At 34.7% G+C, this 144,179-nt stretch overlaps 6 protein-coding genes across 12 annotated transcripts in view; 2 read left to right on the top strand and 4 right to left on the bottom strand.

Annotated features, from left to right (window-relative positions):
• Positions 1 to 20,367, top strand: part of LOC106661175 — an 80,257-nt gene extending 59,890 nt beyond the window's left edge. The window contains exons 3-4 of one of the 2 annotated variants that reach the window (XR_002910926.1): positions 15,764 to 15,814; positions 19,137 to 20,367. The gene's annotated coding sequence lies outside the window, so the exon portion shown is untranslated. The remainder of the gene's footprint in view (positions 1 to 15,763; positions 15,815 to 19,136) is intronic. The other variant, XM_024230248.1, reaches the window with a different exon arrangement.
• Positions 20,368 to 23,257: 2,890 nt separating this feature from the next.
• Positions 23,258 to 47,671, bottom strand: LOC106661150 (DNA ligase 1-like). 3 transcript variants are annotated; one of them, XM_014384374.2, is made up of 9 exons: positions 47,565 to 47,671; positions 37,773 to 37,903; positions 26,311 to 26,824; positions 26,067 to 26,251; positions 25,590 to 25,704; positions 25,212 to 25,525; positions 24,855 to 25,155; positions 23,985 to 24,298; positions 23,258 to 23,747 (listed from the first exon to the last, which is right to left on the bottom strand). In XM_014384374.2, exons 2-9 carry the CDS (start codon positions 37,893 to 37,895, stop codon positions 23,484 to 23,486), a joined length of 2,130 nt encoding a protein of 709 aa, XP_014239860.1. In that variant the 5' UTR covers positions 37,896 to 37,903; positions 47,565 to 47,671; the 3' UTR covers positions 23,258 to 23,483. The 3 variants fall into 3 exon arrangements, with proteins under 3 accessions (XP_014239860.1, XP_024086011.1, XP_014239861.1); XM_024230243.1 differs by lacking the exon at positions 47,565 to 47,671 and adding an exon at positions 38,693 to 38,711; XM_014384375.2 differs by lacking the exons at positions 37,773 to 37,903; positions 47,565 to 47,671 and adding an exon at positions 33,572 to 33,799.
• Positions 47,672 to 51,023: 3,352 nt separating this feature from the next.
• LOC106661134 (thioredoxin reductase 1, cytoplasmic-like) lies at positions 51,024 to 63,741 on the bottom strand. The gene is made up of 13 exons (XM_014384350.2): positions 63,510 to 63,741; positions 59,888 to 60,002; positions 56,566 to 56,626; positions 56,275 to 56,486; positions 56,035 to 56,221; positions 55,821 to 55,966; positions 55,099 to 55,332; positions 54,892 to 55,026; positions 54,690 to 54,817; positions 54,489 to 54,618; positions 51,775 to 51,999; positions 51,562 to 51,699; positions 51,024 to 51,394 (listed from the first exon to the last, which is right to left on the bottom strand). The coding sequence occupies exons 1-13, from the start codon at positions 63,665 to 63,667 to the stop codon at positions 51,332 to 51,334; spliced, it is 1,932 nt and encodes a 643-aa protein (XP_014239836.1). The 5' UTR covers positions 63,668 to 63,741; the 3' UTR covers positions 51,024 to 51,331.
• A 1,376-nt stretch (positions 63,742 to 65,117) lies between these two features.
• LOC106661174 (tyrosine-protein kinase transmembrane receptor Ror2) lies at positions 65,118 to 74,730 on the top strand. Its single transcript, XM_014384415.2, has 7 exons — positions 65,118 to 65,430; positions 67,139 to 67,332; positions 67,438 to 67,711; positions 67,774 to 68,016; positions 68,244 to 68,425; positions 68,825 to 68,980; positions 71,077 to 74,730. The coding sequence occupies exons 1-7, from the start codon at positions 65,337 to 65,339 to the stop codon at positions 71,926 to 71,928; spliced, it is 1,995 nt and encodes a 664-aa protein (XP_014239901.1). The 5' UTR covers positions 65,118 to 65,336; the 3' UTR covers positions 71,929 to 74,730.
• A 1,598-nt stretch (positions 74,731 to 76,328) lies between these two features.
• On the bottom strand, positions 76,329 to 91,612 carry LOC106661148 (codanin-1). The gene is made up of 16 exons (XM_024230237.1): positions 91,279 to 91,612; positions 89,983 to 90,047; positions 89,177 to 89,258; positions 88,980 to 89,088; positions 86,843 to 87,372; positions 86,265 to 86,552; positions 85,861 to 86,116; positions 83,209 to 83,375; positions 82,747 to 83,149; positions 82,497 to 82,687; positions 82,243 to 82,428; positions 81,078 to 81,300; positions 80,877 to 80,992; positions 78,748 to 78,910; positions 76,719 to 76,984; positions 76,329 to 76,662 (listed from the first exon to the last, which is right to left on the bottom strand). Exons 1-16 carry the CDS (start codon positions 91,405 to 91,407, stop codon positions 76,525 to 76,527), a joined length of 3,312 nt encoding a protein of 1,103 aa, XP_024086005.1. The 5' UTR covers positions 91,408 to 91,612; the 3' UTR covers positions 76,329 to 76,524.
• A 3,576-nt stretch (positions 91,613 to 95,188) lies between these two features.
• Positions 95,189 to 109,246, bottom strand: LOC106661149 (glucose dehydrogenase [FAD, quinone]-like). 4 transcript variants are annotated; one of them, XM_014384368.2, is made up of 5 exons: positions 99,780 to 99,885; positions 98,146 to 98,248; positions 97,577 to 97,813; positions 97,291 to 97,524; positions 95,189 to 96,685 (listed from the first exon to the last, which is right to left on the bottom strand). In XM_014384368.2, the coding sequence occupies exons 2-5, from the start codon at positions 98,177 to 98,179 to the stop codon at positions 95,322 to 95,324; spliced, it is 1,869 nt and encodes a 622-aa protein (XP_014239854.1). In that variant the 5' UTR covers positions 98,180 to 98,248; positions 99,780 to 99,885; the 3' UTR covers positions 95,189 to 95,321. The 4 variants fall into 4 exon arrangements, with proteins under 4 accessions (XP_014239854.1, XP_024086000.1, XP_024085996.1 ...); XM_024230232.1 differs by lacking the exons at positions 98,146 to 98,248; positions 99,780 to 99,885 and adding an exon at positions 109,182 to 109,246; XM_024230228.1 differs by lacking the exons at positions 98,146 to 98,248; positions 99,780 to 99,885 and adding an exon at positions 101,239 to 101,329.
• Between the last annotated feature and the right edge of the window lie 34,933 nt (positions 109,247 to 144,179).

Here is a 144,179-nt window from a genome sequence, read left to right as displayed (position 1 = left end):
GAGAGAGAGAGAGAGAGAGAGAGAGACAGACAGACAGACAGAGTAAGCGGGTGAGTGAATGAGTGAGATTGAGGTAGTAAGTAAGTGAGAAAGAGTGACTGAAAGGTTGTTAGTGTGAGTGAGTAAGAGATAGATAGTAAGAGAGTGAGTGAGTGAGAGAGGGAGAGAGAGAGAGAGAGAGTGAGAGGGAGAGAGACAGAGAGAGAGACAGACAGACAGACAGAGTAAGCGGGTGAGTGAATGAGTGAGATTGAGGTAGTAAGTAAGTGAGAAAGAGTGACTGAAAAGTTGTTAGTGTGAGTGAGTAAGAGATAGATAGTAAGAGAGTGAGTGAGTGAGATATAGATAGATTGAGAGAGAGAGATAGAGAGAAAGAAAGAGTAAGCGAGTAAGTGAATGAGTGAGCGAGTGAATGGAAGAGCGAACGAATGAGCGAATGAAGGAAAGAGCGAGCGAACGAGTGAGTAACTGAGTGAGAGTGAGGTAGTAAGTTAGTGAGAAAGAGTGACTGAAAGGTTGTTTGTGTGAGTGAGTAAGAGATAGATAGTAAGAGAGTGAGTGAGTGAGAAAGATTAAGTTTGTGATTATTCAACTCAACACCCTACTAGCAGTACTAACCAACTCCCTCACCTCTTCCGATTCGTCTTCACTTTTAAGTACCAACTTAAAAATCTCATAGCCTTGTGCTGCATTTTACCCATCCTCATTATTTTCGCCTTTTCCTTGTCATATTAACTATATTACCTTCTCCAACTCGTTACTAAAATCTTCAGATGGATAAGTTATTAGCCAATAGCGACAGATCATCAGCGAACGCAGGAGTATATTCATTTATAACGTGGCAGCTTTCCATAACTTTATCCATCATGATCACAAAGAGACGTTGACGTTGAGAATTTTGCGAAACTGGCTCCTTACTGTTTTTCAAGCGATTCATCAGCTCCAGGAAGTTCGAGGTGTTCAAATTTCTGAACGCACTGCTCCAAGAAGATTAAAACCGTATAGACTGATGGCTTTTCGCCCCGTAAGAGGAGCAGAATTTACCAGAACACACAGAGTTGCACGGCTCCCATTTGCTCCAGAGCACAGCCATTGGTCTTTAGACGATTGGTCTGCTGTACTTTTTACAGATGAGTGTAGATTTGCTCTACGATCTCCAGATGGGCGTGAAAGAGTGTGGAGAAGGCGACATGAAAGGTACGAAGCCTGTAATTTTTCCCAGTGCCAACCTTTTCAATGCAGCTCATTGATGATGAAGGCAGGGCTCTCAATGGAGAGTCGCACAGAGTTGGTTGTTGTTTGTGGAGGGTCTTTGATGGTCAGTCGGCATGTGGATGAAATTTTGGAACATCACGCGTTGCCCATCGTCGATAAAATCAGCGACAATCCTATTCTAATGCACGATAATGCCCGTCCGCATATCGCTCGCATAGTATAAACCACCTTCACCAGCATAACATCAGGGTCTTAGCCTGGCCAGCCGGTTCTCCAGGCTTGAACCCCTCGAACATTTATAGGATAACCTCAAAATACGAATAAGAGTACGTCCATCACTTCCTGATACACTCCACGATCTTGAAAGGACTCTTCGTAAAGAATAGGCTAACGTCCAGCAAAGAGACATGTCCAGACTGGTAGAAAGTATGCCGTGGCGTCTTCGAGATGTAATAAAGGCAAGCGGAGGAAATACGCGATATTGAAATGTTAATTAAAAATCTAATAAAAACCAATTTCGTCTGACCGTCTTTTGTAATTTTTGGCCTGTCAGTGTATATTACATTGGGTGTTCTATAATAACAACACGTTCAGTATATGCTACTTTACCTATTAAGAGTTTTTAAGTATGAAGTGTGAAGGGCTTGAAAGACAACACTTTAATTGTATTTTCGTTTACATAAAATGTTTGATTTTCAACGCATGTTAAGGATTGAATGGTCAGAATCAAATTCCTGTGTGTTGATTTGCGTTGTGGATGACCACCTTGGCGATTCTATTTTGGAAGAGGGAGTCCTCTAAAGAAAGTCAACAAATAAACAATCCATCGCTGACCTTCGACAATCCTGTTTTGCGCGGTTCAGTTATTTTGTAAAAACGCTGACATCCCGAATCTCTCGGCCGTCATTCTTCGTCCATCGTTTTCCCATCTTGGGTGGAACGTTGACCTCAGCCCGGGTTGGTGTGTCTTTGGGCGCTAATCTACTAAATTCAGGTTTTCTAATGCCCTGGAGCCCCGGCCCTGATGTCGTCGGGTATGTTCCGATTTCCAAATCCTCCCAAAAACGGAAAGGGATTTTCCTGGATTTTCGCGAAGTGTAATGAGGTTAATTTTGGACGCCTTTCTTATTTTGGTGAAGAGAGGAAGTAAAAGTAAATAATTTCTTCTTAGAGGCCACCTTTCACTCACTTGCCCTTCCATTGTAATATTGTCTGCCGAACAGGATGTCCCACTTGCATCAATAAACGTGCATTTTTAACTGCTTTTGACATTTAATCGAGGATTCTATGTGAAAAAAAGCCATTAACGAAAATTCTAAAACCAAAAAGAAAAAAAATCGCGGCAACTCCACGCTTAGAATCGACCCAATTTATCAAATTCATGTTCAAAATATTTTAAAAAAAACCTCTTTTATAAATTTATTTGGCAACATTTTTCAGCATGTCGTCGCTTTTCACTGTTTACAGACAATTGAAACAACGACGGTTGTTTTTTTCAAATGATATGACTGAAAATAAAACAATCTGTTTTTCTTTATATATAAGCTTTTTCCCTTGAACGTCATATTAAGCTTTTTTGTTAATTTCAAATTAACCCTTTTTAATTTTATATGTACTTAGAGCATTAAAAACTTAACAATAACCAACATAGTTGTGTGGGGGTTTGTGAGGTACTCTACATTCCACCACCGATTCACTCGCGCTAATAAATGCATTCTAAATGGAAAAAATGGAAAATAGTAGTTTGATGTTAAAAAGGGTTAATTTGGTGTTTAAAATGGTTTCCAATTTATCACAGTAGTTTAATAACACGTGTCTGGCTGATAAGGACTCGGTCAAGCAACAGTAAAACTAGAAATTTCCACCTAAAGCAAAAACTTCGACTATTATTGAAAACATTTCAATTTGTTTTGTAAAATTTCATTAACACGTCGACTCTAAGGTAAGCTCCTTTATTTTCCATTTTGAAAGGAAATAGAAAACAGTTTGAGTGAAAGGTCTCCTTGGGATATTAAATGGAAATCTTCAATTAACTCTTGATCCAGTTCTTGAGAACGACGCCTGTTCTACTGCTGAAAAATATTTTTGTTTTTGATCTTATATCTTTATATAAGTCGTATATCGTCGAACGGCCTTGCCCATTTCCTTTTCGGCCCTCTGGGTAGGAACAGAAAAACAGCTTGAAAAAGGCCGAAAATGCGGTCAGAAGGTGGATTCGGCCGTCTTCCGTGGCACGGGCCGTGACTGGCGGATGCCCAATTCCGGATGATTCGCTTACGTCATTACCTCACTCAAACCTACGTGCGATTTACCTTACAAAGTGGAAACGATTTCGTACCATTATTATAAGTCTGATTGGATGGTTCGAGGAGAGATAGACTGATCGACCTATTATGTTCTAAATTTTTTGCTAAGGTTTCTGCTTAGAGGCATCCTCGGTAGAAGAGTGAAATCATCTCTACATGCTTAAACTGCATAATGACTATGTAAACTACAGGTTCGTCAACCAAGGGGTCAACTCTTCCTAGTTGTATGTATGAGAAGCGTTTTTAGACAAAAGCTTTTTTTGTCATGGTTTTTTTTCGCTATGAAACAAGACACATGAAAATAAAGTCCTCAGGCAAAAGAAAAAAAATAGACATTATGTAAAATTTCACTTTCCGCAAATGGGTTTCCAGTCGCGCTGGACTATCGTCCTGTTGCGTGATCTGTCGCCACAGCAATTGCGTCGTGTTGCCCTGTAATCTAGACGAACTTTTATTTTTATGGACTTTTTTATTTAAACAAAAGTTAAAATTACCAAATTCGTAAACTGAAAGTAGTAACATTTCAACAAGATGTGGCTTTTCCATGAATCTTAGACATTAAAAGACACAACAGTGATGGCAGAACAGATTTGATTGGATACTTCAAGTGGATAAATGCATATGGTCGCATATGACGTTAATTATACTACAGTAAGGACGTTTCTAGTTAATGTGAATGTATTTATTAGAATGAATGATGGCGGATCCTCAGCGAGACCCGGAAAATTTTGCTTCAGCCACAATGTATGTACGTACGTGAGTAGCAAAGCCTTTTCCAAAAATGTAAAATCGACAGGGCCTCCTACAGAAGAATCAAATTTTTGTCAATAAAAAAAACGCTACGTGATGAAGATTAAGTCGTTTTTCTACACTGCCTGACATTTCGAGTTGACAAATTTATATGTTAGTTCACTACTTTCTTGGTCCGCTTGACCAATTAATACATAACAATTAATTAAGGTTTTTACTTGAGATGAAAAAAAGTTAATGGCATATGATTTATATGTTAGCTTTAAATAATAAAAAACTAAAACTAAAATAGTGATTACACAATATTTTAAATTGTGGAAAAAAGCCTGAGATTATTATTATTCTGATTATTTTTCGATGATGGTTGATATGAACGTATTATTTTTTTAAATTCTTTTTCCCCGTATACAAAAGGTGATATCGTGATGGGGAAATTTTCCAAATAAAACCCAAAGCGTTGAGAAAATACATCCTGCTTCTTTTCAAATAATATTCTTAAAATGGCATTTGAAAATTGGAAAATTTGCAAACAAAATCATAATAGCTTTTTCCCGTCAAATTAACCCTTTTTACATAACTTCAAATGAACACCTTTTTAACTTCGAATTGGCACTTTTTAGTTTTATCAAACTAACCCTTCCTTTAAAGCATATGCTTTAAAAAACGTAAGATACGCTATGAAATATAAGCATGCAAATTAAAATTCCCGTATATTTATGATTTTTTTTAAATAGAAAATAATTGACTCTTAAAAGACCATAAGAAATTTATATAAGAATTTAGAAAAAATTATATAAATTTAACTATTGAATAAAGGATTCTTTGTTTTGATTTGAGAATTTTACAGAATTACAAAATTAGCTCTTACCTAAAAAACCAAATGAAAATTAATTACAATTAAAATTAAAAGTTATATAAAATTAAATGTAAAAACAAATGTGTGGTGATTAGTGACCGTTAATCGATTATTATTCAGAGATCGTGAGAAGCGGTCTGGTGTGATGTAGGTTTCAGAAAAACATTTTCTTTATCGTGCCAACGTTTCGATCTTTTATTGAGNTTAATTTAAAATTAAAAAGTGTTAAATTGTAGGTAAAAAGTTTAATAAGGTGAATTTGAAATTCATCAAATTTAATTCAAAGCAAAAATGGTTAATTTGAAAGTATAAAGAGTTAATTTAAATTAAAACTTGTTCATTTGAAAATTATAAAGGGTTAATTTGAAAGTAAAACGGATTGTTTTAAATTCAAATTGGTTCATTTGAAATTTTAAAGGGTTAATTTAAAATTAAAAAGTGTTAAATTGTAGGTAAAAAGTTTAATAAGGTGAATTTGAAATTCATCAAATTTAATTCAAAGCAAAAATGGTTAATTTGAAAGTATAAAGAGTTAATTTAAATTAAAATGTGTTCATTTGAAAATTATAAAGGGTTAATTTGAAAGTAAAACGGATTGATTTAAATTGAAAATGGTTCATTTGAAATTTTAAAGGGTTAATTTAAAAATAAAAAGTGTTCAATTGTAGGTAAAAAGTTTAATTTGAAGTTTAATAAGGTGAATTTGAAATTCATCAAATTTAATTCAAAGCAAAAATGGTTAATTTGAAAGTATAAAGGGTTTATTTAAATTAAAACACGTCCATTTGAAAGTAATAAAGGTTAATTTGTAAATAAGGGGTGTTAAATTGTAGGTTAAAAGATTAATTTCAAGTTTAAAAGGATTAATATGAAGTTAAAAAAGATTCATTTGAAATTAAAAAGGGTTAATTTGACGGACAAAAGCTACAAACCTGAAATGTGACTATTTTGACGAAATGTTGCTCTTATGCTAAATATGTTGTTGCTTTGAACATTTGATCACCGCGACCGGCACAACTTCCGACACGGAATGCTTTTCAAACCTGAATGATTCATCGATAGAAATATGGATTTGAAATTTCACTCACGGCGACGAGTGCGAGTCTATTGATGCATTCCACCACATGAATATAAAATATAAAAATATAGGACAGGATCTGAACCGATGGGAGGTTGAATAGTTCCGGTCCAGAGTAGCCCGTTCTGAACGAACTAATTAATAATTTTCCCCGGTTGAAGGCACGTGAAGGCTTCTTCGTCTCATGGCATGCAAAACACAGACACACAACGGCGTTCCATTGTTTCAAAATATACTCGATGCAGAAGGCTGGTCTTGTGAAGGATGGGCAAATTCTCCTGGCACTCCCCGCATTCAGGTTGAATTTTTTACCGGCAACTGAGTTATGAGGGGTTTCTTTTACACGAGGGATTAGGCGACTTCTCAATTATTCTAATATCATAGCTCAAATAACTCTAACAATTTTTTACAACCTCTCCTAGGAAATTATAGACCCTAAAATCTAGAACAGGATTAGCAGCAGGAGTCCCTCAGAAATCCCCTTCTAGAGATTTTTTTTCTTGACGTTTCCAAATGTAACTTCTGGAGAAAGACAACCGACAAAAACATTTCCAGATAGTCGAAGTTGATGGCGTTTAATCAATAAAATGTGCCAGACGAAAGTTTTCCTCATCCACTGATGATGGCGTTTGTTTACGATAACATCTCACTTAGAGACCAAATAATAAAAGTAAAAAAAAAAGTATATCTCGATCAACAGAACGAATATTATACGAGAGACTTCACTTTGACTCAATACAGACTTCTATATAATTTTTTTTACCTTACTCCTGATAGTTTTCTAATATAAAAATAACGCACATGTTTCGTAATAGTTTACGGAAAAACCTTGTCGATGTAATTTGATCAGCTATAGATCCGAGGCCAAAAGGTCCGAGCTCAAAAACAATGAAGGGTTCAATATACCTCCCTGCTTTACCCCCTATTTTTTTATTTATTTATTTTTTTTTCGGCCGGCTAGCTGCCTGGGCTATTGCCGGTTTACCCCCTATTATTATGAAAATTTCTCCATCCATGCATACCTCATACAGAAAGTTTATACAAACAATCCTCAGCGTTTTACTTGAGAGATTTAATATTAACTCTTTTAAATATAGAGCCGATCAATACAGTTCAAATCTGACGACGAATTTAGTTTCAAAAAAGGTATCTGATATCGTTTTCTGCTTAGTTTAGACTTAAAAATGCTGATTACATTTTTAATATCTCATTTTTGAATATCCAGCCCTAAACCGAGCTTGGAATTCGTCTTGCAAGGTTGAGTGCTTTACCCCAAATTACTACTTTATACCTTTTTTTATACCTTTCTTTAAAACAACACTTAAAACTTTTTAAAAAAATGAAAATAGATTAAAAAATTAAAAGTTTGTGGAATGTTAAATATTGGGCTCCTGTATAACATACCGTATCAACAATAATAACAAAATTAAAAATAAATATTAAAATAAAGAATTTTTCTTTTATATAACGGTTTTTTAGAACGGTTTATTTTTTGAACAAAAATTGTAATATACTTGGTGAATTTAACTTCTCTTCCGCAATTTTTTTTAATCCTTTTTATTAACCATAATATTTAACAATGAACAATTAATTTACTAGTTATCAATAAAAAAGTATTCGTATCCCATACTCGATAGTTAGATCAAAAATTTTTTACTGATGAGAAACTAGTCAAAAATTAAAACTTTACATGTCTAAGCTTTTTTCCTAAACACGACCCAATTAAAAAAATAAAAATAAAATAAAACACCATGTATATTCAAGTTTTTGCTAAGGAATCTTTTCAACGCTATATAAAAAAAGAATTCTTTATGTTAATTTTAATTTTATATAATTTTTAGTCCATTCAATTCACAATTTTTCGTGGTAGTTACGATAGTTCAACTGGTAGAGTAGCGGCGTATCAAGCCGAAGGTCGTGGGTTCGAATCCCGCTCGTGACGCTAACGTTTTCATCTCAACCACAACCTTAGATAAAAAGAGATGGGAAGTTGGTGTACGAGTGAATCGAAGTCACGATAGCTCAAGTGGTAGAGTATCAAGCCGAAGGTCGTGGGTTCGAATCCCGCTCGTGACACTGACTCTTTTATCCCAACTAAAAACCTTAATTAATAGAATAATTTTTAGTGTTAATTGTAATTAATGTTCATATGGTATAGGGCCCAACATTTATATTTTTTTTAATCTCGAATTAACAGTCGAAGAATCAATTGTTTTTATATTTTAATTGTAATTAATTTTCAGTGTTTTAATTTTTTTACTTCTTTAAAGAATGAGTTAATTTGAAATAAAAAAGATTTTTTTAGGTAAAAAAAGTTAATTTCAAATTTAAAAAAGGTTTATTTGAAATTAAAAGGTTATTTTGAAGTTAAAAAAAGTTAATTTTAAATTAAAAAAGGTTTATTTGAAGATAAAAGGTTAATTTGAAGTAAAAAAAGTTAATTTTAAATTAAAAAAGGTTTATTTGATGTTAAAAGGTTAATTTGAAGTAAAAAAGTTACTTTTTAATCAAAAAAGATTTTTTTAAGTTGAAAAGAGTTAAATTGAAATTTAAAAAGCGTTAATCCTAAAATAAAATGGGGTAATTTTAAGTTAAAATGTGGCAAATAAAATTAAGTATAAAAATAAGATTCATCTTCAAATTTGAGAATTTAGAAAAATGCAAAATGGGTTTACCACATGAAGATTAATTATTAGTTATAAAGCTATCTAAATGCTACGATTCCCCCTCTCTATAAAATTGGAATTAGACCTAAACCTCCCTGCCTGCTTCCAAAGCGTTATGCTTAGACCTTACTAAATTTTCTAAGAAGAGTACTCCCCCCTACATGTACAGTCAAGAATTTTATAAAATAATAGATATCTTTTCGAATCCCGCACTATGTTTTACAGATGGCTCAAAAAATGATGTAGGGACAGGTGCTGCCTTTTCCACTTATAATAATAATGCACAATATATGTTTACCCTACCACCTATATGTAGCAGCTATACTGCTGAGATTATAGCAATAGCAAAGTGCTTAACTACATTAGCCCCATCCAGGGAAACGAATGTCATCTGTACTGACTCTTTGTTGGCGCTATTGGCTCTTAAAAACAACTTTTCCACATATATCCATTGATAAAAGACATCCTATTTACCATTGAATCTCTGCAAAATCAAGGAAACAGAGTAGTTGTCATGTGGATTCCTGGACACTGCGGAATATTTGGCAATGAGAAGGTGGACCATTTGGCAAAGCAGGCCGTCCTTAATGGAGTTAAAATTACAAAAACACCAAAATCCGATGTGACAGCTTGGCATAAAAGAAAGTCTTGGCAGTTATGGCAAACAGAGTGGGAAACAACTTCTAATGTCAAACATAGAGAGATAAAAAACAGTTTAAAACCTTGGGCCTCATCTCATAGAGGTTCCAGGCATGAAGAAGTTGTCCTTTCTAGGCTCAGAATTGGTCATTGTAGGCTTACTCATTTTTATCTCATGGCAAAAAAAGAGACTCCGCTTTGTGATGTTTGCACAGAAAGAATAACAGTTAAACACATTTTGACAAATTGCAAAAAATATGTAGAAGAAAGACATCGGTTGGAAATTCCAACCAACATCAAAGACTCGCTTGATGATGACTTCGACCAAATAGACAAACTAGTAACTTTCCTTAAAAAAACTAAACTAATTTCGGAAATATGTAGATAAAATGATATAATAATTTAATAGAAAATCATTCAAGTTCAGTATGCAATAATCTGTAATCCACTCAATGTTGGGGGGGTGTCTTGGGGTGCGGTTTGGGTGCCCATCTGGTGGTGGTTGAGAAGGGGTGTCCGGGGCGTGTGATGCCGAGGCCCTGATTTCCGCTATTGGGGGTTCCTGAGCTGTGGCCCACTCACCACCCAGCCTAAAAGTTTTTTAAGGCGGAAAATGACCCAAAGCGGTCGATCGTCTTTTATAATTTATAAAAAAAAAGCTATCTAATATTACTTATAAAAACAAATGATTCGAGATTTTTTTCTAATATAAAATAATTGGTTTATAAAATAATTCTTTTATATTTTAAAAAATGTCGAATTAATAGACCAATCATTTACATTTATATTTAATTTTATGTAACTTTTCATGTGACATTTTATAAGGACTCATTTTATTTATTTTTTTTTTTTTTTTCATTCTCGAATATATAGGAATTTTACTTTATACGCTGGGTTTTTTTTTTTTTGTTCCCTAAAAAAGTAAATTTGAAGTAAAAAGAGGTCATTTTATATTAAAAAGGTTAATTTGAAGTTAAAAAGGGTTTATTTGACGGAAAAATAAGACCAGTAGCACATTTAGTGCCTGTGGTGGCAACAAAAAACGCATACGTAAATTATAACTTTCAGGGTTATTTTTAAAAACAAGCAACAAAAACAAAAAATTATGAGATTTGCTCGCGGGCTGATGAACCATGAAACATTTGGCAGTTCGGTTCTTGATTTTGTACGATAGGAAATACGCAGAATTAGAAATGGAAAAGACGAATGTCCTCAAAAGAAAATACGCGAAGATTTGATTTCAGCCGGAAAGGCCGTTGTCTTCGATGTCGATTAGTTTTGAAACACGGCTTGTTCACGATTCATTTGTTATTACAGCATAGCCTGGCTAATTTTCTCCCCCGCATAACTTACGACCACGGTTTCACTGTCGAAACTATGCATCGCACGGTGTAAATCACGCCTTAACTCTTTAAACAAACAACAGGAGATTTGACGACACTGAACGCGAAAGAAGAAGATTGAGTTGGCACCATCGTGTTGGGATTGTTGAAGATTAGAGGAATTGTATCATGAATTATGTTACGATAATTCGCCCACACATATGATTGTCGTGTAAGAACCTGGAGAAAAAGACAAGAAAGTTTTAAGAAAGACAATGTGTCAGTGTATCCACAACTATTGAATGGCGAGACCCTATCAATTCTAGGTATGGCAACGATTATATCGAGTATATTTTTACATATATCGAGTATATTTTTATCGATATATTTGACTGTAAATACTTGAAATATATCGATATATTCGTTGAAATTTATCGATATATTCATTTTTTATTTACGAAAAAAATTAACTTACAAAAACTTGACTATACATTTTTCTGATTTATTATTGGATATATAATTAACAAAATAATCCCTGTCAGTGCGTCAAATTGGATTAGAGACTGCCGTCTGGTATGAGACATAAAATTGTATAATTTTAATTGTGCCTAAACCATGGTCCATGGGTAAACCTAACTCACCATTCTGCCTTCTGTGTCGGCATAGGCGTCTGTATCTACGTTTCTGCGCACAATTTTCAAATACGTTTATATGATGGTACCTTCCCCGGGAAAAAGGTCAAAAAAGTGTTGTTTGGAAATATTTTAATGCACCGGAAAAAGGAAAACAAGTGCCCACTTGTAAAACATGCTCGAAAGGCTTAAAAACCTTAACTTGTATAACCTAAATATATTTTATTTTGTATCTTTTTTATTACTACTTATAAGAATTATATAATTATTCATGACCATGAGTATATTTTTACCGTTACTAATAACGTTCTTTTCTTCCAGTTGGGCTAGCTCATATGGATATTATAAAATAGTCGAAATGTACCTAAAAGTAAATATATCGACATATGCCGATGTATAGTTTTCGATATATCGGAAAACCGATGTATCGTTTTATAGATTAAAAATTGTCATCCCCAATCAATTCTCTGACCTAAACCCCCGGTTTTCCTAGGAAATAGCAAATCCTCTCATAAACATTTACAAGAAAGAAAGTTAAAAAGGTACAATAAATATAATTAAAAAAACCTACTATAATATTTATTAAATCTTAGAAAAACTTAGGACGTATATTTACTAGGATATGACGAACGCCTTTTTTGTAGGGAGGTTAAATTATTATCTTAAATACTTCACATGAGTTTAAAGTAGTAAATCAATTTTCATTCTTTCAAACTTCTCGAAATAGATTTGCATCAGGCATGAGATGATTTGAGTCATGGCCCATCGGGATCATGCCAAATGTTCGTCACATGGTCGTCAGACCAAAACGATAAATTTCTAGTTTGTGTCCTTCGTGATTTCCTTACGATTCGCTTATTATTTAATTGATTTATTGATTATTCATGTTTGCAACTCTTTCAACCTGACGATGAGCATTTAATGCTTGACATCCGGAACGTTGTAAACAACAAATCTTGCGATTAGAAGCATCAATTACAAAAAGTGAAAATGGACGATACCTAATAATGGATTTTAGGCCAGTTTCGGTCTTAAGACTTTAAAAAATCCTTTCGATATTGGTAAATATAATAAAACGTAATATTATACATTGTTGTTCTCGCAAGAAGAGATCCAGGCGGATTTATAGGAAGTTCGAATTGGGCTAAATAACTCTCTTCGTTTCAACGTTCAACTCCATGAGTGAAAGGTGATTACTGATTACACTAGGAATGAACATTAAAATACGCTGTGTCTGCCCGGTTGCACAACGTTTTTCCCTTTCGGAGAATCTTCTCGGATAGCGTATTCTTCGCTGTCGACTTTTACCTGGCGGATGAAGAGAAATCTGAATGTAACGTTGAGGAGTGCTTCATTAATATTTCAACGTTTGCGTTTTACCAAATTTAAAACACAGTATACTCGACGATCCATTCTGTAATATTGTATAAAGATTTGTCAAATTTAATTCACTCTTTTGCAAAAAATTCACTCTTTCGCTAACCAAATTCACCCATTTGCAAACCAAATTCACCCTTTTTTAAATTAAAATAACTCTTGCAAATCAAATTCACCCATTATTAAGTTTACCCTGTTGCAAATCAAAATCATTCTTATGCATATTAAATTCAATCTTTTGTAAATCAAATCACTATTTCCCAAATTAATTCACTATTTTATAAATCAAATTCACTTTTTTTTTAATGTTTTTTTTTTATTTCTACGAATATAGCAGTATGATTATTTACAAAGCATAGTACAGGCATGGATCATAATCCATCTGCCGGAGGTTGTTGTTAAGAGAAAAAGAATAAAAGAAAAAAAAACAATGAAGAAACAATATAATTAATTTACCTTTTTGCAAATCAAATTCATTCTTATGAATATTAAATTCACCCTGTTGCAAATCAAAATCATTCTTACGCATATTATATTCAAACTTTTGCAAATCAAATCAATAATTCGCAAATTAATTAACTATTTAACAAATTAAATAAAGCCTTTTGAAAACTAAATTCCCATTTTTGCAAATAAAGTTCACTCTTATGTATAGTAAATTCAACCTTTTGCAAATCAAATTCACTCAAATTTATATAAATTCAACCTTTTACAAATCAAAACATTAATTATTAAATTAATTAACTATTTAACATATCAAATAAAGTCTTGAAAACTAAATTCATATTTTTGCAAATAAAATTTAAGCTTATGCATATTAATAAATTCAACCTTTTGCAAATCGAATCACTAATTCGCAAATTAATTCACTATTTTACAAATTAAATTCACCCTTTTGAAAACTAAATTCACCTTTTTGCAAATCAAATTCACTCTTATCCATACTAAATTCAACCTTTTGAAAATCAAATTCACTCTAATTTATATTAAATTCAACCTTTTGCAAATCAAAACATTAATTCGTAAATTAATTAACTATTTAACAAATTAAATAAAGTCTTTTGAAAACCTGTTGCCAATCGATTCACTAATTCGCAAATTAATTCACTATTTTATGAATCAAATTCAACCTTTTGAAAACTAAATTCACATTTTTGCAAATCAAATTCACTCTTATGTATATTAAATTCACCCTGTTGCAAATTAAAATCATTCTTGTGCATATTAAGTTCAACCTTTTGCAAATCAAATTACTAATTCCCAAATTAATTCACTATTTTATAAATTAAATGCACCCTTTTAAAATCTAAATTCATCGTTTTGCAAATCAAATTCACTCTTATCTATACTAAATTCAACCTGTTGCAAATCAAATTCACTCTAATTTATATTAAATTCAACCTTTTTGCAAATCAAATTCACTCTTATCCATATTAAACTCAACCTTTGCAAATCAAAACATTGATTTGTAAATTAATTAACTATATTTAACAAATTAAAAAAGTATGTTGAAAACTAAATTCACATTTTTGCAAATAAAATTCACTTTTATGCGTATTAAATTCAACCTTTTCCAAATCAAATTTACTCTTCTTATGCATATTAAATTCACCCTTTTGAAAATTAAATTCATCTTTTTGAAAATCAAATTCACTCTTGTCCATACTAAACTCAAACTTTTAAAAAATCAAATTTACTCTTATGCATATTAAATTCAACCTTTTGCAAATCGAATTACTAATTCGCAAATTAATTCACTATTTTTTAACCTTATTTTGCACGAATTCTGAAAGGAATTGCATTGTATTGCAAAAATCCCATCTAACAGGCGAAGCTAGGGTCGTGGATTGAATTCATTCTGTATCTATATTCAATACAGATAACATACCTATATCATCACATTACATTCCACACATCAAATATTTTTCACATAGTCTAATTTCTTTTTTCTTGTCTTTTCTATACCGACATCCTTCCCCACCCCTTCGAAATCCAACGTACATAAACACAAAATAGCAAAATCTCACTGGCACTCTCGACACGGCACGCAAGAATGACACAATTACACAGAAGACAAACACTTTGAGTGAGGAGAAATACTTTGATTGAATATATAAAATGTATTTTGCATTGTATAAATTCACTTTTCCACACCCAAAATGTAATTGTTATATGTAAACAATGTTTGTAAATCCCAGGCCCTGAAGATGATCTCAATAAAGATCGAAACATTGGCACGATAATGAAAATGTTTTTCTGAAACCTACATCACACCAGACCGCATCTCACGATTTCTACATAAATATCGATTAACGGTCACTAATCACCACACATTTCTTATGCATATTAAATTCAACCTTTTCCAAATCAAATTCACTCTTTTCACTTTCCGCCCGATTCCTGGCTATGGTCTGTCCTCTCGTAAAGGAAGTCCTCGCCGGGTCGCACCTGCCAAATTCCTCACATGTGAATGCCGAGCTGAAATGGAAATCCGTCCAGGGGGGTGCGTTACGATTATTATCCAGGTAAAGGAATGACAGATTGCCGGTGTATAGGGGAGCCGAGTTTAGGAACAGGTAGTCTCCTCAGTTTTGCCCCCTCCGCACTTACCTGGCTACCTGCCGACCGGCCGACTCACTCAACCTTGACTTCCCAAACACCGTTCGTTGTTGCCTTTCCTTACAAACTATACTACAACGAGACGAGGAAGAAATCTTCTCGCACGATAAACCATCGGCTGTAGTCCAGTTTTACAACTTACAAAAAATGGAACTTGGGAGTATTTCCAAAACGACTTTAAGCGATTTTTTTTTCAGAAAGAATGTTCATTGGCATTTTACCCCATGATATTTCCTCGGTTCCATTCCCTTTGTAAATTGTAGTATTGTCTGCTTTGAATAATAACTGTTCTTTTTGTTGCAGGTTGCGAAAGGTGTGTAACGAAATGGTGCGAAATCTTCAGAATTATATATTGTAAGTGTTAAAAAATAACACAAGAAAAATAAAATTGACTTGTGGAGTTCAAGTCAGCATAGGTGTAAAATTATTTCCCACGCTCATTTAAAACGGAAGCGTACCACGTCAAAAATTTAATGGCCCACAAATCCCATCAATGTAATACTGAAGTGTTATTAAGGAGATTCCTTTACTACTCCTACCAATTAATCTATATTAACAATCAATATTTCAATTTTTCCGATGTAGTTTTTCACATATTTTTTTAGACAAAATGTAAGATTTTCTGCACTTTTGGATGGAATATGTGACATATGACGCAAAAAAAGTCAAGGCGACGTTCTTTGTAATGGATTTTAGATTAGAGGACGTCGAACATGCGAAAACGGATCCTAATTTTATATTTATTGATATAATTAACGTGGATAAACAACTAAGACAACTAGAAACGGTATCTATTGTGTTCTTGCTTTGAAACCAGCAGGAACTAGTTTTAACATTGTCCTGGAGGGAAGAGAGGAATAAATTTGGAAATTAAATAAAAATGTATAGTATCATATTTGAACTTCTGTCAAAATTTATAGGACAAAGAAGCATTGGTCTATGTTGAACTGTACACACAAAACTAAACATTTTCCTTGGTGCTTCTTAGCACACTTCTCGTCATATGAGAATTGCTTCACATTCACAAAGGATACCAATGTCTTGAGTCGGCATGTTCTGCTTATTTAGATGGTAGTTAAAGAAGGCAGTGGTCGATGCAGAGGTCTATGTTTTTCCTCAAATATTGCCTGCGTAGAGAGAGAAGTTCCTTTTCCTTCCTTTTTGATAAATTTATGAATCGCTTAGCTTGCTTTATACCTGGTGCTTTTGTCCAGTTGAATTTTTTATTCTTAAACCAGTTTTCCAGCCCCAACTTTAACGCACTGTCCAGTACACCTAGATCTAAACTAGTCTCATGGTTGAGAAGAGTGCCTCTTCTTTTCCTAATTTGTCAGCCTGTTTGTTTTCTTCTTCTGAATGTTTAAATGTTAAAACTCTCTTCCACAGTATTCTAGATAGACAAAAAAATATAAATAAGATTTTTCCATGAAGTCTGCCAGGTAATGAAATGCATTTTTATCGTTTCTTGTCATTTTGGTCTGCTTATCCTCAACTGTTTTGGTTTATCAGACACATTATGGCTTTCTATTATTGTCTATAGTTTCACTAGAGTCAGCATGTTTTTTGTTCATCTTCTTTAGATGGTTATTAAAAAGGCAGTGGCCAATATAGAAGCCTGTTCCATGGGTGTCTGTTCTTTTGTTTGTTGGTCAGCCTGTTCGTTTCCTTCTATACCTTCATGTCCTGGAACAAGGTCACCTTGTTATGTTTTCTTAGAGTCATCAGACAATTTAGGCATTTCCAGACTTATTTGGAGCTAAAAGCTACATTCAGTGCCTTTATGACCTGACTGTCCGAAATTATGTTTGATCTGTGCACCTTTCATTTTCTTCTTTATCAATCCCTTTGAGATTCATGATTAATGACAGTAGATTAAAGTGGTTTCTTATCAATACAAGTCAACATCTATTGTAGGAAAAACAAGACAAATAAATTATATTTTATTCCCAACTCACAGAGCAAGGGCAAGGTGACGAACCTGTAGTTGGGTCATTTCCGATCATTTTGGCTTGCTTATCCTCAGCTGTTTTGGTCCATAAAATTATATTGAACCAGCACAGGGTTTCTTACTGGGTCTGCCTCCACACAAGTGTTTTTGTGAGTTAATCAAATGTGTTTTGGTATTGCACCATCTTCAGTGAGAAACTAGTTCAACTGAGTTCACCGATTCACAGACCAATACCCATCATCAGCTCTATCAGATGTGTTACCCCCTTTTTGTCCTATCTCTGACTTGATAAAATTGGCATATTTCTTTCCTTGCTTTGCCCATTTTCTTAGATGGTAGTTAAGAGATCAGTACCCAGTACAGAGGCGAGGCATATAATTTTCCTCAAATCTTGTCTACTGAGGAGGAGTTTCTTTGTCTTCATTTTTGTGAAATTTATCAATCTCTTAGTTTGTGTTTTTGTCCAGTGCAAATTTAATGCACGTTATAATTTAGTTGTAGTGCCCATGGGTGAGAGGGCTGCCCTTTGGCTAGTTGTTCAGCTTGTACATTTCCTTCATCTTCATATCTAGGAACCCACCTCACGGTATATGTTCTAAGGACCATTAAGCAGGCTATTTAGGTATTGGAAGACTAGTGGAGCTAAATGCTGCATTTAGTGCCTTTATATCTGTCTGATTGTTTGAAAATATTTATGTCCATGCATCTTTCATTTTCTTCTTCATCTACAACAGTGTACAGAGTTGGACAGGTTGAAAGTTTAAACCAGTCCAATGGGTTTTACTAGGGTGTAATTCAGCCCCTTTATGATCCTTCATATTAGAGCTCCTTCCTGAAACATTGCTTTTGCTTAGATCTGGTTTTGTTTCTTTGACTCTCAAGAGTTGTGGTTTCCTTGGGTGAGAGCCAAAGTAGCCATCTTTGTCTGCTCAGTCAGCCTGTTCATTTCCTTCTCCATGCCCTAGAACCTCAAGGTGACCTTGTTTAGTTTTCCTAAGGCTAATAGGAAATTTAGGCATTCCAAGATTAGTTTCAACCTAAAAACATAAGCATTTAGTGCCTTACGTATGACTGTCCAAAAGTATATAAATATCTTTCATTTTCTTCTTTATCACCTCCTGTGAAGAATTGGATTGCATGCACTCCAGCAGACTTCATTGAGGTTTCCATCACTGTTGTTGGACAATTATGCATTGACTTTTGTTAAGTTAACATTCTAGTCTTTTATAGACTTTGCATATTGTTTTGTGTCTTTTTATGCAGGGGTATTATCATTATGGTATAACCAATATGCTTGTTTTTTTGCATAATCTTTGGCCAATGCTTATTAGTGGTGGGGGTAATACCTTGGCTTAAGTAGTATGCTGACATGACTTCTCCACTTGAGTCTTTGGTCATGCTACATAGATACTTTCATTGGAAGAAGTTATGACTATCTTTTAGAGTGGGTTCTTTTAAGTTTAGCTTTCTCTTACTTTCTTCAATATTTAGAACGTTTTGCATTTGTTTCACACCCTTAAGTATTATTTGTACAGCCTGATGACCGAGTTCAGCGCTTATTATTATTTTGCTTTTAACACAATTTTAATTCTTAATATAATTTTAAATCCTTGATTCATAGTTAAAACGCAACTTAAACTTAGTTGAAAATCCTTTTGTTTTCATATACCTTGCACTCTTCAAGTCAATTTTTTTAACCTGTATCATTTATAATAATTTATTTTTCAGATTTGACTATAGTAATCAATGAATCCTCAGTCGCCGATGAAGATTGTTCTACTGGAAGTAATAGCATATTACACCTTTTAGAACATAATAATGAATAAATGAATATACAAAAAATATATTACACTTATATAATTACCAAAAAAAATTAGCAATTAGTCCAACCCCCTGAGGTGATATTGATGTGTTTTGAAATGTATAGTTATTATTTATTTAACTGTTAAATAATTATTAAGAAAAATATATTTTGGATTGCATACCATTTTTATATGTGCCTAATGACCATTTTTGACTGGCGTAACATATGGCGGTAAAAATTGTGTTGCCATATTATACGAACATGGTTAATAATCTTGTTTTATGTGGTAGTTATATTATATTTACATTTTATATAATCATATAAATGTGGATGACCATTTAATTACTAAGGCATTACTTTAATTTTATTTTTACTTGTAATATTACAATTTTAAGATCAGACATTTAAGTTTCCACAAAAAGAATATGTATTTTATACATATTTATGAAGATTTTTAAGCTGGTTTATTTTATGTCTTCCTAGTCCACAGTCCCTTTAATAAACAAATTTAAAAAATTAAAGAATTGATGTTAAAGATTTGTAAAAAAACCTACCAGCAGATAATGTTGATGATGTTTCTAAACATCTTGATCATTAGCATTAAAAAAAATTAATATTCAAATTTAAAACTAAATTTTAATCGTAATATAGTGTTGTACTTAGTGTTAATAGTATTGTATAGATAAATTTAATCGAATAATATAAAATAATTAAAGATAGAGATTACAGTTTTATCTGAAATTATCTAATTACCAAGAAATTTTTTTGCTTCATGGTTGTACAAAGCAAATAATCACAACCCACATAAATATGTACCAGTAGCAAACAATAAGTCTTCAGTATTTAGATGTAAACTCATACTAAATTGGTAGTTTCATTTTGTTTAATTATATTGTATATGTATGTATATCTTTTTTTTAGATGAGAATATGAAAATTTCATTTGTGTTAAAATATATTTTGTATATGAGAGTTAAATTTCTATGAATATTTGGAAAGATGTATACATATTTTTCTATCAGTTTTATCAATTTAGGGTGTGAGATGGTGCCATGAATATTTATATGAATTTATTTTTCTACTGTTACATTAGAATTTAAATTTAAAACTATATAAATTAATAATAAACCAATTTCCTGAATCTGAAATATTTTAATTATTATAATTAATCTATAAACTAGATCCCCATATTAATTGAAAAAAAGAAACTTTTAAAAGTTTTTTTTATGAATATATATTTTTCTTTCCATAGGAAGTTGCTTTTCAAGCAAATTTATCGAAATATGTAGATATATAAATAAATTTATTATATTTTAATAATAACGATTTTATTCTTATTAAGATTTGCTCAACGCACAATAAATTGTTGTTGAATAATATTAACATTTATGCCTTTTGTTATTTGACAAAATTATGTATATTAAAATGTATTATTGAAGTTACTGATCAGTGTCATTGATTATTGTATTCTAAGTATTTATTGTTTACATTTTACAGTTCAGTTTATGTGTTAAAATCTATTATGGCTGCATTTTTTCTGACTAGTTATTTAGTTATTGTTGTTTATTAATGATACATACATTAAAATAAAATTCAAAATATAATAAAAGCAATTGTGTTTTAATATTTTGACTACTTTCCTACAATTAATGATTCCACAGGTCAGACTGTTGATAAGTTAGCTATTTTGGCCCAGGTAAATCTCAGACAGTATTTTAACGTTCCTTCAGTTGGTAGAACCCCACAGTTCTACTTCAAATGACCAGAGTGATCATAGTAATGTCTTGTGTCGAGTTAGTTGTGTAATCGGCACCGAGGATGTCTTCAATATGAAGGAAGGAGCAAGGAGGTTTTGAAGCAATCAACATTTAAGGCAATATAGTGGGTTCTCAGGATGGTCAAGAGGGTAAAGAGAAAGTAAAGTTTGGAATGCAGTGTAAGAATGGAGCTTCGAGAGAGAAGAACTTTTAGACATGAGGTCGAATCATCTCAGACAAAAGGAATGTTGAGGTCATTATGAATAGTGATATTGGTTGTAAATTAACTGAAAACTTTTCACTGGATATGCTGGATATTGCATGGTGCACCTAACCTCACAGTTCCATTCTGAATGTCCAGAATGGAAGCAGTAGTGTATTGTGTAGAGTTAGTTTAGCAACCAGCACCTGGAAGACACAGGTTAAGAGAAGCCAGTGCTGGCACTTAATACAATGGAAGGGATGAGGATGTCACAAGATCATCATCATTCAAGACAAGGTGGCAGGTTCTCAAGAACCTCCTCAACCTTTGGACGCAAGATTGGATCACTTCAGGCAAAAGGAATGTTGAGGTCATTTTGGATAGTGAGGTTAGGGACATAATTTGTCTGAGAATCTTTTATCGGAAGTATTTGATGCGCTGGATATTGGATGGCTTGGCATAATGGAAAGGATATAGAATATCCAGCACATGCAATCCTTCTAATCAAAAGTTCTCAGATAAATACGTCACTAACTTCACCATCTACAATGATCTCAATATTCCTTTTGTGAACAAACTGAGTTCCACACCAAACTCTATTTCCACTAAAATTTTCCATCCTGAGAATACGGCATGTCATTTTAAACAACAATGGTCTCGAGGCCACCTTGCCCCATCTCATATTTAGTGCCACCATTGGCTTCTCTTAACCATTGTCCCTGGGGTGACATGCTGATTACAAAACTAACTACACAAGACATTACTGCAACCAATCTGGACATTTAGAATAGAACTGGCATTCCACCAAGCCATCCAATATCTATCACAATACAATCCTCAGACAAATAATTGGCAAAGTTTCATACCACAACAATAACCTTGCTATCCACAATATAACCTCAACATTTGTTTTGTCTGAGGTGATCCAATCCCGTTTCCAAAACTTCCACACCGATCTTTCGATCCAACATAACCCTACTGCTCAAGACTTATGAACACTTTTCAATCCTGAGAACCAACCATATTTCCTTAAAAGACGATGGCCAATAATCCTTGCCCATTTTCTCATATTGAGTGCGAACATTGGTTTCTCTTAGACCAGTGGTGGTTGCTCAACTACACAAGGCATTACTGCAACCACTCTGCACATAATGAGTAGAACTATCGTGTTCCAATAAGCTAGCCAATATCCAGCACATCCAATACTTCCAATCAAAGGTTCTCGAACAAATTACATCATTAGCCTCGCTATCTACAAGTACTTCAACATTTCTTTTGGCTGAGGTGATCCAATCTCACATCCAAAATTTTCACTTGAAGCTTTTGGTCATTCTTATACTACAGCCCGAGTCTTTACCATCCTGAGAACCTGCCATATTGCCTTAAACGATAATAGATTTGAAACCTACTCGTCCCTTAATCCCTCAAATATATTGATATTTTCTTTGTAATTCCTGCTTAGCGTACAAAGACAAAATTCACCACTTAAAGTTAAAGTATGTACTTCAATTTATTAGGAAGAAGGATAATTAATAGAAAAATGGTTTCATACAATAAATCAGAGTTAAATGCTTGCAAATATATTACTAAAATATTTATTGAAATTGCAATTGAATTTATTTAAAAATAAATAAACATGTTGAATTTTTAAACAAGACTTCAAATATTAAAATTTAGAAGTAATATTTTTTAAAATACTCAACACAATGGTAAGATTAATGTTCACATCGATATTATAACATAATCCAGGTAAGGTAATAAAGCTAATAAAATAAGTACAAAAAATTTACAACATTCATTAAGTCTGTAAAACATTTAATACTCCACAGTCATTATTGTCACCCTATAGAAAGATAATTTAATAATTGATTTAATCTTTACTAATTTGTCGCATAAGTTATCTGATTCTAAAGGTAAGTTGTGTACAAAAATTACAAAAATATTTCAGTTTAAAATTGAATGGCAATGAACAACGTTTGTAACAAACAATATTAGTATATAAAACTGCTTTCCTCTGAGCAAATTTTGCTTGCATTCTTATTAAGCTAAATTATTAATTAAAAATAATATAACCATGTTAATTTATGTATAGATTGATTATATTTGCACAAGGTCGATGAAAAATGACTAATGTCTCCCTTGCTTATATTGACTAGACCGTACACCCTATCCATCATTAGACTATTTTACATTTGTGCATTTGAGCAGCAGTAACTAAAAATTAATTTATAGCAGTATCCCTGTACACCAAGCGAAGGATTACCCTTAATAGGGTTAAGCATAATTTATGGGAAGCAGATATTTCAGCAATTATTAACCTAACTCTGATAAAACGGCATTCAAATCTTCTTGAAGACCTAAAGACATTTCCTTTTGTCTATTCAAATCGTCTTGTCTTCGATCGATATTCGCTTTTAACAGATAATTTCCTTTTTTGGCTCTTTGTAGTAACATTTCATGGTTCTTTATCCTTCTGTTTAAGTTAGCGACTTTATCCTCCATTGCAGCATCTTCTGGCAAATCACCCTCACTTTCTGTTCTATCGTCTTCGTCTGACTCACTTTCAGTTTCCGTCTCCTGAAAATTATTACATTATAATTTTACATTCCTGAATTACACCTGCCATAAAATAGAAAGTCTTTATTGCTTGACTTGAAGTATAGTTGAATTATTCAAATTCTTAGTGTTAAACATTTGAAGTTTTATTTATTTATTTATTTTTCTATATTTCCAACTATTTCTTTCCAAGAGATAAAGCCTTGACAGTGACAATTATCGGTTTATGTTTTTTGAAGATGTTTATAAACATAATACCTCATCTTCATCGTCGTCATCGTCATCTTCCTCCTCTTCTTCTTTGTCTTCGTCGTCCTCCACATCTTTCATTAGAGAAGCCATTTTATCTACTTCTTTCTGCAGTAGTCTGTATTTTTTCCTTTCTTCTTTTAAAATAGACTGCAATTTGGACAAATTATTTTTCAAATTCTTTTTCTCCTTGATTGCTGCTATTCGTTTCTCCTTGAAAGTTTTCAGTTTGTTAACTAGGAGTTTAAGTTCACGCTGTTCTCGTAGAGCAGATTTTTCTGCTGCATTAGTGGTGTCGATTACTTCCTCGTCTTCGTATTCACCTAGATAAGATATAAATTTACTGTCTTCTATTTGAAAATAACATCGTGAAAAAGTGTTTTGCGCGGTAGGTGTTTTTACTTGATAAATTCTTAGAATTGCTTAAAAATTGTAATCAGTATATTTGAATAGTAAAATTGGTCTGCAGGTCGGTGAACATGTTGAACTGGCACTGGGTGTGTTTACACTATTTGACTATCCCATTGACTATCAACAGGTTTTGATGTTACTCGAGCAAAACCGAAACACAAGTATAGATGGACTCAGTGCCGGTTCAAGATATGATGCTTGGTAAGAAAAAAATTGTTTAAATTACTTTTTTGGTAAAAAGATGATTTTGCAAGACATGACAAGAGTTGAAATTGCTTTGGTATGATCAAAATTGCTTAAAATAATTATGTATATACACTTAAATTAATTTTAATAGTAGATTGTAAATTTAAAAAAAAAATACAAGAACATATTGAACATGTCATTGTTAGGACAAACAAATTTTTAAATAGGATTAAATTAAAGATCAATTTATAAATTTGTGAATGAAAAATTGTATTTATTTACCATCGGTTTCTGTTTCCGAGCCTTCAGATTCACTTTCATCGTTCGGTTGCGGAAACTTGTCTTGCTTGACAGTCGAAGCTGAATGTGCGAGCTTTTTCGACGATGGCTGTTTAACAAGAGGAGGTTTGTTATATGAACCCTTTGACTTAAGTTCCATTTCAAGTTGAGTATTCCTAAGCCAAGCGCTCTCCAATTTTGCGCGTGTGTAATCCAATTCTTCCGCTGTCTTATGGTACTTTTCTTCCATTTCTTTTGTAATCTTGGCCGATTCTGCTGCTTCTTGTTTTAATTGTGCGATGAGCTAAAATTAAGATAGTCAAGTATTTGTGATGAGTAAGCAAAAACAGAAATGTTTACAGTTTCATCGTCACTAGTTCGGACTGGTACGGTGGATTCCCCTTCGGCCTGGATTTTCCTGGCTAATTTTTCTTTCTCAAGTTCGACCTCAAGGTTCAACAGTCTTGCCATGAGCCTTTTATTTTCCCTTTCCAAAGCTTCTTTGTTCCTCAGTTCAAGAGCTAACATTTGTTTTGTCGACTGTAGATCATCTCGGACTTTATCAATATCATCCAATTCATCAGGTTCGGAAGCAACTGCAATTACATCAGCGACAGATGCTGACTTTTGAATTTGCTCTTCAATAGTCATTTGCCTTCTAAATTTTCTTAAGCCTGTCAATAGAAATAAAATATTTAGTCTTATTTTATTTTTAAATAAGACATATTCAGCACTAACCTTGTAATATCGGTTTACTTCTGTCATTTGTTTTGACTTTTTTCAAATGAACTCCGTGCTGAATTTCTTTGAGAAGTTGATTGTGTGCATTTTGTTTTTCTGAGTCATACACAAACTGGAAAAAAATTAAACCAACCATATTAAGAAAGTTTAAATATTTATGCTTGTAATGTTGTAATCTAAATTTTTAAAAAATTTAGCGATTTGCAAAAAAAAACAGGAAACTTGCTACATGAATTATAACGTCAAATAAATTTTCACACTGCAAAATAAGTTATATATTGAATATACATTTTTTAAAATAGTTAATAAAAACTTTTGGTGTTGAAAATTTCAGATTTAATGTACAGAATAAAAATTTAAAGTAAAATCAAAATTATGTTAATGTCTACTGTTATTGAAAGCTGGCAATACACTTTCTAGTACTAAGTACAAAATTATATATTGAATTTCTAAATAATTTAAAAATTAATTTACCTGTCCCTTAGCTTTTGCTTTTGGTAATACTGGTGCACTCCTGTCATTGCACTTCACTTTTTTCAGCTTAATTCCTGCTTCTACTTCCTTCATCATATCAGTCCAGTCAGGACGCCTTCTCGGTCTACTTTTGAGTGCTTCTATTTTTGCTGCTTTCTCAACCGTCATAGGCTTTTTTGTAAATTCTGATGAAATTTATAATATTTTAATTTGTTAAATTATTAACAATTGGTACTGTACTAACCTGGAGGTGCAGTTGGTGGTGGTGGTGGGGGAGCTGGCGGTAAGCACGGTGGTGGAGGAGGTGGTGGCATCATAGCTGTGGATGGTGGTGTAGCCATGACTGGTGGAGGTTTCGGCTCTTCTTTTCTAGGCTCTTCAATCCTTTTCTTCAATTTAACTTCACCGAATGGTTCCTTCTTTTGGGTTTCTTCTCTGTTTCGGGCCTGTTCCTGGTTTTTGTCTTGTTTTGGGGCAATGTCTTGAGATGGTTGTTTGCTCATCAATTCTGTACTAATCCTGACTTCTTTGGATGGTCCTTTGGGTGGTACAGTTGAAATTTGAGGTTTAATTTCCTTGTTAGGGCTTTTCCCCGTTTCTCCTCTCAACGTTTCAGGCCCTGGCTTAAAATTGTTGGGCATGGATTTGTTCGGTGGTGGACCCTGAGCTTCCTTTGATTCACCATCAAAACTGACTTTTATATTCCTGACGTCAGGTAATTTTGGCCGATTAGGTATGATCACAGACTTCACTGGTTCCTAACAGAAAAAATTATTGTACAACTGGTGTGAAAACCAAAAAAAACCGATGATGGTTGGGGAATGGTGCAGGATGACACTGATGTGAAAACCAAAAAAACCAATGATGGTTGGGGATTTTGGTGCAGGATGACACTGGTGTGAAAACAGAAAAAAACCAATGATGGTTGGGGAAATGGTGCAGGATGACACTGCTGTGAAAACAGAAAAAACGAATGATGATTGGGGAATTGGTGCAGGATGACACTCGTGTGAAAACCGAATAAACGAATGATGGTTGGGGAATTGGTGCAGGATGACACTGGCGTGAAAACCGAAAAAACCAATTATGGTCGGGGATTTTGGTGCAGGATGGCACTGCTGTGAAAACCGAAAAAACCAATGATGGTTGAGGATTTTGGTGCAGGATGAAGGCATTTAAGGAGGAGTTTCTCAAGGATTTTACCTAGGAACATTGATTTCTTCGTTTTCTCCAAACTTGAGAAGTACATTAAGGTCAATTTATAAACGCAAGTATGCTCCTTTTAAACGATTAAGTTCTTAAAATATAACAAGGAAATGCACAACTTCTTATACCGTTGAAAATAATCCTTTCATAAATTGGATATGTGCCTTTATTAAAAATAAATCGAAATATCCTTTGAAATACACCGTTCACCATGGATGTAGAATATTTTCTTGTGCCAAATATTAGTTTGCCAAGATTTCAAAAGGATTACGTGCTCGTTTATCACCAAATTTTGCATGCGAGCCGACAGAAATCACTTAAATTACTTAATTAAAAAAAGAACTGTGCGCACGGGAAGTTCGAAGATCTTTTTAGAAAATGAAGTGATAATAGAATCATATTTTTTAAAAGTAGAATCTACGTTCAATTTATAAATGAGGAAATTCCTAACTTCCTGGTAGTATGTGACAAAGTGTAGCGAAGTTAGGAAGTTCCTTTCGGTCGACCCAACTTGAATTCAATGCGACTGCAATGCAAACTCGGCTCGACCTAAACGTGAGGTCGATTTTTGTTCAGCCTTCTCATATCTTACCAGGAGGGTTCTCACCACATAAACGGCTTTTTAAAGGTGGTATAATGAGTAGTTCAAGTGATGAGGAGGACATCCTACTAATGAATTACAGATTATGCTGCGGAAAAAAAATTAAATGCACTTTTGTTATGTTAGCAGAAAAATCCAAATACTCAATAATCCGATACGATGCCGAGACCTGAATAAGATCAATGATAAAATTTGAGCAGTTTATGTACTTCACGACTACGTTATTAAAAAACAGACTCCATAAATGTGGGACCATATCACTGGTACTGCTTACGCTTATCCGAGTGATTTCACGCCACCACCCCGAGCAAAAATATGTGCTTAAACAACCGCAAATGCTTACAGAGAATATTTATAGCATTATTTTATGATTCCAATGGCATCAGGTGCCTTGGCTATGGAATTGCTGTTTTTAAACGGCTCAATTTTAAATTAAATTAAAATTTTTGTTGTTTGTCTGTTTTAAATTAAATTTAACTACTGTTTTTATTTTTTATTTTTATTTTTTTTAAGTGGCTACAACGTAATGTACCTAGCTAGTAAAGGCTTTATTATCTGAGTATATTATGTATACAGGGTGTATCAACTTCTCTAGTCCACCCATTTAATTCGGGAACGATTAACATTAGCAAGAAATAGTCTCATACAAACCCCAAGTTAATTTTGGATAGGAATTGCCTGGCGGTAACAGATTTAACATAACTTTCTCATCTAGCTTAATCTAGCATCTAGCTTAACTAGGAAATGACACTAACTTAGTTATTTTAAATGAGAAGCTCATGTTTTTATTGTACAATTCAATTCTAGAGCTTATTTTATGCCATTTTTACTAAACCCGCCGGAATACGCTTTAGAAGCATTCTTTTTATAAAGCCCCTCATATACAACTGAAATTAATTAATTGCACGACGAGAGGCGTTGCGCAGCTGTCACAGAAATTCAGTTTGTTATAAAATAACATAAAAATAATAAAATACTATAAATTAATTATCTTCACGTCCGTCCTCTACAACTTCTTCCTACTATGCATCATCACATTCAAATAATAGCCAATCATTCTCATATCCCCCAACCCCAGGACAGGTAACTACAATAAAGAACACCAGTACAATATTCTGTAGTATCTGACCTATTCTCTGACCCACAATTTTAATAAATATATAATATGGTATTACTTTATTAAAACGTTTCATTAGTGTTAATTTTTAGTTCAGTTGTGTTCTCTCCATGACAATCTTTCCAAGTGTTTGAGCAGCAATCGCTGTTTCAAACTTTAAACCCTCAAAAACAGATCTTTTCTTCAACCACTCTTTCATCCAGACTCTTTGCTTCCTTTTTCTTTTCTTAACACCAACGTCCGACGCAGTAGAAATTATTATAGCTAAACAGGCTGCGTTGCGTGACGCCATTACCATTAAAACAAGACAAAAGCAACTGGAATTTGCAAATAAAATGCGTATAGTGTATGGGACCTTGTTTGCACAACAGCCTGTTGTACAACGTACGTTTGCAATTTGATCGTAGGTGTAAGGGGGCTTAACAACAAGATGACCTTCCCCGTTTATTTCGAAAACGATCAGCTTTAGTAAAAAAATATACTACCCCAAGTTAATTTTGGCTAGGAATCGCGTGGTGGTAACAGATTTAACATAACATTCTCACCTAGCTGGGAAATGACACTAACTTTGTTATTTTAAATGAGACCCCATACTTTTATTATTATATTATTGTATAATTCAATTCTAGAGCTTATTTTATGCCATTTTTACCGAAAGGAAAATTTTGATAGGATCGACCATTTCTGAGTTTGTTCGTTTCAGGAATTCTTCGTTTGTGGTCTTTTCTATTATTTCTGGGTGGGTTTCTCTGCAAGCCGCAAGAATCCGTGGTTCCAATTCTTGGACAGTGAATACTGGAGATGGACTGTCGTATATTCGATTCTTCAATGCCCCCAAAAGAAAATAATCCAAGGGCGTCAAATCTGGCGACCTTGGAGGCCACGAAGTAGGACCTTGTGTGCCAATCCATCTCCCTGTATGGTTCATGTTCCGGTAAATTGGTAACGACGCGACTGTTATGAGCGGGGCAACCGACTTGCTGGAACTACATCCTTTGCCTGGTGTATAACGGAATTCTCTCCACGAGAACAGGGAGGGTATTTTTAGCATCAACAAAAGCAACAAGCATATCTCTCTTCTCGGCGCTTGTATCCATTTTTGTTGGAAAGGACACATGAAATGAATACTCAGGTATACATTATTGTGCGATAGAATCCAAAATATAATTTCTAGTGGATTAACTTTAAGAAAATAAAAACAAAAATTACAATAAGAGAGGTATTGATATTCGAAATTTAACAGACGTAACAGAACATCGAAATATTGATATTTTTAAATCAATATTTACAATTAGATAAGAATGCTAAAACAAAACGAAAGATAATACCATAACTAGGTCAAAACAAGTAAGAATATATTTTTTGGTTGCAAAAGAAAAAAACTCGGGCGTACCTCAGAAATGGTCAAAATTTTCATTTCAGTAAAAGTGGCATAAAATAGGCTCTAGAATCGAATTGTACAATAAAAATATGGGATTCTCATTTAAAATAACAAATCTATTATATTTCGTGGTCCGATTGACCAAATAACTTCTTTCAATTAATTAATCTTTTTATGTAAGGTTTTGGTTGAAATAAAAAAGCCAGTCACAAGCAGGATTCGAACCCACGGCCTTCGGCTAAATACGCCGCTGCTCTAACCACTTGAGCTAGCGTGACTTCGATTCACTCGGACACCAACTTCCCACCTCAAGTGGTAGAGCAGCGGCGTATTTAGCCGAAGGTCATGGGTTCGAATCCCGTTCGTGACACTGGCTTTTTGATTTCAACCAAAACCTTACATAAAAAGATTAATTAATTGAAAGAAGTTATTTGGTCAATCGGACCACGAAATATAATGGTTTTAATAAGTAAAACGAATTATATCTTCACTAAAGCTCTCCGTGGCCATTTCATTTGTCGCCGAGAATCGAATCCTGATTACACGACATTTGAAAAATGGAAAAAAGGAGGGAAAATTCGAAAGAGGTTGAGGTGGGAAGTTGGTGTCCGAGTGGATCGAAGTCACGATAGTTCAAGTGGTGGAAGAGCAGCGGCGTATTTAGCCGAAGGTCATGGGTTCGAATCCTGCTCGTGATACTGGCTTTTTTATTTCAACCAATACCTTACATAAAGATTAAAATAAGAAAGTTAGTGTCATTTCCTAGCTAGATGAGAAAGTTATGTTAAATTGTTACCACAACATGATTCCTAGCCAAAAATTAACTTGGGGTTAGTATAAGATTATTTTTTACTAAAGTTAATCGTTTAGTGGGTAGACTGTAAAAGTTGATACACCCTGTATATGTATGTAAATGTACGTATATTAAGTGTTATCTTTATTTCCTTTTTTGTTTTTTTGTACATTCAGAAGGTTCTAATATCATCATTAAACATACAGAAGGCTTAATAATTCGTACAACTCATAAAATCCTCATTCCACACCTTCGCAGATGTGTCCTTTCTGACGTCAGTAGGAGGGTGTAACTATACAATTCAGGATGCTTTTCTATCTCCTGTACAAATGTTATGTTCGACGGCTCCATGGGATACCAACCAGAAACCCGCAAGTCGTTCGAGTTTTGCAGTACACTGCAGGTGCACGAGTCGAATCCAAATTGCATAGCAAGCAAGTCTCCACTTAACTTCCATCGCCCTTAAATCCTTTTCAACAGCACTCTTCTGATTCTCGGCCTTCTCTTTCTTCTGGCTCTCCTCGTTTTAGGAGGTAATCCAGTACTTCTAAGCCAAAATGATGAAGCATGAACCCGTATTTTGCCTCAACATACACAGCTGTTCATAGATGTACTGATTTATATAAACTCAAATCGAAAATTAAATCGGATGAAAAAAGCGTTACTGATTACTGATTTATATCAACTCATATCTGGACGTGCATGTACAGAGTTGAGCCTACTTCTCGCAGTTCACCGGCAATTCCAGCTTTGTACTTTACAATGAACCGGAGGCCTCAAGAATCACCCACCCTGGGTGTTGGCAGTCAGTTAATTTGGTCTTATCCGTCCAACCCCCGAGGATGGGCTCAGGGTGCTGTCAACAGCTAAGTCATTTCAGCACCCAACGCATCCTAGAACCAAACCTATTCACTCTCATTCATTCCTAAACACATTCTCTCCTATTTACATACCATTCATTGTATTAGGGTGGTGTAGTACTCGATATTCCTCCATCACCCTCTACACTTATTATAAAACTACAATTATATAGGGTTTCAACTTATTAATGTCTCCCATGGTTTTTCAAAAACTAGTCAAGAAAAAAATTTTAACAGTTTTTTTTTTATCATGGTACTTTTAAACATAACAATACTTACAGGTTTTTTCAAGTCTTAAAAAGTAGAAAAGTATAACTTTTTATTTTCAAATGGTAGCCTCTATTTCCATGTACGGATTTATCAAGTTCAAATGTTCCTTTAAAAAAAAGTTAGTATGTCCAATTACTCATAGATAGTTTATGATAAGAAAAAAACACAACGTCAATTAGGCTGATTAGACTAACTACAGTTAATATGAAATGTAATGTCCGCGTACAAGTAATCTGAGGGCTTCTGGACAGAAAGGACAGTAAGACAAGGAGACGGATTAGCACCTCTACTATTCATTCTGATCCTAAAGAAAGATTCATGCGTCTAAACCAACTATTTAATTGATTTCTTCAGGTTATCGGTTATGCCGATTATAGTTAGATTCAAAGCCGTGGTAGAAGAAGCATTCTTCAGGAAGTAGCGGCAAGAAGATTTGGACTAGTAGTGAACCCCTTGAAAACCAAAAGGACTCTAGCCAAGGTATAAAGGAACAATTGGAATCGAAGAAACCTCTGCAAAACCTTTTGCAGTTATTAAGCAAATGAGAAGCAGGCACCTGACAAGAATGCCGAAATTTGAGGTTTTATAAAATTTTAAGGAATGTACTTGCCTATGGATACTTGGACAAGTTCCAAAGCAGACGAGAACCTCTTAATATGTGAAAGGAAAATTTGAGCTTGCGAAAGTCAGCTACCAAGTGCGGACAGGCAGAATTGGAAAAAGCTAGTAGTGATATAAGGTCAGTACAGGCACGTATGTTACTAGTAAGTTCCATGAGCTTCTTCGACGACATTCTTAAACTTGTTCAAAGGGCTACAGCATAGCTGATGATTTGATCTGAGTACGGGTGCTACTGGCCCTTGTGACGTCATGTCAGAGTGCAGGGAGCTAAAACTAGTCTAACTAGACCTTTTATCACTACTAATGGGCTGGCAATGAAGCAAGCATGAGGGATGATGAGATCCTAAAAAGATATCGAAATGAAAATTTACACGGTACTCGTTCAATAGGGGGTTCAAAGCTACACTGGCTGGACGGCATTAAGGAAGATGCCAAAAATTTGCTAAATGTGAGGAACTGGAGAGAATGGCTATAATGGATCGGGAGAACTGGAGTAAGCCAAGATCCACTAACTGTTGATGATGATGGGTCCAATTTTGAGCTAGTACTGCCATTCACGTTTGCTACATTTGTCATTATTATTCGCCATTAAAGACTTTTCGGGCGTGTTAGATTTAAAAAATGTCTTATATATAAAAAAAAGTATAGGATCTTGCCTTATCTAAAAAGCTTCTTTCATAAATAAAGAACTGATGTCGGAGGCCAAATCTTCACTTCTCTCGGACTTTTCCGAAAGTAAAATCGATCTTAACCGAATCACCGTTTAAATACGATCACCTGTCGTTTACGAATAATCACTGCACATCTCACGAGGTCATACTTCACCGGACTTAAAGCCTAATTCACCGTCATCTGCGGAAAACGGAAAAACTCACCGAAGTCCTCATCGGCCGAAAGGGAAAGCCGAACTGAGAAGTGATTTTGGTGTGAAACAGTCATAATAGCACATCAGTGGCGCAATGTTTATTTATAATTCTGGGTGTTTTTTGGGGCCTCCTTCGGCTGCCGTGCTGATGTGGATGAACCCGGGTAATAAACAAGATTGTCCGGCCGCCGTACCAGGCGGGGTATTTTTTTTACAGTCTATCTTTCGATTATAAAAAGAAAAACTTGTTAAAAGTTTTCTATTCTCGGAAGGATTTATAACACCCCGTCGAAACGAGGGCGATTTTTAGGGTCAAGGCACATGTGTACACATTGGCCTTGCATCCCTATTCAACACTCGACCGAGTTATACAATTTATTTTCATTTCGAGAGATTTTCTCACATTTTGCCAGTAAACCCTCAGAAAAAGACACGGAGAGTGGTTCATTTTGTAAAGGAAGAACGTTCAGATATATCGCCAGATCTATGATATGTATGCTGTGCTTCGTAATGAGGATCAGGTTAGTGTAATACGCTGACAGGCAAAAAATTCCACCCACTTGTAATATAACTTGATTTGTATATATTTTTATATATTAATCAAAGTTTCAGGTTTTTTAACGTTTAATAATTAAATCTGCCTAAAAAAGTTTAAAAAATGTATATTGCTTAGGACGGACAGATGAAATTTGTTTTAATTTTGTTTTAAATGTTTAATTAACGTTTCAATATCGCGTATTTCCTCCTCTTGTCTTAATTACATATCGAAGTCGCCTCGGCATACTTTCTACCAGTCTGGAAATGACTCTTTGCTGGAGGTTAGCCCATTCTTCACGAAGAGTCCTTTCAAGATCGTGGAGAGTATCAGGAAGTGATGGACGTGATCTTATTCACCTCTTGAGGTTATCGCATAAATATTTGATGGGGTTCAAATCTGAGGAACGGGTTGGCCAGGCTAAGACCCTGATGTTATGCTTTTGGAGGTACGTTTGTACTATGGGACCCACATATGGACGGGCATTATCGTGCATTAGAATAGGATTGTCGCTGATTTCATCGACGATGGGCAACGCATGATATTCCAAAATTTCATCCACATAGCGAGTGGTCGTCAAAGACCCTACACGAACAACAACCAACTCTGTCACATCATCACTGAGCTACATCGAAAAGGTTGGCTCTGGGAAAAATTACAGGCTTCGCACCTTTCATTTCGCCTTCTCCACACTGTCACGCCCATCTGGAGATCGTAGAGTAAATCTACACTCATCTGTAAAAAGTACAGCAGACCAATCTCCAAAGACCAATGGCTATGTTCTGGAGCAAAGGGGAACCGTGCAACTCTGTATGTTCTGGTCAATTCTGGTCCTCTTACGGGGCTAAAAGCTATCAGTCCATATTGATTTAATCTTCTTCAAGCAGTGCGTTAAGAAATTTGGACACCTCGAACTTCCTGGAGCTGATGAATCGCGTGAACAATAAGGTGCCGGTTTCGAAAAATTCTCAACGTCAAAAAACGGTCATCCCATGGTTCTGCTACTCTAGGGCTTCCAGAACCGGGCCTTTTATGATAGGACCGAATTTCCGGAAAACTTTTACCGGCATCTGGCAGAGTTTCGTAGGGAACTCCGATGGCAATAACCGCATGCCTGATAGAAGGTCATCAATAAGTGCCACACCACGCGCAACATCCTCAGCATTAAGTGGCCTTTTTAAGTTTAAAAATTGAAATTAAGAAAACAAAGATGAAAACTAAACAGTTATTGCTTCAGAATTCATATGAGACTGAATAAACATTTTAAATTTCGTAAAAAGTTAACATTGAAAAATCCTTTATTTTGTTTTGGATTAAGGTTTAAGTGCGTTTACCTCTAATTGATTAAACAGTGAGACAAATTAAGGGCAGAATTCTCTTTTATCGAGAAAATGAAAAACAAAATCAATTGGGTGGAATTTGTTGCCTGTCAGTGTAATTTGTAGAGGCATTTAATTAATTAATTAACGACTTTAATGATTTATTCCTTTTTTTATTATTTGTTTTATTCCTTTTACGCCATTTGTTCAGTTATAAAGAACCACTAGAGCACTCCTTCTGCCAACACTATCCAAGTTGAAAAAGCATTGGACATTTTCCAATACAATAAGACGTAGAATATTATTTATCAATTTTGTTTCATTTAAATCGGCAAAGTGGTCTAAATAAATTTTGCACAGTATGCGAGTTTCAAGTTACAAATTACCAATAATCAGAACTTGTGGTGAAACGTCTTGCACCACTTTTTGGTCACGTCGGATGTTCGCAATCTCAAATATTAAACAAACGGCAATACTCGACAACATGGTGAGTTTTTTCCGTCTAATTAACAATATTCTCTCACCAAATTAATCGTTTTAACTTCAAATTTACCTGTTTTAATTGCAAATTAACCCTTTCTTTAAAACATTAGAAACAACTTAGGAGATGGTCTGAAATGTAAGTAAAATTCCTATGTATTTGTGATATTTTTAAAATATATAGCCTTTTTCCGTCATATTAACACTTTTTAACTTCTAATTAACTTAATTTTACTTTCAAATTAGCCCATTCTTCAAAGAATTAAAAAAATTTAGGAGATGGTCTGAAATGTAAGTAAAATTCCTATGTATTTGTGATATTTTTAAAATATATAGCCTTTTTCCGTCATATTAACACTTTTTAACTTCTAATTAACTTAACTTTACTTTCAAATTAGCCCATTCTTCAAAGAATTAAAAAAATTTAGGAGAATGGTATGAAATATAAGATGGTAAAGTAAAATTACTATGTATTTGTGGTATTTTAAAAATAAACAGCTTTTTCCCGTCAAATAGCGCTTTTTAACTTTCAATTAACTTTTTTAATTTCAAAGGAACATTTTTTCCAATTTCATATACAGTGAAATATCTGTGTATTTAAGGAATTTTAAAAATATATAACTTTTTCCCGACAAAACACTTTTTAAAATCAAATTAACCATTTTTTAAATTTCGAAATAATTTTTAATTTTAATTTCTTTAAAGCATTGAAAAACGAATTAGAAGATGTTATGAAATGTAAACATGTAAAGTAAAATCGCTGTATATTTGAGAAATTTTTTATTTTAAAAAATATTAATAATTGGGCTCTTATATAAAATACCACATGAAGATTAATTAAAATTATAATTAAAACTGATGTAAAATTAGCTATTTATATATAAATATATATATAAATTTATAACGGTTTCATAAACAACCTGAAATATATAAATATATGTATCTCAAATTAAAAGAAGAATGTTGTATTTTTATTTTAGACTAATTTTCATATAGTTTTTAAGAGGTCAATTCAATGTTTTTATTAAAAACATCACAAATGAAAAGAAAGAATAATTTAATTTACATTTAATGTTTAACTTTAATTGTAATTAATTTTCATTATTTTCAAAGCCCAATTATTTTATATTCCTTTTTTCTAAATGCAGGACTTTTATTTTACGTGCTTACATTTCATATCATCTACTAGCGTTTTTTGGTGTTTTAAAAAAAGGACTCATTTTAAATTAAAAATGAGTAATTTTAAGTTAAAATTAGTTAATTTCTAATTAAAAAGGTCTAATTTCAAAACAGTTAATTTCAAATTAAAAAAGGTTAATTAAAAAAAACATTAATTTAAAATTGAAAATAGCTCATTTGAAATTAAAAATAGTTGATCTGAAGATAAGAACAGTTAATTTGACCTTAAAAATAATTAATTTCTAATTGAAAAGGGCTCATTTGAAATTTAAAAAAAGGTTAATTTGAAATTAAAAAGAGTTAATTTGACGAAAAAATCTAAACGATGAGCAATCTAAAAACAGTTGATATAAGCTTAACCCCTTTTTTATTATCTATTTTTTTATGCCGAACAGCAACGAATAAATTATACTTCTTTTATTGAACAAAGAACTAATAAAATTGAAAAGTACTAGATTTAAGGTACTTGTGAAAGAAACCTGTTGTTTTCCGACCCAAGCTGGTGGAGGAGCAGGAAGCGAAGGCGGCACGTCCTTCACCCAGGGTGGGCGGAATGTTGTCCTTTTCTCTCCGGTGTCCGCGTTTGGCCTTACTATCGGCATCTTTCCTTCTGAAACAAGAAAACATTTTTTTTTGGTTCTCTACGAGATAGGTATTAAAACACCACACAGTTGATTCCCCTATCAAATTACCTAAGGGGGCTGACATACCCTTTTGCAACCCCGTTTTTGAACACACCTTTACTCCTCAGCCTGATATAAACAATACACAACATGAACAGCTAGTAAGACAGAACCTTTACATCCCACGTCTTCCTTATCCCCCTTTTAAATCTTTCAAGCCATCTGAAGTAAAGTCCTATATGCACATTACAACTCCCATATACACGGAAACCTCCCGCAGAGGGCCATAGTTTTTTATCATTTCCACTTCAATCCAAGGAACCTCTCACTTTTCGCTACTTTGAAACTATTTCATAATCATACCTATCATATCTAAACCCCACAAACCTCCCAACCACATATCTTTCTACCAGTAATGTCCAGTGTTGATAGACTACTTTTAAAAAGCCCAATACCCATCCTACATTTACATGTGATTTTTAAAGCCAATTCAGTTACCGTCCTCGTCATTCCACGATACAGCAATATTTCAGGGTTATTGACATTATTTCCCTTCTCTAGAGAACAGAGAGTACCGCTCGGGTACATTCTTAGACATGTTGCAAGCTTTTGACACCCGGGAGTTCTCTTCAAAGTAAAACAGTTTCTACCCACTCCTTATTACCAAATCTTAAAATCCTAACCAACCGCTGATGGATCTCCAGTAGAAGCAATTCCCCGTCACGTGTTCATTCCCAAATGACACTGTCTCAAATTAACACAGGATCCATACTTACAATTCAATATAATCGTCAAGTTAGAAGTTACTTGGTGGAACTAGTACTATCCTTGCAACGTTTCATCTTCAATTGAATAAAAATAAAAGATTTGACAGGAAAAAGTAAGCCAGACGCCTATTTCCAGTCTTTAAAAGGGAAACTAAAAATAGTTCTTAAACGTATTAATGAACTCTCAGCCATTAACTGCGAAGCTGATGTGCAACGTGAATTTATTTTTATATACCCTCAGTGTAATACTTTATTTATAGTTCTGCCGTGGAAGTAAGATAAAATCGGTAAATAGGACCACACAGGCACGTTGGACATTTATTACTATCACTGTTTATTTTCTTAAAAACGTGCAGCTGATAAGTGACTTTTTTTCGAGGTTTGTCGTGTGTATTGAGGTTGAAAGCATATGGGAGCGGTAACGGTTGCTCTCAGGAATTCATGTGGTAGGACGTGATATTATATAGATAACATATAGAGGAAAGTGGGGATAAGAATATTTTTTCTTGTTGAATAGCGACAGTGGCCATGTCAGTCCTTTGTCTATGTAAAGTTCGAGATATTCATCGTGGTTCTTACTTGGGTGTCACCTGTGGGACTCCTGATCGGATGCGACTTAAGCGGACTAGATGCCCTTTAACTTACACATCAGTTGGTGCGTGTCAAAAGCTTGACCTATTTCCAGGACCCGTACTGCTTCAGCTCTAGGGAGGTAACATGTACTTCAGGACCGAACTGATGTTTGGAAATGATATTTGTTCCTGTTGTTATTTCTTTTTAGAACCTAACTAAGCCAAGCTGTTTTAGGACTTTTCCAAGGATTAGTAAGCTTGGTCTGTAGACGTCATGTGGAGATGAGTTTGCGAGATTGAGACATCATACTAACAGTAGGAAGCGTAAAAAGAATGGGGAAGCAGATGGTGCGTAGTACTCGTGCAGAGTAAGGTTAAGGTTAAAATGAATCTCTTTATACCATTACGCACCGCGACCAGTATTGACCCTTAGTTAAGCTGGCTTTTTATCAGATTTGAATCAAGGACTCATGTGTGTATCATCGAGGCTCAGGATAGGAATCTGCCTGCAGCCTTCACACGAATAGAGGGCATGATCTGCTGTTGATTCTTCTTTCTGGCATCTGAACCGGCTTGTTTCTGCTGCTCCGAGCCTGCGTAGTCTGCAGTCCTATTATTATTCTAGTCCGAACCTTCCCTAGGTTTAGCAGTTGTTGTTAGTTCCAATCCTTTGATGAACTTTTTGGCATCCTATTACCTGAGAGCTCTACAAGACCACGTAATCAGCACAAAACTCGTCCGAAACTGCCTAAATGCCCTTAAAAACTAGGATCAACAGAACGTAACGATAAAGTCCCAAGTAGTGAGGGAATCTCAGGGACAAGGCTGATGATGATGAAGAGAGAATGGGGGTTTTATGTTCCCCGAGCATTCTTCTGGCTTATTGTACTTTTCCTAATTCCTTAGTTCACTGCAATCGACTCGATCCTTCTCTTAAGACGTATAAGGTCAGGCAATGTCTCTATTGAGCGGTTGCTTCGCATTGGAAGAGGCTGTTTCTTCCTCATCATTGCATAATCAGCCAATGGTGACGTAGTCCTACCATTCTTTTGGGTGAAGCTCTGTCTAACTGTACCAATGATATTGGTCAGGGTCGTTTTATCATACGTTTGCTGTGTCTGGCACCTCTACAGTTTGTTCACTTTTCCTTTTGTCTTTTGTCCATTCTGAGATGGAGGATTCTGTATGTATTTTTGTCATCCCAAGTATAGGGTCAGGGTCTTGCAGACCTTCTCTGGCCTGCTCTTTCATTTCCCAAAATTTCTTTGCGTCCTGGCACCCAAGACATCAGGTTGCGTTTCCCCAGATTTTCGATGCATTCAATGACTATTTTTGAATCTTGATCTTTTACATGCAAAAGCTTTAATAGCTTCTTGGTTGTAGGTAATTATGAGGATTTGTTGTCAGTGTAATCTCTTTTAACATTTTCTAAAGCACATGCATTGCAGCATGCAACGAGACGGAAGACTTGCTAAAAAAAAATGAGCCTCGAAACAAACGGGCCCAAATTCATTTTCTACAATAAACTATAGCATTAAAAATTTGAATTTTTTGTAGCAAAAGAACACATCCTGGGAGCTAAACCAGCAAGAGGCAAACAAAAGGAGATAGAAAGAGAAAATCCTACTCAACAGAAAGGAATTAAAACTATCAAACACATGCTCCAGTAAACTACTTAAATAAAATGGGTCCTATGTTGATTATGTCTAAAAAAAGCGACTATAGGACATATCCTACTGTTAATACTGCTAGCTACGCACTAATAACTAGGAAAAAGGCTATGGTACCTAGGAAAGACATTTTTGAGTAATGGTACCAATGAAATCATACCCCTGAGAAGAATTCTGTACTTCACAAAAGAAAATAAGGAAATCCATCCAGAAAAAACCTATTATCTTTCTGGGAAGTTGAAAGAAGGATTTTCAAAATGATGAAGTTGTATCCAGGACTTTTAATTTTTAGTAGACTGTGAATGATCTGCTTGGCTTTGGATTGAATACTCTAGGGAGAAGGTAAGAGAGGTGATGGCACCTCGCGTTTGTCAGTTATGTGTTCTGTATGTTGTTGGTTTTGTATGTCATTATGCGGAGTCAGAACTGTCGAGAAATGCAGTGCCAGATATTGGGTCTTTTCATTAGATTTGACGCAGGAGGAAGAAGTTTTCAGTTATTATTTGTGTGGAGTGTAGGTCGTTAAAGCAATTTTGTAGTTCATTAGTTACCGTCTAGTTAATTGGTTAAAACCACCGTGGTATTTGCTGACATGGCAACGGACTCACTTTGGTCATAAACCTGGTTCACAAAACGAAAATAAATCCTTGATAGAAATCTTTGTGTCGTAAAACAATAAATTTTAGCCCTTCTCGGTTTCTGTTTACCCAGCACATCCTTCCGACCATCTGTCTATTTCAGTATGTTTGTTCCCATTGCAAGTTTACCTCTTTCGTCCGTTTATCCGACTGAATTCTTTCAGCTGTAGCCAGTTCGTTTAAAAATAAGGAAACAGACAAGCGTAAATCTTCCCTGGAGAAATACATCAGAACGTAATAAAAGTGCGCAAGTCTTCCTTTTAGTTAAAAAATAGTTTCATCATAATTTTATCAATCATTTAGATGGGTCAACAGGTTCTTGCTTTTGGTAATAAAGCACAAGATGTTACAAATATGAACTAAAAATTGAAAAAAGAAAGACAGAATAAAACTTAAAATAAGAAAATGAATCTGCATTTTCTGCAGCTACCCACTCACGCTGATAAATACAATTTCAATATATACAATATGAGATATCTTTTTCTAGATCTCCAAAAAATGGGAACAACTCAAGCACATCATATCGGGTGGCATTCCTACACGCTCTTTATATAGACGCAAGGAATGATATACCACAATAAGTGGGGTCACATCAAACAAACCTTTACACATACTGCATAACTAATCTAATTGACGGTCGATTGGCTACAGAATATTCCACCATCGTACCTAACACACTATGCTCACGCTAATAAATGCAATCCAAATAAACACAAAATTAACACAAAATGGACTATCTATCAAGTATATACAATAAAACAGTCTTGTTACCTATGAAGATCGGAAAGGGGACCCAAATACTCGCTGTCGTGTTCAAGCAAAACTATCAGGCCGGTTGGCATTCCTACACGCTCTCTATATGGAGCGAAGAAATGACATCCTTCAATTAGGTGGGTCACCTCGAGCAACATTTCTCTGCATGCTTTGGCCCAAAAGTGTCCGTACGTCAACTTCCCATGGCCTATCCTTAATCGGGTGAGGATGTCCCTTTTTTTATTAATCAGAGCTTCCATGGGCCACCTATCGACAGTGCAGATTTTTATCGTTTAAGTATTTATGATGGACGGCACTACAGTTGAATTTATCAACCTGAAGACTGCTGAAGCCGAAACGCGTCAGGCACAACAACACATCGAAGATAGATAGACGAGGTAACGACCGAATTATAGGTTCCTCACTGCACAGACTACAATTCTCATTAAACTTATTCTCTCACAATTATCATATCAGATGGTATTCTTACACGCTCTCTATTTGGAGCCAAGGAAGGATAACCTTTGATAAAATGGGATATATCGGCCAACCTTTCTCTACTTTGTCGTTAACGATCCTCGCTGTGTTGGTTTGCCAGTCCCGTTCACCTTCAGTGTAGGTGGCTGTGTCGTGTTTGTTAAGTCACTTTTCTAAGATCGTGTTGGGTTAGGCCCGTGTGTTGGCGTTATCTTTGTTTGCGGTGCCTTTGATGGATTCACCCTGGGTTTTTATCGTTAAGGTCATTGGATCGCTGGTCCTTCGTTTTAATTTTCCAACACTGAAGGTGATTAGAAGCTTTTCTTTCAAAAATCGCAACAGGGGACCCAAAACTCCCTCAAGTACACTAATATTTGGTGGAATTCCTACACGCACTCTACTGAGCCAAGGAATTACTTCAATTTATTAGTATACATCGACCAACCTCTACATGCGTGCGATTTGGCCATAAAAGTGAGTATCCACATGTCAACCTCGCATGGCCTCATCTACGATACAGATCTTCCGAGGGCCATTCATCGACCAAGTTCTTGAAAGATAGTAGCTTTTCTTCTGGTCCGATCCTCTGACCATTCGACCATACTTTTGCATATTGGATAAAGGTCCTTTCCGCAATTTGATCTAATAACCAGCAAAATGAGATAGAAAAGTTTTAACTATAACCTGCTAAGACCTCTAGCCTTAATAGATGTCATTATTAACGAAAAAACATACCATTACCAAACGATAAATTCTAACAGTAATTAGAGTCGTAAACAATATTAGGCGTAGAGCTAATGTAGCGTAAAATGTGTAGTCTTGTAGATAAAGAGTGCCAAGGACGAACGTTATTTTTAAATCATCATACCATAAGTAAACCAAGGCAGATTTTTAATAAGTGGACGGATCAGGACGGACAAAAGTGACGATGCAAAGTAGACAAGTAAGAAAAATCTGAAACTTTGGTTCAATCCGCGGCCCCGTTCATATTTTCATCGAATCGCCTTATAACTGGGATAAGGACGTCTAAATATAAATTTTTACACAATTCCAAATGTCGACATCTACTTTTTAGTGGCGAATAATAATGCTTGGTTAAATATGTTTTCTCAAGAATACAAAGATGGTCCTAGTGAAAGCTTTCCATCTTCAATTTTATTTACTTTATTTTTTTTTAGTTTTAAATTATCCTTGCAAATTAGAAAAATTAGAAAGGAAGAACTGGTACAAGTACTCGCACTTGATTGATACCATTTACATGCTAGTATTATGGATTAGTAGATAATTGTGATGAAAAAATTACACTCCATGCTGTAAACCTTAGCTTAGAATATCCTATAGGTGCGTTTTACAAAAAAAAAATATATATATATATAAATTTATGGGTTCAAGTCCTTTGGTTTGAGTCTGTGATCGTCATTGCATATTGCTTTGATGTATTCACCTTGCAATTTTCATCCTACGAACAATCAGTATCTGCTTACGCCCTATCGGTTTGCTGCCATTACGTGGCACAATTCTTGTAAAACTCCTAAAACTCCTACAACCTTCTTTCAAAGTTCCTGTATCATTCCATCGCTCGCAGAGGCTAGGCAAGTCTTCGATCTTGTGACAACCGGCTTTTCTCTGGCAACACAAGCGCATCCTCCTTCATCTACTATGCTGAAGCGGGTGGCCAAGGTGTCATCCTTCCCAAAGCCCTTACAAACCTCCAGGAATATTTGTACTGTTTGGAGGTTCAAGAAACGGAGGATCAGACACATCGCAATCAAATCCCAGCAAATAGCCTCCACTCTACGTTGGCATTCCTAGCGAGGAACATCCTTCTCCTCTATCAAGCTGAAGAGAATGTTGCCTTGTCCCATTCTTAGTGTACACTTCAGACATTCCTATCAATCCTAATAAACTCACATATGCAGACGATATCGCTACCCTTTTAGCAAACCCAGAACCAATGGCCTTCAAAAACCTACTATCAGTCCTGTTTGGAAGAACGGTTCATGAAATGGAGGATCAGACACGACAAAGCAAATTCCAGGAAATAACTTACACATCTCCTCCATTCTACAATTCTGTTCCTCTCTCATCAATCAATGCCGTCCTCTAACTGGAACTTTACATCGACAAAGACTTAAACTCAACACTCGACTGAAAATACTACTCGACAGGTCGAAACTCTCTGTAAAAGACAAACACATCATTACTGCAACCAATATGGACGGAATTAAAGTGTGAGGTTCAACCAAACGTTCCAACTACCAAAGAATCCAGTCGCTCCAGTCCAAAATCCTCCGAACCGTTGTCCGAGCTCCCTACTTCCTATCCAACCTTACCATCAAGCCTTCCAAATTTCAATTTTCCTCGAAACTGCAAGAAGTTGATACAGACGACTGCATAAAAGCCCTGGACCCTCATCCCAACCTCCAAGTCGAAAACCTTTCATACCAAACCCTTCCCGATATTCCAAAATCATTCGAATTATTGCACAAAATTCATACTGCGTATACAATTTAACTACTCACCGAGACCTTCAGATTTGTTCTCAAAACCGCCAGAAATCACATGCCTCCGTAAACTTCTGGACCATCATCCCAACCTCCAAGTCGAACACCTTTAATACCAAACCCTTCCCGATATTCCAATCCTTTGAACCATTGCACAAACTTTATACTTCCTATTCAACTTAACGACTCACCGAGACCTTCAGATTTGTTCTCAAAACCGCCAGAAATCACATGCCTCCGTAAATTCCTGGTCCCTCATCCCAACCTCCAAGTCGGACACCTTTCATTTCAAGCCCTTTCTGGCCATCATCCTCTAAGACACCAAAAGCACCTAAGACTCTGCTGACATTGTTAAAAAGAAAGAAGTTGGTAGAATGTGCGACATACATTCCAACCCTAATTTCTTTGTGATAAAAATCATTTAACACGACAATTTTGGGGGGGTTTTCTGAAGGCCTAAACAGAAAATAAGTCTTTAATACAAGAATAAATTTTATGGTATAAATTGGTAATTTTCAATAATTACGAAGCCCTAAGAAGACTACGGGTTGAATCTAGACGACAGACTATTTACGTAAATGCTAAACAGGACAGAGCCCAATATAGATCCTTGTAAGACCACCCCGCAATTTTAATAGACTTACTCTTACGATCATCATTATTGCCAACAAAATGACAAAGTTTCTTTTGTCCTAATGCAAACCAAATGAGTATTTTAATATAATCGAACGATGTCATCATATCAAAAGTAAATTTCACTTGAACCAAAGAGGACTCGACAAACCATTCAGTAATTTAATTATCAGTTATATTTTTGACATTCAAACCTTAAGATTAAATTTGAAAACAAAAATGTTAACGACAATACGTGATGTACGACGAGTACTTGCAGTCGTAACCCATTTATTTTACATCTGGGAGGGTGAATTTTTGGCAAACATATTCGACATTCGGACCAAGGTTTGGGTTAGTCAGAGACTAAAATCCGGATGACAGCCAAATTTAATATTCACAAATCCCCAAAGATTTGGATCATTCGTGTATAAATGACCAGGTAAAAAGGTGGGGATTATTTTCCAAAACGATAAGACGTTTTAAATTTTTGATTCTTGTCAATTCAGGAGGATCCAAAAATATATAAAAGTAATCTAAATCCGATTAGGTTCAAAGCGTGCGTTTCACAAAAAAACTTCATAATTTTAGACAGCAGCAAATCTAAAACAAGACATTTGCGTAATTGTAAAAATATCACGTTGCACATGTGTTCCAAGATATCGTATAGATCTTCCTTCCAGCCAAAATTAACGTCGCAAATTTAAGGAAATGGGAAAAATCGGGATGACGTCTTTTCACAAAGATAGAGTAGTCGCACGTGTCAAAATTTGGACTTCATCACAAAATAAATCGATTAAGAAAAAAACATGCTTGAAAGAGGAAACTTTTTCAAAAACATTTTATAGTAAACTATAATAAAACAAAGACATCTTAATAATTATTGCTTCAACATAAGAAAAAATTTATTTTTCTACTTCTTTTTCTAGTTTATTAATATTTTAATTATGTTTTTAAAAAATCGTGTTCATTAATATAAAGGCAGAAAAAGATAAACTTTTCTACTTGGCCAAATTTTTTTCGAGGGTACGTTTTAATCAACCATTGATCATCTCTAAGTCAAATAAACTAAAAATAGGAGAAACTTTGAAAAACTCAAAAAGTGAAAATTAAATTTTTTTAATAATATATATTATTTTTATGATATATCAAACTGTATAGCTATTCCAAGAAAATTCAGTTCTACGTCACACAAGAATACCTGAGAAGCAAAAAATTCATAAAGCTTACAAAATCTTCTAATTCCTTGTCAAATTTGAGTAATAAAAAATGGGAAAAAAATCTGTGAACTTTAGAAAATGCCTAACATATCTTGAAAACCCTTCCCTGGCCAAAATTGTCTATCATAAAGACAATACGCATATTTTAACTTTTCCATAACTTATTTGCAGACAATTGAAATCCTATTTAATTATTTATTTATCATTTAATTGAAATTTTCGACCGACTTTTGAAACCTTGTCAGATATTAGTGACAAAACACTCTAAACACTGATCAATCAAAAGCTAAATCTCACGCGATTAGTTGTAATTGATAGCTCTTGAATTAAATCATTCACATATTTCAATTTTTGTAAAAAACAAATCATTTTTACACTTCCAAGACAATATATCCCCTCTTTCTTAAGAAAATTTTTTTTTTCAAATATATTTACCTATTTAAATAATTAAACAAAATAAAGTTTACTCCATTGAAGAGACCTGTTGTAAAGAATTTTAGATTCACTTCGTTCCACAGCGACGTTTGGGGCAAACTAAAATATCTGGCTTCTCCCACTACACCCACGCCATTTCAGTTTAATATAAACTCATTTTATAAATAGATACATTAAGACGAAACTTTTTTTTAAAACAATGTTACGAAATGAGTTAATAGTCAGATGACACGCTAGGTTCCAATTAATCATCAGACCCGATGTCACGACAGACATCTTTGATTTTTCTTCTCTTCCAACAGTTGAACTTGTATAAGTTTTTACAGGAAATTTTGAATTAGAGTTACCTTTAGGAACAAACCTGTATAAGGGCTACCATCACAAAGTGAAAATTTCAGCATCAAGTTGAAGGCGAATCATATTCATACATAAATACTGAAGTTGATACATTAAAAATGGAAGAAAATCTATAGGTACGAATCAAAGTATTTTGCAAAAGAAAAGAAAAACTATATATAACTATATAAAAAAAAGAACTATAACAAAATCAAATCAAAAAATGTTATTTAGAGGCAAAAAATTGCATAAAAGCATCATATTTCATTATCGGTTAAAATACATGAATATATATCTGTGTTATGACAAATTATCTCTACATAAGAGCAATGCAAACCGATCTCTTCGAATCGAGGTAAAGTGCATAATTACACTTTCTCTCAGACACATGTAGACAATATTCTTAGAAACTATGAATACAGCATTAAAACTGCATTTTCTCCCTCTCCTGACTAATCTTGCTTCAATGAGATATCTAATAATTGTTATTCACCTCTTTTTATACATGTAGTAGAACTCTTGTATCCAACTTTAAATAAAGTTCTTAGTATCTCCAAGTTTAAATAAAAGTTCTTTTCAAAAACAATTTTGTTGATTTGCCTGAGGAGTTTTTATAAATTAGTGATTTGAATGATTCATGATTCAAAACTCTGAGCCATCAGCTTGGTTATAAAGTAATTCGGGTTCACTGAGGAAGGGAGACAAGGAGTAGAAACAATAGTGGACCTAGTATTCTCCCTTGTAGCACTCCCACATTATTGTTCCTCACGGAAAGTGACCACACCATTGCTGACTGATTGATATTCAAACTTTCAAAGTTGACTTCTTATGTAAGCTGTGATAATCCCCTACTCTGGTTTTGCAAGCAGGATATAACTAACATCCAGGAACTGTAATTACATCGAGCTGTTTAAACTTTGAGGAACAGCTATTTTTATATCTCAGTCCAAGAATCACTCTCAAACCTCTCTTTTGAAGCTAAAAAACATGCAGGCTCATATCACCGCTCAGAGTTCAATGCCATATTTATCATGTCATAACATAACAGAGTATAAGCTGTTAGCAGTTGAGCCTGGTGTACAACTGGTTTCAATCTCAGTCCAAAACACACAGGGAAGATATGACAGTCAAAACAAAGGCTAGAGTAAAATCCAATTGCCCAATGGAAAAATTAACAGGGATACCAATGCTACAAATTCTTGTCCTACTGAAAATGACACATGATGAGTTAGAACAACTCAAGTCAACCTTGCCCCAAATATTTCAGCAGTTAAGCAGCAACATGATGAAACAAGTCAATGTATATAGTAAAAAAAAGATAGGACCTAGTACAGACCACTGAGATACTACATCTATCCTTACAGACTTCACTTTGTCAAATAAGAAATTCTATTTTTACCAATATTATTGTTTCTTTTTTTTTACTGTAAGAATGAGTTTATAAAATATTTTATCACTTTTAAAATATACACATATTAAAGACATAACTAAACATTGTATATTCAATTGCTGAAAAATAAAACCGTATTCGCTCTCCACTTCATAACAAGGCTATTATTTGAATTCAATTATCACTCGCATCAATATGTAATGTAATATTTGCATATAATCGGAATATCATTCGCCAAACTGCACATGTTCGGCTTCTTTCCAGGTCAAGGTCAAGGATGTGGATAGATAGATAAACCATTTGACTAATAAATTAAAAATGTACAGCCGAATATATTTTCTACAGCTCAGCCATTTCATTTTGGCTCGTCAGATGCATTTCGACCTTTTGCCATATTCAAAGGATGGAAATGATCAGAAATGACTCTGTTGAAATCGAGAGGAAATATCTCAACTCTCAAATTAACTTTTTATTTAAATTAACTTTGCTTTCTGTTAAATTATCTCAGGTTTCAATATTTTTGAAGTTACCTTTGGTTGGACAAACTCCATAAAATATTGATACATGATATAATTGAAATTTCAACGTCAGTACCCAAGCATCATCAACTATGATTAATTACATGGAAAATTGGTTAAACACAATTTAACGGTGTTGGTTAAGTCCACAAACACATGAACTAGCAAAGAGTGCGCACGTATTTTGTACATTTATGTATTTTGATGTTGCTAAAACACCCCTTACCAGGGCAGCAAAGGCAGCTTGTAAAATATGTTCTATGTTGGGTGATGAAACAATATGTGAGCCTACTATGCACTATAAAACTGCCACATGGTCAGGCCATCACCGTTTAAATCAACTCAAGCCAACTACAATGAATATCTCTTGCCCTGACCCATAAACAACTTGCTCCCTTGAACAGAAAAGGTGCGATTTTTCACCAGGACAATGTGGGACCTCATACAGTCAGAATGACAGAGATAATGAAGCTCGGTTGGCAAGTCCTACCACACCCTCCATGCTATTCAGACCAGCACCTTCTGACATTCATCTTTTCTTAGCAATCATATGGGCAATGAGGCGTTCAATAATCGCCAACAGGTTGAAAACAAGCAAAATTCATTTTTAAGTCCCTGGACTCAACAGAAAGGCATAACTGGGGGGCTAGTAACATATTAGAAGGTTGTAGGTGCCGATGGATATTATTTCCCCAAATAAAGAATTTCAAGTTTAAACTCTTTTAACCTGCACGAACTTTACTGGTTGCCTGGTAACTAGTCAAAATCTATAAGGCTTGTTTAGAGACTATAAAATAGGCATATAACAAATAATGGGCATCAGGATTTACAAAAAAAGAAAACACTTTTTATGTTATAAATGTTTAAAATAATTTAAAACTATTGTAAAAATGAAAACAAACTGGTTAAAAATAAAGACACTAAAAATTTATAAACATTTTTATTTATTAACTTCTTTGTTTACTATCACAACTTTGACAATTTTAAGTAGAAAATTAACGTGCAAAAATCACCTGTGACTATCACAGTGGAAATGTTTCATTGAACTAAGTGAAAAATGGAACTTTGAACAAGATTCTTTAGTTTAATTTAACATGACGTATAATAACGAAAAAACCTATACTAAGAAATAATTAGGGAACAAAAACCAAAATGCATAATAATATCCCTAAAATTAAATAATACTAATTTCAAAATTCAATTGAATCTTGTTTCATATTTTAACCTTTTTTTTCTCCTTTTTCTTTCATTTTCTTTGTAGATACCTTTTGAACAATACAACATTGTGAAATTTAAGCTTTTTGTGTGTGTGTGTGTGTGTGTTTTATAACTACTGTTCACATATAGTAGAAACCTCGTGGTATCAACACCAAAATGGTTTAGTCAATACCAGTCATAAAATAACTATAGTGTACCAATAGCCGAAAACACAAGTTTAAGAAAAATACGCTCTATTCTTCACTACACAACTATTTTAGAATAAATTGTGTAGATAGCAGTGAAGAATAAAGCTGAAATTAACCTCAGCAACCTCCAGTGTCCAACACCTCTCCTGAGGACTTAGTAATAGTCATAGTAGTAAATACCTAAAAATTCAATAGCAATTAGAAGAATTTTTTAGTATTAGAAAATGGTTTTTATTATTTTTTTTAATCTTGTCTTCTTTTAAGAAAAACTAAGAACCTCCAAAAAAGAAGTGCAAGTGTGAAAAGTGTTTATATTAATTAATGTTAAAATAATTAATAATTGTTACCTCGGCATTGGTTGGATGGATGCCAACTAGACTATCGAAATCATCTTTACTTGCGCCCATTTTCAGAGCTAGAGCGAAACCTTGGGTAATTTCACCAGCATTTGGTCCAAGAACGTGCAATCCAATCACTTTCCACTTCTAAAAATACAAACAAAAATTATCATTGATAATTTTTGTTTTCTATTATTCTGTACAAACTTTATTAAAACTAACCTTGTCTTCCTTTTTGCAGACTAATTTTGCGAAGCATAAGGAATCAAAGCGTTCAGACAATACGCTCTCCAACGGCTTGAAAATGTTGTGAAACACTTCAACGTCTGTGTACTTCTCTCGTGCCGATTCTTCAGAATATCCAACGCATCCGTACTCAAGAGGGGTGAACACAGTAGTGGGGACGTTTGTATAGTCCATAAGCGCAGTCGAGATACCAAACAAACGCTTAAAAAATACAAATATTTAAACTTCAACTTTCTCTATATTTGAGAGAAGAAAAAACAGTATATGGAAAAAGTAAGATGTTTGAGGTAAATAATTATGATTAGGAGGCTAGGGATTGTATATTGAGTTCCGCTTAATCCATCCTTAATTCCCATTATGCAAGACTGGCATGATGGACAGATGGCAGGACAATAAAAAATAAATCCCGTCTTACATTATCAAGATCATTCACTCCAACCTTAAGAGAGGACTCTTTTGAGTCTCCTGCAACAACATCCTGTCCATATCATAATTCCACACTGGTGTGTCTCAGGGTCCCATATTGGGGCCCTTGCTGTTATATTCTTCTATTGCTGCCAAGCTAAAACTATAACTATATGCACCTGGCTTTACTGACATCCTAGATAAAAACCACAGTAGCTAAACACATGACCTGGCTTTAGCTGAAATAAAAGCTTAAAATAAACCCGATAAAGACAGAGGCAATTTTATTTGCCGAGGGCCATCTGACTGTATTACCTACCCAGTAATAGATAAAACATTAGCGTTGACCCACCACATATAAAGTAGACTAGATAAAGGCCAGGAGACCATCAGATTCTTTTCATTTTTTTCGCAAGAGAATCCAAGATGACTCCACTTGTCAACATGAATGGAATGAAAGAATCGAGGTATGACAGAGAATTGCATCATTCTTCAATAAATGCCTCTACAACTGGAACCTGTCAGACACACAACCTGCAATGTTTCTAGAGTGAAAAACATCCTTCGGAAAGCTCAGCCAAGGAAATAACCCTAGTCAAACACATCCAACCGTGATATTCCTAGATAACAAGAAAAGTATCTAAAACCTTCTCCTAACATAACTACTCCAGTGATGCTCTTTGTATATAAGTTTCGATCTTAAAAACTTAAAAAATAAATTCAGCTCATTTTCTAGATGTTGGAATTTATTGAACCCCCAATTGCACATATTGTTCATAGCTAAGAAATTGTGAAAGTCAGAAGGGGCCAGGTGTGTTGAGTATGAAGGGTTTAGTAGTACTTCCCAGCCAAGCTTCATTATCACCGTCATTCCAGCTATATGAGATTGCGCATTGTCCTGGTGAAAAATTAACACCTTTTCTGTTCACGAGAGCAGGGTTTTTTTTCTGGATTTAGGCAAGAGATACTCATTTAAGTTGGCATGAGTGGATTTCAGCAGTATATGGTAGGTGGCAGTTTATAGAGCACAGTGCCCGCTGTTTGCACCAAAAAGGATTCGGTTTCATTTGGTATGACCTCCTGGTGTTACTGTACAGAATCCATTTTTTGTCTTATGTGATGATAATCCTCCTTCCATCATTCAGATTGCAGCATGGTGTAATTCTAGACGGACTATGAATAAAACAATACACTTTAACTACCCCAAGGAAATTAAAGAACTCATGAGCCAAAATGAAAGGCTACGAGAAGATGGCAACAATCAAGACTGCAGATAAAAACATTCTTAACAACATGATCAAAAAATTAAAAGAAAGTTAAAATCTACAATGACAACTCAATGTGGAAGGCAATTTAAAAAAAAAATTAAAATACCAATTGCCCAAATTCCTCCATTAAAAAAGAGAGGACGGAACATGGGATAGACACAGCAAAATAAAAGCCAAATTTTTTGCCAGAAACCTTGCTGAAATTTTTAAACCAAATCAAAATATCAATGGTAGCTCACTTGAGGTAACAACCATTCCACAAGAAGAAAATGTAAAGCTAGTTACATCTAAAGAAATAGCACAACAAATTATAACTTTACCTGATAAAAAGATTCCAGGCTATGACCTTATTTGTCACTAGAGAAATATTGAAAAACTTGCTGAAAAAGGGGTTAGTTTAAACTAACATACCTATTTCATGGTGCAATCAGACTGAAATATGTTCACTGTCTGAGAACGCATTTCAAAAAATTGACTACTTTTTCTTACTTTTTAACTCCAATACAAAGAACATGTAACATGTCAAGGTTTTTTTTTTGGAAACTTTTGTTTTTTAAATTGAGCACTTCTGGTGCTCAAAATTGCCAGCCAATCGAGTTTAATAAATTTAATTATTATTATTTATTTTTTTGTTTTAGGTCAGAATTGGTGAGAGTGCCTTAATGGCATTAAAACAATAACAAACGAAAAATACATGAATTTATCAGACTGCTTCAGTAGGGCTGTGCTTGTCTAAAACATTTGTTCTAACAAAGTGGGTGATTTATTTTATTAGTTTCCTCCACAATGATTAAAGTTATTGTACCGTTAATAAACCTGTCAAATTAATTTTCAAAATGAAGCTCAAGTTATGGTGGCCACTGGCACTCAGAAACATTGTTTGTTTTTGCCTTTTTTGGTTAAACTGTTGTGAAGAAAGTAGTTAAAAAGTTTGTTTGTTTTTTTCTGTGGAGGGGATGGAATTTATAGCTTAAGATTAAGCGTCAACCACCATACAAATGGACGTAAAGCTCATACCTTTGCAAGCAATCTTCCTGCCTTGATGGCAACCGGTGTCAGTTCCAGGCCGACATCAGCCACATCCCCAATTGCAAATATATTAGGAGCTGTCGTTTGTTCTTTATTGTTCACAAAAATCTTTTTTGATCTGAAAAACAACATAATAAAGCTAACAATGCACAGTTGTTAATAATCTTATAACCGGAAATGATCAATTACTTAGGATTCACAAAGATTCCGGCATTTTTCAATCCCAAACTGTCAGTCTGGGCTTCTCGGCCTGTGGCGAACATTACTGTGTCGTATAATTCTGCAAACGGTTTTCCGTCATCGTAAGTTCCTTCCACCTAAAAGTGAGGCATTATCACAAGCCAATATTAAAATGTTTCATTAATTTTAAAAACAGTTAAAAATTGCTTACTTTCAATTTTTCACCCTCCTTTGTTACATTCGTTGGAATGCAGGGTCTAACAAACTTTATACCAAGATCTTTCATGCTTTTCCCAATTTTTTCAGCAATCTCTTGATCAAACCCACGCAGAAGAATTGACCGGACCTGTTCATACCCAATGGATTAAAAATAAAGTCATTTGATAAAAAAAAAAAAACTATAAGTATGAATATTTACCATAACAGTACAAGGTATACCGAGTCCTGCTAAAAATCCAGCACATTCAAGTGCTATATATGAGGCTCCAACGATCAACGTTTCACCTGGGTTATTTTTCAGTGAAAATAAATCGTCTGATGTAATACAATATTCTTTGGCGCCGCTTATGTTCGGATAAAAGGGTCTCAAGCCTGACGCAATGATGAACATGCGACTGGTAACATTTTTTGTGTTACCAGAAGCGTCAGTAACCTGGAATGATGAACGCGAGACTGTATTAAAACAAAACTAAAGTTGATTTATAAATACTAATCATTCGTTCCAATTTTTTTCCTTTCCAATTTTTTTCTTATCACTGAACTAATTCTATTTCAAATAATTTTGGGGACTTTTTGATAAGATTATTTTGAAAATGATGTACATTTAAACTTTCCTATTGTGATTGTTATTATTTCCAAAATTTCCCAGAAATGAATTACCGGAAAGGCTAGATTAAATAATTCTTATTTCTAATGAAATAATTATTACTTTTGATTTGAAACAATCTTGAGTTATATGGTTTAATGTTTGAACAACTGGCAAACAAGAAAAAAAAGATGTTAGACATGACCTTTAGAACAAGATTAGAAGAAATAAAAGTTGAGATATTGATGTTTTATCATTAATTAATTGTACAACTACTATTTTAACAATCAAATCTGCAAATAATGAAAAAAATCTGAGAATCTTTTCAAATTTACCTGAACAGTGTGATTATCAACGAATTCAGCATACCCATTCATAACAGGGATTTCATTTTTACGTAACTCTTTGCGGTAATTAAAATTTAATGATTTGATATAATTGCCAATGTTTTCAACCAATGTATTCCAATTGTGGGGCTCCTCTGAAATAAAAAAAAAAAAAAAAATCGATAAGAACATGCGATAATTATTTTAAATTTGTATAAATTACTGGATGTTGGCCATCCGAAGGATGCAGCATCAGCCAGATCGTGGTGAATTAACGAAGCCCTGTGCATAAGTTTTTTAGGAATGCAACCAACGTTTACGCACGTCCCACCAATGCCCCATTTCGATCCTCTCGGGCTGGGATGAACAAAGTCGCAGAGGGCTACTTTTTTGGAATACTTTCTGGCTTCCTGCAATATGGGAGATGGTAAAATCTGAATGGTGAAAAAATTAAAAGTCTTACTTTAACAGCGGCTATTCCTCCCGAGCCGCCACCGATTACGAATAAATCGTATTCATACGGAATTCCCATGACTGTATCATACAGTAGTCCAACTTCGGCAATTGCATTAAGATTAGAAAAACCACCAATATGCTTTCCATTTATAAAAATACTTGGAACTGTTTTCTGCCCTGTCATGTCCAATAACTTTTGCTGGATTTCGTCCCCTCCATCTTCAGTTCATAGAAAGATAATTTTAATAAAACATTGATAGTCTTTTTATTTGAAGAAGTCCTCATTATAAACACTTACCAACTGCATCGAGTTCAATATGAGAAAATGAAATCGAATGCTCTTTTAGCAATTCTTTGGTCTAGAAAAGAGAAAAAAAAATATTTCCGTACAAAATAATTTTTTTTAAGCAAACAATATAATACACAAGATACACAACTGATATAATTTTTATAAGAAATTACTGTTTATTCAACATTTATCCATAGCTAAGATTTGGGGTCTGGAAAAATGTCTATTATCTTCTAATAAACTAAGACTTTTTTTTGTAAACATTAATGTTGTAACACTAATGAGTTTCATTTCTATTGTTTACAAAATAAATCAAAAACGGATAAACTGTGAAGTTGTATTTGGGTTTAGAAGTTAAAAAAAAGTCAGCAGATTTTTTTATTTATTTATTTTTTTTTATTTATTTTTTTTGAGAGAGAGAGAGAGAGAGAGAGAGAGAGAGAGAGAGAGAGAGAGAGAGAGATTTCTTCTTGAGGTCTGCAGGGTGATAAACCTATTGTTTAATAGTTACCTAGGTAGACCAATCTTGGTCTGACTATCCTCACTAATTTGGTTCAGATGCGTTTCAGCATTTCCTTCAGTATTTGGATGATTTCTCATGAGTTTTTCTTGTATATTTTGGACAGTCATATTTCAGACCATTTTCACTGTGTACATTGATACAGAAATTTCAATATTGGTCAATTCTGGTCATTTTAAGACGTTATTGTTGTAGTGACTTTCTGGGCACACGTTTCTGTACACTTAGATAAAATACTTAAGATTAATTTCATGGATAATAACACTTGAATTTATTAAAACCAATTTTTTTTATTTTGTTCGTTGGTCTAACTATGCATTTAAATGGCGAAGGAGTTATTTTCCATTTTTTTCGTAGATGATACTGATTAGATAAGCAAACTAAGATTTATTCAAAGGTTGAATAATCTGCTTATACCTTAGCCATTATAAAATATCATTTGTGAAAGGTAAGAGAGGCAATGAAGTTCTCAACTACAATAATTTTTTGTAGTATAAGTTTGGAATTAAAACTGAAAAATCGTAAGACGTTCGTGCACTGGTAGTAAAAAATAGGCTTAAATTTTACACTTTTTTCAAGTGAGAACACCAAACCATCATTATAAGGTTGAAATGGACAAAGCAATTTGTACTAGTTTACTGCCTTTGAACCTCCCTCAACGGAGCACAGTGAAGTAAACCGGTTCACACCTAGGTTTTAGTAACCAGCAATGGTCAGCTAATTTCGACAATTACTAGCTTTATCAATGAAGAGATTCTTTATGCGGGAAAAATTGTTCCGAGAGTCTAGCTTTACATAACAACCCTATGGGCACCGATTGCTCTTAGGAGTCTTCTGGTGAAATATTCTGACCAAGCCAGAAAGATTTTTTTTTTTTTTTTTATAATTCCATGAGCTATAATCACTGTCAGACGACAGTGAGTTGGTCAGATGCGTTTCGGTTTCTCGACATCTTCAATGGGGGAAATATAAAGAAAAAGGATGATCGAAAATACTGACCAGAACAATAGAAAACCCAAACTTAATACATCAAAGACACCAACTAAGAAAGATAACCTCTTACAACCTTATAAAACAGACTATGCATCTGATAGTCAAAACAGGAAGAAAGGCAGACCAAGATCATCGGTACCAATAAAATTATATGCCAAGGAGGAAATCTCACAGCCTAATTTGATTAACCATCATGCCGAACTCAAGTGGTTATTTAAAGTCATAGCTGTGATGATCATTACTGATCACTTTAGTCTGCCTATCCTCAATGGTTTGATCTGTCAGACGCATATCGGCAAATCGCAATCATCATAAGAGACACCATCTGGAGAAAATTAGACACCCAAAATGATTGGAAATGACCAAGCTACATATTCAAATACAACAGAACCAACCAAGCAATATATTCAAGCTGGAATAATTTAAAAATATCATTTATTTTGATTGCTAATGATCATCTTCTGCCCATGCTCGCTGGTTTGGTCTGCCAGACACATTCTGGAATTTTGTAACCATCACAGCTGATCCATCTGGGGAAAATAAGAATCATTGGAAATTAATAATTTGTTCTGATCGTTACTGATCATCTTTATCTGCTTATCCTCGATGGTTTGAACTGTCGGATGCATATCGGCATTTCGCAATCATCATAAGTGACAATGTCTAGAGAAAAAAAGACACCTAAAATGATCGCAAACGACCAAGCTGCAGGTGGAAATACAACAGAGAAACTGAAGATGACGAGAACCAATCAAGAGATACATTCAAGCTAGAATCTTTTAAAAAAAAGCATTTATTGTGATCGCTAATGATCATCTTCTGCCCATGCTCACTGGTTTGGCCTGTCACACATTCTGGAATTTTGTCACCATCACAGATCATCCATCTGGAGAGAATAAGACACTTAAAATGGTCGCAAATGATCAAGCTGCAGTAGAAATACAACAGACAAACTGAAGATGGCGAGAACCAAGTGATACTTTTGAGCTGGAATCATTAGAAATCAATAATTCAATATGATCGTTACTGATAATCTTTATTTGCCTATCCTTGATGGTTTGATCTGTCAGACGCATATCAGCATTTTGACACGTGACACCGTCCGGAGAAAATAAGACACCCAAAATGATGAAATCGTAAACAACCATCTTCTGGCCATCTTAACTGGTTTTGGTCTGTCAGTCGTATTCCAAAATTTTGCAATCATAGGTGATACCATCCGGGGAAAATAAAGCACCCAAAATGATTACGAACGACCAAGATACAGATTCGAATACAATACACATCGCACGCCATCATCAGGGTGAAATGGAGAAACATGTCCGATAAACAAACCCTGCAAGGATAGGCACACCAAGATTATCATTAATGATCAAATAGGTTCATCTCAGACCAAAGGATGAAATCTCACAACTTAGAAACTTAGAAAATGTCTGCTCTGAGAAGTTTCAAAGACCCTAAAAATCACATTTTTGGCTATTACTTCAAAGCTAAAAAGCTCATTTTCCTCCGTATCAAAACTGAATAGGCTTTTTTTTAATATGAATTCTTAAATTTCAGCTGTGTTAATAGTAGATAATGCACTACACTACATGAAGGAAATCTAGGACAAGGTTGAACGATCTCGGACTTTGGATTATTCAACAACCCTAACCAAGCTTCACAAGTTTAATTAAACCTTAATTTTTTTTTCAAAGAAATTCCTTGTTAAATTATAAAAAGAGAATGGTACGATTTTTTTAAAATTTTGTGTGAGTGATTATTCAGCATGTGTTGCACGAGGGTTTAAGTATTTCAATTGTCAGTTGGTTAACTTACCTTGGTGCAGAAGGGACACCAGCTCTTGCTAAATATGAAAACTTTGTTTTCAGAGATATTCTTGTTAATAAGTGCAGAAGCACTGTCTGCGGCCGTTGTAGCCATGCTCGTCGATCTGAAAAAAGTATTCACATTCAAAACGTTCGACGAACACGATCGACGTGCCCTTCGGCTGAGAATGAACGCACACTCTGCACGTCGAAGTTCGAGTGAACTGATCGGGGAGTTTGAAGATAAAAGAACCTTTTCAAGGTCGGCCGGGGACACGTGCGCCGACAAGTGACGTCATTTTCACGGCAAAACTTTTTAAAACAATGAACTAACAAGAAAATTACTTTTTATGATTTTTTTTTCGACTTTGTAAAAGGCGAACTTCAAAATTGATACCGCAAACGCGAGAGAAAGCTGGGAATCTTCGATGACGCAAGTATGCAATTTCAGTGGGAAATGACGTAATGCTCTATTCTCAGAGCCGGGACCGGTGATTCATCTTATCCATTTTCAATGCACTAAGAAAACCCAATTAATTTATTATTTCCTCACCCTTAAAGTGGATTTGAATTGTTTTTATTTGTCAGTTTCATCGGAAAAAAATACAGTTCAATTTCATGGAGATTGGTAATACTTTTACCAAATTCATCATTTGTCACAAATAACCCACACTTAAATAACATCAGACATCGCAGAGACACTTGGCATATCCCATACAATGGTTTCAACGCATCTGAATTTGTATGTATTCAGATTGTATGTATTTGTCAGAGAGTCATACACGGTTGACACGGACACTTTTGAAATTGTGTCCACCTGGATGTGTCCCAAATTGCAGGGCGTCATGTGTCATGTCAGGTATGCCCCCCCCACTGTCAATAGATGGTCCTCGGAGGATCTGACTCATTGAAGTAGGATCATTCACACCTGATTAAGAATGGGCCATGGGTTGACACACGGACACTTTTGGTTCTAAGCTCATACGTTTCCAGCATGAAGAGAAAAGTTGACAGATCCCCACCTACTTGAAGGGTGCAATTCCTTGGTCCCATACAGAGTGCGTAGGAACGTCACCCGATACAAGTCAAATCTGACGAAACCACAAGAAAACTGTCACACTAATGGTCAAAGGTAAAACATACGAACAAAGCCTAGACCAGAGTACACCTGCTGGTGGAGCAAGAAGAAAAACTCAGTCTATCTTAAATCATGACAATTACAGAATAGCAAGATCTACGTGAGTATTGAGCCCAAAGACATTGGGAATCTGTATAAATGTTTAATAATACCGATAAAAATACCAAACCTGAGAAGTAAAATCTAACGTTGAACAGTCAGAGGATATCTTATTTAGATGCATCAAAGATAGGACTTCGTCACATACCCAATATCACCTATGCTCAACCTATAGACATTTATTTATTTTATTTATCGTTAAAGTACAAATAGGGCTTTAAGCCCCCTTACATGTACATATATTAGAAATAAAGTTTGTATTATAAGCAAAGTAAAATAATAGTAATCGCAATAATTATAATAATAATAAATACAATAATATACAAAACAATGACAATATGTTCTTTCAAATACTAGTTATTTATAAATGAATGATGAAACCACATGACAAATAAAAGCAGAAAGAGAAGAAAGGTAAAAGGAAATGGTAAAAAGAAAACGAAGAGGGGAGAAAAGGAGATAATCATGTTGTATTCATAAGCAAAGATGCCCTGGACGTGAAACAAGCCAGTGAGGAAGCAGAATGTACTTTCTGGGGAAGCAAATTCCATAGACTTGACCCTGCAATTCTGAAGGATAAGGTTAAAGTTTTAGAATATTGGTGCATTTGGATAAGGAATGTGGGACAAAAATTGTATTGAGGACATTTATTTAATTTTAAATATACATATTAAAACTCTAAGTTTATAAGAACGATGCTGAAGACGTTTATACAAGAAGAAATATGATGATCTTGGTATAAGATCATAGCAGTATCTAATGCAGTAATTATACGAAATTTGAAGGCGATGAGCAGAATTAGACTCTAAGGAAAGTGAGAAAAAAAATAGCACTACAATAAGAGAATAAAGGAATTATTATGGTTACATAAGGAGAACTCTAGTTTTTTGTGGAGTGAAAAAGAAGGCGTCAAAGAAAATGGAGGCTTGAATAGACCCTTTTAATAATAGGGCTAACATGGTCATGTCATGTGAGCTTGGAGTTAAAAATAAAGCTGAGATTTTTAACTTTAGGACAAAAATTAATAGGGGAGCTGTTGATATGAGGAGGAGCTAGGCAATCTGTTCCAATGGGTTTATTGGGAATTAATTAGGGCTGTGATTTCTTAGGGTTTAAAAGAATACCGTTATTTCTTGGCCATTGGTCGCGGTTGAGCGGAGATCTTCTGAGATGTTGCATGTAGGACACTGAATGTAAATCTGAGTCATCTTTGAAAGTAAAATGCTACAGAACAAAATGAAGAGACTGCCTAACCTAGCGCAGGAGGATAAAAATAAATAGGTAATGAATACTAACCCATTATCGAGGCAAGAAAAAAAAAAAAACATGAGTAACCCCACTGATTGATGATAAAAGTGATGTGTCGTTCATGCACTCGCAGACCAATAACAACCAAAAGATGTTTAGTTTTTGATTGAAGTAATTCTGTTCTTTCAACAAGAGCCAGTGATATTGCAAACATTATATTTCCCAATAGGATAATTTTTTATTTATTTTTAAGATTTAAATTTGAGTAGTTAAACCATATACGTTTTAGTGGACAATTGATCATGTTACTTCTTTCAATTAATTATTCTTTTTCTCTAAGGTCTTGGTTGAGTAGTTAGTTTAATGAATAGTCATGTACTAATGGCATTTTTTTTTCTTTACCGTATAAGCATCCGCCACTCCAGATCATCAACTAGGTTAGGGGCTTGGCAGAAATGTATATTTTTATTTTTTTTTGACGTTTCAACTTTTATGAACCAGATAAATGACAGTAAATATTTTATTCTTCGAAATCGTACATACATACTTTCAGAACAAAAATAAACATAATATGGTTTAAAAAAAGAACAAAATAAACATACAAAAAAGAAGGAAAATGGATAATGATATATTATTTTAAATAAACGACTGTGTAAAATTACAAATACATAAGCGCGGGTAAAGAAAGTGAAAAATTGAAGATTGAAGAATAAAGAACGATGGCGGCTCTTTGAAAAGTCCGATTCAAACGAATCATTCTCTTGAGTCACGGGTGAACCATGTTATCTTATAAATATAGCAGAACCTTCAGGTTTCAAACTTCATACTTTTTTAGTACTTCGTTTGAACCATTCAAATAATTTCTTTGATAAAACAAAACCGTTATTCATGTAGATGTTTGTCAAGTTTTTATTAAAATCTATTAAGTTTAAAGCCTGTGTTTTACGGTTTTTCGATACCTTCAAACCTACGATTCGTTCAGTTTATTTTCACCGTTTGCAAGCTTGTACACTACGAACTTTTTCGCATCTAAACACCAATTTCTAGACGGAAAAGTAAAGAAAAAGGACACTTTCCGATATTGTTTTTTCATTTAATCCATAGCCGACGGGCAGTCAATTCCGTATGAGAATGAATCAATCTTCACCTGGAAAATTTCCTCAGGTGAACGACCAATGTCCGGACAGGGCCAGAGGTGGTGTACAACCGTATAGCACATCGGCACATTTTCTCCTGTGTGAGTCGGAGAGGGCCGATTCTAAGCCTGGGAACGGCATGTCGAACTGCCTCACGACAAATTTGCATCCGTGTCGATTATCCTTCTAGTCTCGGATGGCCTTTTCACCGATAGTGATAACGTCCGACTAAGAAATGTGAATCCACACCACACGGCCCGTGGTGACTTTTTTCACTACCGTGTCGTCATCGATCTTTCTTGGCGTGGGTTCGTTGTATTATGAAATCTTATTCGCCCTTTGCCAATCGCAGCAATTTTATTTCAATTTGAACGCACAGTCGAAAGTTGGCCATAAACCGTGGATTCGTTTGTCAGGCGGAGAAACGACAGTTTTAACAGTTAGTGTTACAAATCTGAGGGTTGAGGAAAAAGGTCGAATCCGAGTGTTCGAACGACCGTTCCTAAACAATTACAATATCGTTCATTTATGGGAATATAAATAATAAGAACGACAAATCGAATTTAATTTATTGAGGAGCAAAGCCGTTCCTTTTGAAGAATAGTTCCCTTCGGGACAGTTCGTCTTATTGAACTAGTTCGATGAACTATATCGAACGAATTAGGTAGGTCATGCTTTTTTGGGAAACAACACTTTTTTATGTTGGTTTTAACGTATTTCACGTAATTTTTAAAATAAATTACATTTATAGCGTATAGAAAACGCCAAAACTAAAAAAGAACTAAAATTCTCTAAAATATAAAACCGGCAATATAGTTATTTTTCGGGAGTAGTTCATTTGAACTAGTTCGTTCTTTCGAAATAGGTTGTACAGGAATTCATGCAAAACAAAAATGTTTTTAAGTGAGTTTGAACTTATTTCGTCACCATGGCTAATATGCTAGATCATAACGCAAAAAAAAAAAATTCCTGTTATTTTCGAGAAAAAAATTAATGCAGGATAGGAAAGGATAACTGAAAAAAAAAAAAAAAAAAAAAAAAAAAAAAAAAAACTAGTAGAAATGATGGAAGTGGGATGAGTAAAAAAAAATAACTGTAGTTCTCTAAAAAATAGAGAAGAAAAAGAATGTAGTTCCTTTTCGGGAATAGTTAATTTGAACTAGTTTGTTCATGAACTACAAATCTCTAAGTTAATTTATTGATGGGCGAAGCCGTTCCTTTCGGGACAGTTCGTCTTATTGAACCAGTTCAGTGAACTACATCGTACGGACTAGGTTGTTCTTGCGGTCATCCTACAAAAAAGAAATTTTTTGAATGATTTTAAATTATTTCCAGTTGTTTTTGAGAAAAAAATTAATGCAGGATAGAAAATAAAATAAAAACGTAGAAATAATGAAAGTGGGATGAGTAAAAAAAAGGAAGAATAGTTCCCTATAAATAAAAACCGGCAATATAGTTCTTTTTCGAGAATAGTTCATTTGATCTAATTTGTTGATGAAATTCTCTAATTGAATTTAATCTTCCGTTTGTAAATAAATAAATTTTGTAAATGAAATTTTTGAATTGTGTGAAATGTGTGTGGGTCGAGAAATGCGTCGGGGAATTCGACGGCGGGAGCGGCTGCAACACTGCATCTCCCGACCTCCCATCACGAAGGTTTAGGTTATCGTTATAAACAATGTTTATCAATTGATCTTCCATCGACGAAACTTTGCATTTCTCGTGTTGAGAGGCTTTTTTCTCCATCGTGAAAATGTAATCCGTCGGCGACGGGCCTGGAGCGAGCGAAGTTTTGTGACCGAGGCACCTGCCGGCCTCCCTGAACTTCCCAGGAGTCAATGTTCCATTTGGTACCAAGAAAGGGGCGAACGTCTTCTACGAATATGCAGACGACGGCATTCCTCTTCCTCGCCCTCCACCTCGCACTCGCTGGTAAATAACTTACACAAATCAATTATACTTTTAATAAGAGTTTTCCTCAAATTGGTCTAAAGTACGGATGCTAATGGTTAACTGCATCCTACACGTTCAATTTATCTGTCAGTTAATTTATTTAGAAATCGTGAGATTCTATCAAAATGGAATCCAGATCGGGTGACTGAACTGAACAGTTGTTCATTGTAAATGGACAGGGTCTACAGAGAAGCTCTCACATATCAAGATCACTAGATGGGTGGCCCTCGGAGGATCTGATTTACAGAACAAGGTTTATCATCATCTGATGTAGGATAGACCATGCGATATTAACACACGAACACTTTTGGGCCAAAGCCTGCGTGTGTGTCCAGCATGCGGAGAAAGATGCTCGATGTGTTCCACGTAATGAAGGTTGTTATTCCTTGGCTCCATACAGAAAGTGTTTTGGAATACCTTTCTCGCACAAGAGCACTGTCTATAGATAGCCCTCAGAGGATCTGCCTTATAGAAGAAAGGTCATCTTCATCTGATTGAGGATAAACAATGCGATGTTCATACACGTACACTTCTGGGACAAAGGCTGCATTTGTGTTTAGCATGCAGAGAAGTGTTGCTTGAGGTGACCCACCTAACTGAAGGTTGGCATTTCATGGCTCTGTAAGCAGGAACACGATTTTAGAATTGTGCTTGGGCAAAGCTGTAAGTATTTGGGTCCCCGTTCCAATTCTTGGAGGAAACGTGGTTGTACTAATACTCATCCATAGGATTACTGACATTCTTTGATTCACACGGAGAAACTCGCAATTTTTCTTTTCTGTGGATGCTTCAGCTCTGGAAAAGGAGAAAAATTAATTACAAAAAAAAGAAGAGTATGAACCAAAAAATGCTTTGTTTGGAACATATATATGGTGTGGTAAACCCACTCCAAGAATTTTGCAGCTTAAAAGTCAGTGAGAAATAAAGTTTGCATGTAGCTTTGCAAAATTTTTCATTCATCGAGTGAAACAGATCACCTGAAAGAGCTGTCAGTTAAATTGAATCTAGATTGGAAGAAGAAACTGAACGATTTACCTGAACTGAGCGGCTGTTGCCACAGCTCAGTTTTTACATCCAGTTTCTCTTTTTCCCCCTTTCAGTTATATAGTTACATTTTTCCTTGTTGCACATGAAAAACTCACAATTTTTCTTCTTGGTGGATGCTCAGCTCTGGAAATGAGAAATAAAAAAAAAAAAAAAACAAGAAAAGACACTAAACACTAAGACATCTGTGCTAAGAAGAAGTATGGTCTTATACTAGTTGGCACAACTCAGTTTTTACATCCAGCAGTTTCTTCATATTTTCTTGATCTCGCATTTTTCCTTTCGGTGGATGTATGTTGAACTCTGGAAAAGGAGAAAAATGAACTTGCTTTCACTGTTGAAGATTATTGAATGTACTTTATACAAAATTATTAATACTAATTTCAAATTACTGTCACTTCATTTGAATTTAGTAGATCGATTATGGTTAATTTGTTTTTTTTTGGAGGCTCATTTTTCGTACTTCCTATTCAGCTGATTGTAGCTGATTAGGAGTCAGCATGTTTTTTTTCCTATTAAAAAGACTGGAATGGTATAGCTATTTTTTTAAACAATCATGCACTAATATAATGCATTTTTTCATGTTTGTTTGGACCTTTATTCTGTTTAACCAACAATCATGAATTTTTATTGCTGTCAATAGTTGCTTACACGAAGAAGCCAAGTGGCAGATGTGCTCCCTATGGAGGAAAGATATGCAAAAACTATCTTTCTGGTTTTGTTTGGTTCAATGAAAGTGGGGCTAACATTGGTAGCTGGAAGAATGAACATATTACAGCATCTTTATGGGAGGAGATAATCAGCAATAAGAAAGAGCCATGTAAATCAGCTGCTGCTGTAAGTATTTACATATATTTAGGACAAACTAGAATAGTAATTATAACTAAAATTAAACAATTAGTTCATGTTAATGTAGTAATCATTATGGAAATTATTTTCCAGACATTGCTTTGTGCATATGCATTTCCTCAGTGTGTGCCCAGAGATAACGATTCGGTACCTTTGCCTCTATGTTATGAAGACTGCATTGCAGTCAAAGGATTGTTGTGTTTTACTGAATGGGCTCTAATAGAGGATAATAAAAATAGGAATATATTTCTGAAATCAAGAGGCCATTTCACGTTACCAGATTGTGAAGCATTGCCAAAATACAACAATCAGACTCCTACATGCTCTTGGACTAAATTGACAGAAATAAAAAAAGACGAAGTTACAAGTAGGCTTAAAAAAAATTCTTGTATCGTTGGTGAATATTGACAAAATATTATTCAATTTTAGCGGATTGTATTATTGGTAGAGGTCGTTGGTATTTAGGAAAGAAAAATGTAACCAAAGATGGCATCCCTTGTCAAAGGTGGGATTCAAACACACCGCATGCACATGAAACGCCAATCGATATTTTTCCAGAGATTCAAAATGCTGAGAATTACTGTCGAAATGTTGGGGGTGTTTCTGTTAAACCTTGGTGTTATACTATGGACTCTAAAGAACGATGGCAGCCTTGTGATATTCCGCAGTGTAGTGAGTTTATTATATTTATTTTATATATTATTGTTTAGGCAAATTCAAAATTCTATCGCAAAGAGGTATACAATTAAAAAAAAATCAACTTTCTTATTGCAAATTTTTTATAAAAAATCTATCTTTACTTATCACTTCTTTCTTCTGCAAATAGTAGTTTATGGTTTGTTGCATGTTAACATTTCAAATATTAAAATTTTATTTATTAAAAAATATAAAATTTTCAGATTTAACAGAGAGTAAAGTGTTTGAAAAAAATGAGTTAACTATGGACACATTTTTTGCGCCGACATATATGATAATGTTTGGAGGTGCAGGATTTATAACGATAGTTTTGATATTATTACTATTTTTACTATGCCAAAGAATGGTTCACCATAGACGAAATTATCACCAGACCCCTACTAGAGTAAGTAGACATTTTTTTTATTTGGTCGTTTCCAACCATTTTTGTCTGCCTATCCTTGCCAGGTTGGTCAAAACCAAAATCCACCACCAAAAACCAGCGATAGGTGGACCACACCGATTGATAACAACTAACTGTAAAAAATATTATATTTGTGAGATTTTCTCATGGAGTCTGCAGGATGATTAACCTGTAGTTTGGTCGTTTCCAATTCTTGTTAGGGTTTCCTCATGATGGGAAAAAAAAGTTCTAAACATAGAGGAAATAAGAAAAATGTGAAAAAAATTTTCATTTTCATCACCATGCCCATGCAGACCACAGGGTTAATCCTATGATACATTTTTGTTTATATTTATTTATTTTTTTAAAATTATAATATGTTAGATTTGTAACTTATTGCAGGATGCTAATATTGACTTGGAAAAGTTACCCAGCAATACTGCTTATCACACGGCAGGAACTTGTCTCAACCCTAAACTTGAAAAATTAGAATTTCCAAGAAACGACATAATATATGTCCAAGATTTGGGGCAAGGTGCTTTTGGACGAGTATTCCAGGTATTTATTTATGCTAATATAAAAAAAATAGGAATTTTGTCAAATTTAGATTTGAAAGAATTTTTTTTGTATTATTAAACAGCTAGTAGGAACATCAAAAATTGTTGAATTTGTAGGTTAGTTGTCTCATCAATGACATAGCTTTGCTGTAAGCACTCCACAATAAAGCTTAGCATGTAATATTAAGTTTAAACATTATTACTTGCTTTAGTTAATTACACTTTTTATCTAAGGCCTTGGTTGATATTAAAAATCTAGTGTCACGAGTGGGATGAGGAGTTGGTGTGGTAAGTGGTTAGAACAGTGGCGTATTGAGCCGAAAGTCGTGGGTTCGAATTCCGTTTAGATAAAATTTATAATTAATTATTTTAATTAATGTGGTCAATTATTACTACTAAATACATATATGGATTATTACTTGTCTTTACTTATTAGGCAATGTAGGGTTTAACTGATTATTAATTTATATACGCTTAAATCTATGCATACATGAACATACATTCACATGTGTACAGAGTTGAGCCTATCACTTTCTCGCAGTCCACCGGCAATTCAAGCTTTCGTACTGTACAATAAGACTTCTTGAGAATCACCCACCCCGGGTGTTGGCAGTCCGTGGGCAGAACTCGGTCTTATCCTTCCAGCCACTGAGGTTGAGCTATCAACTACTAAACCATTTCAGCCCCCAACGCAATCTCCATCCAAACCATTCACTATCTCCCTCTTAATTGCATTCTTTCTTATTTACGTACCATTCACTCAGGATGATGGATCTAATTGAGGGACGATTTGGGCGAGTTTGACTCATTTGACCGCCAACAAACTTCTCACAATGTGCATTCATGTTAATGAATACATTTACTCACAACACATGCTAAGGATACAAAACTCAGTATTATATGCAATAAAACAATCGTGTTTCCTCCAAAATTCTGAACAGGGGACCTAGATACTTGCTGTTGTGCTTAAGCACATTTTCATATTGAGTGCTATTCCTATCCACTCTCTATATGAAGCCAAGGAATGCCACTCTCCCGTTAGGTGTGACACATTAAGCAACTTTTTTTCTCTGCATGCCAAACACATGCATGCTTTGGCCCAAAAGTGCTCGTTTGTCTATCCTTATTCAGAAGATGATCATTCTTCTCCTAGTCACATCCTTAGAGGGCCACCTATTGACAGGGCTCTTCAGATGTGCGAACTTCTCTTCCATCCAGTCCACCAATACTGCTACTTTATTTTGGTTATATTTTTTTATTGCATTTTTAGTGTCAGGGGGCCGGATCGTGGTGGTTAAATCCGGAAGTTGGGACGTCTGGGTCTTAGTTGCCTCATTTGCCTTGTTTTTACCCTCCAGACCTATGTGTCAGGGTATCAAGACCCATTTTCCCTAGACCCCCACCTCGTGGTATCTCTCCAAGAGCACATTGAGAGGGTTGACGGAGGTCATAGACACTGGGGGAGATGGGAGAGCCACCATCATCTCGAAGCACCTCAAATGAATGCCACATTGTATAAAATTCCGCTGTGTTAACACTATAGAGTGGTTCAAGTGACCATGAAGTGGACGCACCCTCACAATACATGACCCCTCGCCAGTCCTAGACCCATCTTTGAAGACTAGGTGAAAACTGGTGTAGTTCTAAGAACTTAGCTCGGGAAAATTGTGGCCGTGGCCAGTAGAATCTAGGGCGGATTCGGCTGGTTGCCCAGCTCAAGTAGCATTCACCCCTGCCCTCCCTAAGGCTTTGAAGTCCTCGTATATTCTGCTGTACTGGCATTTAAGGATCACACCCCAAAACAGTTGTCTTGGTTTGGCAAAGAACCTCGCCACATAGCTGAGAGTAAGCTGCTCCCTTTGTAGTTCAGGTGGCAGCACTTCCAGATACAGCATAGGCTGGACAATGGGCTTGTTTTAAACGTGCTAGAGACTGCTTGAAGGCCCGAGCTTTTGCAACCTCGTTTTTTGAGGCATGTAACCATTTATTATTTATAGGTGAAATTATGTTAAATCTCCTATTTCACTTTTATCTATACTTATCATCTCTATTTCAAAAACATTAAATAATCATTAATAATTAATAATTTATTTTCAGGCAAAAGCTCCGGGTCTTCTGAAAGGTGAAGAGTTTACATTAGTCGCTGTAAAAATGCTGAAAGAAGAAGCTTCTGAAGATTTGCAGATAGACTTTGAGCGAGAAGCTTGTTTGTTAGCTTGTTTCGATCATCCAAATATTGTTAAGCTACTGGGTGTCTGTGCTGTTGGAAAACCCATGTGCCTGCTTTTCGAATATATGGGACGTGGAGATCTTAATGAGTTTTTAAGGTCGTGTTCTCCGAGTAATTACATTGTCCATTCAACAGACGGTGGAGATTTGTATAAGGACATACAATTGACTACTCCGGATTTATTGAAAATAGCGCAACAGATTGCAAGCGGTATGGTTTATTTATCCGATCGAAAGTTTGTACATAGAGATCTCGCTACTAGAAATTGTCTCATCGATGATTCTATGACGGTAAAAATAGCTGATTTTGGCTTATCACAGAAAATGTATCTTCAAGACTATTACAAAGGGGATGAACACGATGCGATTCCCGTCAGGTGGATGCCCTTGGAAAGCATATTATACAATAAATACACAATAGAGTCAGACGTATGGGCCTTTGGAGTGTGTTTATGGGAAATATTTTCATTCGCTTTACAGCCCTACTACGGTATGACACACGAAGAAGTAGTCAAATACATTAAAGAGGGAAATGTTCTTCAATGCCCAGACAACACACCAAAAACGATTTACACCCTCATGAAAAGTTGTTGGAATAAAAAACCAGCGCTAAGGCCTAGTTTTCGGATAGTTCACCAAACCCTTGAATCTATCCTCGAAGACATGCTTAGGGACCAAAGTCAACCTACTTCAACACTACTCCAACGAAGGAATGTCTGAACATCTAGAATACTTAATCATTTCCAATTTGAAGATTTAATATTATCCAATTGACTCCACAGTATGAGTGTAACCTTTATACAAAGTGTATATTTTCCTGTTTTTCCCTGTTTTTCAACTATACAAATCAAAAAAAGTGGCAAGCTTACAATAGCACTTAAAAAAACTACATTTTTTAAAATTTATTTTAATATAAGTGTCTTTATGTATTGTCTGTGGAAAAGAAAAAAACATATTTTGTATTTAAATCTTAATGTGATTTGCAAATATTCTTACCGTGTTTTTTAAACATTTAAAAACGTATATTTGCACACAATTTTTCAATTTGTACATTTTAATCAATTTTTCGATAATGATGACTTCGATATAGTACGTTTATTATTTATTTATCGATATAAATAACAAATTATGAATGTCTTGTTCATTATAAAACAGCAAAGAGCACTTGCTGGCACTTAATTTTTAAAAAATAATATTTTTTAATAAATAAATTTACATTTACTTTTGAACAGTACATATATTTTTTAATTTTGAAAAAAAATTGGTTGTTTAGTGTTAGCATTCTTAAAAAAGCTGTAATAATTTAATTCTTTATTAAGATCATTATTTTCATCACTAGTTGTGAAGCATGTTTAATTATAAAAATAATGGTCTTCACCATCTTTTATTTTATTATATATATATATTTTTTTTTTTCGAAAACGTAACTAGTCAGATCATACTTGTAATGTGATCATTGGAAATTTGAGATATTTAAAAGCCCACTTAAACATAATGGGTGTTACAGATTCCTCCTCGGACCGTTGACAATCCACCCGGTCTCCGGGAAACAGTGAACCCTCGGGATTTAAAAAAAATAAGTAAATAAAAAATAAAAATTAAATAACAATGTCCTCACTATTAAAAGCAAAAGGGAAATAAAACAAGTTCTCTTTCAATATAGTAAAACATGGCCAGAAAACAAAATTGCGCAAAATAAAATAAAAGTCTGATCCTCATTTTGGTACTTTTTCCTTGTGTTATGGCGAACTTTGCTCAAAAGTAGAGACAAAGAGGAAACGTTGTTCCCCCCAAAAAAGATCATTTTTTTCGCACTCCAACTTGTTTACTTTGACCCGTTCGCGCTCGAGCCTCACCTGTCTTTGCAGGCCTGGAACCACTCCTCGTAGATGTCCTTGTTCAGTCCCAGCCCCCAAGACTGCCCGCATGTCTTAGGCCTTGCTTAATTTTACTGAGAACACCCTTGTATCCATCTGAATCTGGTCGCCCCAGTTCAAAAGAATTTCACTTATTTTCCACTTGTAAAATGGGATGAGAGTAATTACAGGAGGAAATGCCAGGGAAATAATTCAGATCACAGAAATCGCTTCATTAAAGCAGAATGTCAAAAAATAAAAAGTCCAGTGAGATGAAGAACGTTCAGATTTAATATTGGAAATTTATTATTTTAAGCTTTTGATTAGATATTAAAACCAACGTACACAATTTGTAATTGAAACAATATATATTTAACATAAAATGTGAGCAGAAATGCATGCTCATTTTTGTCATAAAACTAACGGCTATATTTTTTTTTATACCACATTGATTAAGAAGAAAGAATTCAATTTTACACTCACACCACTGTTGATAAAAAAAAAAGTGAACCGCTGTGGTGGATTTGTTTATACCTAACTTTTTTTTTAACTAAAAAACAAATTTGCTGTCACATATTTTTGGGACTTGTAAAAAAAATTATGTTTTACATTATACAAAATTGTGGAGGCTTTCTACCAGAGGAAAAAAATGATCTGAACATTTGAAGGAAGTGTAAAATTTAAAATATTGTTACTTGTAATGAACAATGATTGGAAATATTCGTTTTTCCAGTTGCTTTGGTTATAAATGATCTTATGATTAAGCTTAACATTAATCATTAATATGTGTGATTATTTAATTATTGAAAAACATTGTTTTTCAAAATTATTTCGTTTTGGATGTTATTGTTTTGCATTATTTGGTGAGTGAAAATATGGGAGTCCTTTTAATGTAGTGAAAATGTTAACTGTTTATTTTATTTTATTTTTACTTGTTTATGTTAAGTAAATGTCTTTTATTAAAGATTGGACTGAATAATGGAAATTTAAACTTTACAATTTATAATAATTATTACTGAGAGCAGTGTAAACATTTCTTATAGCTTTACTTGTTACTTATTACAATTTTGTATATGATAGAAATTGGAAAATTTTTTTTTTGTCAGGGAAAAATGTCACATCACATGTTTTCTAATTTATTTTTTATCAGAATGAAAATTCGACCGTACATTTTGTAAGTAGTAAGTTCTAAATAAAAAAATGTGCCAAATTCAGTACAGAAAAGTATGCTCTTATGCAACCTGAATAAATTTTACATTGACCAGGAAGAAAAAATGCTTGGGATAACAACCCACGAACCAAAGGATTAAAGGATTTCATGTACCCAAGTAAATAAAAAAGAATGCTGTGCCCATTACCTAAAAAATAAACTTTAAAATCAAATAATATCAGAATGTACAAAATTCAGATCTTCACTATTCAATTATAAAAATTAATTTCACATTTTATAATTATAACAAAACATTGGAGTGAGTCAATACAGTTGACTGTTTTCAATTTATTTTTTAAAATGTATGCCTTCCAATGTTATTGTTACTGGTATTGATTTAATAAGTGATTATTTGTGCTATTTTAAATAGCACATTGTGCTATTGGAAATACCACAGTGCACTGTTTGAGTGTTGGCTGAATATTCACTGTTCATGAAATAAATAACTTTTGGAAATGTTCTTTATTTTACATCCTCACATTGTAACCTCTTATTGAGAACAATGGGAATTTATTATATAAAAGTTGCAAACCATTGCAGAAATTAACAGCAGAGCTATTCATGTTTAGGTCATGTTAGTACTAGAATTGCCGGCAAGACACTGCAGACATTAGAGGCATGTCACAGAGCGGCAGAAACAAGCCTGTTGCCAGTAAGAAGCAGTGGAAGAAAAGCTCTGTTTTTATGAAGACCTAAACGGGCAAACATTTCTACTCCTGGGAGAGAAAAAGCCCAAGGCCTGAATAATATACAAAGTAGTCCTCGGCAAAGCTTTGGGATTTGATAATAAGCTAAATGAAGAGTTCTAGATAATAATAAAGATAGTACACCACCAACACTAGTTGTGGTGCACATACCAGGTTTCCTTTTAATTTTAATCTTACGTATGTTAGGCCCTAACTATTGCATTACAATAAAAATATAGTAAAATCTATCAAAGTTTATCAGTAACCAAAAAAGGTCTATAAACCACATATTTTTGAAGTAAACTGTCATAATTTTTTCACAAAACTAATATGAAATTTTGATTTGGCACCTCTAGAAATCCCTGAATATAAATTTTTGTTTGAATTTAGATTTATTGACTTTTAATTTCCTAAAAAAATAACTAATAATATTACAACTAATAAATAACTGGTAAAAAATTCAATCATGGAAAAAAATTGATAAATGTAAATTCAAACAAAATTTTATATTTGGGGGTCTCTAGAGGCTATTAGTTAAAAAAAAAGACCTAGGTTACTTGAAAAATATTTGTTTGTTAAAATTTTGTTTAGGTTTTACTAGATTTTTATTGCAATCTACATAAAAAAGATGTAAAATGATATACTTATATAGTTGATTTTAAGCAAGTAGAACAGGAAATAAAAATATTTAAAAAAAAGCCGGAAAAATTTTAACTTTCAAATTTTTTTTCAAAACCCTTCACAAGAAGTGGTGTATGATATTTTGGAGTGTAGAATCACCAAAAAAATTTGGTCCAAATCAGTGAACCACCAACCTGGTCGTCTCCTTGCCAGTACACAGCCTTGTCTAACCCCTTCAACACGAAAAGCTAATACAAGAAAATATTAAATAGCTTTAGATACAAGGCTTCACTGCTTACCATTTTTTAATACAAAATTAACATTAACTAATGCTACACAATTCAAATGGTTGATAATTTGGATAGGACAAATGCACAAGGGGGACAATTTAAGGGAGGCCCGCCGATATGGGGTCTCCCTTAGGTATGGCGGGGAGGTGGATGGGTAAAAAAAAAGATAAAACAAATGCAATAAGTACTACAAATAATCATTGTTTGTATAGAATATTTATTTACATTTGTTCCTTAGTTATATTTTGTACATTATAAATATTCTCTTGTTCTAGTTGAATATGTAATTAATATCAACATTTTAAAAGTAGTCCTACCATATAATTAAATTAGTTAATAATTAAATCTACAAAAGTTTAAACAATTTTTTCATTTTAAAATTTTTCATTAAGGTCATAACAATTTTTAATAAAGACGCTATATAAAAATTAGTTTTTGTTTTTAAACAAACATTTAATAAATAATAAGTGTCATTTGAAATATAATTACTATAGTTTTATTTTGTAAGTTTCTGTTAAGGCTAATATAGCCAGTAATAATTTAATAATTTCGATAGTTTTAAATTAATTACAATCAGGAATGATTCAACGTATAAAATTAAATAAAAAATATATATAAAGTAGACATATATAATTTTATAAATAAAAATTTGCCTAATCAAAATCTTCATCAAATTGGTGACTTGTTTCCAAAGCCCATTCAAGCAACAGACCTTCGCCGTTGCTAGAGTCCGATTGTGGCAGACATGTTTTAATTTCCTCCAGCAATTTTGTAATAAAATGTGTTTCCTCCTGGAAAAAATTAACATAAACCGTTTTCTTAACTTTAGTCTAATTCAAAAACTTACTTTCTGCCAAGATGTATGAAATAGTTGAAGTGATTGGTCTTCAAATTCTTTAACAGTGATGAAGTTTTTCTCTATCAAGCATTTAAAAATAAGAGCCACGGTAGCAGGAATATCCGCTTGAAATTGGCTCAGGTGTGCCATTCTGATATTACGGGGGCAGAGGATTCTTTTTTCATTATCCGAAGTTGTGACCGATTTTATAGATTTCCATAGCGGGATCAGTCCAAAAATAAAATCTCTTGTGACCAATTTCGGCGAACGAGATACTGAAACAACAATGTCAAGCATTTTAAATAATTTTAAAGGAGGTTCAAAGTTTTGTCGAAGTTTTTCTCACACATCGGATATGGAGATTGTTTGGTTTATCAAAGGAATTTTTCCATTGACATAGAATTGTAGGACTTTTCTTTTTTAAATTTGTGTTTAGTTTCGTTCAATTTTATTTGCTGCAAGACTGGAGGTTTAAATGAAGTTGGATTTTATGACTAGAACTAACGAAGGATCAGATGTAACCAAAAAGGCATATAATATTGTCAATTTGCTGTGTATATTGTGAATAGGAAGGGCCCTAAAATGATCCTCTGGGGGACACCCAGTTTAATGGAAATTTAAGAAGAAAAGGCAGTACCCATCTATCTGGATGTTTTTGTTGTGCAAGGTTANTTTTAATTTTTTTTTTTTTTAAATTTTGAAAGATAGGAAAATAATATGTAAGTTAGTATTAAATGAGATGTTATACAAAAAGTTGCAAAAACCAAAATATGCTTATAGTAAATTTGATTTTTTTTTAAAATCAAACAATTGAGATTTGTTTTAAGCACCCTTTAAAGAATTTATGTATGGTTTTTATAATAAAAAAATATACATTTTTAGGTTGGATGGGCCTGGGGTAATTTTTTTCTCTCTCTGACATTTGGTGTTCTGATTAAAAATTTATTCATAACTGGATTTTTAGAAATGATGAGGGGGTGAGGTGAATATGCAGATTCACTGTTTTGCAAATGATGATTCTATTGACAAATTTGTTGTTTACAATGATCCAGATTTCGAGCATTAAACATTCTCAAAATGTTGAAGGAATTACAGTTTTCTTGACATGAATTGTACTAGTGTACCAGCCAAACCCTGCCAATGCGACATTCCAATGAAATGCTGGTTTTTGATGTTGCTCAATTTTAAACGTGTCAAAAACGTGAATTACAACACAACTAAATATCATCTTAATAAATACCGTGAGAAAATAACTTTAAATTAGTGATTAATTTATATGTCACATACATTTAGTAAATATATGTAGAAGAGAAGAACTCTTATTTAAGAAATAAGAGGTAAACCAAAATTTATTGTATTATTTATGCATTGTGCTGCATATTTAATATCATAATCATTACAATTAAGTTGGTAAACCCCGACTTTTGACAAGTTGTCAAACTTATCTTCAAGTTCTGAGAGGATGTTTCTAGGTGAATGTGTTCTTCTAAAAGCTAGCCTAAAATCTTCTCCTTTAACAATTTCATCTACTTTTTCTGATAGCTCACCAATATATGACAAGCAACGAAAATCTAAAGATTCATTTTTGTGGGATGGCCGAGTCCGATTCTTCCTTCTGTTACAGTAATTTATTTTTTTTTTTATTTTATTATTTTTTTTTTTAGCAACCTATCGATAAATATTTCTTGATATCCATTGTTTTTACTTAAGGTTTTAATTGTTTGTAATTCTTTTTTATAATTAGCATTTGTTACTGGGCGTTTCAACATACAGTCTATGAGTCAAATGTATCCAACAGCATTTTGGGCCCATGGGTGAGAAGAATCTGCTGGTGTCATGGTCTCTGAAGTTGTGGGTTTTCTATAACTGTCTATTTCAATAGGTTATTTATTATAGACTTAGTATCACCAAAACTTTTTTCATTAAAATCAGTGATGTCCATAGTTTTCCATTGTTAGATATCTGTTGCAACTGTCATAAGCTATTTTGGGAAAATTAGCTTGTATTGTTTATATATAAATATATAAAAAGAGTTTACCTAAACACCATAGTAGATCCCAAGAGGTAGTATACAATGTTGATAGTATTTCGTTGTTGTCTGCGCAATTCATTGCATCCTTTACAATAGAATTTAAAAATGGCAATATCTTTTTTACGTCCAAATCTTCATGTTTGCCAAAATAAACTTGATATATTAACTCCTAATCATAAAAATACAATATTAGAAAAAATATATTACATAAATATAGACATTTGTATTTTGTTGTTTATGTGTAATATTTAGTGTCTGTTAATTAATGATTTTTTAAAGATCGTTAGATGCGGTCTGGTGTGATTTATGTTGAGCAGAAATATTATAGAAAATATTTTCTTCATCATGCCAACGTTTCAGTCTTTATTGAGTTCAACTTCAGGGCCTGGGATTTATAAACATTGTTTAAATAAAAAAATACATATAGATATGAATGAATGATGAATTTATGCAATGATGTACACAATATAGAACTTTTCGGTTTAATCAAAGTACTTGTACTCACTCAAAGTGTTTGTTTTCTCTGTAGTCGAGTCACTGTTGTGTTGAAAGTGTAGTGAGATTTAATGTTTTTTGTTTGTTTATATTTGATTTTGAAGGAGTGGGGAAGGAGGTAGGGTTAGAAATTCATTTTCTATGAGGAGTCGGCTTCTTTGAGGTGAAAGGGACTAACAATGGAAAAAAGGTAGTGGTTTGTCGTTCTGGCCTAGTTAGCCCTTCAGGATTATTATAGACGGGATTATTAGGGAAAGGAGAAATAAATTGTTGGAAATTTAAACTATGTAGAATTCTATAATTGTTTTATATGTTGTGTGTATATGTTTTACATGTTTTGTGTGTTATATGTATGTTATCGATATTGAATTTGATTAATGATATTAGCTTAGTTGCAGCTGAGTTTACATGTGTCTGTTCTGTGTTTATTTCTGTTCATGTTCTAAAAAGTTAAGTTTATATTTGTTTTTCTCTGCGTAATATTTTTGAATTGTTGAAATCAAAATGGTGTTGGTGTTCAAAATGGTGGCTAGCAAGTGCTACAGCACTACTTTTTTTACAACATTTTCAAAACATTAAAATATGCATGTTGTAATTAATATAATGATAAAATACTTATAGTTTGAAATAAACAACAAAATTACAAAATCAATTGTACAAGATGTCCACCTACTTACATCGGAGTTACATCCCAATATCTGGATAAGAGGGTAAAACAACATATCTATGATTTCAAAAAACCCAAACAAAATTCTACGGAATTCTAGAAGACTAGAAGAAAGCATACTACTCATACAAAGCCTTCTAATGACTTTTTTAGACATTACGGTCCATTTGGAGTTGACTATCTATCAAGGAAGTCTTTAAATGATGGTTCTGTAGTGTGGTAAAAGTAATAAAATATCAGTTGTATTCACAGTAAATCGCGATTGATTTGAAGTGAAATCACCTTCACTTTGATCGACCCTAAACTTCTGTGGACCATTGTGGATGGTAGAGAGCGCTACACCAAGGACTTGGGTTACATAACAGACATTATGTCCGTTGTTGGCCAAAGCATCTGTCCGGGCGAGATATTGTTGATCTCTTAAATTAATAATTAATTTTTTACTCAAATTTATTGTTTCATCAAAGAAAACAATTTAAAAAACCAATTAACTCACTCAACAAGTTGGCTCTAGCAAGGATGAAATTGAACTGACTTTCTTTAAGGTGGCCATTGACAATCCCTCCAAATGGAACCGCGACTTTTGGAGAATGTACGACGGAGAGAAAATGCGGGTTTTCCCCATTCACGAACAAGCCAGTGTGCCAATATTTCACCGTTCACACCAGGTTTTCCCATTCACGAACGCGCCGTGCCATCATCACGCTGTAGATATTCAAAGTGGTGCGATTCAGTTTGGACTGGTCGAATATTCGGCACAGCGGTTTTTGGAACGGTGTTGCTCTGTTTGGACTGCTAAGAGCAATCGTGAATGGCCACCTTTATTTTTATAAGTCATCTATTATTCTTTTCACCTAGTTATTTTGGAAAATAAACAAAGAAATAAAAGGGTCTGTTTTCTATCTTTAAGTGTGTTATAACTACAGTCACATATGACTTGTAGCAAATATTACTATACAAAGTTTAATTTCACCTCAAGTTTCAATAAAGAAGGTGTAAGTGAAATGTTATCTCCTTCCAAGTAGGGATGCAGTTTGGTGAGTCGTTTAAGATCACAACACTCTTCTATTGTCCGTGAAATAATATCCTCTGTAAAAAAATAAAATAAAATGAATAAAAAGTAATAATATTGCTGAAAGAAATAAGAGTTATAATTAAGTTAAAATTTAAATACCTGTAGTACCAAAAGTTTGTTTAATCCAATTTTCTATTTTGATATCCACTTTTTTTGCCATGAGTTTTTCAGCGGTGGCTACCGCTGATGGAGGAAGATCAGGGTCGTGAAGTAGACGAAATGCAGGCCAGAGCCTATTTTCTTTGATTTCCTTTATTTCTTTCTTTATAACATCGTTTAATTCATTAATTGTAATGTCAATCATGTTTCTTGTTTTTGAATCCTAAAAAGAAGCACTAAGTGAACAGCTAGCTAACAACACTAACCAATTGGACAATGAGAGTAAGTTGTACTAGAAGGACTAGAATTTATGCCTTGGGCAATATGCTACTGTTTCTGAAGCAGAGGCTGTGGCTATTGAACGCTGCCCCAAGGATATTAAAAGACTATCGTTAACAGAAGAATAGCCATCTACTCCAATTTGCATTAAGGCCCTGTTAGACATTGGGCTCATAAAAAACACCAAAATTACCACTGTCAAAGTACTGCATGATTTGGGATGTGCAACATAACTGTAGAAGAAAGAAAACAGGTATAATCAAATTCCTTGATGAATTGAAAAGTTGGAATTTCAGGTGTGCTATAGGTAGAGAATGGTGGATTTTATAATAACTTTCAAAGGCTCCAATATGCCAAATTACCCTGAATTTTACATTTATGCCATGCAAATAATATACAATGAGAATAAGTTACAATTAATTAAGGTTTTTAGTTGAGATAAAAACCTTAATTAATTGTAATATATTAATTGGTCAAGCGGACCACGAAATTAGTGAATTTAATTAATTAAAATGAAGTATACTTCACTAAAGCTCTCTGTGGCCATTTCATTTGTCGCCAAAAATCCAATCTGATTACACGACATTTGAAAAATGGCAAAAAGAAGGGAAAATTCAAAAGGTGGGGTTGAGATGGGAAGTTGGTGTCCGAGTGGATCAAGGTCACGATAGCTCAAGTGGTAGAACAGCGGCCTATCTAGCCGAAGATCGTGGGTTCGAATCCCGCTCGTGCCACTGACTTTTTTATCTCAACTAAAAACATTAATTAATTGTAATATATTAATTGGTCAAGCGGACCATGAAATTAGTGAATTTAATGAGAATAAGTTGACTAAAATGATCAAAGGATCAACAATAAGACTTATTTAACTTGTGTCTTCATTTACCAATTGTACAACTCCTAACTCTTCAGTTATCTTCTGCTGTTGAATAAACATAGCGATAGTGTAACTGTTTTCTTTGTAAATTGCAGTGATGTTTTTTTCACAAATCTGGGCAATCCTGTTGGACAAAAAATCAGCGATGATGCTCAGTCCTTTATAACCGCTAAAGAAGCTAGCTTCAAGTTTGTCCTGCAACATTATTCAATTAGTGATTTAAAAAATGTTATTAGTTTATAATTTTACAAACTATGAACTACTTTTAGCTGGGTTGGCGATTGCTCAGAAGCCGGTGTCAAGGAAGTCGGAGTAATATGTCTTGCAGAATTATTGGTACTCCTCACATGCGATAATGTAATGTTCTTAAGTTGCCTAAATACTTTGCACGTTTCAAGAAAAATTCCTTTTGTTATTACATTTGAATTATCAAGGGTTTGATAATTCAATATATCTAAAATTTAAACGGAATGAATTTTTTCAAAACATTACAAAAAAAAATTTTTTTTTTACCTCGAATATCAATTGGTGCTATATTATGATCCATAAGATAATAAAATTTCTCTTCATAAAATGCTGAAGAATTAAAAAGTTTTCCTATGGTGACAGCAAGGTAAGCCATGTTGACAGCTGACATTCGAGTTAAATGGATTAATGCTGGATAATTATTGCAATGGCGATTTAAAGGTAGTGGAAATGCGATAGCTCGAGTTGAATTGGACACAGAAAAACCTTTTATTTTAAGCGTAACTTTTATGGACATTAAAGTAATTAGAATATGATTTATATAAGGCACTTCTAATGCCACCATATCGCACATCATTAAGTATTCGACAATCCAGGGTACAATTAATATTAGTGTTCCATTCTCGGAGGCTTTCTTGAGAATTTCTGAAAATTCCATTGGCGGATGTACCTGTAAGCAATTGCCATGAGGTTATATCAAATCAAAAGAAAATCAATGAAAATACAAACCTGAGTACGCAAATTAACTTGTTTATCAAATACGGACTTGGAGATTTTGTCAGTGTTTTGATGGTAATGAACAAATTCTATGAATCCAAGAAATTTCCCAAGACATTGCAATATTTTAACTGTTGTAAAATACCAACCACTCCCAAGAGTATACAATGGGATATTCCCTTAAAAATAAATAAATATAGAAAACAATAAATTAAACACAGAATAATCAGACAACCTCACATCAATATTTTAATTGTAAATTTCAAAAAAAGCGCATTATTAATAAAGAAAATCATTTATCTATTTATTATATTTTCCCCATCTCTACTGCTTTACAATTTTCAAGTAGTAATCTTCTAAAACACTCAACAAGTGAGTTTCACCAAAAAACATACAAATTCATCTAATGGTGATCAAATTTGGTGTTTTGAGCTTGTGCTTATCGTATTTTAATTTTTTATGGATCCACCTTGCTATTTTCATCAGAATCAAGATCATCAGAGTGTGTGTGAGCATTACTGGGGCAATAATAACAACAATACTGCGCTGGAAGTACTTCTGAATCTACCACCTCTACGTAACTTTATCCAGGGCCAGAACTACAATTCAGAGTTAATGCAGTGACTGGTTCCGATAGCCTGCCTGCAAAACTGTAACATGACTAATGCTTTCTGTGGAGTTTCAGGTATACAGGATTCTAAGAATGCCTGTTGATGGCACCCTTAACACTATCAGCCCGATGAGCGCCATTTGGAGATTGGTAGTGGAGGCCCAATAACCCGGCAGCCTCCAGCTGGCGCTGGCCCTCTCTTTATGTTCATTTGGTCATGGTGGGTCTGGGTTTTTATGAATTCCCTACGATTTCTACACTTAGGTCTATTTGAGTGCCTGCTTTTGACCTGTATTCATCATTTTCAGATCCACTCACCACCGGCTTCATTTTAGTGTGGAGTTTAACAAGTGACCCTCACTTCACAGATTGTTAAAAATGAGGCAACTTTTATAAGAAATAAAGCTAAATTTTTTTAATACAGCTTTCTTCATTGTACCAACTTAAAAAAAGCCCAAATAACTATTAATAGTCTTTTTACTATTTCTATTATATTTTTTATCCTAAATCGTGTTGTGCTTTTTTAAATTTTATCTTGGGAATAAACAATTGTTGCCATAATTTTCATTTGTGACAAATCACATATTTGTAATGATGTATGTATGTAAAAAAAATTAATAACAGCATGGTAAATACTTTTTTAAACAAACTGATTTATTTTGTGTATGTAAGGTATTGTTTTTTAAACTTTCAACTGTTTTATCTAATTTTATTACAAAGTAGGATTTATCAATTCTTGTTTCTTCTTGATGTCCTTTGCTTTTTTAGAAAGAAGAAACTTCATAGAGCAAAAAAAAAAAGTTTAAAAAGCTATAAGATTTGAAAATTATGACCGATCAAGAAATTTGTGCTGTTAGAATCTGTTGGTTTTGAAATCATTAATGAATTAGACAAAGTATACAGATGGCTCCAAAACTGAATGTGGGTCAAGAGCGTAAATAAACCAAGGAGTTGAGAGTTCATATAAGCCTTTGGCAATATGCCACTCTTTCAAGTGGAGACTGTATTTACATACTGTGCCAAAGATATTAAAAGACTATCATTAACAGAAGAATAGCCATCTACTCAGACAGCCAGGCAGCACTGAGGGCAATTACCGCATCAGTGGTAAAGACCAGAGTCATTTGGGAATGCATTAGGGTCCTGTCAGACATTGAGGAACACAACAAAATTACCATGGTCTAAGTACTAAAGCACACAGGGGCAGAGGGGCAGCGAAGAAGCCATAAATTGGCCAAGAAAATTTTGATGAGGACCCTTATTGGTCCTGAACCCTTTTGTGGCATAGCAAACTGCCAAAAACATGGATCCATTAGACAATGGATTAAAAATAAGTCTTCCGTTCAATGGGAATTAACCTAGGGTAGAGGCATGTGAAAAAGTTCATTAAAGAACTACTAAACCTAGGACAAGTTAGGACTAGAATATAGTAGGACTGCTAACCTGGGTACTGCAGACTCCAGAGACATATACAGAGTGGCAGAAAGAAGCCTAGACTTGTGCCAGGAAGAAGAAAAGACAGCAGAACATGTCAACAGTATATGTAGGCTAAGATTCCTCTCCCGGGAGAGGAAAAGCCCGGTACACATGGGAGACCTTGAAAAAGCTTTGACATCTTACTATCAAGAATGTCCAAGTCCATATGTCCTCAAAACTGCAAGAAGTCGATACAGACATCTCTATAAAACCCTGAACCTCATCCAACTCCACTAGTTAACATCTTTCATCCCACCCTTCCCGACACCTAAAGTACTAATGGTATCACGATTCCATCTCCAGCGAAAGAAAGCGAATAGTGATAGTGTCCTACACTCAATTCATAAAGATAACAAAGTTGCTTGCAGTACTTTTGTAACATAATAAAAAAAATTCCGTCACAGACAATCTCTATTGTGCTATTTTTGTTGGTCCAATTTAATCACACAAATCTACATTCTAAATTTCACATACATCTGTAAAATATTTACTCTTACTTGCTATTTATGTTTAGAACATAAATAAACAAAATATTCATTGAAAAATCAATGATTTAAGGAAATGAAATAGGCAATTACCATTACTTTCCATTTTAAAAGCCAGCTCCTTATATGTTAGAATTAAACTTTGTTTAATAAATAATATCAACGTAGGAGAGACTTTCAAAGACAGCAATATGAACTCTTTATAAAAGGATTCAGCTTCATCAAAATCGTCTTTATGGTATTCTTCAAATTTTGTATCCAAACGAGGCTGCACGAGCCTTTTTTCGAGTTGAACATACTTTTCCTTTCGAGAGTTATTTAAATCCGAATATGAATCACTAACACAGTCCTAGAAAAACAAAAAAGTTTGAAAGATGAACAAAATTATTATTACATTTTTCAATATTAATTTTCATAACGAACAGTTAATTAAATTATCTTAATTTTTATCAGTTCAGAGACAAAAAGTACGTCCTATTGAAATTAATTAATTATACCTTAAACTGGGCATATCTGATGAGATGTCGCACAAATATTTCAGCGAGAAGAGTCATAGTGCTGGAATCTTGGTTTGCCTTTTCAACGAGAGTCGAGACTTTCAGCTTAAAATCATTAATGTTTAGACTAATATTATTTTGCCACTCTGATGCTAACAAATGGAATTCGTTGATGACTAATTCGGTATTGTTGTTGACATTTGATTCGTCCAAGTTTATATCTACATTTTGGAGCATTTTTGTGCATGCTTCTAAAGTTGCAAGATCATTGATGTAATTATAGTCAGTCTGTAAAATACAATGCTGAAATATTATTCACTGTAGAAACATTAAATTATCTAAATCAGAGTTGTGTGGTTTCGTAGTTTGATAATTTTATAATTTGCCTCTGAGTGGAAGCTAAGTTTCATTGGTTTATAACTAAGTTCTATTTTTTAAGATATAAAGGTAAGAAGTAATAATATAGTTTAGTTTAACTATTGATAATTATTTGAAATAATTTAACTCATATATCAGGACCAAGGGAACACTAAAAAGACAGATTATTTGTTAACAAAATGAACAAAAGCGATACTTACTGGTAAACTTGTGGCCTTGAGTAGGCTAACAGCAAATTGCTGGTTTATGTCTAAAGCATTTCTTGATAATGATTTTAAACAGACATTATCCAAGTATGTTAAAATATGTCGCTGGCTATTTAACACTTCAACGGCAAAAATGCAGCATTCCTCTTTAGATTTTATGAACTGTAAGTCTTTAATTACATCAATACAGGGTTTTGCAACTAGCATTTTCGTATTTGAAAAAACAAATTCTTTGTGGCACAATACGTTCATCATAAATGCAAGTTCGCTAGTTATACTGGCGCACATTTGGCCATTCAAAATTTCAATGTACACACATATTATAGTTTGCAATTGAGGAGAAATTCCTCTAATGCTTTTTTCAGTATACAACTGCCATGGTGCCATCATAGCACAACTATTAGACTCTTTCGGAGTTAATTTATTTATATCTGATGGTGAGCCAAGTAGAGTTGGGTTAACACCTAAATGATTTGGAGAATTTTGATTGAAATTTGCTTTTGATGACCAAGTACTGCTTTCATCTATAACAGAATTATTTTTCCTATAAACAAATGAAATTTAACACATTATTATACTAACAATTACATATATTATAATTAACTGCAAAATATATTAAAATGTATGCCCAAAAATTTTTTTTCTAACTTCTACAAACCATAATCTAAAGAACAGAGTTCCTAAAATTTTTATTTTTGAAGCAGAACGGTGTTGTTTATTTATTAAACTGAATGGCCGCATCTTAACATGGATATATTTTTGGGCTTGATACAAATATTTTTGGGGTTATGTGGAAGTTAAGTTGGGGTTAAGTTAGTGTAAGCAGGTTTAGTGTTAAGTAAGGTTGGGATTAGGATTAAGCTCAACTTAAATTATATTAAGTAGGGTTGGGATTAGGGTCAGGTTAAATTTAAATGATATATTAGGTTAAATTTTTTCATATTCAAATGTTTTGATTTAAATTAGAATTTTTCATTATTTTATTGTTGTCATTGTTTAATATTTCAATGTTTTTTTATTTGTTTATTATTGTTTCTTTGCTTTTTTGTAATTACTGAAAATGGGCTATTGCGCATGTATAAATAAATAAATTAGGTTAGGGATGTTAAGTTAGGTTGAAATGGTTAGGCTAAGGGGTGGGATACAATTAGGAACAGGTTAGATTAGATTAGGTACAGTTAGTTTTAGCAAGGGAAAGGACAGATTAAGTCAATTTAGGTTAGGAAAGGTTGGGTTAAGTTTGGATTAAGGTTAGGGATGGTGGGTTGGGTTGGGCTAAGTTAGGTTGGAATGATTAGGCTAAGGGGTGGGATACAATTAGGAACAGGTTAGATTAGATTAGGTAAAGTTAGTTTTAGCAAGGGACAGGACAGATTAAGTCAATTTAGGTTAGGAAAGGTTGGGTTAAGTTTGGATTAAGGTTAGGGATGGTGGGTTGGGTTAAGTAAGCTTAGGGATGATTTAGGATCAGGAACAAGTTAGTTCAAACAGGGTTACGTTGGGTTAAGTTGGAATGTTAGGCTGAGGGGTAAGATAGGATATGGGACCCAGGTTAGAAATGGTTAGTTTTATTACAGAGAGGCTAGATTTGGTGAATTTAGGTTAGGAATGGCTAGGATAGGGTGGGTTAGGCTTGGGGATGGCTTACGTTTAGATTAACATTAGGGATGGTTAAGATAAGTAGGATAAGCATGAGGGTTGTGTTAAGTTAGGTTAAGGGATGGGTTAGGATCTCGAACAAAGTTAGATTAAGTAGGGCAGATTAAGGAGTGGGTTAGTATTTGGGGCAGGTTAATTTGGCTAGGTAGGGTTAGGATGTGATAGAACTAGGGGTGGGTTAGGATTTGGGATTAAATAGATTAGGTTAGGTTAGATCAAGGTTAGGGATGGGATAGGATTAGGGTTGGGTTAGGATTTGTGATAAGCTAGATTAGGTTAGGGATTGGTTACGATTATGACTGTTATAATTTGGAACAGGTAAGATTAGGTTAGGGAGAGTTAGATCAAGGTTAGAGATGGGATAGATCGCTAATAGTTCAAGGAAAATAAGATAAAACGACAGAATATAAAATTTGCATTCAAAGATATATCTTTAAAAATAAATAAGTAAATATACATATAATAACTTTACTTTTTGGTCGGTGTTTAACACCTGATAATGAAGGAAAATTGGTATCATATGCCACAGGAGAATAATACTCATTTCTCGATTGGGGGGATTTCAGTAAATCCAGGTTTGCCTAAAAATTTAAAAATAGAAATGAACCATTTAATTATAACTAAAATGTATCTAATTAATGCTGCTTAATTTAGAATTTCCTCTTTTACCTTCTGGGATTCATCAGTAGAGAACTTTCGACATGTTTTTTTTGAATGTGATATCCCTGCTCTTCTATCTCTTAATATATTCCTAAAAAAATATATATTTGCTTAAAAATCCATTTAAGAAGAATAGACTTATACTATCAGTTGCCCAGTTAGAAAAAAAAAATTGGTCATTACCTATCATTTTGGTCTGCCTAAACTGACATTACACAATAACTAAGGAAGGACAGGCAGACCAAAATTGTTAATGACTTAATTTCAGGTCTATCCCCCTGAAGACAACAAACATAAATCTTACAATTTAAAAAAATATACAGTATGAGTATGCTATATAAAGTTTTATCTGCAAAAGCATTAGAATTTTATTTAATTTAATAAATGTAGTAAGGTACTTGATTATTATAAATTAACATTTTTTATGTATGTGGAGTATTGACTACTATTCATTCCTAAGACACCAGAAACCAATGAAAACCTTAACATATGATGATTCTGGCTGAATTTACACCACCAGAGTACTCAATATTATTTGAGTCAATGAATCAATTCTCTACTTCCAAGCTAATAAATTACTACTTACTTAATTAATAACCCAAAGTACTTTGAATTAAAAAAGAAAATACTAAAATATCTGATTATGCTTTATAAAGTCGTATTGCAAAAGCATTAGAATATAATTTAATTTAATAAATGTAGTAAGAAACATGATTAAATTACAAAACTGAGTATATTTTTTTATCTGGGTTTAAATAAGTAAATAAATTTCTCTACTAGTATGTACTTTATCAAGTAAAAGGCTTGGCTCTTACCTTACATGTGACTTAATTGCAAAGAGGAAAATTCTAATGAAGTCAACCTGCTTGATTTCACAATCCTTAAAAAAAATTAGCACACATATATTATTGTCATAATAAAGTTAATATGTTTAAATAATAGTTTTATCGTGAAAACCATGCTGGTTGGTCTTGGAGTTGTAGAACATTCAGCAGGTAGATCAAATACATACTCGTCTGCCTAATCTCACTATGTGTTTCACCATTTCACATCCAGTTAAGATAGGAAATTTCAATATGTGCATGACAAAAGTGTATAGTAAGACTAGAGGGACTGGAATAATCAAACTGGCGACAAACGTTAAAACAATCCATAGACCAACAATAAAACCTTATGATTTATTAAGTGATAAAGGTTCGATCACTGATCTTGAACCATTTTGTTTTCAATATTAGAAATATTGACCATTTTTTCATGTACGAACACTCTGTATCAAGCTATTGTCTTGAAGAAGAAGAAAGCAAATTATATATTTCTCAAGTCAACAGATGAACCCTATCTTTTCAGGGTAATAAATTACTTGAATAACCCAGACTACTTGATATTTCTCANAGTTAACAACCCAGACTATTTGATATTTCTCAGGTCAACGGATCGATCCTTTCTTTCCAAGCTAATAAATCATTTTAACAACCCAGACTACTTGATATTTGTCAAGTCAACGGATCGATCCTCTCTTTGTAAGCTAATTTGTTAACTATTTTAATAACCCTGACTACTTGATATTATTCAAGTCAATGGATAAATCATATAAACTCTTGGCCTCTTATCCTAACAATTTACTTACACGACCCCCCAGACAGAATATATGTACACTAAATGTTATTTTTAAATAATGTTGAAACAGCACTAGTTCTACATGTGTAGACCCAGCGCCAGTTCAACATGTATTCAACGACTCGTAGACTCACCATCTTTTATATAAGTTAATGTCACATTTCAATAGGATGAAGTATGGAGCCTTTTTAAATAAAATTTGAATTTACTTCCCTTTAACTTTGAATTGAAAATTAGAACATATAACAAAATATTGATTTTAATCAACGCTGGAATGCTAGGCCTATTTTGAATTTAAATTCGTCAAAAAGTCCTAACAGAATTATTATTTATCACGAAATTATTAATTGCAGGCTGAGCTTCGGTTTATAATCGTAACTTTAATTAAAAATTAATAGCAAATTCAAGCTCGATAAAAACACAAAAAAAAAGCGCAAATGTAATTTTTTTGAAAGCCAGCAATTATTATAATTATTAAAACAGGATGTAAATACCTTCAGAAAAGTGTACTCGCAGGTAGAAGAGTGTACATCCTGGAGCCAATTCAACAATTCTCCGACAATAACATCACCTTTGACAAGCTTGACAAATAACTGAAAAGCTGGGGAACTGGGCTTGTACATTTTACTTGAGAAAAGAAAATATACAAAAAGAAAATAAACTAGAAAATCGATTTGACCGTCACAGCACTCGTATTATTCCTCGGTTATGGGCTTAAAACAAAATAAGAAGAAATAACTAGAAGAAAAGGCAGGAAAAGGAAGGACCAGGAATTAGGGAAAGGAACCGGCGGCCAGTGTTAAACATAGGGATACCAGGTGATAACCTTCTCGTTTCTTCTACGTAAACTAGAATACTAGTGACTAGAGAGTCTAGAGTTCTTGAGTGTCACTACTCATTTTTTCACTTGCTTGAATAATAATAATAATAATAATCGTTGGTTAAATAAGATTTAATGTTTTTCATGACAAAATTGAAAAAATTTAAGATTTTTTTTAACAATATGGACATCACTTGGCCTTTTAATTTTACAACTGAAAATAACAAAATCAATTGTATTAAAAGATATATATATATATATAATTTTTTTTTCATCCAATCCGGTTTTTCCAAAACATTTGAATCTTTGGTTTGCAAAACGTTAAAAAAATTATCTCAAAAAGGTTATTATTCCCCAACAACATGGCTTCTGTACTGGTAGACCAACAGTTATATACATCTGTCAAGGTATATCTGGAAATCTACAGCTTTGCCTGTACAGTTATTTATCTGAAGGCACCCAATTAGTTAAAATCAGGTCTTTTATATCTCTTCAATTTTCTGTTTTATCTGGTGTGCCACAAGGCTCCCGTCTTGGGCCTTTTCTCTTTCTCATCTTCATTAATGATATTCACCTTGCTCTATCTGGTACCGATTTCTTCTATTCGCTGATGGCCTAAAAATATATATAAAAATTTATTCTGCCTTAGTTTGCATTAATTTACAAAACGCTCTGAATAATCTTTCCGACTGCTATCAAACTAACAAACTAATGATGAAAAATGATGAATGGTGGAGTGAGTGCGGTGTTCAATCCTTTTTAAAAAGATAGTTCCTACTCACAGTAAGTTGTTTTTCAACAATCCAGATTTCGAGCTTTTAGCTCATCATCAGGTTGAAGGTATTGTATAACCACATCTCTTGACATGAACTCTTTCAACCTGATGGTGAGCTAAAAGCTCGAAATCTGGATGGCTGAAAAACAACTTACTGTGAGTAGGAACTATCTTTTTAAAAAGGAAAGAACTAACAAACTATTCCTAAATACTTCTAAATGCTTTACGGCCACTTTTTCTTACAAAAAAATCCACTATTTTCCACTCTTATTCCATTAATCACAGCTTGTTAACCTGAGTAACTTGTATTAGAGAACTTGGCATCATATTTGTTAACAATCTTCCCTTTACCTGCTACGTTTGCAAGAAATCAAAAATCGCTCCATTAAAATGCTTGGCTTCACCATCCGAAGTACCTATCAGTTGAAAAATCCTTCTTCCTATGCCCACCCATATAATTCATTTGTTTGATCTATTCTTTAATCATCTGGAATCTGCACTACTACTCTGATATAAAACTTCTTCAAATTGTTCAAAATAAATTCCTTCATACATTATACTTCGAATTAAACTGTCACAATGATAAATCGTCTCATACTACCTTTAAATCTTATTTTAATATTTCTGATCTTAGTTGTAGAAGAAAGTATTTTGAGATTATTTTTATTTTCAAATTAATTGTATAGATTCTGAAGAAATCCTTGGTAAATTTCAATTTGATGTACCTCCTTACCACCTCAGAAATTAGAAAATATTTTTTATTGAATATAAAGGAACAAATTTTTCACTACACTCCCCAATGCATCACACGATTATAGAATGTAACAAAATATGCAATACTGTTGATTTATTTAATACTTCTGTTTCCTCATTAAAACATCAGTTAATAATTTTATTTAGTGGAAAAAAGCTAAAAATGTACTATATATGTAGTTGTAATGCTTTAATGTATTATTTGTATACACATATATTTTTGTTTGTGTAATTCCTAGTAGTTATAATTATATAGGCAGGGTGTTTAACATGGCATGGCCATGTGAGCTCTATTATTAAAATAATCTACTCAAGCCTCCATTCTCTTTGACACGTCAGCTTTTTCACTCCACAGAAAATTATAGTTCTCCTCATTAAATCCCTTATTCCTTTATTCTCTTGTTGTACTGCTATTTTTTTCTCTTTCCTTAGACTTTCAATCTGCTCATCTCCTTCAAATTGATTAACAGCCTGCATTAGATACTGTTATGATTTTAAGCCAAGAGATCATCTTTCTTCCCATATTAACATCTTCCGCAACCTTAACATTCTAAGCACTCATAAACGTTTTTTAAAAATTACAGCACTAACACTAATGCGAGCACTCGGGGGACACATGCCATGAGAAGCCAGCCAATTGTATCATTCAGTGTGAGGGATTAAGGGGCAAGGAGGTCTCGAGGCCATCGTTGATCAAGGATGGCTTGACAGAACCCCACATTTCTACTCCGTATGCCTAAAGTCTTGTATAAGGTTAGTTTAGTGTTTATTTTTTTATATATATATACACACAGATCAATGATCCTTTTACCAAGATAAATCATAAGGTTACAACACTTTAAGTAGTAGAAAACAAAATTGATGAAATAAGAAGAACAAACATTAATTATATTAATAATAATAAACAATAAACTATATTTATATATCTTATATAATAGAAGAATTATATAATACGACTATACTTATTTCAAAACAATCTATAAAATTATTTCCTTTAATTTATGTTTAAATGTCTTAAAATTTGGATGAAAAAAAAAACAATATTCGGACATATCTTATTTCCTTCTCTCATTATTCTATTTATTGTAGAGTATAATAAGTAATTTGTTTTACAAAAGGGTACACTAACAATAGGTGATCGTTTGAAGCGTGTATTGGGACATTGAAGGTGATACATGAAATTATGTTAGTACTTCTTAGACACCCATTGATTATATTGGAAAGAAATGATAGATAAAAAACGCCTTCTGTCAGCTAGTGCTGGAAGATTATAGAGAGAAAAAGACAGTTCTGAGGATGAGTGTTGACGGTGAAGACGGATATTGGTCCTAGAAGTCTTCGTAGATGTCCAAGACTATGTTAAGTTATTGTCTTTTAAGTTTGTGTGGGGATTCAACATCAGTCTGCTGTCTAGGTACAGTCCTAGGTATTTAGCTTGAGTGGAAGTTGGTATCTCTTTGTTGTTGATGTACAGTGAAAGGCAAGACTGTTTTTTCATTGTGAACATACACTGAGTACATTTTTCTTCATTCATTCTTGTCCTTGACTTTTTGAACCCATCTTCAATAAGCTCAAGGTGTTCTTGGATATTGGAACTTATGAACTTAGAGTTTTAATATACATATTTAAAATGAAATCAAATAAATGTTCTCAATATCTATAAACTTTTTGTCCCTCATTCCTTATCTAAACGCACTGATCGTACCCACCTTCAGCATTCCTCTAAAAATCTAATGTTATCCCTTAGAATTGCAGGGGCAAGACTATAGAATTTGTTTCCATGGAAAGTTCTTTCTGCTTCCTTGCTGGCTTGTCTTAGGTCTGGCATTTGACATTTTTCCCTATTTCTTTTCCTTTTCCTATTTCCTCATACCTCTCTTTTCTTTCTACTTTTCTTTTGCAATGTGGTTTCATCATTTGTTTAAAAATGATAAATATTTTAAAGAATACATTATTGTCAATATTGTTTTGTACATTTTTATATGTTTTATTATTATTATTATACTAACTTTATTTCTAAAATAAATACTATTATATAAGTACATAAGGGGGCTTAAAGTACTATTTGTTCCTTTAAACTGTAAATAAATAAAATAATATATTTAAATAGCAGTAGAAGTACAAGTAGAAATTTAATGATTGATGATAAAACACACTTTTATAAATAAAATAAATTGGTGAGTTACTTGTCACCATGCGCCTTGAATCATGTATGAACCTTTTTCAGCAGTCATAATAACAGCTGATATTGGATTGCCATTAGGAACATAAGGGAAGATTGAAGCGTCAATAACTCTAAGATTTGTTATGCCGTGAACCCTGAGTTCAGGATCGACAACTGCCCCTTTTGATGCATGTGGACCCATTTTGCAAGATCCTCCTGGATGATTTTCCGGGTAGGTGTATTGTTTAATTATGCATTCCCAATAGGCATCCGTTCCAAATGAGAACTGTGTACAGTTCTGTTGTGGCCTTTTGTCTAATTCTATTCCCCATTTTTTTAACGGTTCCGTTTCACTTAGCCGTATAGCTAGTTTGATCCCTTCTTTCAACACTTCGACATCACTGTAATTAGTCAAGTAGTTCATCTGAATAAGTGGCATGTCATTAGGGTCGCTGCTTTTTAAAGTCAAGTAGCCTACACTCTTTGGCAGTATGTTTGTCGGCCTCATTGTTATGACTTGTTTATCATCTGAATAACCAAAATGGGTATGATGGTAATTATCAGAAGGGCAGCTTGGCGAAAAGCCCTCAAAAAACATCTGTATATCTGGCATATATTGAGAGTATTTGGTGTGCATAAATCCTGTGATTTGTGTCAATCCTGTCGATGCCAACGGCCCAGTGTGATTCATCAAATATTCATTTAAGGAATTTAAGTTCAATGGATTTTGAGTATTGTTTGTCTTTATAAAAAAATTTAATGAGACTGCAACATGATTGTGCAAATTTTCACCAACTCTTAAATCCTGAATCACTTCTATTCCATGCTTTTGCAACGACTCTGCTGGACCGACACCTGAGAGCATTAAAATGTGAGGAGAGCCAAAAGCCCCAGCTGATAAAATTATTTCTTTCTTTGCATAAGCCACTCGCAGTTTTCCATTATCGTCGACAATTTCAACACCAAATGCTTTTTTTGATTGTTTATTAATTAAAACTTTTTGAACTGTGGAATTCAAGCTGATAAACAAATTGTTTCGGCGTTTTTTGTTTCTTATGTACATCCTTGGAGTACTTGCTATGATTCCATTATCTACCATGATCTGGGCTATTGTGAAACCGGTTTGATTATGACCATTTAGGTCTCGGTCCGAGTAACCCAAAATCTGTCCAGCTTTAACGATATCATCTGTCATTTCTGGCTTGTAAGTAAATCTTTGTACTGTTATTGGTCCTTCAGTACCATGGTAAAGTTTATCAATTATTTCAGGATTCAAATTTTTTTCAGCCTTTTTAAAAAACTGTAAACACTCAAAATAAGTCCAACCAACATTCCCTTGCCTTGCCCAACTGTTGTATATTTCTTTGTGCCCTCTTGTATACATCATACCTAAAAAAAAATAATATATGTGTTTTTTAAATTAGGTAAATAAGTAAAATTTTATTACAAACAATTAATGCATAATTAAATCAATAAAACCTCTGGATTTTTTCTTTCATAAGATGTCTTTTTTAAGAACAATTTTATGTTTTTGTTTTTTAATAAAAAATCCAACCTAAAATGTGTACCTGAATAGTAAGATATAAATACTTAAAAAAATGAATTTCAACTGTTTCTTGAAATTCTGCTTCTCCATTGAATACTAAATTTTATTTCAAGTTTTGTTGGTACACCAAAGGATCTAGGATACAGGAAATACAGGGGCAGGAGTATTGAGCCTACATACTCTTCGACAGCAACCCTAAACTAGTCTAAAACTGCCTGAATAACCTAAAAAACTGGATGTACAGTATAACGCCAAGGTTCTAATCATGAAAAAAATTCAGGTAATGGACATCTTAGATAACATACCCTTGAGAAGAAATTTTTTACTTCCTTAGAGAAAAATCATTCAGGAAAACCATTAGCAGAGATTTGGCAAAATAGATGATGCTTATGTGCTAAAAGAGGAACTCTAAATGGAAAACAAATCAATGAATAAAGTTTTTAATTACCAGAAATTGATCCAGACCCTCCCATCATTTTCCCCCTTGGGAGTTCGCAAATGCCAGCGGTGGATAAGCATGCTTCTCTTTCATTTACAGTTTTATATTTCCAATCTAAGTCTGTCCCGATCGCTTTATTTGAAAAACTAGGGACAGTTGTTGTTGTTGCTTCTTCTGGTCCTGCCTCGACTAAAAGTACTCTCCAATTCTTGTTTTCACTAAGACGTGAAGCGACCACCGAACCTAGAAAAAAGTTTTGAAAATTAATGAAATTTTTTTTTATTTTGGGACATACCTGCTACACCTCCTCCGATGACAATGAAATCGAATCTGTTTGTGTCGTAGTTTGTAGTGGGTTGAGTCCGTGAACACGGTTGGGCTATTCGACAAGAACTTCTCAACATGAGATCCACAAGAGACATGAAAAGTGTGACATTTGGGTTTGTGCCACAAGACCTTCCCAAATAGGAACTGTCTTCGAAATAACAGTTACATTCCATCTCCTGAAGCGATGGATTTATATTTTGGCAATCTGGAACAAAATGAGCTTTTACTGCTATTTTATTAAATCTTTGGAAAATATTTTTAAATTTAGTTCATCTAATAGATTTTTAGTACAACAACAAAATTTTAGTTTAAAGTCATATCATTTATCATTCTCTATTGTTGGTGCAAGACGTGGGATGGACTTCCTTTCCTGGGATGTTTATTAAAAAGCCAGTCTTTTTATGTATTTACTTGATTATTTTCATTCTACACTGCCATACTTATGAACAATCAATTATAAATCATAAAACCCTTTCCAAACCTCAAAAACCTTAGTACCCCCTACATCACATCACCCCATTAGTATGCTGTTATTACTTGGCAATCCTTGAAAGCTCCAATATGATTCCATCCCAGCAATTCTGGCTCAGGTGACATCACTCTACCATTCAACCACAGGCTGGACATCATTGCATCCTCCCTTAAACAGAAAGAATGGTGCTCGAGTTCTTTTCTAGACATGAGGAAAGACTTCAAGTATGGTATCATCATCCCAAATAAAATCCTATCTAAACAACAGGTCTTTCAAGTGCGAATTGGAACATCATTGATCACTATGCCAAAGCGGGTGCGAGGCAACGTCCTCGGTCCATTCAGTATACATTGCAGACAATCCTATCAATTGTGGTACAGTACTCTCCTTGCAGACGATATTACCAACCTTTCAGTGAACCCAGACCCAGCAGTGGCATTCAGAAACCTTTAAAACGAGGACTGTTTAGAAGAAAGGTCCAAGAAATGGAGGATCCCAGGAAATTGACTTCATTCCTCCACTCTACTACAATTCTGTTCCTCTGCTGCAACCAATGTCTTCCACTATGTGGGACTTCACATAGATAAAAAGACTATTGTACAACAGATGAAGGAAAGGAAGAAGAAGAAACAGTGGAATTTTCGTTGGTGCGATGTCCCAGCTGCTACTCCAGGAAGAAGAAAAGCTAAGGCCTGAAGTTTTACACGGGAGCTCTTAACAAAACGGTGGTTTCTGATAAAAAGACTTAAGTTTTACGAAGAGCTCTAAGTAATAGTAGACCAATATTGGTCACTTAATACATCATTACTACAATTAATCTGGACGGAATTGGACTGTGGGGTTCAACTAAGCGTTTCCAACCCTGAACAATCCAGTCTCTCTAGTCCAAAATCGTTCGTTCGAACCATTACGAGTCTAAAATTTAAAGGGTTTACAAAATAACCCTCAGGGATTCCGCTTAACAGACCCCATAGCTTGCTAGTGTCGAGTGTCACAGTACAAAACCACTCGTCTTTGACATATTAAACACGATTAGCACTGTCTGCGCGAATACATTATTTTGAACATTTCGGCCGAAGTTCGAGCCGGGAAAATTTGTTATCAGGACACGAAGAAACACCACTCTCACGGTCATATGACAAAAGAGGTTGTTTTAAGAATTTATCCCAGGTCGCAGACACAGTCTTGTCAGCTAAGACCAGTATCCACGCCATCCCATCATGATTTGAAAGTCCTGATGAAGGATAGCTTCGAAAGCTCGAGGAAGGAATTGCGAGTTTTCATTCCAACAGGCCTAATCCTTGATGTTTTTAATGTAAAGTTATAGTATTAAAGACAGATTTTAGTTTTGCTTGAGAATAATTAAGTGTATTGGTCAGAGAATTTTTATTTAGACAAATTTACAAAAAGCAGGGACATTAAACAATGTGAACGTCGGTAGATTGACGTTACGTGCTTTCAGTTATAATGATGTAGATAATAAACAAAAAATGGTAATGAAATTGCCATTGTTCATCGTCTCAATGTCAGAGAATGACATGCACTCAAATTTGTTATGCATTTTTACGATTGTTCGAAAGGGGTCAGACACATTCAAGGCCTGTTTGTTGCTAAGCGTCGCTGCTGGGCAAAATTCAAAAATTTTGCTTTGTAGCATTTAGAATTAAACGAAATGGTATCCCCAGGAGTGTGTTCGCACCTATTCATTGTGTTGGACCTGTTAGATCCTCGTCGCTCCGGAGCTTCCATCAGACTACCTTCAGCCGGTTCAAAAACTGGGTCACCCACTATTCGACACCGACACATATCCCTCGATCTCGGTTCATCATTTGCAAAAAAAATCCAAATTATTTTATTATCTCGGATCTTTAAAAACCGGCCAAAACCGATCCCGTTTCGTCGAATTTAAATTTACATCTAAATTGTCCGCCGGTGTGGCGTCGAGTTTCGAGTCGAGACCGTTGGATGGTCCATTTGAAATTAGTAGTCCATTAGCTTTCACTGTCAGCTACTTAATTTGAATTGGTTTCCTTGTGTGTGTCTAACCTCCTATTGAAAGGATAGAAAGTAAGAATGTTCGGCTCGTTTCTTTTTTGTAATCGACCTAATAAAAACATCTTCAGTCCTGGGCATCTGACCGTTTTCAACGTTTATCTGAAGGAAAAATAGTGCCTATTCTTTTATCTTAAAATCGTCGTACCATTTTGAATATTATTCTTTTTCTTTTTGAAGCATTAACGTCTGTGGGATTTATTCTACTCAGCTTTTGTCACAAATACCAATTTTTCAACTGGAATATTTCTTTAGGACTTAAATTCACGTTTAAGCTGCCCTTTCTAACTATTTAATTTAACTATTTAATGTGTGGTGTTTAGTGACAATTAGTCAATGATTATTCGGAGATCATGAGATGCGGTCTGGTGTGACGTAGGTTTTAGAAAAACCTTTTCTTTAACATGCCAGCGTTTCGATCTTTATTGAGATCATCTTCAGGGCTCAAAGTGTTTGTTTTCCGTGTAGATGATCTCAATAAAGATCGAAACGCTTACATGATAAAGAAAATGTTTTTCTAAAACTTACGTCATACCAGACCTCATCTCATGATCTCCGAATAATTATTTATTTAATGACTATGCGGATTATCGACGAGTGGAACATACTATAGTGTAAGATGTGGATCTGGTGTAGTGTCATGATTAAAAAGGAGAAACTGCAGTGTCATATAGTCAGGATTATGGCAAGTGATTTTAGTTTCTTCTTTGTTAATCCTGACCATAACCAGATATCTTACACTATAAGCCACTGGTCGATAATCCATTTAGTCATCATATTCACCTAGTACCATCATGGCCTTTAGGCAAGTGATTGTAGTTTCTTCTTTTTCAATTCTGACCATACACCAGATCCTCATTTTACAAGAGATAATGAATGTAATAACATAACTTAAGCAGAGCAAAAGGAGGACACTTTCATCATTATCTAGCAGAAGATCCAACATCAAAATTAATACAAGTATGTACTTGATAAACAACACAGTTATTAAATTATAATAAGATCAACCGTCAGGGAATTTTTCCAATTATAATAAAAAAGTCGTAAAGGATGCGCATTGTTGTAAGATTCACGAAAATAATTTTAAAAAAGCTTTTGTTACATACGTGTAGCTAGAAGGAACATGTTATATCTTCTGTATCTTCCATGGGTCGATGTTTATAGAGCTTTAACCAGGGCAAATAATTAAGTATTATCTCTCCATTGTCCTTTCATACTTATCATAAGATATTTCACTAGACGACGCCTATTCTTCAGGGGGGAAAGTGTCAGTTAACGGTTTTCCGAGTGCTTGGACTGAAAAAATTACATATTTAGGATTAATTTTGGACAGGAAGCTTAACTTCTCTAGTTACGTAAATGGGATTATTAAAAGGGGAGGATGGCTGCGAGGATCCCCTCACGCTTTTGTCTTCCAACTCAGGGCTGAACATTAAAAATAAACTCATTCTTTACGAACTTGTGGTATACCTTTTGTATGATTGCCCTGCATGGAACTACACGTCCCGCCCACAGGGTATGATTTGTTCTGGTCAATGGAAAATTATTTAAAACAACTCTTGGGTCAATACAAGAAATAAAACCTGCACTGCGGGATTTTTGACCAGACCACGGACTAATAAATCCCATTGGGTGCCTATGGAAAAGTACCAATAAAATTATTCACTATGCAAAAGCGATAAAAGGCAACATGTATATAATATAGCGGTTTTATTTCAAATTAACCTTTTTAACTTTAAATTAACCATTTTTAACTTTAAATTACCCTTTTAAGTTCATATTAAACATTTTAAATTTTAAATGACCCTTAACTTCAAATGAACCCTTTTTAACATCAAACTAACATTTATTAACTTTAAATTAATCTTTTAACTTTCTATAAACTTTAAATTAACTTTTTTAACTCTAAATTATTATTTTAATTTCATACTAACCTCTTTTAATTAAACTTTTTTCAACTTCAAATTAACCATTTCTAATTTCACTTAATTTAATTTTTTAAATTTATTAATTATTTTAAACCTTTTGTTTATCGAGAATTTTTAAGAAATATAAAATTGGTTCTCATCTAAAATACTACACGAAAATTAATTTCAATTAAAATTAAAATGATATGAAATGAAATATAAAAATAAATTCTTCTTCTATAAGAATTTAATTCAATTTTTTTGTGGGACAATATTTTTATATTATTTTCACTAATTTCGTGGTCCGCTTGACCAATTATTTTTATATATTATCGCCCGTAGACTTCTTTTATTATTCAATTATACTTTTTATTGCCTTTTTAATTATTATTATTATTTTGTTTTTAAATTTTTTATATATATTTTTTATTTTATATTTTATTTATTTTTTTATATTTTTTTCCACATGGGTTAGGGCATAGGGAGGTTATGCAAGCAAGTCTTGCTTCTGTAGTCTAATAATTCCAGATTTTGTAAAAATATGAAATAATTTTTCTACAAAATAATTACTGTTTATTAAAAAAAACTAGAATTTATAGAAGAAACATTTGTTTCTACATTTAATTTTCTAATACTGTCTCTCAAATTAAAAGATAAATTCTTTATTTTTATATTTAATTTTACATAACTTTTAATAACTTGTATATGGATTAAGTAGTCATAATTGACCATATTAATTATTTATTTCCATTCACTCGGACACCAATCCCTCACCGAATAAGGATAGCTCAAGTGGCTAGAGCAGCGGGGTATTGAGCCGAAGGTCGTGGGTTCGAATACCGCTTGTGAAACTAGCTTTTTCATTTTCAACCAAGACTATTAATTATTACGAGTATAATTTAATTAAAACAACTTTTTATGATAGTCATAATTCATTTTTACGTGGTCTTCTAAGAGCCCAAATATTTTATATGAAAAAATTCTCAAATATACAGTAATTTTACTTTACAAGTTTATATATTCACATCTTTTTCTAAGTTTTCTTAGTGTTTTAAAGAAAGGGTTAATTTGTTGTAAAAAATGATTAATTTGCAATTAAAAACAAGTTAATTGAAGTTAAAAAGGGTCAAGTTAATGGAAAAAGACCATATAAAGTGATCAACAGCTTAAAAGTAGAACCAAATTAAGAAATAATAAACTCTTTTTAGCAATGGCCAAACACGCCTCTAAAAGATTCCAAGGGTTGGATTTGCTGGAATTAAAAATCGTGAAAAATTGCAGCGATAACGAAAAATAAACTGCTCAAAAATGAATAAGGATATTTGTAATTTGTTCTTATTCTATTAATTTAAATTAAATTAACCGATTTGTTCTTGTTAGTTGGATAAAACAAAATAGAAAATACAAACCAAAAATAAACAAATGTTTATCCTCACTTTTAATAACGGATTTTCCGAAGAATAGTAAACATGAAGATTACTCATTTTGTAACATACACCTTTTCTCGTCTTTTCTCCACTTATCCAGTTGTATTCTCTTTAATCATGGAAAGACATTATCTTGAACTAGAAGTTCGCAATATTGTTGTGAGAATGAGTCATCGAGGTCACCGCCAAGTGGATATCACAGAGGCAGTTGACATTTCCCAGAGCGTGGTCTACCGGGCTTTAGCCCGATTCCGAGAGACTGGAAGTGCCAATTGGAGGCCTGGTAGTGGATCCAGCGCATTACGACGCTAAGGGAGTGCAGAAATATTATCCTTGCTGCAAGGCGGAACCCTTTCGATAATGCCCGCCTGATCCAAAATGACGTATAAGGTCTTTAACAGCGTTGGTCTCACATCGTATGCCCCTTTGAGACGACCTGCAACAACAGCCCGCTACCAGCAACTGAGGAGAATATGGTGCAGCGAGCCTTAGAAGAGAATACCCCCTTCAGTGCAATTTGGAGAAGGAAGTAAATGGTTGGGCTGGGATTTACACTGTTGGTCGAACTGGGTTCGATATTGTTGAAGGCAACCTCAACGCAGTCCGTTAAGTCCAAGAAATTATCGAGGAATAATGAAGCCAGGGATATCATTAGCTGGGATTTTCGATTTCTGGATGACAATGCCAGAGCCACCTCATTGAGGCAGAGTTGTTCACCAATATTTAGAAAACCTGGTCCCCTTCCCCCATTTACTCCAGACATCAATCCCATTGAGCACTTGTGGGATGCGTTGCAGAGAAGGCTTTGCAATCATCATCCGCAGCCAGTTGTCCTGCAACTACTGAGTGCAGCGCTACAACGACTATGGAGTGAAATTCCTTATGAAATTAGTTACAACCTTATTAACGGTATGACTAACAGATGTACAGAGGTTTTAGCTAACAGACGGTATTAATTGTTTAAAAAAATATTGTGTCCAATAAACAAAATTATGGGATTAAAACCTTTTCTTTTGTTACTTTTCAAAATCCCTTAATTACATTTCCTTCTGTAAAAACCATAATAATTTCTAATCAATTTTTATGCAATTTATGCATATATATAATAAAAACAAAATAAAAATGCTAGGGAAAGTAAATACTACAAAGTTGGTAATATCCCTATACATTTTTGAGCAGTTTATGAACTTTAATATTCGATGAATGCTCACTGAGCTCATGGCGGTTACACTTAGTTTCAATATACAAATACAACTTATATAAAAATTATTCCTTTGGCGTGATATTGTTAAATACCGAGAAATCTTTTTTTATCCGTTTGATTGTGTGGGTTGTCTTTCTATAGGTCCTTACTTCCAAAGGATGTAAACAGAATTAATCACAGTGCTAACACGAAGTGTTTTTGTGGTATAAAGGGCCGGCTCTTCGGTTAATCAATGAACAACAACAGGTGTACTGACTTACACCCTTGGGTTCATTTCCCTGACGCTAAACTTCGGCTTGAATTTCCGATCGTTGCTCTGCGGTAAATACGTCGATCTTTTCCCACCGACCTTCCATCACTGTCCAACGGGACTAATGAGGAACGTTTTACCTTTATTATGGGTTTAATTAAAATCGATTCGTTGACTTTGTTTTTTTATTATTGGGTTGTCCGGAAAATAATGCAGGATTTTAAGTTTTCATTAAAAAAAATCTATATAAAATATTCTGTTTACGTTTACAGGATTACTCATTTGTATGAATGTCAACACTTATTAATCCTCTTCCAAATGATATTGTTTGTTTACCTCTGTAGCATTCCGCTACTTGGAAATAATTCAGTCATCCTTATAATGTCAAAGCGAGAATTTCGTACGATTTTCTTTTACGAGTTTAAACTCGGCCGAAGCGGAGCCCAAACGGCTAGAAACATTAACCAAGTCTGGGGCGAGGGTTGTGTTAATGAGTGCACTGTGCAAAGGTGGTTTAAAAAATTTCGGGAGGGAGATTTCAGCCTTGAAGATGAAGAAGGTCGTGGAAGGCCTTCCTCTCTTAATGATGATGTTCTGCGATCAGTGGTGGAAGAAAACCCCAAAACAACTGTTCGAGAACTTGCAGAGCAACTCAAAGTCAGTAAAACGACCGTCGCTGACCACCTCAAGGCGATTGGAAAAGTGAAAAAACTCGAAAATTGGGTTCCACACTCATTAAACGATCGCCAAAAAAATCAGCGCTTTGATGTTTGTGCATCACTTCTTTGTCGAAACAAAAATGACCCATTTCTGGCCAGAATTGTTACATGTGACGAAAAGTGGATTCTCTACGATAACACTAGACGTTCTGGACAGTGGCTCGACAAAGGAGAAGCTCCAATACATTTTCCAAAGCCCCCAACTCATCAAAAAAAGGTAATGGTTACGGTATGGTGGGCTTCATTTGGTTTAATACACTACAGCTTCTTAAATCCTGGCGAAACCATCAATGCTGAATCATACTGTAACCAAATTAATACCATGCATCAGAAATTGGCAGTAATGAAGCCCTCTTTGGTCAATCGGAAAGGGCCCATTTTGTTGCATGACAACGCTCGACCACATGTGTCACGTGTAACGTCACAAAAATTATTGGAGCTTGGCTATGAAACTTTGCCTCACCCACCCTACTCTCCGGACCTCTCGCCTACTGACTACCATTTTTTTAGACACCTGGACCACTACTTACAACACATAATATTCAAAAATCAAACGGAACTGGAAAATGCATTTATTGACTTTATCAATTCTAAAAATTCTGAATTCTACTCAGACGGAATTAATAAGTTACCAACACGTTGGGAGAAATGTATTGAGAGTATGGGAAATTATTTTGATTAAAGAACATTGCTTTAAAGTAACTAGTTTCTTTTTTTTTGTTTAATACCAAAATCCTGCATTATTTTCCGGACAACCCAATACAATAATCCATCTGTGAAATAGAATAATAGCGTCATTATTTGATTCCTTACACACGTCTACAAATACATATTTCGCAGTAACCCTTATTACTTAATAAACTTCTTTAACCTTCTTCCACATCACCACTTTGGCTTTCCCTCTTATCATCCCGCGGTCCATATATATATATATATATATATATATATATATATCATCGTGTTGTAAATCGAAAATCCTCCTTCCTTGAGCAAAGAATATTATATAAGAGTATTTCTTGATGTGCGACAATTAAAGCCTTCACCACTCTAGGGGTCGACATTTGCTACTGGCTGACTCAAAGGCTGCTATTTTCACTATAACTAATAAGTGACCTCTTCAGTAAAGCAAATCGAGCCGTGCTTCAGTGGGCTCCAGGCCATTGCTGCCTGTTTAGTAACCAAGATTAGATTACAAAAGAAGACGGCCTTTTTTACAACCTATGCACCACCACCATATTGTTCATTCTCATTAACCTTAAGGATTTTTACCAGAAGCCTTTTCAAGGTCACCCGTGCTCATCCTACAAGCTTGTCTTCTCCCAGGAGTAGGAATCTCAGGCTATATAGGCCTTCAAACCAACAGAGGAGATGTTCCGCTGTCTCTCCTTCTTCCTTGCAATACTTTCTAGCAGTTGCAGGTCTTGTCCCAAATAATCCAGCTTCTGAAAGTCTTCGCCTTACAGTGCCTAAACTGGCATTAATATTTCTAACTTGTTGAACTCGTTGCTTGATTTCAACAGCGGTAGAATGTCGATTACAGAGTAGATTCCAAACAATAAAATGATCATCCAACAATGCTATGATTGTAGCCGAATCTGTATCACTTAAAACCATCAGTCAAACAAATTTAAAACTTAAAAATGGTAGACTTAAAAAAAAAAATCCCACCACAGGAAAGTGAGAAAGAAAATTTCCAGAAAAACCAACAAAGAAGAGATTGACTAATAAACGATTTATTTACCAAATCCAACTATAAACACAAGTGGGAGATTTTGAGAGTTGTTTCGATCAGCATAAACGCATTTTGGATCGATTTTATTGATTAGCCTTCTCAAAGACTGCGTTAAAATTTCATATCAATTGCCTACATTATTATGCGCACGTTTTGCCTTTCTGGTAATTATTTCTTTTTGACAATTTTTACAATTGACGGAAGTTGGGCACCAGATGCCGGTAAACCTGCAACACTCTGCAGCTCTGCGGGCCGTACTCGGTGGGCTGATATTGGCGCCCGTCTCTCAACCTGGACAAACCAGGAAAACTTTCTTTTACTATTTATTTATATCGTTTAATATTAAAATTATATCATTAGTGTAAACTAATCCATATGTTTTTTAGTTGGTCCTATTTGAAACCAAAGTAATAATTTAAATTGATTTATAATTTTTATGTTGTGTTCGAGATGAAAAATTAGATATTCTATTTCATCAAAGTTTGGGCTAATATTGGAAAATAGCAAATAAAATATGAAAAACCTAAGAAAAAATTCTACAAGACAATCGATTTTTTTCAAGTATATCTGTTTTGAGACATAAAATGAAAGCAGAGTGGGATAATTAAGGAAGAATATAACTGGCATCTCAGGATGTTGAAGCTTGTTATAAAACCAGACATGTTATAAAATAATTATGAATGACAGGTCTATTTTAAATCGAAGTTTCTGCCAATATTGGAAAATAGCAAATGAAATATAATCCAATATAGATAAAACGTGTCAACTGTGTGAAACAAATAAATTTAAAAAGACCTACGAAAAAATTTTGAAAGACAATCGATTTTTTCAAGTAAATCTGTTTTGAGTCATCGTCGTTTTCAAAGAACCTTAGTTTAAATATCATAAAATGAAAGAAGAGTGGTATAATTAAGTAAGAAGATAACTGACACTAAGCATTTTGAAGTTTGTTATAAAACCAGAAATGTTTAAAACATTTTTACCATGTAAAGATAATGAAAATTCTATTTCATCCACGTTCGTGCCAATATTGGAAAATAGCAAATGAAATATAATCCAATATAGATAAAACGTGTCAACTGTGTGAAACAAATAAATTTAAAAAGACCTACGAAAAAATTTTGAAAGACAATCGATTTTTTCAAGTAAATCTGTTTTGAGGCATAAAAGGAAAGCAAAGTGGTATAATTAAGTAAGAAGATACCTAGCATCTAATCATTTTGAAGTAAGTTATAAAAACCAGAAATGTTTAAAAAAGATTCCCATGTAATTTATGGTACTGAATGGTCAATTTTAAATCTGTTTGGAAAACATGCAAAAAATCATCCTGTGAAGGTAAAAGATGTCAACTGGAAGAAATGCACTTAAAAATTTTCTTTCATAAAAAAGTAAAAAAAAGTGTTATAAAAAAAAATATTTTTCACCCACGGAATTCTTGAGACGAATAGGTTATTGATCTGGAGCGAAAACGAGTGATATATTGATTCCAATGCGGCAGCTCGCCGGACCGAGCTTTACAAGTTGACTCTATTTATTCAGAAATATAACAATTATACTCAATTATGCACTTTTTTGTCTAAATTTCCAGTGAGATCGTTATTGCATTTGGAGTGAGCTTTGTACGCTAATTGCTATTGTTTACGAAAAGTTAAACTGCGAGTTTGAATAGTTTAGCAATTGTATCTCTGAAGAATGGCTATTAGTGAAATGAAAAGCTTAGTCATTAAGAAAACCTTTCAAAAAAACAAAAAAAACCTTCAAACCCGGAAAAGTGCCCTATTTAAGAGGTTTTAAAGCTTTCTTTACTTACATCTTTAATTTTGATCTGCGAGCATCGTATTATCTTCTCCTATAGAAATTTTCCACCAATTATTCTCCTTCCTGCAACAAGTAAATTCTCCAGAAGCTTATTTTAAAATCATGGCATCCCAAGAATTCCGAGTCACCAATTTGTATTTAAGTATGTACAATCTCAAATCCGTCAATCATTTCATCCTCCCTTGACCAGAAGTATTGTCCGTCTTACCACAGCTTTGTGGTTGATGGGTTACGTCATGATTGAGTTTAGATCCACAAGTTTGATGTGAATAATTCCGAACGAAACTGTGCCCCCAGGCCCGTGGCAATTTGTTTTGGCTCCAAATCTACCAATCAATCTCCATCCTAGTTCCAGTATCTGAGTGTCGGTAGAGTGCAGGTCGGAAGGTCAGAACACCGACCAGCAGTACGAACTGTGAATAAGAGTGGACAGTACTGAGTCGATAGTGGACACTCGAGTTCGAACAGGCAATATATGTGTCACTCTATTTCAAACTGGAATGACGATTTAAAGCCCCATGTGTTGTTTGTTTATTATGATCTCTCACTATCATTGTCACTGGCATGTTCTCTTTATTCGGCGAGGAGGTTTGAGGGAAAATCGCCTGAATGAAAGTTACTCGATTCGATGATTTATGGTGGTTGGTTAACACAAGGAATACGTGATTCCTTGTATAGGTGATGTATAGGTAGTTTCCTTGTTTTCTGAGATTTGAGAATTGGACAGATTAGATGAGAAGGATAATAAACTGTTTGGATTAACTCCAGACTTCCAGTTCGTAAGTCCATATTGGCTTCACTAAGGACGGAGGTAACGTGTTTATTAAGAAATGAAAGAGCCCTGTTTCGCGTCGTAACTTCGATGTACTACTAGAAACCGCACCTTGTCCGCAGTTGGAAAGCGACGTTATTGAAGTAAACTTGAGGAGGGATTTTTTTTGTGTGTTGTAATATGAGGTGTTGTTGAAGGTTTCGAGTGAAAATGATAAGATTAGATTTATTTAAAAGGCATCGAATGCAAAGGTCAGAGCGGTCGTTTGAGAATATCAGCTGTGTACACATGGTAAAGTGTGGGGGCTAGTACGCTACCTTGAGGTACACCAGGCCACTTGCGAAGTTCAACTAGAAATTGTAACTTCTACGTTCAACTTGTTGACATTTTTTATTTAATAACTTTTTATATAAAAATTTAAAGGAAAATTTATAAAATACACAAAAATAAAAAGAGTTGCAATTAAAGCTTACATATTATTAATTTTAGAAATTAGTTCAATCACTTTAGTATAGGTTTGCAGCTAAAGGCATACATCTTGTTATGTCATTTTGATAGGATTTAAAAGGTCGGGGTTGTTCGTGGAAGCAAATACAATTTAACAGGCAAGCTTATTTTTTTAAGTACTGGGAATTTTCCAGTAGTAATTGCTTTTGTGTAATATAAATGTAAAAATTTAATTTCCTTCAACCCCCCCCCCCATTTTTTCATGTACATAGCGGGGAAAAATAATGAAGGAAGGGGTAAAAAATTTTAATCTCAACGTAAAAGTCTTTGCTTAGTTTTTCATGTTTTTTGATAGAAGGCTTATACGCTTGACCCTTTACTCTCGTATGATTATGTTCCGTTTTTTTGTCATATGTAATTTGTTTTTACTCTTATAAAATAAAAGGTATAAAAGCCAAAATTGATAAAAACTACGAAAGAATAGCCTTTTTTATATAAAGAAAAGTTTTTAATAAAAAATACTCTCATATTCAAATAAAGTACGCTTTTGAATATAAAAGTGATATGTCTTAAAAATCGCTTTGGTATGGCGAAGATTTGTCCTAAATGGTTTTGATTACTCTAAAATGTTTAATGAGCTGTATAATTGTTCTTCCAATCAAGGTGGTCAGCACCTAGTCGTGGAACCCCCAAGAAAGACTTCACGAACAACAACTTAACTGAAGTCTTGGACAACTACGATGATTTTTAGGACCGAAATCTGTTTTGGTCAATATTATTGGTACCACTTTGGACACAAAACTGTGGGGTTCCGTTAAGCCAACCAATATCCATCTAATCCAATCCTTCTAATTAATAGTCCTTAGATAAATTGTAAAATCCTCTTACTACGCTACTACGCTGCTAACTTCACTATCCATAACGACCTCAACATTCCTTTTGTCTGAGGTGATTTGATCACGCGTTGAAAGGTTCCATTTCAACCTTTCGATCCATCCTTACCATACAGCCCAAGAATTTTGTACAATTTACTATCGTAAAAACCTGCCACTTCAACTTAAACGACGATCACCCTATATCCTTCATATTGAATGACAAAGTTGGCTAACTTCTCTTAACCTGTGTCCTCCGGGTGCACTGAGGACTATTCTTAGACAGTAGAATGACGCGGAATCCTCACCCAAGACTAAAGCGGTGCGGTAGGATTTTATTACATCTATTATCTATACATCCTGACTTGTCATTTTAAAGGATATTTTACGCTGAAAACAATGGTGCAATTGAATTTTAAATTGGTCAAAAAATGACAAAATATGGTAAAAAGTTTGAAAAAAACGCGTTTTGTTTGTATCGTTGTTAATTCCAATTATTTGTTTCTTCACTAAAGTAGACATTAATTGCATTTATTGTTTACATTCTATCATTGTTTGTCAAACTCGCGTTATGAGAGCAAAATTTACTTCCTGGAAGTAAATAAATTTTACAATAGAACCTATTTGTTACATTCAGTATTATATTCAAAATGAACCGAAAAGTACTTTTTTCGATCAATAGGGAGTTGATATATACGACTGCTTTATTGATAGTGGTGATCGCCCCAGAGTAAACCACAAAACGTTTATTCATGTTGCTCGCAATAGGAGGAGACACGGCTCAGTTGCTGTTCCATCACCAAGAAACCGGCAACGTAATTTCGACGAGGAGTTGAATATTTTACTGTATTAAATCCATTAGATTTCGTGGTCTGATTGAGCAAATAACTTCTTTCAATTAATTAATCTTTATGTAAGGTATTGGTCGAAATGAAAAAGTAAGTGTTCAGCTAAATACGCCGCTGCTCTACCACTTGAGCTATCGTGACTTCAGAAGTCCGTCAGAAAATCCGGATTCCTCTCTCCGAAATGTGCGAAGGGATTTATGTCTTTCAAAAAATAAAATTAGTTATGTACTCCGGACTTAGAATTTTATGCAGTGTCGCTTTCATCTTGTCCAGGGACTTCGGGTCTCTGATTATGACATGCGTCTAACGTTCCTTGCACAAATGTCGATTTGGGAGGGTGAAGAAAATTCCATACATTCTATTCATCCTACGGACTGATGAATACAAGTTCACCTCTAATGGCATACCGTTGGAATTTTCGAACATAGTCAAAGGAAAACACGAGAATTTCGTATTCTTGTCATCATCAGGTGGTTCATAGTATGAATGTTTGTTGTGGACTTCTTAGAAATAAATAAATTGGGTTTTATTTCCACGAAAATAATTTAAATGGTGCTCAGTTCCTTAATTTTTTGTGGGAGGTTTTACCAACACTATTAGATAATGTTCCTCTGCAACAGCGACAAAGAATGATAGTCCAGCTTGATGGATGTCCCGTACACAATTCTTTGCAGGTGAGACGTTATTTGAATCGTCTCATTTGGGATAGGTGGAAAGGACCTTATGGCCCGATCTGTTGACCTCCTGGGTCGCCTGATTTAACTCTACTTGACTATTTTCTGTGGGGCCATTTAAAAAAAAAACAGTGTCTACGCTAATCATAACCCAGCAACCTCAGTTGAAGAACTGCGGCAAAGGATAGAAAATGCTTGTCAATGCACCTCCCTCTGTCGCTCTTGGCACCGGTGAAGAGTGGCTAAAAAGATAAAATTTTTGTATCTTTACGCAAGGCAGGCAGTTCGAATAAGAAATGTGATTAATAAATAGCAAACCAAATGACTGTTTTGTTCTTCAAACCTTTTGCCATAATATTTTCATTTTTTTGACCATTTTAAAATCCGATTGCACCATTCTTTTCATCGTACAAAATCCAATACAAATCAAATATAATTTTGAAGTTGAAAGCCACAAAGGGTAAAATATTGAAACTAGACAAAAAATTAATAAGGACGGATTTTTTGTTTTTGTGGTAGCGTCATTGGTTTATGAGAAATTCAGCCCGGCCATCGAAAAAGGACACCCTTTATATAATATGCTTTACTCTGGCTAATCCAATATCCTATGAATCCTATCCTTCCAATCAAAAGTCGTCAGATAAATTGTCAAACTTCTAACATCGCCACTAACCTCACTATCCACAATGATCTCAAGATTACTTTGTCTCATGTAATCCTATCTCTCGTTCAAACCCACCAATTCAAGGTTTCGATCCATCCTAGCCATACAGCCCAAAGTTTATGTACACTTTCCCATCCTAAAAACCTGCCACGTCGTCTTGAACGATGATAACCTTCTTAATCCTTCATATTGAATGAATTATTGGGTTCTCCCCACCTGTGTTTTCCTGGTTATTGGCTATCCATAGTCTATATACGCACATATCAGTAATCTATATTTGTATATCTAGAGGCTGTTAATAAATTATTTATTATATAAGATCACAGAGCAAATAAAAAGGGAAGTAGGATTTTAGCACAAGTGAAATCAAACTGCAATATTGCTTACTATAGAAATATTGTAGATGTTGATGACTTCGGTTAGATTGATTTTAGTCTTGTTGCCTGGGACAACCGCTGTCATTAATGCATTACGCGCATGTATTTGCTAGGCATAAACGGTCCATACCGTTGCCGTTATTGTAACCCAATATATTCCATCCTGTTTTAAGTACGTTTTGAAAAAAAATCCGTTATGAATAAACTCATTGAGGAAAAGTTTATAAACTTAAAAAAAAAAGGTATAAATCTCGCTTTATTATTGAAATCAACAAGTGCTATAAAACAGGCCGGTCCCAAAATGTAGAATAAATGGTCATAGTTCATGACATAGTTTGACAAGAATGGTGATAATTTTTAGCTTGTTATAACTCAGGCAAGGTGACAACGAAATTAGTTTTTCTATTTCTGAGTTGCTATCGATAGTTTGTGTCGAACACGTAATAACTACAGTAATCGTTTTAGTGCTATATCGATTTTACCATGTTTACCGGCTAAATGACCCTGATTTTTGATTCGTTCCCAATAGAGGTAAATTTAATTCTATTATAATTCGAATTTGTTTTATACTTCAGGGTTTAAGCGTTCCTCGGCTCCACCTGGTCTACCGGAACATGCGGTAATAGCGAGCTATTGTTAAATATTTTCTTTTACGAGGGTTCGCAACTGCAGAGGTCATATAAACCCTCAGGGTGCCGGTGTTTTTGAAAAAAAGGCCATTTGTAAGTATGTCGGGTTCGATTGCAGGGCCGCTGCATTCGAACCCTGGACCTTCACCTTACGGTGATGAGCGCCGTGTCAATGCCTAAACAGTTGCGGCCACCGATGCCCCACTAAGGTATTGGTTGAAAATTAACCATTTTTAGTTTGCAATTAATAATTTTTAACTTCAAATTAACCGGCCACCGACGCCCCCTTTAGCGAGCTATGATGCGGCATTTAATCTCTTACATCAAGTTTAACAGGGTTTCAGATAAGGTCATGAAAGATCATTTTTAGCAATTATTCTCCAAATTTTTCAAATGACTTTAGGATGATGTGTTTAAAATGAAAATCATATTACTATAATGGTTTATTGTTCAACACCCAATTCAGCGAATGGAAAGTTTATGGAAAAGTGTTTCGAATTGGTTAGTTGTTTTTTTTAATCTGTCCTCTACGTAACAAGTCTATTGAGTCACTTGACGTACGATATTATCTGTTGTTTTTAGTTTTTTTGCATAGGTCGAACATTGCTGACAGTTTTTGAGTTAGTTCGGCCAGGTTGTTTTCGGTTTATGCACTGAACAGTCCTAAAACAGTGAAGATAGGTGTCTTACATAATTGGCTACGCTTTAAAGCAAAGTGAGGCAAACCATACCGGTGTCCCACAAAGAAACATTCCAGGTCCCATCATGTTACCATTTTTACAGTTGACTTTCGTACACATCCCAACACTATTATCACAGGGACGACACTAAAATTTTGTCCTCTAATGCGAATCCAATTCAACCTACATCCAAAAACATCTTGACATTATCAAAGACTGGTTCACAAGGTGGACAAGATCGAATGAGGAAAATATACATTATACATTTTTATTGGAAAAAAAACTTTTGCCCTCCACTGTAAATCAGAGAAATACTGACTTCCACTCAAGTAAGACACTTAGAGAAAAGGAAGATGTAAATAAGGTACTAAATGACATAAGACAGGAGATGCCCCGGATCTCCAGTGGTCTGTATTGGCGGCCAGCTGTTGTTTTGCAATTTAAACTCGCCAGCGGTTTGGCGTCTCTTCCGAAATGCTGTCGACCCGTGGCAGATGACTCCGCCGAAGCAAAAAAAAAAAAAAACTTCATCCAATATCTATCGCGTATAATCCTTCAAATCAAAAGTCTTCAGACTCAGATTAATCGCCAAAACGGCCACTAATTTCACCATCACCAACGACCTCCGACCTCAACATTATTTTTGTCGATCCATTCTCACCCTACAGCCCAAGCTTTAAGTACGCTTTCCTATCCTTAAACGACGATGCCCCCTTAATCCACCTTATTAAGTGTCAGTGCTGGCTGGGCAACAGTCATTCTCATTCCTAAACCACAAAGACCTTCTAACTTTCTTTCTGTTGTGTCTAAAATCCTCGAGAGATTCTTCTTAGAACCTTTATTCTTTATTATATATTATTCTTTCTCATCATGTCAATCCCCCTCCCAAATTAATTCACGATCTGGCATTGTCTTAGGGTTATTGATACCATTTGCCTTGGAAAACTAAGAATACTGCTTGGGTTTCATACAAAAGTAATGCCTGGAATGCAAGGAATTTTCTCTATTTTCAAACGCTCTCTATTCAATCCTTATTATATTATACTCGTGTACTTAACTGGCCACTGCTTTGAGCGAGGTGCAGCACAGAATACTCGTAGGTAAAAAATTTTGAAAGATGGTGTTCTACAAGGCATTATTTTTTGTCCCTTCCTGTAAACCATCCAAACATAGACTAATCCTCCATTCCACTATCTATTATTATTTTAGGATTATTGATGCAATGTCTTATATCTTACAAAAACATGAATACTGTTTGTTGTTTCTTTAAACTCAAGTACTATCCAATCTTTAGTACCTCCTGATGATGACCTAGATGTAGATGTATTAATGTGGTGTGTGGTATACTGGGAGCTTGTGAGCTATGGTACTCCACGTTCTGACCTCACGGTGAGACCTAGTTCAGGAAGGAACTTGCCTAAGGCCTAAGGCCCGGTTTCTGTGATTGAATTTCTTCTGCAGTCATATTGTTTATGTTCCTGCGGGCAAGTGTAGCACCACAGTTTGTTAATAGGTGTGTTGGTGTCTCCTTTGCTTCTTTGCAGATTCTGCATGTGCCGTCTTGGGTTTTAACAATCTTCTTTAAATATCCGTTTAGTTTGCTGTTACTTCCCAAATTTGTTAGGAGGTTCTTGGATTGTTTGTGTCCAATGAGTGAGATTCGTTGTTCCCTCATGTTCTTTTTATCGTTCTGTTTGAGGTACACATTGATAGTGTCGGTTCCTACGCCACAGAAGGGTTCGCGTCCTGTCAGCGGTATAGCAGCCCCTTTTCTTGCACGGGTGTCCGCTTTCTCGTTGCCTTCTACTCCCATATATCCTGAGACACAGCAGAGGCTATCTTTTTTCTGCGTAACTAATATGAAAAATTTGGTTTTGCAGTTTAAAACCATTTTTGAATTAATGATGTTTGAGCTTAGTGTTTTGATGGCTGCTTGGCTATCTGACATGATAGCTGTGTTCTTGTTTTTGTACCCTTCAGTTTAGATGAATTGAGTACATCTCTCGATTGAATGAACTTCAGCCTAAAAGATACTGGTGTATTTTCCCATGGTGTATTTGGTTCCAGGTCCGAATACTTCTGCCTAAACAATTTTTCGTACAGGATCGTTGGTTTTCTGTATATGTCGAACTCCAATTATAATAATGTTTTGGAACGTTTCTTATTTTTGAAAATTAGTTCAATTAGAAAAGCGAAGTTTTTTGGAAATATCGATTCGAGAGAGGAATGTATATATTGTCGCGTGGTGAACTAATTAATTACAGTTTAAAAAAACGCCCATTACGTGATTAATTAATCTTTGGAACGGTGGTTGTTTTAAAGCAAAGGGCATAATGAAAAAGAGGCTTTTTTGGTAGACCGTTGTAATCACGGATTTTTTCTTCAGCAACTATTTCCCAGGGTAGCAGGGATGAAAGGGAAAAGAAAACTCGTTCAATAACATCTCGCCCCCTTGAGGGAAACAGACGGATAAAAAAATACACGAATCGGACATTTCGATTTTTACGAGGAGCCTGCATCAGTCGTAAAAAAGCCCCTAAAGGAAATTGTCATCCGCTGTCTTAAAAAATCAGAAATTCCTTTGCTAACACTTTGAAAATAATCCCCTTTCAATTACGAACCTAATTAAACGCTCAAATCAAATATTCAGACTATTAATCACAAGGGTAATAAACGACTCTACAATTTCAGATGGAAAATAATTTTGAAAACTGGAGATCGAGTGTAGATTAATAAATTTAACGAAATTGAAATAGCTCAATGAATGATTAATAATATTTAATACAATGCCTCTGGCTCCTTTTGGAAAATTTCTTAATTTGAAAGTGAAATTATTTCCAGTGAACCTGAAACTTAATAGCGGAAGGGGAGCCGGATCGAATATCAGGTTTTCTCAATGATCTCTCCTAGAACCAAAAAAGGCAAATCCATCAGTCTTTTCCTATAATCGATAAAATCCAGATTGTTCCGCTAGTAAAATGCACCTGCCCGCATTACTCGTAATCATCAGCTTTCGGAGTTGCCAATGGAGCTCGTCGCTAAAAACTATTGACATTGCTGCAGCAGTACTGCCCTAGTGTCTTCCTGGTACATCTCTGGCATTTGACCCATGGCTTCTGTAGAAGCTTTATTAAAATAAATAATCCTATAATAAAATCGTATATTACAGACCGCCACTTGGAATTTTTTAAAACACTTCATTCTCCTCCATTCACCAAATTCTGACTGGGGTCAAAAAAGTGAAATTAAAGTAAAAAAGGTTAAAAAGGTTGAATTTAAATTTTAAATGGGTTACTGTAAAGTTAAAAATGGTTAATTTAAAGTTACAAAGGGTTAAATTAAAGTTAATTTTAAGAAAAAAAGTGAAATTAAAGTTAAATAGGGTGAATTTAACTTTTAAATGGGTTACTGTGAAGTTAAAAATGGTTAATTTAAAGTTACAAAGGTTTAAATTAAAGTTAAAAAGGTTAATTTGACGTTGAAAAAGGTTAATTTTAAGTAAAAAAGTGAAATTAAAGTTAAATAATAAAGTTAACTTTCAAATGGGTTACTGTCAAGTTAGAAATAGAATATTATTATAAATGAACCAGCGAAATTCAACAGTACCCTGTCATGTCATAAACCTAAGTTTGGGAGATTTTTCAACTGTTGATCATTGCCTAAAAATTCATTTTCCAGAATGAAAAAGGTCAAACGTTACAAGTTAAAAACTATCAGTAGGATGGGTGTTTAAAAAACCCAACACAACGCGGACTCATTATACGAGATTGTTCAATTTTCCAACTAACCAAACTGCAGCTGTTGATTTTGACATGTCTTCAATTTCAGAAATCATGTCAACGTCCCAACTTTCCCCTGTGGCCCTATTTCCAACATTTCCCTCCGAACACCACCCGAGTCAGAAATCTCTCGTAACGTTCTTCAATTTCTAAAGCTACGTAAACCAATGAGTTGAACCGATAATCGATCGTTTTATTAGACACTGTACAGATTGGAAGGAAATTCGACAAAGTGGAATTCGGAAGGAATGTTAAAATTCAATAATCCAGGATCCTTTGCTCTCACCCCATCGAAAATAATTATCGCTAACACACTAGTATTTTTTCATTTTGACAACCCAAGCTTGAAATAAACCGCCAAAGCTTAATAAAGAAGCTTTCAAAGTATGAAAATGTAACAACAATTATTTAATACTACCTGCTGAAAAAATGTAAACAGAATTCATTGCTGCGGTGCCAAAAATGCCATAAAAAGGGAAAACCCCAATTTTTTCTTTCCAAAATCATGAGATTTTGCAATTACAAATATACAAATACTGTATAAAGGCAAATTTTGAACTTTTTCGTAAATGAGCACTGCTTGATAATTTATGAAATTCTCTTTGCTGCTCAAGCAGATAATTCTTTTTGATCATATAAAAATTATGCCTAATATACCTAATAAAGCACAATGTAACACTATTATATACTATTTGGAGATCTTTTAGTTTCGATCTTTATTGGGATCATCTTCAGGGCCTGGGAATATGCCTGAAGATGATCTCAATAAAGATCGAAACGTTGGCATGAAAGAGAAAATGTTTTTCTGAACCTACGTCACACCAGACCGTATCGCACTAGCTCCAAATAATCATTAATTAATGGTCACTAAACACCACACACTATTATATACGTTTAAATACTTCGTACATTATTAAATCAGGACAGTCCATTATTGTAGCACAAGCTGAGCTCTTGTGATTTGAGCCAAAGAGATAACAAGTCCTAGTCACAAGACTTTGGAAGTAAGCCCATCGAGGTAGTGAACCAGTATAAATACCTAATACTTACAATCATATGATTGCACTTAAGACTCTTTTCTGATAAATGTATCAGTAAATCGTTTTAAATTTCAAAGAGAGCTACGAAGTACTAAAGAGTTACAAATTTCTGAGGTTATTTAAATAAAAGACATCGGCTTGGAAATTATCGAGAACACGTGTCAACCCTCTAAGCATGAAATTTTAACCTAAAAACATTCTTACACATTCTTAAATCCATTTTTTCTTATCTGCATAATACGCGATATTAACAACTACACATGACATTCTGCAATCAAGCTTTAGTACATTTACGCTTGTAAATACATTCTCACGCAATAGTTAACATTGGATGATCTATAACCACTATAAGAAATAGTTAAAACCGTTATTCCCGCTCTTTATTACTGACCTTCCAATGAGTCGTAGGATGGCATTGTATATTGTGGATAAAATTACCATGGTTTTTGAGGATTTTGGGTTAGGACGAGTTGCATTTTTAGTATCTTGTTGTTCTCGCTATTTGCTGTCTTCCCAGTGAGTGGTCGTAAGATGGCATTGTATATTGTGGTTAAAAATACCATGACTTTGTTAGGATTTGGGGTTTTATTCTTTATTAATGACCTCCAGATTTCGTGAATCTCTGCTCTAATGCATCAATTAAAAGCTTTTCTATTCTGATGATGTAGTCATTCTGCACAGCTCTCTATTCCCATGGAAAATTATTGCACCTCAAAAATGAAAATACAGTAAAAGTTTCTTCCAAAAATCAGAATATGCCCAGATTTGTACTCAAGGATAATACTCATATTAGGAGGTCCTACTCACTCTCCATATGGAGCCAAGGACACCCCACAATCAGGTGGACATATACCAGTGCTTTAGCTCAAAAGTGACCGTGTGTCAACGCTAGGCCATTCTGAGTGGGTTTAGAGCGATCTACTAGCGAACGGCTGTCCCTATTTTTTTTACTTCGTTCTTTATTGTTCGTTTATCGTCAGCTGATAGCGATATTGGTCTGGAGGCCCGTGGATCCCGGCTACCAAGACTCTGCGGTTTTTACGAGATTTAACTTATTTTTTGGACAAAAGACTGAGGATCGTTCCTTTCTAGCCCACAACTCAGGTAGGAACATCGTCGTGATAGATTTTATAAATTGTGATGAATCGTTATTATTATGTACTTAAAAATTTAATGTGTGGTGATTAGTGACCGTTAATCGATAATTATTCAGAAATCGTGAGATGCGGTCTGGTGTGTGATGTAGGTTTCAGAAAAACATTTTCTTTATCGTGCCTACGTTTCGATCTTTATTGAGATCATCTTCGTGTGACTGGCACTCTCAACACGACACGCAAGAATGACACAATTACACAGAAGACAAACACTTTGAGCCCTGAAGATGATCTCAATAAAGATCGAAACGTTGGAGCGATAAAGAAAACGTTTTTCTGAAACCTCAGAAACACAAGACCGCATCTCACGATTTCTGAATAATTAAAAATTTAAGTCAAATGTAAATCGACCTCCGGCAGACGGACCCTCAATGCCGTAAATTTACTTTAAATTATATAGTATGTAATGTTTATAACTCTTCTTTTTTTGCAATAAAGCATATTATTATTATTATTATTTTATACTTAAGCAATTGTTATGAAACTAGGGCTTCATTGGCAAAAACGGTGTTCCCAATTCCGAAGAATGTGTGAAACGTCTGTAAATTATTGGCTAGTAGAGACGGCAGACGGTCTTACCATGCCATAATAAAAACAACTTGTAAAATATTGTAAAAAGTAGAAATAATAAATAAAACATTATTATTATTATTGTTATTGGCTAGTAGGGTGCGTAAATATTGTGTGTGTGTTACAGAACTTGACCAATACTGTACTTATACTTCTTTTTTATTTTAGTATTCTTTGACCTTTCTCCAGTACACTTTCATCTAAATCCATCTACAGTGTGTTTTATAGTTTGTTGTTGATCCTTGAATTGGCATTTCCCCGAGGTTTCCTTTATTACTGTAGTCTGTGGAACGCATAGTTGGCCAGATGCCTGTTTCTACTTTTTATGATTTACGATTTTATCGCAGAGCCCTTTGTAAAATCACCTTTCTTTTCCGTCACACAAAACCGAAAAACGTACAGTTCGAAAAGTAGGGTTTTTAGTTTTTTTTGCAGTATGGAGGCAAATTTCCTTCCGGATTTCCATTTCCCATTGCAGTCTTGGTCCTTCCATACACTACGAGATATTTTCCAGGCTGAAAGATTTTGCCCTCCGGGTTCGTTGCTTTTTTTTTACTAACAATAAGTGCTTCTCGTCAGGAGGCGGCTGTCACCCTTAATCCTTCCCTTAGGGCCCTTTGCCCGGCTCAAGACTCAAAGTACGCGAAAATCACAAAAGGGCGTTGGTGCAAAGAAATGAATCTGGTGATTCATAACGCATGAATTCATTAATTATTATAATTATTAAAATGTTAGAACGAAAGTGCTAATTACAATAAAGTATAGGTCATTTAATAAATTCATATAACTTTGCTAGGCGAAAAAATAGACAAACAACAAGACATCTTGCCTGAAAGTTTATTTAAGGTGAGGACGAGTGAAGGACGATTATTATTCTTAAGATGAATTTTTTCGTAAACCCCTCATTTGGAAGATGTCCCAGATTCTTGGGAAAGGTCCCGACATTTGGCCCAAATCCAGCAACGCGGCGAAGAAATCATCACGTCGTCGCAGTCGGCCACCCCCTCAGACGCGACACGACCTATTAAAACATAGATTTTCATCAATGAAAAACCGGGACAAAGCTGATCGGGCAAGGAGAGGGCAATTTATTTCCTTTCGGCCAGTCAGGCTTGTTAAAAGGCCCGCATTCCTGAACAAAAACTACCGGTTCTGCATTGATGACCCCTCCCTACTCCGTCATCATAGATAACATTGAGATAATCGCCAGACACCTTCATCAATCCAATCCAAACGAGTGATGGGCAAGGCCAATAGTTTTTTTATTGTTTTATTATATTTAATAACTATTATTATGCAACATCATTAATAAAATCATGACATTGTTATTCCTTAGTAACTACAGTTACTAGTCAGTATCGCAAAATCAAATTAAATATCCTCCTTTATTGCCTGTTACGATTTTCCTAAAGTTAAGTACCATATTTACAAATCATATAGTTGAAAAATCCCCTGATATGACGTAATTATCTCCACTACACTTTGAAACCTTCCAGTTAAAATATTTTTGACCACAATATACAGCACAATCATACGAACTCTCCTGAGGATGTTTTCGTAATTGTCCTTCCTAAACGACTCGAGTCTCATAAGATCTAACTACAGGCCTAAAGAGTTAAAATCTTAAACTGTTGAGTTTGTCAACAGCAGAATATTAGGTTATTTGTTGATCAGGCCTAAAACAGAGATGATGGTTGACCAAAATGAGCAGAATCAAACTCAATACAATACCGAGCGCATCCAATTCTTCGGTTCTCACTATCCGTAACGACCACAATATTTCTTCTGTCTGAGGTGATCTGATCTCGCGTCGAAAGGTTCCACTTCAAGCTTTCGATCCATCCTTACCATTCAGCCAAAGCATTTTCTACCCTTTACCATCCTCAACACCCACCATGTCGTTTTAAATGAAGATGCCCTCTTAATCCCTCATATTGAGGCACAAAGCTGGCTGGCTTCTTTTAACCTAAGTCCTCCGGGTTCACTTAGGACTATTCTTAGATTGACTGATGGAACTAAAATGACGCGACTTAAACGGACAGGCCTGAAACAGAAGTCTTTCAGAAAGTTTCTTATCTTGTGAAAAGTTTCAAGCTTAAGGAAAGCTCTAGATAAGACCAATATTGGTTCATTGACTCATTTTAACCTTAGTTGACGCGTTCTTGTCTCACACCTGTGGACCGTTGGCGTATGCTGGAGACAGTCTCTTATTCCATTTTCAATTTTGTAAAAGACCTTTTTACTTATTATTATTGCGTTTATAGTAGTCGTAATAGAATGTCATTACTTGGAGCAGGGATGCAAAGACGATGGAACTAGTACTGTCACAAGGCAAATACGTAATGTATTGCATTAAAACTACTTATGTACGTGCCATGCATGTAGAGAAAGGTGTTGCACATAATGGACGAGTCATGACTTGGCACCGAACAGGAGCGGGTTGGGATGCCACCAGATACGGTAATTATGCTCGGGAGTTTTCTGCCCTGTTTGCTTTAAGAGGAAATAGGAGTTAATTGTATATATCTTGCTTACTTGCTTGTAGTAAATGTGTTATGTGAGAATTGACTGTTATTATAATGGTATGAGAGGGACGATAAAAGGACATAGTTAATTTATGCAGAAGTGTAGCCGCAGATTGATTCCAATCTTGGAACAACCTAGTAAGATTCGAAGCATCTTCCTGTTTTCAACTTTTCAATATTTTATTTATTTTCAAATTTCTCAAGGATTGCTTGTATCAACGGAGCGATAGCCAATGGATTCACGATTCACTCTCAACTTGACTACTTTGATCGAGCTCTTTGATTGTACGGAACCTTATAGGTCAAAAAGGTTCAGTCTTGTCAGCGTCATTTTCTTGCAAAGATCTAACTTTCGTTTGGTCTTGCATTTCAGTATCACCATCAAGCTCTTGACATTCAGGCTAAGTACTTTGGATGCTTGGTTATCTGACTTGTATTCTTTGTTCAGATAGAATTGAATACTCAATGTCATTCGACTTTAATGTAATGAAATGTATAATCCCATGGGATTTGAGAACATGATACAACCTTGCGTTCTAGATCCATGGTATATCAACAGGTTATGGTTGAGCTCAAATAACTAGTTCATATCATCTCTGGCGCCCCATACATTTGACAAAATATAGTTCAAAGTTGTTATATATCAGTCGATTTTTGTATGTAGGATATGAAAATGCAGGATAATATGCCGATCGCTAATAAATTGTGTATTTCAATATCAACGATATCCTAGACTAGCTGCGAAATTCAATTTTGACCGAGTGACGTAGCAAAGTAAGGTAATAAAAAGTTTTAAAAAGTAAAGTAATTCCTGTCGTATAGGTCTCACCGTCCAGCAACCCGTTGGGTGTCACGGAAGAGGGGTCAAACCACATTACAATATTTATTTCATACTATTCTCAAGTAAAAAGTCAAGGGGTCAGCCGAGATTTGAACACAGGACACTAACGTGGCAAATACGAGTTGGAGGCCCAACCACTCGGCCACCGCGGTCCCGCGAGTAAAGTAATTTCTGTCGGACAAGTGGGAAACGTCCAACTATCCTTCGGTTGTCTTGGTCGAGGGGGTCAAACCTCTTTAGAATACGTTTTTCATACTATTCTCAATTAAAAAACCACGGGCTGTGCCGGGATTCGAACCTAGGACCGCTCGAAGTCGGACGCCCTAATCACTCGGCCACCGCATGCAAACTTTTAGGCAAATCAAAAATATTTAACAAAATCAAATGTTTCATTGTTGCCTATGATTTTTCGAAAATCACAAAAATCGCGTTAACATTTCAACCAATCCACCGATAATTTTGGCTTCCGTAATTACATTAAGCATGGAGATATGAAAGAAAGATTTTGATTTTTTGTTGGTTTCATCCTTTTTTTGTCTAACTTAATAAAATTTAATCTTTGTGACATTGCCTGAAAGAAGGAACATTGAGCTTTACGGCTGTTGTAATAACACTGAATTTGCATATAATCCAAGGGAGAAATTTTGTTGAAAGAAAAACATGCCCAGGTCCACTCCAGCCAAAAAAGCCCATTTTCTATCGGAACGCCTAGCAAAGTGTGTTCAAATATTTTTCTAACGAGAAAAACAAAATCAATACTTTTTTATCCACCCTGAAATACCCCCGAATTCAAAGTTTTGTGCAAAAAATTTCCTTGCAAATGCCTCTTATTTTTTTCTAGAAAACCAAAAAATGGCCATGGCTCTGGAACTATTTCACTGATTTATATGAATTTTTATAGGCATTTAGAACCCAATGAATTACACGTAAAGAATAGAAACTTGGTCTCTATAAATAAACTGGAACAGGAGATATAAAGTGAAAGGTTTAGAGAGTATTTGTTAATTTTATCCTTATTTTTCGCATTTATATTATTATAAAATCTAAACTTTGTTGACATAAATTCACTAATTTCGTGGTCCGCTTGACCAATTAATATATTACAATTAATTAATGTTTTTAGTTGAGATAAAAAAGTCAATGGCACGAGCGGGATTCGAACCCACGATCTTCGGCTAGATAGGCCGCTGCTCTACCACTTGAGCTATCGTGACNGAACTCATGTTGAACCGGCACACGGGCACTACTGGGTCTGTCTTCACTCGCGGGTTTTTTGTTTGAGTTATTCAAACGCGTTTCGGCATTACGCCATCTTAAGTGAAAAACTGTCTGTCATTCAGTCTGAGTGGGGTTTATATATTGTAGTGATGGGAAACCCAACATCGGCCATTCTCGAAGAAGTATTTCTCCAAAACCTCGAAGAAAATCACTTCCCAGAAATAATGGCGAAAAACGGAATACTCCATCTATTTAGATACGTCGACGACATACTAGCCATCACAAACAACAGCGGGATTCGAACCCACGGCCTTCAATACGCCGCTGCTCTAAGCACTTGAGCTATCGTGAATTCAACAGTATTGAGCCGACAGTGATGGGTTCGAATCCGGCTCGTGGATGGACTGACTTTTTCATCTCAACCATGACTTTACACATACAAATACTAATTAATTGAAAAAAGTAATTTTGTCAATCAGCCCACTAAATATGATGGAGTCATAATAACATTGAATTTGGCCATAATCCAAAGGAGACAAGTTGGGATGGGACACAGGACATGAGCGATAAAAATGTACCCTTCAGCTCAGATATCTTTATTCTTTATTAGGTTGAAAATTCGTACTTACTTGTTCTAATGGTGCTTAAAACGATTCCGGATTTTGGTCAGCAGAAACATTTTTTGACCTACTTTAGTGTCTTTTCGTTTTTGTTTGTTTTTTATGTGCCTAATCTCAATCAATACAATCTTAGTATAATATTTTCTTATCCTAGTTGAAAAAAACAAATCGGCTGATAAATAATAACATTGAAATATATAAACAATACATTACTTATTTATTCCCCTGCTCGTGAAGCACATTGGCAAGAACGCCCGGCTTCTAACATTTTTTCCTGTATGCCCGTAGCCTCCGCTCGTATCCCTGTTTTTAAAGAACTAAATGTATTTGTACCAAACAATCTCATAAAACATAAATATGAAGAAACAGGGGGAAAAATTAACCCCTTTGTAATTATTAACTAACAACACATTCTGATTGAATTTATTATTTACAGGTTCCATCTCAACGTAATGCTATTTTTATTTTAAATCCTTCTAATTTGGCGTTATATATATAAATATATATGCATATATACGGGGGATCAGAGGATTAGGATCGTTGGTTTAATAGCTGTTTCGAGCAATTAATATGATAAATCTATCTACTCGGATAAACTCGCTGGAAGATGATATTTACTTGGATTAGATTTAACCTTGTTCTCCTTGAGGATTACTTACTGAAAGTATTTTTCTCTCTTTTTTTTACCCTTTTCCCTGGTGTCTGAAATAAAATTAAGACTAATAAATCCTTCATATATTTGTTCTTGCAGAAATAGCGTTTATATATAGGTTCATTTTGAAAGAAATTCTGCCAGGATTGAAAATTATTACTCTTTACTACTATCGAAATGTTATTAATCATACAGCATAGACATTTTTGCAGGTTTGTATAACAATTTAAATTGAAAGCGTTATAATCAGAAGGCAAATCAAAGGACGTTCTTTGCCCTCTTCTCACACTCCTCGAGCGATGTTGTTATTCACATTAACGATGTCTAAGTTTACGATGTTTAATGAAAAACATGGGGTATGCACTTCATGCACTGATGACTCTGCCATTCTGTCTTCCAACAACCAATTATATCTCACCAAACCCTCCAAACAACCCTTACGGTATGGTGCTACTTGACAATAAATCCAACATATAAAAGTATTTACACCGGGAGGTTCAGCGCGATCGACCTGAGCTTCGCCTCTCCGTCCAATGCCACCTGCCTCCCGTCTCGTGTAACACGTTAAACGACGAACATCATAGCGATCATGAGTCAATTATCATTGAAACTTCCATTCGAAAGTCGCTTTATACCCCGCGGTCAGATATAACTTTCGTAAGGCCGACTGGAAAACATTCACTAGCGCCCAGAATATTCCAAACATAAGTGGGGATTTGGAACGAGACGTCCACACCCTCACAGAAAATGTGAAACAAGCCGCCGAACACTCGGCACCCAAAACGGGAGGAACCCCTATACTTTGAAGATGGGTGCCATGGTGGACCGAAGAATGCAAGGCGGCAAACAAGGAGAAAAAAGGGCGCTAAAAAAGTTGAAAAGAAGTCTCACGTCGGCCAACTTAGAGGATTTTAAAAAGACCAAAAGAACGAACGTTATTGACCCAACAGAGAAAGAAAAGTATGGAAGAATTTGTATCGTGGCTAAAGGATACGCCACCGATACACATTTGTGAAAAATTAAAATTGATGGCGGGGAAGATGAAAAAACCAACAATACCAGCACTAAAAGTGACTGGTAGAATCATCATGGAACCCGAGGTGGGCGATGCGCCCACTCAACACTACAAAGTTGTCTCGAGCGATAGGTCATAAACCGAACGTCCGTACAGAAAAAAGTGCAGAACAGGTTGGACTGGACTTTACCTTATTTATACTTATTTTATATTTTAAAAAATCAAATATACGGGAACTTTACATGCTTACCTTTCATACCATCACATAGTTTTTTTTTAAAACAATGTGTTAATTTGAAATTAAGAAGGTCTAATTTGAAGTAAAAACGGTATAGTTTATTTCTATAAGTAGCTGAAACCTTTTAAGCATAGCGAGTAGTGTAATTATAATAGTTTCTTAATAACCTTAGTAAAGAAAAAGAACATCCTAATAATGTTCTCTCTAGTACATAATGCCATCTTCCTCCAGACATAGGATGAAGCTCTAATGTTTCAATTTGTGATTTTTCTGACTAAGGTCATTAGACTAAGGGTAGAAAATCATGCATTTCACCTTGAGGACAAAGGTTAAACCATATGGGAAATTAAGGGCAGAGCAGGTCCCAAGGCAATCGTCGTTTAAAGCTTCGTTTAAAGAAAGGCTGGATGGATCGAAATGGCTATGTAGGACGGCCATAAATGGTATAAAGTATGGGACCAAGACTGCTCCCTCGTCGGACTCCTACTTATGTTAGTCTAATATCTGAGCATACTGGGTACATTTTTTCACAGTTAGTATCGCCCTCCACTTTTGAAGCATTTGATAAGCTAAGTTCTTTTTGGATGTTTGAGGTCGTCATCCGCACTGAGGCCCGGCTACTTCGTCTACTAGACCTCGATAAAAAACCAAAGTGAGCAACTTTAAGTACTCACGTGAATCGTGGAATTACAGATATTTCACTTTTATATTTTTTAGTAGATGATGGGGTTTGGTCTGCGAGTTGGCGAACTCATGTTGAACCGGCACACGGGCACTACTGGGTCTGTCTTCACTCGCGGGTTTTTTACNCCTTCACACCACTAAAAACACTCCATAACAAAAAACGAAAACGTTCAGAAGAACAAAACATCGCAACCAACACCAGGAAAAAACAAAAAACCGACAACGCACAAATAATAACTGACAATGAAAATAACCGCCACCAAGACCGACCAACGAGCACGGAGACCACGCCCCCTAACGCAACGCCCCCAGGGACAAGCGACGGACGCAACAATATATAAACCCCACTCAGACTGAATGACAGACAGTTTTTCACTGAAGATGGCGTAATGCCGAAACGCATTTGAATAACTCAAACAAAAAACCCGCGAGTGAAGACAGACCCAGTAGTGCCCGTGTGCCGGTTCAACATTTATATTTTTTAGCCTACCTTTTAAAAGCCACGGTGCCGAAATGATAAGTTAATTCCATCGAGCTAATCGCGACGATCAGAGCTTTTCTCAGAACGCTTTCAACCAAATCGTCATTATAAACAGCATTCATTAACATTTTTCCCATATTATTCGAGACAGACTATGCACTGTTTTGTTTTTTTAAATGAAAATATTATTGAAATGCGACCGGATTGTGTTTTGGGTTTCATTGAAAAAATCGTTTATAAACAGGGTGAACATTGAAAGAAACACAAATCAATGTCGGACCTACCACGAGTTCCTATATAAGTAAAACAGCCCGTCTGCGTCACTGCAGGGCCTCCCGTTCAATATAACAACCCCCGACTCATCACACACATTTGCGATTTCCCCCCTTTATTCCACCGGCATTTAAAATAATCAAATATAATAAAAAAAACCTTGTATTTAATTACGGAAGTATTCAGTTGAAATATTAGTTACTTTCATTTCAAACATTTCGACCATAGCAAAAAATTTATGAAGTTAGTTTATTTCAGAAAGTCAAAACTGATTTAAGCCTTTAGGGAGATGTGGCGGGTTGAGAAAGTGTACATAAATCTTGAGCTGTACGATAAGGATGGATCGAAAGCTGTACTGGAATTTTTGAAAGGAAGATCGGTTCACCTCAGACAAATGGAACGTAGTAAGAAATTTTACGATTTATCTATGGACTGATTGGAAATATTGGAAGCAATGGATAGTTGTTGATGGGTTGGCGGATTCCCACAGTTCAACTCCGTATGTACAGAGAGGTTGCTCTGATATCTTCCATAAATCCATTATATTTCGTGGTCTGATTGACCAAACAACTTCTTTCAATTAATCATTAATCAGTGTCACGAGCGGGCTTCGGACCCACGACCTTCGGCTCAATACGCCGCTGCTCTAAACACTTGAGCTATCGTGATAGATGATCTTCGATTCACTCGGACAACAACTCCCCATCTCATGATAGCTCAAGTGGTTAGAGCAGCAGAATATTGAGCGGAAGGTCGTGGGTTCGAATCCCACTCGTGACACTAGCTTTTTCATTTCAACCAATACCTTACATAAAGATTAATCTTCTATAAAGTTGAGTTTTGAAGTAAAAACAAATGTCGGTCCTAAAAGACTTCGTAGTTGTTCAAGTCTTCTGTTATGTTGTTAAGTCTTTTATGGGGATTCCATGTCAGTCTATTGTCTTGGTATAGTCCTAAGTATCTAACTCGAGAGGAAGTCGGTTGTTGATGTACAATAGTACATACTTTACCCGTGTACATAGAGCAACACTAAATGGGAAAAAATGTACCCAGTGCAAAAAACATTCTTGCCCTCCACTTTTTACCCAGTCATAAACTCAACTAGTTCTTCTCGGATAAGATTTGGGTTAGAATATAGAACTGCGGTGTAATGTGTTGGGGTGTATAGTAAAGTCAGTAGAATATGGTATACAGGATGGGACCAAGAATGCTCCCTTGTGGTACTCCGATTTGTATTGATCTGATATCTGAGTACACTGCATTTATTAAATTCGAACATTTAGTTTTGCCCATCACTTTTTGTACCTGTCTTTGCTAAGTTCAAAGTGTTCTTACATATTAGAGGTTGCTAAGATCGGATTTGGGTTAGAATACTTCGCATATGAGAGGAATGTGAGCACATAGGATGACATTTTATATTGTGGGTAAAAATACGAAGACCTTGTGATGTAGGGTTCGAAGTATGGTGAAGGTAATTATGTCATGACCAAAGGATTTTCTACTTGGGAATTTGTGTACATAATACTTAACTTCAGAAGGATGGAAAAGTTTGAGTGGGAAGTGAGGAGGAATTGGTATATTACGGTTAAGTATTATTTGTTGTGCATGAGGTTTATCGAGGTGTTCTAGCATGCTGGATGATTCTTGGATTCGGATTAGAAGATCGAATTGCGCGAACGCTTGTTTCACATAACAGGACCAGGGCAGCCCTCTTTTCGCCCAAGAGGTTTATCCAGGATTTTGTCCATTATAGGCAGTAGTTTATAAACGGTAGGATGATAGGTGATGATTTTTAGGCTTTGGTTTCATCCGGATGAAAATTTCCATTGGGATGGGAAGTATGTGGTTTAGGACAGAATTGACAACTTAGGCAAGTAAAGATTTTTTTTATGTAGGTGTCGAAGAAGTACGCCTGAATACATACAATATCATCTTTCCATAATTAATCAAAGTTTAATATACATTCGTGTATATACTGGTGAGGCCATTCAACACAAAATAGAAAACTATTTATGTTTTAGTGGTCAATTGACCAAGTTACTTCTTTCAATTAATTATTCTTTTTATGTAAAGGTCTTGGTTGAGATAAAATGGTTGAAAAAGGCAAAAAGAGGGAAAATCGAATGGTTGTAGGTTGAGATATGTAGATGAGAAGATCGAATTGCGCGAACGCTTGTTTCACATAACAGGACCAGGGCAGCCCTCTTTTCGCCCAAGAGGTTTATCCAGGATTTTGTCCATTATAGGCAGTAGTTTATAAACGGTAGGATGATAGGTGATGATTTTTAGGCTTTGGTTTCATCCGGATGAAAATTTCCATTGGGATGGGAAGTATGTGGTTTAGGACAGAATTGACAACATAATTGGTGTCCGAGAGGATCGAAGGCACGGTAGCTCAAGTGGTAGAGCAGCGGCGTATTTAGCCGAAGGTCGTGGGTTCGAATCCCGCTTGTGACACTGACTTTTCTATCTCAACCAAGACGTTACATAAAAAGAATAATTAATTGACAAAAGAGAAAGCTATATCAGCATAAAATGTTATAATGGATTAATATGTCTTAATACATTTGTAACCAACTGAACATGCCTTAACAATCTTAATTATTTTTATTTGTAAGCTCCTTTCTTAGTTAAATACATAATAAATAAACACATCAAAATATTATGTAGCATAAAAAAACGTTTAAGTGAACGAAGCAATGTCATAATTTCAGTGTACACGATTAAATCAAATCTGAGTAGAAATGTGCGAGAGGGCAGACCGCGATTTGATTTAGTCGGTGTAACGAAATTCCAGGTGTAATAGAGTTTCCCGATGATCAGAGGGATGGAACACAAGCCCTTTACACCGACGTGGATTTATTGTATCAACTTACATTTTCCATTATGCTGGCAAAGGGTTATAGGTAGCTGCTTGCCATTTCCATGGGGCTTGTCGCCACCCTTAATCATACTCCTAGTTTGGAGTTTATAACCAACAGTGTCTAAACAGTGCTACGCGTATTTGCATTATGCAATAATGTACAATGTCGTTTACACAGAAATGTAAATTTTTAAAGCCCTAATTGTTTTGTAATCGTTGAATTGTGAGGCGGTATTGTGCCAGTATTCAAGGAAAGCCTGATTAAAAACTAAAACGTTAGTCTGGAAGACCAATTAACCAAATAACGTCAAGAGATTTGTATTTTAGCGGATTATAACATGCAAAAACATTGATCATGTGAGACCATTCACGCGTATGAGGCTAGATGACGATGATCAACAACTGATCACATGCCAATATGAAGCTTATTACGAAATAATCAATATTCCGTGGTTCATCCGTTTCATATTGGGACAACATATTAACAAACCTCAACGACTTGCTGAGAAATTGACCAAATGCCTTTAAAAAAAAATGATTTCCTGTTGTGATAAAAAAAATTACCACCAGGGTTTTCCACGAAAAACTGGCCAACTTTGGAAATGCATATTTTCTCGGCCTATTAAGGCACAAACTTGCACTAGGTCTCATTTAAAATTTTTTTTACGCCGAACATGATTGTTTTTAAATGTTTTCTTAGCTTCAGTAATTCTTCAGTAAATTCAAAATTTCAAACATATTAATTTTTGCACTTATTACGACAACTTCATATTGAGCTGTGGAGCCAGGAAGTCGTCCCGATTTCTCAACCGTTTTCGAGTTATTCGCAATTTTTGTTCAAAAAACATGTTTTTACGTGCTAATGGAAAAACCGATAAGTCTCTCTCCCGATTTTCGAGAATACATAAATTCAGATCTGCCATGTTTTCGCGTAACAATTTCTTTGGTGTGAAAGGAGAATGTCAATGTGGGTTTGTACATTTTCTGCCTTTAAATGCGATTTGTTTTTATATCTCTAGGTTTCCCAACAATCTGGAAAAAAGCCCAAATAAAAATGTATCCTAAACGGGGAAACAGACCTAAGGAAGAACGTCGCTACTACAGGCCAATCTGTTGATTACCAACCTTAAGGAAGCTTTTCAAAAAACGTATTCCCTCAAGGTTGGGTCCGACTTCAAATAATCTGTCGCGAAAACAATTCGGAGGTAGAAAAAAGTGCTCTACACAAAGTGAATGACACTGTTGAAAAAAGCACACAAAATTATGTCGTCGCCATTTTTTCCACGTCAAAGGGGCTTTTGACCCTGACGAATGGACATTGTAATGACCTCGAAAGGAAATACTACCCAAGAGACGTTTCTAATTATTTTAAAGGCAGTATAGCTGAAATAGTAGATATAGATGTATTAGTCGGGGTGTAATATACTGCGCTCTTTAAGAACTGTTGTACCCCCGTTTTATGCTTATAGCCCACTGTGTCGTAGTTCCCCAAAAACCTCCTCCCGCGGGCAAGTGTAGGACAACAGTTTGTTAGTAGTTGTGTTGGTGTTTCCTCTCTGGGTTACACACATCTTCTTCAAATGTCCATTTAGTCTGTAGTGTCCTGTTAGGATTCGAAGTTTGTCCTGCTTCCTTTCATATATTAATTCTGTTACCTAGTTCCTTCCAAAGTTTGTTAGGAAGTAGTTGGATTGTTTGTGTCCAATGAGTAAAATAAATGGATTCCTTCTCACCCATTATTTTTTGGGATGCGTTTCTCTCCTCGGTTTTGAAGGAACACCTCTGCAATAATGGCCGATGTTGCGTTCCATCCTTAGACCGTCTTTTTGGCTGTATATGTCATTGTCGAATTTAAAGTAGTTTTGTTCATTGGCTGTTTATGTATACTGTGTTTGTCAATACGTCGATAGTCTGGATGGATGGATACAGGTTTGTTAGACAAAAGAGAGTAGTTTAGCCGCTGGGGCGATTGTTAAGCTGTTGAGTTTTTCTACCAGGTCTACTGTGATTTTAATGCAGAATGTGTTTTTCGAAAAACGTATGACATACCAAAATAGTGAGGATAGGTATATCAAAATCACGAGAAAAGATCATTTTGGTCTGCATTGATTATTTATGTTTTAACGGGGTAACTGAAGCGTCGGTGTCCGCGATGGTACCTACTTCAAATGTGCTTTTTTTTATCTTCTGTTCTCAATTTTTATTATCCATTTTTTGTGTTTTTCTTAACATCAAATTTTTTTTCAGATTAAGTTTTACTGCTTAATCGATTTTTAAGTAAGATACACAACTATTAGAGCTCGCCTCGATCCTTGCCTATTTGATGGGTGAACGTAGGTCTAATCTCAATGCGTGGGCTGTCTTTATGGCTTGTTAATGTTTGTTGTCTGGAGGAAGAGTCCTTACTCGACCTTCGTCCTCATCAAGGCTGAAATCAACGTCACGAAATTTTTCAAACACAGTTCCACTCCAGTCCATTAATAGGGCCAAATTTAAAATAATACATCGGGTAAAAATCTTTTAAATTGATTAACGACGAATCAGTGGAGTAGGTGCCTGCCAATTTATAAGTGCGCGTCCTGATACGATCTTTAATTTTAAAACGCCGACGATTACAATGCAAAAAATATCAATGCTTTAGGAGCATTCTGTGACAACTGGAATGTTTCAGTAAATCTCAGCAAGCCCAAAATGATAGTGTTCAGAAGAGGCGGCGGGCTATCTGACCATGAAAATTGGACCTTCAAAGGTGCCCCTATCGAAATAGTAAATAAATATAAATATCTAGGAATAATTCCCCCCCCACCTTTCCCTTAATCATCATAACAAAAGGAAAATCCTAGCAGCTAAATTTGCTGTTAATTTTATATTGCAGAGCCTCATATTTGTCAAAGGTAAATTCAAATTCACTAATTTCGTGGTCCGCTTGACCAATTAATATATTACAATTAATTAATGTTTTGAGTTTAGATAAAAAAGTCAATGGCACGAGCGGGATTCGAATCCACGATCTTCGTCTAGATACGCCGCTGCTCTACCACTTGAGCTATCGTGACTTCGATCCACTCGGACACCAACATCCATAAACAAATTTACCTTACCAAAATAGGATGCAAATGTGGAAAATTAAACAGAATGAGAAGCAAGAGTCTTGTTCTCTCCTCCCAATCAAAAGTCATTAGTTAAATAATCAAAGCTCCTTACTAAGCCACGTACTTAATTTCCACAATGCCCTCGACGTTTCTTTTGTCTTGGGTGATCCGATCTCGCGACCAAAGCTTCCAAACAAAGTTTTTGATTCATTCTAACCATATAACCCGAGCTTTAGGTACACTTTCTTTCCTGAGAACACGACACATCGTCTCAAACTGCGATGTGCTCAAGACCGCTTCCCTTAACCTCACACATTTTAAAGCTCTTAATAGCTTTAAAAGTTGACATTGTTTACGTACAGGATGAAAATTCAAATTTTCAATGTTATTTTCATAAATGTGCTTAATTTGGCCCATAATGTTTTCTCCAATGCCTGGTTGACCCATATTCGTTGTCTACCATTACACAATTATGGACGAATTTTCAAAACCCTCGTCCTCTCGCTGAGCTTTCTGCAAACATTTTCCTGTTGTTTATGGTTCTATTTGTATTTTTAAATTGTAACAATAAGCATTACAACGCTGAGAGCATGTGCTCGTGGCTGTGGCTGACCGCACCCTCCTCTTCAGCTAGTGAGTTCTATTCCAAAGAAGCCTCAATCATCCCCCTTACGAACCGCGAAACGCAATGCCCCTTTCATATGGTTGTTTGAAATAATAATAAAAAATAATTAACAAAAGACGTTGTTTTGAAAGTATTACTAATGGAATGACGTAAAAATCATAACTATTTATTAAATAACATTTGTCACTTTTTTATGGACGAGGGTCAAGTAAGGATTTCGTTAACTAAAATCGACTTTTGTGAGTATATTATACTCACAAAAATGTTTCAATATTATTTTATTTATCTTTTTTTTGTTTCAAGTTAACATTTTTTATCTTCAAATTAACCCTTTTAGATTTTACATTAACCTTTTTAAATTTGAAATTTACACTTTTTAATTTCAAATTAGCCTTTTATAATTTCAAATTAAGCTTTTATTTTCAACTTATCTCTTTTATAACTTCAAACTAACATTTTTTAAATTTCAAATTAATCACTTTTAACTTCAAATTAACTTTTTTTAATTTTACAGAAACCTTTTTGAATCTCACATTCACACTATTTAATTTCAAATTAACTATTATTAACTTCGAATTATTCTTTTGTAATTTTAAATTAACCTTTCAATCTCGACTTTATAACTTTAAATTAAATTTTTTAAATTTCAAATTAATCCTTTTAAACTTTGAATTAACCTTTTATAATTCCAAATTAAATTATTATTGCAACATCCCTTTTATAACTTTATATTAATTTTTTAATTTGCAAATTTATCCTTTTTAACTCCAAATTACACTTTTGAAACGTCGTAACCATTTTTAACAACAAATTAAACTTTTTTGACTCTAAATTAATCTATTTAAATGTGTGGTGATTAGTGATCGTTAATCGATAATTATTTAGAAATCGTGAGATGCGGTCTGGTTTGATGTAGGTTTCAGAAAAACATTTTCTTTATCGTGCCAACGTTTCGATCTTTATTAAGATCTTCTTCAGGGCCTGGGATTTACAAACATCGTTTACATATAACAATTACATTTTGGAAGTGGAAAAGTGAATTTATACAATGCAATATATATTTTTTTTAATATTCAATCCAAGTATTTCTACTCACTCAAAGTGTTTGTCTTCTGTGTAATTGTGCCATTCTTGCGTGTCGTGTCGAGAGGGCCAGTGAGATTTTGCTATTTTGTGTTTATATACGTTGGATTTTGAAGGGGTGGGGAAGGATGTCGGTATAGAAAAGACATTTTTGTATAAGGCGTCGGCTTCTTTGAGGTGAAAAGAGCCGACGAAGGGAAAAATGTGTTGGTAATGGTTCGGCCAGATTATTCTTTCAGGATTATATAGAAAGGGATAAATAGGAAAAGTAAAGTTAAATTGTTGGGAAATTAGACTATGTGAAAAATATTTGATGTGTGGAATGTAATGTGATGATATAGGTATGTCATCTGTATTGAATTTGATTAATTATATGGCGTAGCTGCGACTGAGTTTACATGCTCTGTAACTGATGCTGTGTTTATCTCTGTTGATGTAAACCATTTCTAAGAAATGACGTTTATGTTTGTTTTGTTCTGTGTGTAATACTTTTGGATTTTTGAAGTCGAATCCATTATATAATATATAATAATTGAGCAAAACCTTAAAGTTTATAGATTTTTATTAACAGTTGTTGCCATTTGCCTCAAAATTTGTTTAAGAAACAGCAAAGTAAGTAAACAAGGCACTTCTCAGACTATTTACGAGATATGGTAATTTACAGCGTTATTTCGTTAAATCAATAACTCATATAGACCGAGGAGTCCTTAATAGACCGGAAGCCATAAAAGTCAAGAGGATTCGTTACAAGTGAAATGTTTAACGTGTTATTACATTTATATATGACCCAAACGCATCAGTTTTTAGGCATTCTCGCCTCCATTCTGACAGATTTTCTTGTTGCGGTGAGAACTTTCGATAAAAGTTGTATAAACACGTAAAAAATTGCTTAGACGTTTAGTTCATTTTAGAAAAAATTTGATAGTCATAAGTAGAAAGTAGTGGTTAACATCTGGGCAGATTGTTTTCCCTCGGCGAAAGGTAAATGACATCAATCAAACATTTGAGAATTCCCGGTAAACCTCTATTGACCTAATCGGCTTACGTTTTTATTAACATTGGAAAGTTATGGAACGAAGGGGCATTATACGGCAAATTATCATGGGGAAAATTACATTAAATCGTTAACAATTTAATTACAGTTATATTGCGTAAAAGGCCGACGGTACAATCCCTTTTTGGTTGCTGTCCCGGGAAGGTATTGATCCCTGCCTAACCGACGGTGTCAATGTGCATCATTGTGCAATCCTTTTGGGTGATCGAACCTATCCATCTAGGTATCAATATTTTCAAACCCACTCATGGAGAAATACATTTATTTTCTATACAATAAAACTCGCACAGTTAATAAGGTCGGGGAATTTGACGACCCCTTTGACTAAAGTTTCTCTTATTTCTTCAAGGCCTATTTATTAACTAAGGATCCATTACACATTGATCAAGTTTTTTTTAAATTTTTGTTAATAATAAACGGGTACGTAGGAAAAATATTCTTTACAAGTTATAAATGTAGCCCACACACACACACACACACACACACACACGCGCGCGCGCACACAGAGAGAGAGAGAGAGAGAGAGAGAGAGAGAGAGAGAGAGAGAGAGAGAGAGAGAGAGAGAGAGAGAGAGAGANACAGACACACACACACACACACACACACACACAAAATCACTGCATAAGAAAACACAAAACTACAAAGTTTAGAAAGACTAGGCTGACATAATGCGATGCTTACCCGTACACGAGGAGCGATGGATGGTGTGGTCGATCACCCACCTTACAATACAAATGTATAAACCTCTGGCTGCCGTTCTGTGGTTGCTAGAAGTAGATGACCTAATAACAGAGCTTAACTTGCCATAGCATACCATAGATTAAGCAGATGATCTGGTAACAAACATAAAAGGAAAATTTGAACATACTGCCCAATCAGACGCAAAAGGCCCTAATATTTTAGAAAAAGTGTGTGAAAATAGATTTAGATATCAACCCTAAGAAATAAAAGAAGAAACGGCGAAGCACTACCTCGCAGAATGTGATAGGTATGCTAGGTTTAGATTTGAAATCTTTGAAGGAGAGGACATCATCAAATCACTCCCCGAGATAAAATGGTTCAAAATCATGGGGTTTGTGAACAAGTCCATTAGGTTTATGCAGGACACGTGAGCCGACCAAGTCCCGGACCTTTTAGGGATGGGGTACGAGTCTACCCAGGCATTTAACCCCTCGGGTCTTGGTCGCCCACCCTGCATAATATATAACCCTAAGAAAACATCACTAATATTTTTCACAAGAAGGACATTCCTAAAAGCACCCACTTTAAACTATGAAGTCATAACCTCCAAAGTAACTAAGGTACTTAGGTATAACACTTGACCAAAATGTGTTTTGTAGTGGCCGGTTGTTTAATAATTTGTTGGATTCGTGAGGAGCGGCCAACAATGAGGTAGTTTAGAAAAACACTAAGGAAGCAAGGCAGTTAACAGAAGACAGAAACAATACTGGGCCCTAGTATACTCCCTTGAGGAGCTTCCATATTATCATTCTTCACGGGAACTGCTAACTTTAATATCCACTGTAAACTTTTCATGTTACGCCGTGAAAATCACCCACGTCGGTGTTTTGGCCGTGCGGGATTGGGACTTGGTCTTATCTGTCCCGCAACGGCCAAAACAAGGCTATAGGCGGTCAACAATGAGGTAGTTTAGAAAAATACCTTTTTCATTTTTTTTAACTGAAAATGACCGGAATATAGGTCAGAACGTCGGCAAAAAAATGAAAAAGGTGTTTTTCTAAACTACCACACTCTTGACCCCTCCTCACGAATCAAACAAATAATTAAAAAATTAACTTGACCAAAGGTTCTAGCGGAAAAGTCATATAGGCAGCATACTACATAAAGCCAAGAGACTTCTAAGCGTTCGTGAGAATTTAATCCGCACAAACTGGAGAATAAACCATAGCTGGTTATGCACCACAGTGGTCAGTCCCTTGGTTACATATGGAGCACTGGTGTGGTGGCGAAAAACACGCATAACGAGACACAAAACAAATTGCGAAGTATAGAAAGACCGGTACCAACAGACTCGTGAGAAAATTTGGAAATAAAACCAGATCTAAGAAGAAGCCAACAAAATATTCTAGAGAGAATTAAAATAAATGAGATGGATGTAACAGCCATCAAAACCAAATCTTAGCAGATTATAGGCTTGACAAAATATCCTTTAAATCTTTGGACGAAAGGCAACACTAAGTTTCAGTATATGGTCACTGATAGATAAAGATGGAAAGGGGAGGTTTATGGGTAATTGGTGCCAACATTATTCCAAGTTGAGACCCATGCAATCTAAATTTGTGCACAGGAGATGATAAAAGAGAAAATAAATGGTCCATGGATTTACATACTTTTTGAAAGTCAGAAGCTGTAAAGGCACTAAATGAATATGCTTGGTCCAAACTGTTCTGTAAATGCCTACATTTCCTAATACCTTGAGGTTCCGGAACATGAAGGTATAGAAGGAAACGAACAGGCTTACCAACTGGCCAAGAAAGTGATACATGGAAACCAAAACAAGGTGTAGTAAAGTAGGAGCTTAAAAAGGGCTTGAGAAGGAAAAACTCATGGACTGGACAAAAGCACGACAAACTTCGTAGTCACTTCCTCGGCGATTCGAGACGGCTTAACGAGAAATAAATAATATGGTAAAGATCAGCACAGGAAAGAAGATAAACCTAAAACAACCCACATTAAAAGACGAGACTCAAGAAGTCATACAGATATACTACATAAGACCAGGGCATTACTAGAGATTATGGTTAGGGATGGCCTAAAACATTTCACAAGGAGACACAAAACAAGCTGCAAAGGCTAAAATGACGAGTATGTCTTAACATAATAGAGGTGATGCATAATTGTCTCATTACAGCGACGGAAACTTCCCCCTTACACATATATGGACGAAAAGTGGCCTTAATAGTTCCTATGCTGCCTGGGATTCATGGAAATAAAACCAAATCTTAGCAGATTACAGCATTGACAAAATAAGACGAAAACTCAACTTTGATAGCTCCTACCAAAGGGTCATATTTCGAAAATATCTTTTCGAAAAGTATTCTGTAGACGACTTCAGTGGAAAGTTTTAACGGACAATTTTCCAGGGTGTGTTTAATTAATATAAACCCTCTGGATCACGGACAAGTGTTATTTACAAATTTACGAGAAACTCAGGTATATTATATAATAATAGTTTTCGGGGTAGAGTTCACTCAAAGAAGATGACGGTACGCATTTGCAGGATGTAAAGTAGTTTATTTATACAATGATACCGTCCGCCAGAGATCACACGGAAAGCCAAATTAACCTCCATTAACCACTTCTAAGGGCATACTTTACCCAAAGAAGATTATGCGGTGTATCGGGTTTCGTGGGGCATCGGTCGGTCCTGTCAAATACTCTTCCCAACGCGAATAATGGAAGTTTCGAGCAAAAGTGGACTACATTTTTGTTTAATGTTCGGAAATTACAGAATAGGTTCCCGTCGGTGTCAAGACGAAAAAAAATGTTGTTGGAATATATTATATATATATTATATTCCAATAACAATTTTTTTTCGTCTTGACAAAGATTGAGAGAATTGAGCTTATGACTTGACTTGTCAATAACAAACCACTGGTTTAATATTTCAGCGGTTAGAGTAAAGCAGCGCAAAAAGGATACTTCAAACCACGGGAATCGTCGGCAAAGTTGGTTATGAAGCGATCGAGGACATTAAGGTAGAAGGGCAGTTAATGTAGAGAAGAACCAATAATGGGCATAGTATGCCCCCTTGAGATACTCCCGTTTCATAATGGAAAACTGACTGCGCAGAACTGACACTAAGCCGTGATAATTAACCACTGCTGTCTTGATTCTTGGATATAACATCCGGAAACTATGGAACGACGATTTTGGAGTCATCAACGTAGTTATATAATGCAATTTGGAGCACTAAGCAGAAGGAAGTCTTTAACAAAGCGGAGAATGTTACGTATGATGAGTGGGGCTGGTATAACTCCCGGCGGCACTCCCTTTTCACCATGGGAAACTGACTCCGCGGTTAGTTAAGTTAGAGGCGAGGAGCCAACATAAAATCCATTTTAACCCGTGATAATAATCAATCTTCTAATAGTTCGTTTCCTTCTGTACCTTCATGTTCCGGAATTCAAGGTATTAGGAAATGTAGGCATTTACATGACAGTTTGGACCAAGCATATTCATTTAGTGCCTTTGCAGCTGTCTAACTTTCAAAAAGTATGTAAATCCGTGCACCATTTAGTTTATTTTTGTCATCTCCTGTGCACAAATTTAGATTGCATGGGTCTCAACTTGGAGGAATGTTGGCACCAATTACCCCTAAACCTCCCCCGTTCCATCTTTGATCCATCAATGACCATATTAGGGCACCTTACTGAAAATTTTGGTTGCCTTTTTTCCAAAGATCTCTTTTAATTATGACCACTTGGAAGCATCTGTCTAAGTTGAGTTGTCCTGTCATTTTGTCATCCCATTTATTTTACTTCTCTTCAGAATTTTATGATAACTTCTTCTTAGATTTGGTTTTCTCCAAGGTTTCTCACGATTCTGTTGGTCTTTCTACACTTCGCAGTTGGTATTGTCTCTTTGTGTAATGTTTTTCGCTTCCATACCAGAGCTCCATTTGTGACCAAGGGTCTGACCATTGTGGGGTATAACCAGCTTTTTCAATATCTCTAACAAATGCTTAGAAGTCACTTAGCTTTATGCAGTATGCTACACATGACCTCCACTTGAACCTTTGGTCAAGTTTTATACCTAAGTACTTAGTTTCTTTGAAGGTTATGATTTCATCTTTTAAAGCCCTTTTTTTGAAGAATGTTAGTGATGTTTTCTTAGGTCTGATATTTAAATGTATTTTTTCACAGTTTTGCTAAAGTATTAGGGCGTTTAGCATCTGATTGCATAGTATGATCAAATTTTCACCTTTTTTGTGACCAGGTCATCTGCGTAACCTATGATGCTAAGTATGCTAATTACGCTCTGTTGTTAGAGCATCTACTACTAACAACCATAGACACGGCAGCCAGAAGTTCATACATTTGTAAGATGGGTGATCGACTGAGGTTTCCATCGCTCCTCGTGTGTCAGCCAGAGGGTTAGGTTATCGAAGTGTACACTTAGTTTTTATTTGTTGGGGTCTACTCTAATGCCATTGAATATTTCTGATATATTGATAACTTACGCGATAATTTGATTTTC

This window comes from Cimex lectularius, unplaced genomic scaffold (assembly GCF_000648675.2).
Source record: "Cimex lectularius strain Harlan isolate CLEC.00 unplaced genomic scaffold, Clec_2.1 scaffold60, whole genome shotgun sequence".
Taxonomy (NCBI): domain Eukaryota; kingdom Metazoa; phylum Arthropoda; class Insecta; order Hemiptera; family Cimicidae; genus Cimex; species Cimex lectularius.
This window is presented reverse-complemented; position numbering and strand designations above follow the sequence as displayed.

Bases quoted from the DNA above. Each gene is read 5' to 3' on its own strand.
- LOC106661150 (XM_014384374.2), bottom strand. From the start codon at position 37,895: ATGCCGATAGTAAGGCCAAACGCGGACACCGGAGAGAAAAGGACAACA. The intron at 26,252-26,310 runs GTTAGTACAGTA...AAATTTCATCAG, and splicing joins ACCACCAACTGCACCTCCAG to AATTTACAAAAAAGCCTATG. The intron at 25,705-26,066 runs GTAAATTAATTT...ATTTTTTTCCAG, and splicing joins AAGCAAAAGCTAAGGGACAG to TTTGTGTATGACTCAGAAAA.
- LOC106661134 (XM_014384350.2), bottom strand. From the start codon at position 63,667: ATGCAAATTTGTCGTGAGGCAGTTCGACATGCCGTTCCCAGGCTTAGA. The intron at 54,619-54,689 runs GTAATTGATCAT...GTTGTTTTTCAG, and splicing joins GGAATCTTTGTGAATCCTAA to ATCAAAAAAGATTTTTGTGA. The intron at 51,395-51,561 runs GTAACAATTATT...TTGAATTTTTAG, and splicing joins TCCATCCAACCAATGCCGAG to GTATTTACTACTATGACTAT.
- LOC106661174 (XM_014384415.2), top strand. From the start codon at position 65,337: ATGTTCCATTTGGTACCAAGAAAGGGGCGAACGTCTTCTACGAATATG. The intron at 65,431-67,138 runs GTAAATAACTTA...TGCTGTCAATAG, and splicing joins CCTCCACCTCGCACTCGCTG to TTGCTTACACGAAGAAGCCA. The intron at 68,426-68,824 runs GTAAGTAGACAT...AACTTATTGCAG, and splicing joins ATCACCAGACCCCTACTAGA to GATGCTAATATTGACTTGGA.
- LOC106661148 (XM_024230237.1), bottom strand. From the start codon at position 91,407: ATGTACAAGCCCAGTTCCCCAGCTTTTCAGTTATTTGTCAAGCTTGTC. The intron at 89,259-89,982 runs GTAAGAGCCAAG...ATATTTTTTTAG, and splicing joins GCAATTAAGTCACATGTAAG to GAATATATTAAGAGATAGAA. The intron at 86,553-86,842 runs GTAAGTATCGCT...TGTATTTTACAG, and splicing joins TCAAGGCCACAAGTTTACCA to ACTGACTATAATTACATCAA.
- LOC106661149 (XM_014384368.2), bottom strand. From the start codon at position 98,179: ATGGAATCATATTGGAGCTTTCAAGGATTGCCAA. The intron at 97,814-98,145 runs GTAATAACAGCA...ATTTTGTTCCAG, and splicing joins GAGCTTTCAAGGATTGCCAA to ATTGCCAAAATATAAATCCA. The intron at 97,525-97,576 runs GTATGTCCCAAA...ACTTTTTTCTAG, and splicing joins CATCGGAGGAGGTGTAGCAG to GTTCGGTGGTCGCTTCACGT.